The sequence below is a fragment of the Zea mays genome, chromosome 1 (assembly GCF_902167145.1).
Source record: "Zea mays cultivar B73 chromosome 1, Zm-B73-REFERENCE-NAM-5.0, whole genome shotgun sequence".
NCBI lineage: Eukaryota > Viridiplantae > Streptophyta > Magnoliopsida > Poales > Poaceae > Zea > Zea mays.
The window spans coordinates 132,428,389-132,572,567 of NC_050096.1; the positions used below are offsets into that span (position 1 = coordinate 132,428,389).

The following is a 144,179-nucleotide window of genomic DNA, read 5'->3' on the forward strand; positions in this document are numbered from 1 at the left end:
TATGGACGAGATGGTCCCGAAGCAGAACATGGACCCAGGGCGAAGAGCAATCTTGCAATGGGATGTGATGGCCATTGAGCTAGCTTGGATCAATGGCACACCCCCTACCTGGCGCGCCAGCTGTCGGTGTTTAGAGTCCGACTGCGCACCCAGGGTTACACCTTGCTGTGCTTTTGGGTAGGACGGTGCTGTCGATTGTAGCCCAATGGTTCGTGCTAGATGCACGAGAGAAGGACAAGCAATTTTCTATAGGTTCGGGTCGCTTGGAGAGGCGTAATACCCTACTTCCTGGTGTGGATCTTTATGTGGTAGGTTACAAGTGAAGTCTCCTGAATGGAGAAAAGCTAATGAGATAGGTAGATTGTTGATGGAATTGATGGGGTACCCCTAGGCCTTATATACTCGACCGTGGGGCACTCCATGCGTACATGAGGATTATATATATCCTAAATAATAGCGAAACGACTGAACTGATCTTCCTACAATCTTGCCTAATCCACCCCGATATTAAAGGGCGCCATACGTGGGAAATTCGGGCGGTTGCTGTGGATAGCGCACGAGTCTGACGGGTTGCCTGGGCCTAAGTCTGCTTCTTTCTCAGGTCGGCCCACTCCGCTAGTAGTTCTGACCTGGCCCACGAAAGGATGGCCTTGCGAGGTAACTAGCCCAAGGCCCTGCGCGAGGCCTCCTTACCTTCTAGTGGACCGGGGGATATCTGTCTCCCACAGCCACGACCCGGCCCGGCCGGCGGTGCATGCGCGTGTGGCAGTAATTCATCCAATTCTCATATTCTCAATAGATGCACCAATGGTCCACCTATTTAAGTTGAGTGAATTGTCTCTTAAACTTCCGGTATGTTACTAAAGTACTAGTACACTTTAGCATTAACGTGGGTATTTAGCATTGACTATTATTGAATATTAATATGGGTCAGGCCCACATTAATTCAATAGTTTCCCTAATAGTTCAAATGTGTAGTTATATAAAAAAGGAATCAAAATTTACCAAATCACTCAATATATATATTATGTAGTTCTGCATTCTAGTCTATGAATTCCAGCATGTAGCATTCATATCAAATGACCTTAAAATTTGACAATCTTTTCACATATCATAGATAACATAGGCGGCATCCCTATTTTTACATCTACTTTTGCCCCCCATATTTTCTCAATATCGTGGGCTAATTTCATGCTAATTCTATTAACTATAAGCTATAGTTCAAAATCTTTCACATTGTTTTTGAAATATTTGTTACGCAGAAATAAAACTGTCTTGTTCGTAGTTTTCGTAAGCATTGGCGAATACAAGAGCCCCGTTATCGTTAAAGTGAAAATGCTTTAAATCGGGTAGGCTAGGCGAACTAAAAAGAGAATGTGTAGTTTTAGTAAATCGTTTTATTTAGTGAAGCTTCATCTGCCGCGTTTTCAGTGTCAGGTAGGGTTTTTTTTACAAATGCTTCGATTGTTACTTTTTTTTTTTGCATTGGATTGGTTCTAATCTGCTACGGCATCGTTGGTGTACATCAAGGACGAATCACATTTGCCGCTACGAAGCAGGTGCATCAAATTGTTGTTGGATCAACCCGCTTAGCACGTTCTGGTGAGTTGATTTATACGGTATTTTCTCATTTCGCTTCATGTATATAGTGTTCTTTTCAACGGCATTCCATTAGGCGGTCAATTTTGTTAAATAGTCAGTAATTTTATCTCTAAAGGCAGTGATGTAATCTGCATAACTGTTTAGTGGATGGGATCATTCGTCTTTTTAGTGAGTAATTGTGTAACGACATGCAGTAATAACTTCATAGTATCAGTAATAATTACATATAATCAGTAATATTTTTCTAAACGCAATGATGTATTCTGGAGGCGGTCCATTTTGTTGAATAGTTAGTAATATTTTCGCAAAAAGCAATGATGTATTCTGAAAAACAATTTTAGTGACTGGGATGATTCTTCTTTAGCCAGTTATTGTTTATTGACATTTAGTAATAACTTCGTAGTATCAGTACTAACTACATATAATCAGTAATATTTTCTATAAATGCAATGATGTATTCTAAAGGCGTCAAGTTTTGTTGAATAGTCAGTAATATTATCTCTAAAGGCAATCATGTGTTCTGGATAACTGTTTTTTAGTGAGTGGGATAATTCGTTTAATTTTGTATCAATATTCCGTAATAACTTCATAGTATTAGTAATAACAACATATAATCAGTAATACATCAATCAGTAAATTCTTACCTACTTAGTATTTTGCTGATCATCCTCTACTATCAATATTTTATGTATTGGCATCGTTTTTTGTATAGCAAAAATGAGTAGAACATAATATTTTAGTATAAGTAACATTTTTAGCAGTTAGTAATAATTATGGTAACATTGTTTAGAAAAACATCAGGAACTATCAAAATGGTTATAAGTACTTGTGTTTGTGATATAGTTTGTCTGAACTCATTTAAATTTTCCCGGTAGGAGACAATGTCGACATCAAGTAAACACACCAATTCAGACATGCAAGAGAATGCCCACAAAACAAGTACATGCACTACCGGAATCCGGGACTTTGCCGAGTGCCGGCGGCTTTGCCGAGTGCTTTTTATCGGGCACTCGACAAAGTCCTGCGCTCGGTAAAGAGCTTGTTTACTGAGCGTCAAACACTCGGCAAAGATGACGCTCGGCAAAGGGCCGTCAGCGGCCGTCTACATCTGACGGTCGTCAGCCTTTTGCCGAGGGTCGTATTCCGGCACTCGGCAAAGCATACTCTTTGTCGAGTGTTAAATATCGGACACTCGGCAAAGAAAGTCATTACCGAGTGTCTTCAGCGGACACTCGGCAAAGCATATTTTTATTTTTTTATTTTCCCAACCAAACTTTTTGTGGTGTGTTTCTACACTATATAGACCTACATGTACCATTGTGGGACAATTATAATAGTGTTTTCAATAGCTAGTAGATTTAGTTCGTTTATTTGAATTTCTTCGAAAAATTTAGATTTGAACTGCAAGTCACTCGAAACTTGGATAATCGTGCATGCAAAAATGATACAAATGTTATTTAGCACAAGTTACGACCGATTTCAGGAGCAGACCGGAAACTTCGAGCAACATGCTCACTAAACATGGCCGTGAACTTGCCATCCACATGTTTAAAAATTGTATAAAACACAAACAAAGTCAGAAAATCATGAAACTTGTCCATGTGTCATGATATCATATGTAGAGGATGTGATAAAAATTTGAAAAGTTTTGAGAAAACTGTGATGCACTATGTGTAGAAACCTAAGAGATCCACATTGAAACTCTATGATTTCATATGTAGTTCTCTTAGATTTCTACACATAGTGTCTCACAACTTTCTCTAAACATTCTAAATTTTTTATCACAGCCTCTACATATGATATCATGACATGTGGACAAGTTTCATGATTTTCTAAGTTTGTTTGTGTTTTATAAAATTTTTAAACAGATGGATGGCAAGTTCACGACCATGTTGAGTGACCATGGTGCTCGAAGTTTCCGGTCCGCTCCTGAAATCGGTCGTAACTTGTGCTAAATAGCATGGATATGATTTTTGCATGCACGGTTTTCCATGTTTCGAGTGACTTGCAGTTCAAATGTGATTTTTTCGAAGAAATTCAAATAAACGAACTAAATCTACTAGCTATAGAAAACACTTTTCTAATTGTCTCAAAATGGTACATGTAGGTCTATATAGTGTAGGAACACACCACAAAAAATTTGGTTGGGAAAATTAAAAAATAAAAATGTAATTTGCCGAGTGTCCAGAAATGACACTCAGCAAAGTCCCCTTGGCGACACTCGGCAAAGAATAGTAAAATAATCTTTGCCGAGTGTCGCCCAGGGGACACTCGGCAAAGGCTATTTTGCCGAGTGCCCTCGATATGGCACTCGGCAAAGCGTATTTTAAAATTAAAAAAAATCTTTGCCGAGTGCCAGATCACTCGTACATAGCGCCTGGTCAGTTCTTCTTCTTCCTCACTCTCTCACTCTCTCACTCTGTCGTGCCCTCTGATCCACACCGCCGTCGTGCCCTCCCTGCCCGCTACCTCACCCTTGGCCCGCCGCGCCCTCCCTACCCGCGACCTTGCCTGCCGCCGTGCCCTCGCCTGCCCGCCGCGCCGCCCGTCGCGCACTCGCCAGCCCGCCGCCAAAGTGCACGTGGCCTACCTCAACCCCCCGTGCCCCGTCGTCTCGCCCGCGACCAAACCTCCAAGGTGATTGCTTGCTTTCGTTTTATGATATTGTAATTAAAAAGCTTTATGTTTTACGTGTATGATTTATATGAAATGATTAGGTTTAATATTGAGTTAATTATATGCGTGTATGATTAGGTTAACATGTAGTCTTGTTGTGTTAAATTTATATACGTGTATGATTAGGTTAATATGTAGTACTGTTGATTGCCGGCCATCGTGCCGTTGAATTATGTGTGGATATCAGTCATCGTGCTGATAGTTTTATCTGCAGGATTTCAAAACCTCCCTGTGCAGGGGAGGTGCTGCCGAAATTTTCTGCTACTAGGCTTCTGTTAGAGGATGGAGGATCATGAGAAGATGTACACGGGCCGTAGAGGAAGGAACGATGTCACCACTGAATGGATTAGAAAGACCGATAATTTCGTGGAACGGGCATATGGCGAAGCTGCTAAAGGAGCGAGTCTAGTCCCATGCCCGTGCAGCAAATGTGCCAACCGGAAAAGAAAACCAAAGAAGGCCATGGTAGAACATATTTGGAAGAATGGATTTACGTCGGGCTATACTCGGTGGATATTTCATGGTGAAGCGCATCGTACGAGAGAGGAGGTGCTGAGACAACGTGTTGTGGATTATGACGAGGATGCGAGGGTAGCGGATATGTTGAACGACTATCAGGAGGCACAATACACGGGAGGATGTATGGATGACGAGACAGAGCCGACTGCAAAGGCATTCTACGACATGTTCGACGCGGCACAGAAGCCCCTTCACGGCCAGACAAAGGTTTCTCAACTGGATGCCATTGGGCGTGTATTGGCGTTCAAGTTGCAGTGCAACATGAGTAGAGACGCATTCGATGGCTAGTTGACGGTTATTGGGAGCCTTCTTCCGGATGATCACGTTCTGCCAAAGAGCATGTACGAGGAATAGAAACTCCTTCGTGCACTCAAGATGACGTATGAGCAGATTCATGCTTGTTCGAAGGGCTATGTGCTATTTAGGAAAGAATACGTGGAGGCAAAGTACTGTCCCAAGTGTAAATTGTCTAGGTTCATGGAGGTAGACTCTGGTGATGGACAAAAGAGGCAGCTCGACATCCCCTTGACAATCCTACGACACCTTCCGTTCATACCGAGGATCCAGCGTCTGTACATGACAGAGGAATCCGCGAAACAGATGACATGGCACAAAAATGGAAAACGATACAATCCTAACAAGATGGTGCACGCATCTGATGGTGAAGCATGGAAACACTTTGATGCCATTCACCATGAGAAGGCCGAAGAGGCTCGTAATGTACGTGTTGCGTTGGCCACAGATGGGTTCAATCCCTATGGAATGAGCGCTGCCCCGTACACATGTTGGCCTGTGTTTGTTATCCCAATCAATCTCCCCCATGGTGTGTGCTTTCAAAGGCAGGATATATTTGTGTCGTTGATAATTCCCGGACACCTGGGGAATAAAATGGGCATGTACATGGAGCCTTTGATCGATGAATTGGTACGTGCCTGGGAGGAAGGGGTATGGACGTATGACCGAGCTACAAAGACAAACTTCAGAATGCATGTTTGGTACCAGTACTCCATGCATGACTTACCGGTGTATGGGCTATTCTGCGCCTGGTGTGTTCACGGTAAGTTCCCATGCCAGTTTGCAAGGAAGCTCTCAGGTTCATTTGGTTGAAAAAGGGTGACAAATATTCGTCCTTCGATAAACATCGACAATTTCTCCCTCCTAACCATCCATTCCGCCTAGACATCAAGAACTTTACGAAAGGTGTCGTAGCTACCATGGCTCCGTCCTTAGGGAGAGGGTGACCAAGCAGCAAGCCCGAACCATGTTGTTGACCAGGGACCAGTACCTGCAGGTAAAGTCATGCATGTTTGGTACCAGTACTCCATGCATGAATTTTATTTTATCTTCTGATATGCACTTTACGTGTTTACTTTGTAGATGATTCCACATTGGTGCGCCGCACATACTCTATGCTGGGAGCAGATGGTGGATAGGTGGTGTTCGGCTGAGTGGGACGAGGCGCACAAAGCTAGCCGGGAACGACGTATGATGATGCAAGGTCCCTCCCATCACCAAGGCAGTCGGAGCCTAGGCCAATATGCCGAAGCATGGGTACGCCCTCTTTTTTATTTAGATATATAGCACTGGATTAGATATTATTTCTAACTATCTCGTTGGTTTTCTTGCAGTTGGCATCACATGGTGGCCGACCTTGCTCCACCTTCTCGGCCTATGCTATGGCCCATAAGGGCAAGGCGATGTCCGACGTCACCTACAACCCGGATGATGGGCCCGAGGCCTACACCAACCCTGCCATCTACAGCCGCCTTCATGACTACACCGCCATGGCGTAGGAGGTCCATGACCCATAATATGATCTGAGCACCGAGCTGATCGACCTCGATTGCTCATGAGGGTCGGAGGAGGCAAGAGACATGGGCGGTACTGGATTGCCGATGGGGCAATCGACTCTTCCTCCACTCCCAATATGTCTTAGGTGCGAGTAAGGAGCATGGGCTTGAGTCTAGCCATACGACCTAGGCACGACAGCTCACAGCATCGCATACAACAACTCGAGGTTAGTGCTTATGTAACTCGTCCTTCCTTGAGTTATATACCTTCTCTTTGAGTTACTATAACATTGTCTTGTAATATTACTAACCCAACTAGAAGAAGAGAGAAGGGAACGTCAAGAGATGGAGGTGAGGATAATGGCGGAGCGAGCGGCGGCTGATCAAAGGATGGCAGAGATGTTCCAGTACATGCAGAGCCTTGGCGCCGCACAGGGTTTCGCTCCGCCACCTCCATTGTTCCCTGCAGTTGACCCTGCTGTGTTCCATACTCCTGTGAGTATCAAAATTGTAGTTAGATGTTAGTAATGCATCTGGTATAACACATGCAATCTCTTCTCTGTGCAGGGCCAATCTAGGGCGGCATCCAACAACCCTCATGAAGGGTTCAGCCCAACGCAACACCAGACCAACCGTCCACCTCCATGAGTGCCGAGTTATGTTTTTAGTGTTTCGAACACAAAACTTATGTTGAATACTTGTCAGAGTATGTGAACTTGTGTTGATACTTCTGAACTTCTGTTAATACTGTTTGTGTTGAGAACCTCTCAACTTATGTTGAATACTTATGTCAGCATTTGTGTTAATACTGTTTGTGTCGGCTATATATGTCTGTGATGATCTGTGATGTATATATGTGATATCTGTGAAATATCTTTTATTTGTTTGGATGGAATAGGGAAAAGAAATAAAAAAGGTGCCTACTGGTCACATTGCCGAGTGTGACACTCGGCAAAAAGGTGCTTTGCCAAGTGTCAGAGCCGTAGCACTCGGCAAAGAACCAAGACCTGGGCACCGGTATAGGTTCTTTGCCGAGTGTAATGGCTCTGGCACTCGGCAAAGAAGCACGCTTTGCCGAGTGCCATACCAAGTACTCGGCAAAGGACCTAACATGGGGACCCTCTCTGGCGGATTCTTTACCGAGTGTCCCAGGTGGCACTCGGCAAAGGTGGATTCTTTGCCGAGTGCTGTCGGGCAGACACTCGGCAAAGGTAACTCCTTTGCCGAGTGTCACCCGGGGCACTCGGCAAAGACGCCGTCTCTGTCACCCGACGCCGTAACGGCTGCTTTTCTTTGCCGAGTGCCCGAGAAAAAGTACTCGACAAAGAAGGCTTTGCCGATGCACTGTGTGCCGAGCCCTCTTTGCCGAGTGCGACATTTGGCAAAGCCTTTGCCGAGTGTTTTTAAGGCTTTGCCGAGTGCTTCAGGCACTCGGCAAAGCCGTCTATTCTGGTAGTGAGGTGGAGAATCGACATCTGATGACCTAGATTTCCCACAACTCCCCGTTCGACGGTCTCTAATGAAGAAATAAACAAAACGACAGATGACGATTGAAGTTCACATAGACCAGCTGCAGAGCAAGATGCGGGGAAGAAGTAAAAGACTGCAGCTAAAAATCAGGAGGTAATTTAATTCGGTCTCCCTTTTATTGTGTGTTTTTTATTAGGTGACTTCCACACACGTCACTCATTCCGAAAATGGGTATCGGGGTGCATACAAGTCATAAGTTTTTGCCACCGAAATCATTTCTTCGTTTTTCGTAATGAACGTGTCTAATTCGCCACTTTAGTTCCAAAACTCATGTTTGGTTTCGCGCCTTTTCGTTGCCGCTCTTCACCCATTCTGAAAACGGGTATCGATGTGCATAGAAGGCATGAGTTTTTACACTGGAACCATTTCTTCATTTTTCGCAACGAATGTGCCCAATCCACTATTTTAGATTCAAAACTCATGTTTGGGTGGTATAATGCCATTTTGTTGCCGCACGTCACCCATTCCAAAAACGGGTATGTAGGTGCATACAAAAAATGAGTTTTTTCCATCGGAATCATTTCTTCGTTTTTCACAACGAACAGACCCAATCCACTTCTTTAGTTCTAAAACACATGTTCCTGGTGATTTCATGCCATTTCGTTACCGCACGTCACCCATTCTGAAAACGTGTACGGGGGCGCATACATGACATGAATTTTTGCCACCAGAACCATTTCTTCGTTTTTCACAACGAATGTCCCCAATCCACTACTTTTGATCCAAAACTCATGTTTGGGGTGGTATAGCACCATTTTTTGGTGCACATCACTCATTCGAAAAATGGGTTTCGAGGTGCATTTAAAGCCTGAGTTTTTGCCACCGGAACCATTTCTTTGTAATTTGCAACGAACGTGCCCAATCCACTACATTAGGACCAAAATTCATGTTTGGGGTGGTTTCGCTCCATTTCGTTGCCGCACGTCACCCATTCCAAAAACGGATGTCAGTGTGCATACAAGGCATGCGTTTTTGCCACCAGAACCATTTCTCCGTTTTTTGCAACGGACGTGCCCAATCCACTACTTGAGGTCCAAAACTCATGTTTGGGGTGGTGTCGAGCCATTTCGTTTCCGCATGTCACCCATTCCGAAAATGGTTATTGGGTTGCATACAAGGCATGAATTTTTTCCACCGGAACCATTTCTTCGTTTTCGCAACGAACGTGCCTGAAAGTCGCCTAGAGGGGGGGTGAATAGGGCGAAACTGAAATTTACAAAGTTAATCACAACTACAAGTCGGGTTAGCGTTAGAAATAGAAACGAGTCGGAGAGAGAGGGCGTAAAACAAATCGCAAGCAAATAAAGAGTGTGACACACGGATTTGTTTTACCGAGGTTCGGTTCTTGCAAACCTACTCCCCGTTGAGGTGGTCACAAAGACCGGGTCTCTTTCAACCCTTTCCCTCTCTCAAACGGTCCCTCGGACCGAGTGAGATTTTCTTCTCAATCACTTGGAACACAAAGTTCCCACAAGGACCACCACAAGATTGGTGTCTCTTGCCTCAATTACAAGTGATTTTGATCGCAATAAAGAATCAGAGAAAGAAGAAAGCAATCCAAGCGCAAGAGCTCGAAAGAACACAAGCAATCTCTCTCACTAATCACTAGGGCGTTGTGTGGAGTTTGGAGAGGATTTGATCACTTGGGTGTGTCTAGAATTGAATGCTAGAGCTCTTGTAAGTAGTTGAAGTGGGAAAACTTGGATGACTTGAATGTGGGGTGGTTGGGGGTATTTATAGCCCCAACCACCAAACTAGCCGTTTGGTGGGGCTGTCTGTCGCATGGTGCACCGGGCAGTCCGGTGCGCCAGCCACGTCACCAGGCCGTTGGGTTCCGACCGTTGGAGCTGTGACTGCTGGGCCCACCTGGATGTCCGGTGGCGCACCGGACACGTACTATAGAGTGTCCGGTGCGCCACATCGCGCGTGTCTGACTTCTGCGCGCTCTGGCGCGCATTTAATGCTTCTCCAGGTGACCGTTGGCGCGAAGTAGCCGTTGCTCCACTGGTTCATCGGACAGTCCGGTGTTCACCGGACATGTCCGGTGAATTATAGCGGAGCGAATTCCCGAAGCTGGCGAGTTCCAGAGCCGCTCTTCCCTGGGGCACCGGACACTGTCCGGTGTACAACGGATAGTCCGGTGAATTATAGCGGAGCGCCTCTAGATTTTCCCGAAGGTGAAGAGTTCAGCGTGAAGTCCCCTGGTGCACCGGACACTGTCCGGTGGCACACCGGACAGTCCGGTGCGCCAGACCAGGGCACACTTCGGTTATCCCTTGCTCTTTTTGTTGAACCCAATTCTTGGTCTTTTATTGGCTAAGTGTGAACCTTTGGCACCTGTATAACTTATAAAACTAGAGCAAAACTAGTTAGTCCAATTATTTGTGTTGAACAATTCAACCACCAAAATCAATTAGGAAATAAGTGTAAGCCTAATTCCCTTTCAATCTCCCCCTTTTTGGTGATTGATGCCAACACAAACCAAAGCAAATATAGAAGTGCATAATTGAACTAGTTTGCATAATGTAAGTGCAAAGGTTGCTTGAAATTGAGCCAATATGAATACTTATAAGATATGCATGGATTGTTTCTTCATTTTTAACATTTTGGACCACGCTTGCACCACATGTTTTGTTCTTGCAAATTCTTTTGTAAATCTTTTCAAAGTTCTTTTGCAAATAGTCAAAGGCAAATGAATAAGGTTTTGCGAAGCATTGTCAAGATTTGAAATTTTCTCCCTTGCTTCAAATGCTTTTCCTTTGACTACACAAAACTCCCCCTAAATGAAATCCTCCTCTTAGTGTTCAAGGGGGTTTTGATATATCAGTTTTGAAATACTACTTTTCTCCCCCTTTTGAACACAATAAGATATCAATTTGAAATTTATCAATTGAGAGTCATACCAATTGAAAAACTCCCTTTTTAAAAAATTAGGTGGTGGTGCGGTCCTTTTGCTTTGGGCTATTACTCTCTCCCCCTTTGGCATGAATCGCCAAAAACGGAGTCATTAGAGCCCTTAGAATTACTTTCTCCTCCTTTGGTCATAAATAAATGAGTGAAGATTATACCAAAGATGGAGTCCTTTTGCTTGGTGCTCATGCTTTCTCCCCCAAAGATGGAGAGTTACATGGAGCGACGGCGAAGGATGAGTTACGGAGTGGAAGCCTTTGTCTTCGCCGAAGACTACAATTCCCTTTCAATACACCTATGACTTGGTTTGAAATGGACTTGAAAACACATTAGTCATAGCACATGAAAGAGACATGATCAAAGGTATATGAATGAGCTATGTGTGCACACCAACAAAAGAAGTTCCTCGAATCAAGAATATTTAGCTCATGCCTAAGTTTGTTAAAGGTTTGTTCATCAAGAGGCTTGGTAAAGATATCGGCTAATTGATCTTTAGTGTTAATATATGAAACCTCGATATCCCCCTTTTGTTGGTGATCCCTTAAAAAGTGATACCGAATGGCTATGTGTTTAGTGCGGCTATGCTCAACGGGATTATCCGCCATGCGGATTGCACTCTCATTATCACATAGGAGAGGAACTTTGGTTAATTTGTAACCATAGTCCCTAAGGGTTTGCCTCATCCAAAGCAATTGCGCGCAACAATGGCCCGCGGCAATATACTCGGCTTCGGCGGTAGAAAGAGCTACGGAATTTTGCTTCTTTGAAGCCCAAGACACCAAGGATCTTCCCAAGAACTGGCAAGTCCCCGATGTGCTCTTTCTATTAATTTTACACCCTGCCCAATCGGCATCCGAATAACCAATCAAATCAAATGTGGATCCCCTAGGATACCAAAGCCCAAACTTAGGAGTATAGACTAAATATCTCAAGATTCGTTTTACGGCCTTAAGGTGAGCTTCCTTAGGGTTGGCTTGGAATCTTGCACACATGCATACGGAAAGCATAATATCCGGTCGAGATGCACATAAATAGAGTAAAGAGCCTATCATTGACCGGTATACCTTTTGATCCACAGACTTACCTTCCGTGTCGAGGTCGAGATGCCCATTGGTTCCCATGGGTGTCTTGATGGGTTTGGCATCCTTCATCCCAAACTTGTTTAGAATATCTTGAGTATACTTCGTTTGGCTTAAGAAGGTGCCCTCTTGGAGTTGCTTCACTTGAAATCCTAAGAAATACTTCAACTCCCCCATCATAGACATCTTGAACTTTTGTGTCATGATCCTACTAAATTCTTCACATGTAGACTCGTTAGTAGAGCCAAATATAATATCATCAACATAAATTTGGCATACAAACAAGTCATTTTCAAGAGTTTTAGTGAATAAAGTAGGATCGGCCTTGCCGACTTTGAATCCATTAGTGATAAGGAAATACCTAAGGCATTCATACCATGCTCTTGGGGCTTGTTTAAGCCCATAAAGCGCCTTAGAGAGTTTATACACATGGTTAGGGTACTCACTATCTTCAAAGCCGGGAGGTTGCTCAACATAGACCTCTTCCTTGATTGGTCCATTGAGGAAGGCACTTTTCACGTCCATTTGGTAAAGCTTAAAGCCATGGTAAGTAGCATAGGCCAATAATATACGAATTGACTCAAGCCTAGCTACGGGTGCATAGGTTTCACCGAAATCCAAACCTTCGACTTGGGAGTATCCCTTGGCCACAAGTCGGGCTTTGTTCCTTGTCACCACACCATGCTCGTCTTGCTTGTTGCGGAAGACCCATTTGGTTCCTACAACATTTTGATTAGGACGTGGAACCAAATGCCATACCTCATTCCTAGTGAAGTTGTTGAGCTCCTCTTGCATTGCCACCACCCAATCCGAATCTTGAAGTGCTTCTTCTACCCTGTGTGGCTCAATAGAGGAAACAAAAGAGTAATGCTCACAAAAATGTGCAACACGAGATCTAGTGGTTACCCCCTTATGAATGTCGCCGAGGATGGTGTCGACGGGGTGATCTCGTTGGATTGCTTGGTGGACTCTTGGGTGTGGCGGTCTTTGCTCTTCATCCTCCTTGTCTTGCTCATTTGCATCTCCCCCTTGATCATTGCCGTCATCTTGAGGTGGCTCATTTGCTTGATCTTCTCCTTCATCAACTTGAGCCTCATCCTCATTTTGAGTTGGTGGAGATGCTTGCGTGGAGGAGGATGGTTGATCTTGTGCATTTGGAGGCTCTTCGGATTCCTTAGGACACACATCCCCAATGGACATGTTCCTTAGCGCGATGCATGGAGCCTCTTCATCACCTATCTCATCAAGATCAACTTGCTCTACTTGAGAGCCGTTAGTCTCATCAAACACAACGTCAGAAGAAACTTCAACTTGTCCAGTGGACTTGTTAAAGACTCTATATGCCCTTGTGTTTGAATCATATCCTAGTAAAAAGCCTTCTATAGTCTTAGGAGCAAATTTAGATTTTCTACCTCTTTTAATAAGAATGAAGCATTTGCTACCAAAGACTCTAAAATATGAAATGTTGGGCTTTTACCGGTTAGGAGTTCATATGATGTCTTCTTGAGGATTCGGTGTAGATATAACCGGTTGATGGCGTAGCAGGCGGTGTTGACCGCCTCGGCCCAAAACTGATCCGAAGTCTTGTACTCATCAAGCATGGTTCTTGCCATGTCCAATAAAGTTCTATTCTTCCTCTCCACTACACCATTTTGTTGTGGGGTGTAGGGAGAAGAGAACTCATGCTTGATGCCCTCCTCCTCAAGGAAGCCTTCGATTTGAGAGTTCTTGAACTCCGTCCCGTTATCGCTTCTAATTTTCTTGATCCTTAAGCCGAACTCATTTTGAGCCTGTCTCAAGAATCCCTTTAAAGTGTCTTGGGTATGAGAGTTTTCCTGCAAAAAGAATACCCAAGTGAAGCGAGAATAATCATCCACAATAACTAGACAGTACTTACTCCTGCCGATGCTTATGTAAGCAATCGGGCCGAATAGATCCATGTGTAGGAGCTCTAGTGGCCTGTCGGTTGTCATGATGTTTTTGTGTGGATGATGGACACCAACTTGCTTCCCTGCTTGGCATGCGCTACAAACCCTGTCTTTCTCAAAATGAATATTTGTTAATCCCAAAATGTGCTCTCCCTTTAGAAGCTTGTGAAGATTCTTCATCCCAACATGGGCTAGTCGGCGGTGCTAGAGCCAACCCATGTTAGTCTTAGCAATTAAGCAAGTGTCGAGTTCAGCTCTATCAAAATCTACCAAGTATAGCTGACCCTCTAACACTCCCTTAAATGCTATTGAATCATCACTTCTTCTAAAGACGGTGACACCTACATCAGTAAAAAGACAGTTGTAGCCCATTTGCCATAATTGAGAAACGGAAAGCAAATTGTAATCTAAAGAATCTACAAGAAAAACATTGGAAATAGAATGGTCAGGAGATATAGCAATTTTACCCAATCCTTTGACCAAACCTTGATTTCCATCCCCGAATGTGATAGCTCGTTGGGGATCTTGGTTTTTCTCATAGGAGGAGAACATTTTCTTCTCCCCTATCATGTGGTTTGTGCACCCGCTGTCGATGATCCAACTTGAGCCCCCGGATGCATAAACCTACAAAACAAGTTTAGTTCTTTACTTTAGGTACCCAAATGGTTTTGGGTCCTTTGGCATTAGATACAAGAACTTTGGGTATCCAAACACAAGTCTTTGACCCCTTGTGCTTGCCCCCAACATATTTGGCAACTACCTTGCCGGATTTGTTAGTTAAAACATAAGATGCATCAAAAGTTTTAAATGAAATGTCATGATCATTTGATGCAATAGGAGTTTTCTTCTTAGGCAACTTAGCACGGGTTGGTTGCCTAGAACTAGATGTCTCACCCTTATACATAAAAGCATGGTTAGGGCCAGAGTGAGACTTCCTAGAATGAATTCTCCTAATTTTGTCCTCGGGATAACCTGCAGGGTACAAAATGTAACCCTCGTTATCCTGAGACATGGGAGCCTTGCCCTTAACAAAGTTGGACAATTTCTTAGGAGGGGCATTAAGTTTGACATTGCCTCCCTGTTGGAAGCCAATGCCATCCTTAATGCCAGGGCGTCTCCCACTATAAAGTATACTACGAGCAAATTTAAATTTTTTTATTTTCAATTTCATGCTCAGCAATTTTAGCATCTAGTTTTGCTATATGATCATTTTGTTGTTTAATTAAAGCCATGTGATCATGTATAGCATTAACATCAACATCTCTACATCTAGTACAAATAGAAGTGTGCTCAACGGTAGATGTAGAGAGTTTGCAAGATTTTAATTCTACAACCTTAACATGCAATATATCATTTTTAGTTCTAAGGTCGGAAATTGTAACATTGCAAACATCTAATTCTTTAGCCTTAGCAAGCAATTTTTTATTTTCAAACCTAAGGCTAGCAAGAGACATATTCAATTCTTCAATCTTAGCAAGCAAATCATCATTATCATTTCTAAGATTGGGAATTGAAACATCACAAACATTTGAATCAACCTTAGCTAATAAATTAGCATTTTCATTTCTAAGGTTGTCGATTGTCTCATGGCAAGTGCTTAGCTCACTAGATAATTTTTCACATTTTTCAACTTCTAGAGCATAAGTATTTTTAACCTTAACATGCTTTTTGTTTTCCTTGATTAGGAAGTCCTCTTGGGAGTCCAAGAGATCATCCTTCTCATGGATGACACTAATTAATTCATTTAGTTTCTCCTTCTGTTGCATGTTTAAGTTGGCAAAAAGAGTGCGCAAGTTATCTTCCTCATCACTAACATTTTCATCACTAGAGGATTCATATCTAGTGGAGGATTTAGATTTAACCTTCTTCTTTTTGCCGTCCTTTGCCATGAGGCACTTGTGGCCGACGTTGGGGAAGAGAAGTCCCTTGGTGACGGCGATGTTGGCGGCGTCCTCGTCATCAGAGGAGTCGCTAGAGCTTTCGTCGGAGTCCCACTCACGACAAACATGGGCATCGCCGCCCTTCTTCTTGTAGTACCTCTTCTTCTCCTTTCTTCTCCCCTTCTTGTCGTCACCCCTGTCACTGTCACTAGAAATAGGACATTTAGCTATAAAGTGACCGGGCTTACCACATTTGTAGCAAACCTTCTTGGAGCGGGGCTTGTAATCTTTCCCCCTCCTTTGTTTGAGGATTTGGCGGAAGCTCTTGATGACGAGTGCCATTTCCTCATTGTCGAGCTTGGAGGCGTCGATTGGTTATACTTGGTGTAGATTCCTCCTTCTTATCCTCCGTCGCCTTGAATGCAACCAGTTGAGCTTCGGACGTGGAGGGACCGTCAAGCTCGTTGATCTTCCGTGAGCCCTTGATCATAAATTCAAAGCTCACAAAATTCCCGATTACTTCCTCGGGAGTCATTAGTGTATATCTTGGATTACCACAAATTAATTGTACTTGAGTAGGGTTAAGGAAAATAAGAGATCTTAGAATAACCTTAACCACCTCGTGGTCATCCCACTTTTTGCTCCCGAGGTTGCGCACTTGATTCACCAAGGCCTTGAGCCGGTTGTACATATCTTGTGGTTCCTCTCCTTGGCGAAGATGGAAGCGACCGAGCTCCCCCTCGATCGTTTCCCGCTTGGTAATCTTGGTGAGTTCATCACCCTCGTGCGCCGTTTTGAGCACGTCCCAAACTTCCTTGGCGCTTTTTAGTCCTTGCACCTTGTTTTACTCCTCCCTACTTAGAGAGGTGAGGAGTATGGTTGTGGCTTGGGAGTTGAAGTGCTCGATTTGGGCTACCTCGTCCTCATCATAATCCTCATCCCCACGGATGGTACCTGTGCTCCAAACTCAACAACATTCCATATACTTTTGTGGAGTGAGGTTAGATGAAATTTCATTAAATCACTCCACCTAGCATAATCTTCACCGTCAAAGGTTGGCGGTTTGCCTAATGGAACAGAAAATAATGTAGTATGTCTAGAAGTACGAGGATAATGTAAGGGGATCTTACTAAACTTCTTGCGCTCATGGCGCTTAGAAGTTATGATGGGCGCGTCGGAGCCGGAGGTAGAAGGTGATGAAGTGTCGGTCTCGTAGTAGACCACCTTCCTCATCTTTTTTATTTTATCTCAACTCCGATGCGACTTGTGAGAAGAAGTCTTCTTCTCCTTCTTCTTCTCCTTCTTCTCCTTGTTGCGGGACTCTCCCGATGAAGCCTTCCCGTGGCTTGTAGCGGGCTTGTCACCGGTCTCCATCTCCTTCTTGGCGAGTTCTCCCGACATCACTTCGAGCGGTTAGGCTCTAATGAAGCACCGGGCTTTGATACCAATTGAAAGTCGCCTAGAGGGGGGGTGAATAAGGCGAAACTGAAATTTACAAAGTTAATCACAACTACAAGTCGGGTTAGCGTTAGAAATAGAAACGAGTCGGAGAGAGAGGGCGTAAAACAAATCACAAGCAAATAAAGAGTGTGACACACAGATTTGTTTTACCGAGGTTCGGTTCTTGCAAACCTACTCCTCGTTGAGGTGGTCACAAAGACCGGGTCTCTTTCAACCCTTTCCCTCTCTCAAACGGTCCCTCGGACCGAGTGAGCTTTTCTTCTCAATCACTTGGAACACAAAGTTCCCACAAGGACCACCACAAGATTGGTGTCTCTTGCCTCAGTTACAAGTGAGTTTGATCGCAATAAAGAATCAGAGAAAGAAGAAAGCAATCCAAGCGCAAGAGCTCGAAAGAACACAAGCAAATCTCTCTCACTAATCACTAGGGCGTTGTGTGGAGTTTGGAGAGGATTTGATCACTTGGGTGTGTCTAGAATTGAATGCTAGAGCTCTTGTAAGTAGTTGAAGTGGGAAAACTTGGATGACTTGAATGTGGGGTGGTTGGGGGTATTTATAGCCCCAACCACCAAACTAGCCGTTTGGTGGGGCTGTCTGTCGCATGGTGCACCGGACAGTCCGGTGCACACCGGACAGTGTCCGGTGCATCAGCCACGTCACCAGGCCGTTGGGTTCCGACCGTTGGAGCTCTGACTGCTGGGCCCGCCTGGAAGTCCGGTGGCGCACCGGACACGTATTGTAGAGTGTCCGGTGCGCCACATCGCGCGTGTCTGACTTCTGCGCGCTCTGGCGCGCATTTAATGCTTCTGCAGGTGACCGTTGGCGCGAAGTAGTCGTTGCTCCACTGGTTCATCGGACAGTCCAGTGTTCACCGGACATGTCCGGTGAATTATAGCGGAGCGAATTCCCGAAGCTGGCGAGTTCCAGAGCCGCTCTTCCCTGGGGCATCGGACACTGTCCGGTGTACACCGGACAGTCCGGTGAATTATAGCGGAGCGCCTCTGGATTTTGCCGAAGGTGAAGAGTTCAGCGTGAAGTCCCCTGGTGCACCGGACACTGTCTGGTGCGCCAGACCAGGGCACACTTCGGTTATCCCTTGCTCTCTTTGTTGAACCCAATTCTTGGTCTTTTTATTGGCTAAGTGTGAACCTTTGGCACTTGTATAACTTATAAAACTAGAGCAAAACTAGTTAGTCCAATTATTTGTGTTGGACAATTCAACCACCAAAATCAATTAGGAAATAAGTGTAAGCCTAATTCCCTTTCAGTGCCCAATCCACTACTTTAGGTCCAATACTCCTGTTTGGGGTGGTATCGCACCATTTCGTTGTCGCACGTCACCCATTCCGAAAATGGGTACTGGGGTGCATTCAAAGCATGAGTTTTTGCCACTAAAATCATTTCTTCGTAATTCGCAACGAACATTCCCAAACCTCTACATGAGGTCCAAAACTCATGTTTGGGGCTGGTTACGCGCCATTTCGTTACCACACATCACCCATTCCACAAAATGGTATCGTTGTGCATACAAGGCATGTGTTTTTGCCACCGAAACATTTCTCCGTTTTTCGCAACGAATGTTTGGGGTGGTTTCGCGCCATTTCATTGCAGCACATCACCCACTCCGAAAATGGGTATCGGGGTGCACACAAGCCATGAATTTTTGCCACCAAAACCATTTCTTCGTACGAACGTGCCCAATCCACTAAATTGGGTCCAAAACACATGTTTGGGGGTGGTTTCATGCCATTTCCGTTACCGCACGTCACCCATTCCGAAAACGGGTATGGGGTGCATACATGGCATGAGTTTTTACCACCAGAACCATTTCTTCGTTTTTCGCAACGAATGTGCCCCATCCAATACTTTAGGTCTAAAACATATGTTTGGGGTGGTATCGCGCCATTTTGTTGCCTCACGTCACCCATTCCGAAAATGGGGATCGAGGTGCATTCAAAGCATAAGTTTTTGCCACTGGAACCATTTGTTCGTATTTCGCAACAAACGTGCCCAATCCACTACATTAGGTCCAAAATTCATGTTTGGGGTTGTTTCACGCCATTTCGTTGTCGCACGTCACCCATTTCGAATACGGGTATCTGTGTGCATACAAGGCATGAATTTTTGCCACCAGAACCATTTCTTCATTTTTCACAATTGTTGGGGGCCTTCCTCTTCCGAAGGTCCTCAAAAACATGACTAACCATATGTTTTTAGGATGGAAGTCTTTCCCCCATGATGAAGGCGTATGAGACGAAGATATGATCTAAGGATGATAAGAATAAACGCCGAAGCTATTGACGGAGTGACAGCTTCGACTCATAACGGTGATGAAGGCTGGAGATGATGTTGACCGAAAGGGAAAAAGACTACATAGTCCTTAACAATTTGTTACGATCATAAGTAAATGTGAGGGACATAAATGTACTTTTACTCGGGATGCGTCCCTTACCTATAAATAGATGAACAGTATCATCGTACTGTTCACGCTGAATTGTAATCGCTCTCGCATCTACACCTTCGAACAAGTCCAAGGTATCAATGTAATATAAACTTTGTTAATATTCATGTGTGTATTGTGAAATATAAATATATATATATGTAAGAACAAATATATTACATTCATTGTCTTTATGTATTCTAATTCTCATAAATCCTGAAGGCATGTCCTTCATGACCTTAGTCTGAAGTTTATTATATCCGAGAGGAGATAATACTTCGGAGGACGAAGTTCCTTTATCTTTAACAATTGTGTTGCCTTGTTCTTAATTCACAGCATTTGAGAACAAGTGGCCAACATTGGTGCCCACCCCCGATGAACTCACTTCCACAACCATTGACAAGCGTTCGCCTTTGTCATGGCGCCGAAGAAGACAACAAAGCCAGGGGCTGCCCTCCAGCCACTTGACACCAATCAGGAGACACTCTCACTGAGAGAAGCGAGGAGCCAGAAAAGGAAGGCTACTAGCCCAACACCTCAGGAGGAGGAATTGGACCAGGAAATTAGATACTTAGAAGCTATACATCAACAAGTACAGAGGAAAAGGGAGAAGATGCTTCGGCTAGCCGAGCTTCAGAGGAAGATCGATGAAGCCGCTGAAGAAATGCACCACATCGCACAAGATGATCAAGGACGAGGGCCTCAACATAAAGAGCTTCGTCAAGAAACTCCAATCAACGATGATGGATGGTATGATGACTTTTACCATGGTAACTTTGCTTTTGATGACGCTTTTCCCCTAGCAGCAGAGTTGCAGGCTACCCCATGGCCACCTTCGTACAAACCTCCACAACTCCCCATGTATGACAGGCATTCAGACCCGAAGCAATTCCTCATGAGCTATGAAGCAACCATATCATCATATGGTGGCAACACTGTTGTCATGGCAAAGTCCTTAGTCATGGCAGTTAGGAGTGAGGCTCAGACTCGGTATTCTTCTCTTCGGTCGGGAACAATCACATCGTGGCAGAAACTGAAGGATATGCTAGTCACAAGCTTTCAGGGCTTCCAAATGAAGCCAGTGACTGCTCAAGCTCTATTCCAGTGCACACAAGACCATGATGAGTACTTACAGGCATACGTCCAAAGGTTCATGTGACTCAGAGCCCAGGCACCAATGGTGCCTAATGAGATCGTCATCGAAGCCATGATCAAGGGGCTCCGACCAGGATCGACAACACAATATTTTGTAAGGAAGCCACCACAAACCATGGAGAAGCTTCTCTAGAAGATGGATGGGTACATCTGAGCTGACAATGATTTCCGCCAGAGAAGGGAGGAAGCTTATAGGTATTCTGAGATGACTAGGGGCTTCGGAGGAAGACTTCACCCCAGGCATGTCAGCACTATCCACAATCCAACACAAATGATGACATGGCAAATCACACCCAGAGCAGTGAGCAAAGCTCACAATCTTTGGGAATGCAGCAAACTTCCTATAGGCCACTTGCCCCAAGAGGGAGAGGGAGGAGAAGCTTTGGGGGAAGGTTTGGTACTCAACCCAGGAGATTGTTCTACTTATTCTGTAGGGAGGATAAGGGTCACATGACAAGGACGTGCCAAGTCACGATCCAAAAGCAAAAAGAGATCGCTAAAGCCGAAACGCGGTAGAATCAGCCGAAGCAGGTCTTGCATACTGCTTCATGCTATTCGTCATATATCCCTGAATATGTGGGCAATCAGCAACCCACGACGTCTGTTGCTTCGGTGAGTCATTCACAAGCTGCTTGGGCACAGTTGACACCACCACCACTGGCACCTATCTTGGTCCATAACCAGCAGCCAGAACGGTATCGCTAGGAGCAGCAACAGCATTATACTCGGGAGGAGTCCAAAGCTCGCACAGTCAATAGCACTATGCCCGAGTCAAGGCACATCTACTGAAAGCAGCACAACGCTCTGACCAGAAAGTGTACCAATTCAATGTAATTTTACCTTTTGCCTTTATATTTCCTCCTGAAAAGACAATACAAGGAGGTTTAACCTTCAACTTGATGTAATAAATCTATGGTTACACCATCGAGTGTAACAAAAAAGGATCAAGAAGCTCCAAAGTCGTTCATAAGGGAATTCAGAGCTAAGATACCACCTAAGTGAAAGGTGAAGAAGCTCCAAAGTCATTCCTAAGGGGATGCAGAGCTTAAATGCCACCTAAGTCAAAGGTATAGAAGCTCCAAAGTCGTTCCTAAGGGGATGTGGAGCTTAGCTCCAAAGTCGTCCCTAAGGGAATGCAGAGCTGAAACACCACCTAAGAAAAAGGTGAAGAGACTCCAAAGTCGTTCCTAAGGGGATGGAGAGTCTTATCTTTTATGTTTCGTGCGCCAACATCATTTGCATCATGCCATCACATCATATTGCATCATGACATGGCATCATACATCATTGTGCATTAACAAAAGTAGTGAAAAAGCAAGGAGGATTCCTCCTTTAGCTTTGGCAAAGACTCATGAAAGAGTATTGAAGATGCACGGTCCATGCTTGTGACAGTACTGCCATACGAAGTTTGCGTTTTCGACAATACTATTCCTATGCAAAGTCTACAGCAAGAATCGAACATCATAAAGTTGCTTCGGCAAAGAAGGGAGATTTCTTTCTGAAGCGTGAATAGAAGGGAAGGTGTTTTTTCGCCACCGGCTCAAAAACAGTATGTACGAAGGTTGCACGTTTCAAAAAGAAATATATTACATCAATATACATGCAAATTGTTTATAAGTGTTTCTTACAAAACCAGGAATTATACACAAACACATGAAACTATCAAAAATGCAAAAGCTTCAGTCTTCCTTTAGCATTTTGTCGGCAGCCTCGTTCAGTAGCTTGTCGACAGCTTCATCAATAGTGTCATTAGCAATTTTGATTATATCAAGTGCCTCCTTGACAGATGGGTCTGCTTCAGGGTTATATGCCTTTGGAAGCGGAGAAAGCTCAGCTGCATTGAAACACTTTTGGCTTACGAAGCTAAGTTATAAAGAGCATCCCTATAAGTCCGGCCTGCTTGACAGCTTCTTGAACTCTTTTGGCTTCTTCTAAAGCATCATGAGGTTCTTTCTCATTCCTTTTAATAGCTTCATCAGCAATTTCTCGTCCACCCTTCAGCCATACTTCAGAATAAAATTTCCCACCTAAGGTAGTAGCTTCGGCTAAAGGGTTTCTAACGTCATCAGCCGAAAAGGCAAAGTCTGCCTTAGCTACAGCCTTGGCATGATCACAGCCAACTTTCTCCAAAATGGACTTAGCCCCACAAGCGCCGACAAAGGCACAAAAGTCCCCTCTGTCGCTAAGAATTTCCTCAAAAGCTTCGACCTCGCCATTTATCCACTGAATAACTTCGTAAGGATTTCCATGAATGAATTTCTGCTCGGAAGAAAATGCTCCAACTTTAGAAAAGTTGTTCTTCAGATTTGTAGCACATTTCATAGCATTTTTCCTTAGCAGAACGAAGCTCATCAACATTTTTCTGTGCCCTTGATCTTTCAATTTCACATATTTTACCACTTCAACATTAAAGTTCTCAGTTGCTTTGACAACTTTCTTCTTCAGCTCTTGCATCTTGGCTTCATGAGTTTTAGCTTGAGCAGAAAGCCTGGCTTCGCTAGATTTTAATCTTTCCACTAAAGAGTGTAGGATCTTATCTTTCTCTAGAGCTTCGTTTCTCAATGTTATGATCTCCGAACGAAGGTTTCCTAGTGCTATTCGACAGCTCTCATCCTCTGCATCTTTTTGGGCCTTCAGAGCTTTACTTAGAATCAAGCCCTCGCAAACAAAGAGTGAACACATAACGATGATAAGAAATACCACAAAAATAGTTCATCGTAACACAAATTACAAATGACAAGCCAAAGTATACAAACCTTCAGGCTATTCTAGGCGAGGCTATCTGCAAGCTGATCCTTGGTCATCGCAGACAAACCGAGTTCAAGCTTCGGATACCCCATGTTATCCATCATTTCACGGCAAAAATTGATCTCCTTACTATCTGGTAGATAGTAGAGGAAATCATCATCATTATCTCCTCCATATGCTAAGGCCCCCTGGGGGTACTTCAACTCCTTAGTATAATGTTCAGTTTCAGCTACTTGCTATGTCGATAGCTGTTTTCTCGAAGCATGTCGAACAATAAAATTCAAATCACTCTGGGGAGGTGCTTTGGGAGTAGATGTTCTGGGTTCTTCTAGAAGGCTCTCTTCCACATGTCTTTCTGGCGCAGTTTCCGAAGGTCCCTCCTCAGCATGAGCAGAAGAAGTGCTTGCAGTGACCATCTCTCTGACATCTTCAATTTTACCGCAGAGGCTTCGGCTGAAGTAGGAGGCAGCGTTTTCACAGATGCTAAAACAGCGTCCAAAACACTAGCCATCCCCCTCTTCCTCGGAGTTCCTGTTTTAGTAACTGACAACTTCGGCAGCGATGTCACTAGCATCTTTGGCTTCTCTGCTACCTTTTCCGATTCCGGATCTCTGGCCGGGTCTGCAATAGCTTCAATCAGCATAGCAGGAGCCGTCTCTGTGGGTTGGGGGACAGTTTCTGCCCTTTCAATTAAATTCGGCACATCGGCCATCTCGTGCGCCTCGGCCTATGTGTCAAGACCTTGATTTTCTTCGTCTTTGGCGCACCAGTAGATGTCGAAGCAGCGGTTTTCCTTTTTCTCCCTTGTTTTTGGACGAGAAAGCAGTAATCTGGGTAAACGAACCCAATAACATCAAACACTCTATTCAGCCTCCTTTTCCCGTGAGCGCCATAGGCAGCTGTCATAGCTTCGTCTTCTGCCCTCGAGTATGCTCCAAGTAGTTCATCACTTGTTGCCTCTATAATGTCCAGCCAATCATCATTTGGCTCATCAAGCTGGCTTCTGAACCGAAAGGTATACTTAAGATAAACCAGGCCACTCTAGCTAGAGCCAGCAGCGGCTTCCTTCGGCATTTCCCATTCATTTGCAAGAGGTCATACTTTATAAGCAATGTTCTCTTGAACTAAATCTCTCATGCAATGTAGGTGCATATGGTGTTGAAAGCAATTTGGCACGCCTGCACTTCATTGCCACGTGTGATGGATGGCCTTCTAATGCCGAAGCTTGACCATAAAGGATGTTGGATAACACCTCTCACATCTTCCCTTTGATTTAGGTCATTCTTCACGTAAAACCATTCCTTCATCCAAGAACCTAGCCACTTCTTCCGAAATGTAGGCATAGGGTAATTCGCCTCAGAAAATTATTATGATACTGTTCTTTTTTTGTCGCCTTTGTCTGATAAGACAGCTCATGAATATTGCAGAAGCATCTCGCATCCGGCTCCAGCACTTGACTCCTCATGGCACATATAAAAGCCCCCACTCTGGTAAGAGCTTTGGGGTTAAGTTGATGAAGGTATATCTCAAATGTCTTCAAAACTTCTACCAGCATTTTGTGGAGCGGAAAGCAAAGCCCAGCTTTCATGAAGCTCCAAAAGACCACCACTTCATCACCCTCTGGGAGGGGAACAATGTCTTCTCCCCCAGCCCTCACAATGGACACATCATGAAAGTATTTTCCTTTCATCGCTTCAATTTGCCCTTGTCTGATAATTGATCTCCCAAAAACAATGTGGCTTGGCCTCCATGGTCGATCTTCGGCATCTTCATTCTCGCTCTCAACATCGAAGCTTTCGCTATCACTTGAATCACCAGATAGTCCAGCTAACATTTCATTGGTGCTTTTTTCTACGTTGGTCCTTTCCATGGCTTCGTAGAAGCCAGTGAGTGTGGGATACATGCTTTTATTATCCTTAGCCATTTCGATGATGATTACTACATAAAGTAGAAGCTCAAAAACAAGTGCGCTCACAGAATAGAAAAGCTGAAATGACGACTGCAGCACGAAATCTAGATGGCACGAAAAATATCGGCAACACAACCTCCTATATATATACTTAGAGCCCCACAGTACGGTGGATCCCACGGTTCAGAATGATTCGCTATCCTAGCGAAGGGAAGGTGTTTTTTCAGACCTTCAGCAAAAGGCCTTCGTTCACGTCGCAGTCGAAATTTGTTACAAAGGAACAAATTAACACTGTGAGGGGCTACTGTTGGGGGCTGTCCTCTTCCGAAGGTCCTCAAAAATATGACTAACCATATGTTTTCAGAATGACATGGATTGTTATAGTCTTCATGATGGAATTCTTTCCCCCATGATGAAGGCGTACGAGACGAAGATATGATCTAAGGATGATAAGAATAAATGCTGAAGCTATTGCAAGAGTGACAACTTCGACTCATAACGGTGATGAAGGTTGAAGATGATGTTGACCAAAAGGAGAAAAGACTACATAGTCCTTAACAATTTGTGTTACGATCATAAGTAAATGTCAGGGACATAAATGTACTTTTACTCGGGCTGCGTCCCTTGCCTATAAATAGATGAACAGTAGCACCGTACTATTCACATTGAATTGGAATCGCTCTCGCATCTACACCTTCAAACAAGTCGAAGGTATCAATGTAATATAAACTTTGTTAATATTCATGTGTGTATTGTGAAATATTGTTGGGGCGAAGGCGAAGACGCCACCCTTCACTCGAGGCCTTCGCCGTACTCGCTGCGCCAACGGTGACAAGACAACGGGCAGACTTACTCTTCGTCTCATACGCCGTCGGACGAAGACCTGTGACGAGGTCGTCTCATCTTGCGACCTCGTCCAGAATGGAGGCCCGCGAATGATCCGGCCCATTGTAACAGGCCCTGCGTGGCCGTTGCGTGTTACGGGCCTAATTTGTAAAGGTCTCCCTGTAATTACGGTCTGTAACCCCGCTTTATGGGAATATTCCGGGGATAACCTAGGTGTCTGAGGGCACATGCGTCCTTAGCACGGGACGCTGGGCACTCAGATACCTATAAATACCCCCGCACAGTGCCCGTGAGAGGCTAGATTAACAGAGCTATTGCCATCTCGTGCGAAAACCCTGTTTACGTTGCTACACACCCCCGTTGGATCACCTTGCACCGGAGAGCAAGTTCCAACATTTGGCGCCCACCGTTCGTGCTACGAAAAAACCACCCGCGATGGCCCCCCAAGAAAGCTAGCTCGAAGGCTGACGAGGCTGCGAAGGCAGCACTACTGGCCGCAAAAAAGGGCAAGGCCCTCGCCCTTACCAACACCACCCACCAAGAAGCCACGGAAGACGACGCACTCCGCACCTGCGGCCCTGAAGGACAACCGCAACCTCCCCCAGACTTCGCTCCACCGGAGGGCGCGGACCTCACCGAGGACGACGAGGTCCTCGGCGTCTCAGCGGAAGAACAGCTACAGCTGCGCGCCTTGCGCATCAAGAACCGCAATCTCCAGAGGCAAAAAGAGATACTTGAGGCCAAGCGCCAACGTGTGTCTGCACTAGTCAAGGTGCGGAAAATGATACGCGACGAAGAGCAGAAGGCCCAGGACCTCGAGCAGGAGATCGCGCTAATGCAGCACGAAGGCCACCTCGGCCTACAACACGGGCCACCCCTGCAACAGCGCGCACAAATGGAAGACCTACACTTCCCCCAGCGCGACCACGCCTTCCCGCACGCCGCGGCATTCCAAGGTGTCAACTACCTCGATGAGCGAAGTCCCTTGGCGCCCCACCTGCAAGTGACACCCTGGCCTGCCAACTTCCGGGCAGGGACCTATCCCAAGTACAACGACAGCACTGACCCAGCACAGTACTTCATGAGTTACCAGGTCGCCGTGGCATCTTCAGGAGGGAACGACGCCACGATGGCCAAGTCTTTCATCATTGCCCTCGAGGGTCCAGCTCTCACCTGGTTCACCAGGTTGCCCCCGTTGTCCATTGACTCCTGTAGAAGCCTCCGGGACAAATTCCTGTTCAACTTCCAAGGGTACCGCCCCGACACCGACGCCTTGGCCGAACTCTCACTCTGCAAGCAGCTGGAAAAAGAGACTCTGCGGGAGTACTACCGCAAGTTTCTGACACTCAAGTCACAACTGCCCTCGGTCGATGACCAGATTGCCATCCACTATGCCATCAGTAGCCTTCGGGCCAGCGTCCTTTACAACCACTGCATCAGGGATCCGCCCAAGAACCTACAGGAGTTGTATCAGCTGTTTGAAAAATACGCCAAATCCGAAGAGCTCCACCAGCGCAAAGTTGAGTCTCAGAGGAAACCCAAAGATGCTCCACAGTCCAGCCGCACGTGGACAAGGACTCCACAGCCAAACTCCGGTCGGGACGGCCGCAATCAGCAGCAGGTGCACAACATCGCCAACCAGCACCCCGCTGGTGAGGCCCCTCGCCGCCAGGAATATCCCCCCCCAGGGCCGCCCGAAATGGAACTCGCGGTCGGGGCCAGGGACGTGCGCAGCCGCCGCGCCGTTTTTACTGCCTGTTTCACGGCGAAGATTGCACCCACCAAACCAGAGACTGCCCAGAGACGAAGGCCACCAGAGACAGGATGGCACGGGCGCAACCAACCGACAACCCTAGAGTTGTCGCGCACACATATCAGCAACCCCCTCCACCATACATCCACGCCCCCGCTCCGCATCCACCGCACCACGCATACCAACACCACCAGGAGGTACAAATCGTACCTCCCCCACACCCACCTCCACACCAGCAACAGCAAAACATCCACCACCCCAAGCCCCCAAGCAAGAAGACTTCGCCGATCAGCCGTATCGCGGAGTCATTCACATGATCACTAGGGGGTCCAGCACTGACTTCGACACGAAGCGGCAGAAGCGGGACCACTACCGCAGCATCAACCACATCGCCATCACCAGTCCGGTCGTGCAGATGAAGTGGTCCCATGTGCCACTGACCTTCGACGCCCGAGACGTTGATCTGCGCAGCGCCCCCCACATCGACGCCATGGTTATAAACTACAGCGTGGCAGGCTGGGACCTGCACAAAGTCCTAGTCGACAATGGCAGTCAAGCAGACATCATCTTCCTCCATGCCTTCGACCGCATGGGCATAAGCCACAGCCTGCTAAAGCCTTCGGACAACCCGTTGTATGGTTTCGGCGGCAAGGGCACATTTCTCGTCGGCAAAATAGAATTGCCTCTCTCCTTCGGTGTAGCACCCAATGCCCGAAGTGAGCAAGTGACCTTCGATATCGTGGATATGGTATATCCGTACAACGCCATTATGGGCCGAGGCTCCATCAACAAGTTTGAGGCTGACATTCATGGACTTTACCTGTGCATGAAGATACTAGGTCCGTTAGGTGCCATCACGGTCTACGGCAACCAGCAGACTGCGTGCAACATAGAGCGGGACTTTGTCTCCGGGCAAAGAAATGTGCACTACCTCATGGCCCAGCGCGAGGTCCCTGCGTCCGCCAGCCCAACCGACAAAGAGCACGACAAGGCACAACTACAGAGCAACGACGGGACCAAGACTGTTCCCCTCGACCAGGCCACGCCCAAGCAGACAGTCACCATCAGCGAAGACCTCACTTCGCATGACGAGGAGAAACTCCTCTGCTGCTTGTCCAAGAACAAAGACGTCTTCGCCTGGTCCGCCCTCGACCTGGTCGGGGTCAGCCGATCCATAATTGAGCACAGCTTGAGAATCGACCCTTCGGTGAGACCGAAAAAACAGCGGCTCCGCAAAATGTCCGACGAGAAGACAGAAGCCGCCAAGGCCGAGGTACATCGCCTCCTGGAAGCCAAATTTATCGAGCCAGTGGCTTACCCCACGTGGCTCTCCAATGTTGTGATGGTGCAGAAAAAGAGCGGCAAGTGGCGAATGTGCATCGACTTCACCAGTCTCAACAAGGCCTGCCCAAAGGACAACTTCCCGCTGCCTCGGATCGACAAAATAGTCGATAGCGCGGCCGGGTGCGAAGTCATGTCACTCCTCGACTGCTTCTCCGGTTACCATCAAATATATATGAAGGAGGAAGACAAGGCCAGCACCAGCTTCATAACACCCTTCGGCACATATTGCTTCATCAGAATGCCAGAGGGACTCAAGAACGTCGGGTCCACCTTCTCCCGGCTTACCAAAACAGTGCTCGAGGGGCAATTCGGCAGAAATATATTCACGTATGTGGACGACATCGTCGTCGCCAGCAGAAGCAAGGAGGATCATCTTGCTGACCTCGCCGAAACATTTGCAAACATGCGGGACGCACGTCTTCGCCTAAACCCCGAAAAGTGCGTCTTCGGCGTTCGCCAGGGAAAAATATTGGGTTACCTGGTGTCGCACCGCGGAATCGAGGCCAACCCAACCAAAATTCAGGCCATCATCAACATGACGCCCCCGCAATCAGCCAGAGACGTCCAGCGCCTGACAGGCAGATTGGCCGCCCTCAACAGATTCATCTCCAAGTCCGCGGAGCGAAGTCTCCCCTTCCTCAAAACTCTCCGTGGCGCAAAAGACTTCGCTTGGGGACCAGAGCAGGCAGCGGCCTTCGCCTCATTAAAACAGTACCTGTCGGAGTTGGCAGTCCTTACAAGCCCCGACTCTTCGCTACCCCTGTTGCTCTATGTTGCGGCTTCGCCGCATGCGGTCAGCGCGACACTGGTTCAGGAGCAGACAGTTGAGGGCGTGATCAGGCAGTGCCCAGTTTATTACGTCTCTGAAGTGCTAACACCATCAAAATGTAACATGACGGAACTGGAGAAGATTGCCTATGCAGTTGTTATGTTTTCGCGCAAATTGCGCCACTATTTTGAAGCATTCAAGGTCCGGGTCACCTCAGATAGGGGACTAGGTGAATTGTTCAGAAACCCGGAGGCATCGGTCAGGATTGCCAAGTGGGCGGCCGAACTCTCCGGCTACCACATCAATTTCGGGCCCAGGACAGCCATCAAGTCACAAGTTCTAGCAGACTTCGTCGTCGACTGGACTGGTCCAATAACACAGCCGGGCCCGTCCGCAGAGAAGGTATGGACGATCCACTGCGACGGCGCATGGTGCCATGCGGGGGCAGGCGCTGCTGCAGTCATCACCTCACCCGCCGGGGTCAAGCACAGATACGCGGCACGCCTCAGCTTCGCTCTGGAATCTGACAGATGCACAAACAACATAGCAGAATACGAAGCCGTCATCCTCGGCCTCTGCAAGCTAAGGGCCCTTGGTGTCACCACCTGCATTGTCAGAACAGACTCCAAGGTAGTCGCCGGCCAAGTCGAGAAAGACTATGCAGCAAAGGACCCCGCACTTATGCAATACCTCGCGGCCATCCGAAGTCTCGAGAGACAATTCAAGGGATTCACCTTGCAGCATGTGGACCGGGCCAAGAATGAAGAAGCCGACGCATTGGCGAAGGCTGTCGCCAGAGGCGAGTCTCTGCCCTCCGACGTGTTCTACCATGTTATCGGCACGCCAGCCGTCCGGAGCCCCGAAGGGCTCCAAATAACCAATGACAGCGAGGGCCACCGCATAGTCAACCTTATTATGACCGAAGACTGGCGGGCACCAATAACCCTGTTCCTACAGGGGTACTACCACCCAACCGACATCAACGAGGCCAAGTGCCTCAAACATCGAAGCCGGGACTTCGCACTGATTGAGGGCCAACTCTACAAGAAGGGGGTCAGTCAGCCAATGCTTAAATGTGTCACCGAGACCGAAGGCGTCCAAATCCTGCGCGAAGTCCACAGTGGTACTTGCGGCTCTCACGCAGGGCCAAGGGCCATAGCCGCAAAGGTGATCCGCCAAGGTTTCTAATGGCCCGCAATGATCTGCGCCGCAAATCGGGTCACAAGGTCCTGCGAAGCCTGCCAGAAGTTTTCTACTCGATCAGGCAGCCCCTCGCAATTCACAAAACTGATCGCCCACACATGGCCTCTCCAGCGCTGGGGCCTGGACATCGTCGGGCCCCTGCCCACGGCTCAGGGGAACCTCAAGTTCACCTTCGTCGCTGTCGAGTATTTTACCAAATGGATCGAGGCGAGGGCTGTTTCCACAATAACATCAAAGACTGCACAGAAATTCTTCTGGCAAAACATTGTTTGCCGCTTCGGAGTACCGTCCGAACTCACAGTTGACAACGGCAAGCAGTTTGACAGCCAAGACTTCAAGGATTTCTGCTTCTCCATTGGTACCAAGCTTGCCTTCGCCTCAGTATATCACCCACAGTCCAACGGAGTTGTGGAACGCGCCAATGGAAAAATTTTCACAGCTGTCAAGAAGTTGCTCCTCGACGAAAAAAGGGGAGGTGGGCCGATTTGTTACCTGAAGCGGTCTGGGCGCTAAACACGACTGAGTGCAGGGCGACTGGGTTCACCCCTTTCCGCCTTCTATATGGATCGGAGGCCATGACCCCACAAGAAATGAAACATGGGTCCCCGCGAACAGTAGCGTCAGCTGTCCCAACGTGGACGAACCCACTTAGAAGGATCTTATCGATGGAGACTGCGTCTTCGCTCTACGGGCTCTAAATAAATACCAAGCCCAGACAAAAGCATGGCGCGACCATGCAGTCATCCCGAGGGAATTCAGTGAAGGGGACCTCGTACTCGTCCGAACAGCTCGGACAGAGTCCAGGGGCAAGCTGGAGCCCAAGTGGGAGGGCCCTTTCATTGTCAAGCCGAAGGCCTCTCCCAGCGCATACAGGCTCGCAACGCCAAACGGCGAAGACTTGGAGCATTCCTGGAACATCGATAATCTCCGCAAATTTTTTGTTTGACTCATCAGGGCCAGCTCGCCCTTGTAATTCGCAAAAACAATTTTATTCCGGCCCGCACTCTTTTCCTCCCGGGGGTGAGGTTTTTAACAAGGCGGAGTCATGTAATATACAAGTGAAAAATCCCCCGCAAAAATCTACGTCGAAAAAAGACCGCGTCGACGGTCTTCAACATTCGACCAATACAAAGTCACCGCGAGGCCCAGCGCTAGCTACCCTCGCGTGCGACACTCCGCGCAAAAGTCGCCTAAGGGTGCAGCCGGACTAGCACAACAAGTGCGAAAAATCGAAGTCTTCAGCGAAGACTATCCGTGCAAAAGTCGCCTAAGGGTGCAGCCGGACTAGCACAACAAGTGCGAAAAATCGAAGTCTTCAGCGAAGACTATCCGTGCAAAAGTCGCCTAAGGGTGCAGCCGGACTAGCACAACAAGTGCGAAAAATCGAAGTCTTTCGCGAAGACTATCCGTGCAAAAGTCGCCTAAGGGTGCAGCCGGACTAGCACAACAAGTGCGAAAAACCGAAGTCTTCTGCGAAGACTATCCGTGCAAAAGTCGCCTAAGGGTGCAGCCGGACTAGCACAACAAGTGGGAAAAACCGAAGTCTTCTGCGAAGACTATCCGTGCAAAAGTCGCCTAAGGGTGCAGCCGGACTAGCACAACAAGTGCGAAAAATCGAAGTCTTCCGCGAAGACTATCCGTGCAAAAGTCGCCTAAGGGTGCAGCCGGACTAGCACGACAAGCGTGAAGAATCAAAGTCTTCCGCGAAGAGTATCCGTGCAAAAGTCGCCTAAGGGTGCAGCCGGACCAAGCGCAACAAGTGCGAAAAAGACTACACCAAACTGTCCGCGCAAAGACCGACTACATGCGCGCCAGACCGACATAACAAATACACCAGACCAAGTGCGCAACGCCTTCGTGAGCATAGCCGAATGTGCGAAGGCACACAACCTCATCATACAAGCCATTACATATGTACAAGCGAGGGCATCACACTTTACATCGGCTCAACCTTCAAAATAATTCCCATCTCCCTATAGTTAAAAAGCATTATCCTCAGCTCCTCACCTGCACTCGCAATGGCCGGCAAGGACAACAGTTCCTGCCTGCCAGGCCTGCCCACACGAAGTCGACCACCGTCCGCCTCACTCACTCTACGCTTCGCAACCGCCCTTCGCCGCCTGCGCCCAGCACTTGGACCAGGCACAACTTCAGCATCCACAGCACGCGGCGAAGCCTCCGCCACTCCCACATCCAAGGCCGCAAAGTAATCCAAGTCCTCATCCAACAACTCTTCAGTCCACTCAACCGAACTCCCAGAGTCACCAAAATCAGAAAACTTAGATGCAGATTCATCCGATTCATTCCCATCATCCACGGTCGAAGCCGCCAAAAAATTAGCAGTAGCGGTTGCGTGCGCAGGCCCAAAATCTTGAACCTGCGCAGCAACCAAGGTTCAGCAACATATGCAAAATTCCTAACTACCCACACCCACTAAGCCACCTGTGAAGACCCAGCCATCTTCGCAGGATCCTCAGCCCTCGGAGCAGCAGTTGGCGACGAGCCACCGCCGGCCGCAGTGGCTGCGGGGGCATCAGGGGCGCCTTCGACGGTTTCTGGGGGCGGCGCCGGGGCGACCTCGGACACAGCCGCCACCGGGTTCGACTCCGAATCAGGCTGCGCGCTGTTCAAAGCCCCGAAGTCCTCCACCTTCTCGTTACGCGTCGCCTGAGACACAGCACACAGATTCAGCAAACCCAGATATAACCCACATTCAACAACACTAAACAAAAGTCAAACATTACCTGACCCCTCGCCGTCTCAGACCGCTCCCTGACCACCTCCCGACCGTGGGGGCCCCACATCCGGTCGAAGAGGGCTCCCGCGGATTCCTTCACCACAGGGTCCTCAACCTTGTAAATCTCGCGCTCGAAATCCGCATCAGCTTGGTCGAAGACCTCATAGTGCCGGCACCCTTCGCGGGACAGCGTATTCAACGCCCCTTCTCAGGTGACCAGGGAGGCATAGGACATAAACCCCTCCACAATGGCGGGGAGCGCCAGCAACTCCTCCTGCAGCCACTCGAGGCAGCGAAGTCCGGGCTCTCAGTCTGGCACTTCGAAGTCAGCGGTCCGCGCGCCCAGCTCGTGGTATGAGTCTATAAGCTGTTTGCGCGTCCGCTCAGCCTCCGAGCGCGTCGAAGCCTCGGCCCTCTTCACACGGGTCTGCAGAGCATTGAACCGCTCCTCCAATTCCTCGGCGCGCTGTCTGGCAAGACTACCCTCCGCCCGCGCCAAATTGGCCTCCGCATGCGCAGACTGCGCCTTGGCGAGGGCCTCATTAGCCTCCTTTCTCTCCTCCGCCAGTTGGCGCCGGAGGTCAGTCCTCTCGCCCTCCAGCGTGGCCACCTTATCCGCCAACATGCGGCACTTGCTGTCGGCGGCCGATTTTTCCCGGACGGCGTCAGCATGTTGCGCCCGAAGTCTCTCGACTTCGGCAGACACAACTGCCGTAAGGGCCCCCGACGCCGCGCGGTCTGCGAAGTCAGCCGCCTACAAGACACACATAAGACCACAACCCCAACGAAGCTGGTAAAAACCGAAGTCTAGCTCAACTTACCTGACTTGATGCCTCCTTCAGCCGGCGGGACACAGCGCCCGCCTCGTCCCAGACGGCAGTGAGTGCTGGAATCTCACCACCGGCACTAAGAGCACTACCCTTCGCCCTAGGCACCACGGCAGCCGCCGTGGTCGCCACGGCAAGCGGAACAACAACAAGTTGGCCTTCGCCCGACCCTGCAACGTATCAACAGATTAAAAAAAAAATAAAAATAAAAACTCGAGCTAACGACTTACCGACGAGATAATCGTCCACGCTAATATCGGTGGCGAAGTCGGCAACGCGCTTGCCCGGCGGAGGCAATTCTCGGGCCTTCGTGGCTCCGGCCAGGGCAGACTTGGCTCCACCGTCACCGGCCGCCTTCACGGCCTCCGGCACCCTGCTGGACCCAGGGGCGGCCGACTTCACCGCCAGCGTCGGCTGGCCGCCGCCGGGGGCAGCAGCCTTCGCAGCCCCCCGCGACCTCTTCGGCCTAGCCTCAGGCAGCCTGACGACCGCCTGGCGCTTCTGCGCAGCTCCCTGACGATCCTTGTCCATCACTGCCGACACAACAGCAGCAATATTCCGTCCATAAGGAAACTCTCTCCAGTCACGAACCATGCGAGATGTAAAAAAGTCTTCGCCGGCCGAGCGGGGGATAGGAACATTCTTAGGCCACCAACCCCCGGTAACCTTCAGCATCCGCGCCGAAGACTCCCGGAGCTCGGGCGAAGACATCCTTCCCCCGGGGACCGCGCATGTCCTCATCAATTCCCTAGCAAAACCATCGGAAACCCCCAGTCCTCCCGTAGCAGTACCTAGCTTCCTCTTTTTAGAGGATGGGGCGGCCACCGGCGCGGGGTCGTCTCTAGTCTCTACCGCTGGCTTCTTCCCGCGACGATCCACATCGTCTTGCCCGGGATAACCGCCATACGGCAGACGGTTCAACTCGAAGACCCTGTTCAAGCGGTCGTTGGACCCGCGTATATCCGAGCTACGCTGGCCCTCCGTCTTCGGCACGTACCGACCAACAATCCGCACGGCCCCATCCTCCGCCTCACGCACAAATGCGGCAGGATCGCGGCTATGCAAATCCAGTGCGAAGGCGGGACTTCGCACCAGCATCCCACCACGGGAAGGCATCTGGCGAGGGCATACTTCGCCCAGCGCCCAGCCATGCGCCAAAGGCCACACCCCATACGCCACAAACTCCTCAACCAAATCGCGCCCGCTACTCAGGCCGGCCGCACACCGCAGGGCCCCTTCGTCCGCATCCTCCTCCGCCACTTCAAACTGCGGGTATGCTGAGTAATATGCGAGCACATCTCGGCCACGAGGAGCCCCGGATGGTCTTCGACTGTGCCCTCCGCAACGTAGAACCAAAACTCATACCAATTGCCCCATTTATTGCGGGCACAAGGAACCAACTCAACGACCTCCATCGAGGTCTTGCCGGTCTTCGGCGTAAATGTACAGGACCCAAACTGAGCAACCTTATTTCCGATCATCCTTTTCTGCCAGTGCAGACAATAGTACTTCGCGAAGACTTCGACCGATAACTGCCCGCCGTACGAAGTCGTCGCCCAGACATATTTCGATAGGGCCACCACGGCATTCGGCGTCAGCTGGTGTATCTGGACGTTGAATCTGCGCAGGACTTCTCCCATGAATCGATGCGCAGGCAGGCGAAGACCAGCGGCAAAGAACGCCTCGAAGACAACCAACTCGCCTTCTGGCTCGGGGACCTCCTCCACCCCCGGGACACGAGCGACTCCGCCGCCAAAGTAACCAAGCTGCTGCATATCTTGCACGCGGACCGAGGACATCCGCGACACACCGAAATCCACCGTGTCGCCGGCGCGCAACTCCTCCACCGCCACAGTGCTCAGCGTCTCCTCAGATGACGCGTCGGCAGGCGGCGTAGCGGCAGCAGAAGAAGAAGAGGTCGACATCGCTACGTACCGTCGGCGGCGGCGGGCGGTCTACTTCACACGGGCCAGATCTCCGACGAACAAGAGCAAGGAGGGCAGACGAGCAGCGAGAGGATTGAGAAGGCGGTTAGGGTTTTCGCGGAGCGCGGAAAGATAAAGTTCAAAACGCGCCGCCCCCCGTCCCTTTTTATACACAGGGCGCGGCGCTTCGGGAAACCCACAATCCAACAGTACGGCGTCAATCAACGGTCATGTCAAAAACCCCTGCGGAACCACTTCGAGCGAGGGCAGAGTATCCACCATCTAGCGACGTCTTCGGCACCAGATGACTTTGTCGAACTGGTCCCTCGGAGGGAAATGTTGGGGCGAAGGCGAAGACGCCACCCTTCGCTCGAGGCCTTCGCCGTACTCGCTACGCCAACGGTGACAAGACAACGGGCAGACTTACCCTTCGTCTCGTACGACGTCGGACGAAGACCTGTGACGAGGTCGTCTCATCTTGCGACCTCGTCCAGAATGGAGGCCCGCGAACGATCAAGCCCATTGTAACAGGCCCTGCGTGGCCGTTGCGTGTTACGGGCCTAATTTGTAAAGGCCTCCCTGTAATTACGGTCTGTAACCCCGCTTTATGGGAATATTCCGGGGATAACCTAGGTGTCTGAGGGCACATGCGTCCTTAGCACGGGACACTGGGCACTCAGATACCTATAAATACCCCCGCACAGTGCCCGTGAGAGGCTAGATTAACAGAGCTATTGCCATCTCCTGCGAAAACCCTATTTACGTTGCTACACACCCCCGTTGGATCACCTTGCACCGGAGAGCAAGTTCCAACAAAAATATAAATATATATATATATATATATGTATAAAAAGATAACTAAATTAACCAAAATTTCCTAATGTTGAGGCAATCAAGAAAGCTGCATAAGTGAATATATGACCCACGAAAAAGTGGGCTAATCCGACCAATCTTGTTTGCACAATGGAAAGAGCCACGAGCTTATCTCTCTAGAGAATTAAATTAGCCAAAGGTGTGCACTCATGAGCCCATGCTAAAGTCTATATTAATTCCTGCTAATATCCACGCCAGGAAATTAAGAACATAAATCCTATAGCCCAAACAAGATGTGCAAGTAACAACATCGAAACCCATATTGATAAACTATTCATCCCAAAAGGATTATATCCATTAATAAGTTGTGAAGAGTATAATCATAGTTAATCTCTTAACCATCCCATCAAATAAGTGGAGGATTCATTAAATTGTGAAACGTTGCCCTGCCATAATATAATGTGTTTCCAATGCCAATAAAAAGTAACCCATCCAATGGTATTTAACATCCAGAAAACTGCCAAATAAAACGCGTCCCAAGCAGAAATATCACAAGTACCGCCGCACCCTGGCAAGGAAAACTATACTTGAAATCCTTTTTATCCGACATTAATTTGGAACCGCGTGCATCTAAATCAATGTAGTTGTATGCAAACCTAGAGCAATAGCATGATGAACCAAGAAATCCCCAGGTCCTATTGTTAAGAAAAGAAAATTACTATTCTCATTAATAGCATTCAACCATCCGGGCAACCATATGTTTCGACCTGCATTGAAAGCGGGGCCATTCGTTGAAGACAAGAGTATATCGAACCCATATGTCGTCTTACTATGAGCAGATTGTATCCATTGGGCAAATATAGGTTCAATCAAGATTTGCTTTTCTGGAGTACCAAAAGCAAGTAACGTCGTTATGAACATAAAGGCCCAAGGTATGGAATCCTAGGAAGAGGCAAGCCCAACTTAAATGAGATATGATAGCTTCCTTATGGTCTAACATTCTAGCCAATACATTATCTTCATTCTGTTCCGGATTGTAATCCCTAACGAAAAAATAGCTCCATGAGCAAAAGCCCCTGTCATGATGAAACCTGCGATGTATTGGTCATGAGTATATAAAGCAGCTTAAGTAGTAAAGTCTTGTGCTATGAATGCATAAGCAGGTAAAGAGTACATATGTTGAGCTACTAAGGAAGTAATAACCCCTAAGGAAGCTAGAGAAAGGCCTAATTGAAAATGAATCGAATTATTGATTGTATCATAAAGGCCTTTATGCCCACGTCCTAATCGACCCCCGGAGGAGTATGTGCTTCTAAAATATCTTTGATAATGTGCCCAATTCCGAAGTTAGTTCGATACATATGACTGGCAATGAGAAAAATAAATACAATAGCTAAATGATGATGAGCAATATTGGTCATCCACAAACTTTTTGTTTGTGGATGGAATCCCCCAAGAAGGTCAGAATGGCAGTTCCCGCTCCTTGAGTGGTACCAAATAAATGATTACTCGAATCAGGATTTTGGCATAAAGATTCCACTTACTCGTCAGAAGGGGACCCAACCCCTAGGGATAGGGTAATACATCTAAGAAATTATTCCATCGAATGTACTCCCCCTGGATCTGGGAATACCAACATGTAACTAAATGTCATGTCCAAGCCAAAGAACTTACTCCGAAAAGTCCTAACAAATGATGATTCATACGAGATTCGGTGTTTTTGAACCACAAAAGGCTTGGCTTCCATTTGGGTTGTAGATGTAACCAACCCCATATTAAGGATAGTGTAGAAAGAAATAATATAAAAAGAGCTCAGCGGGTTGCCCAAAATGAGGATCCCAAACGGCATGAGCAATAAGTGTTACGTGTAAAGGATCCTGTATCCATGATTCAAAATTTCCTTGCCAAGCTACATGAAATAGATTACCGGACGTCCATAGAAAGATTATTGCTAACTGCCCAAAGTGAGAAGCAAAATTGTTCTGATAAAGACGTTCCTCAGTTATATCATTATGACTTTCGAAATCATGTGCGGTAGCAATACCAAACCAAATACGACGAGTAGTGGGGTCTTGAGCTAAGCCTTGGATAAACTTGGGAAATCTTAATTCATTAATGCCTTTCAAATCCTCCTAGCCACTATCCTACTACAATAATTCTCGCTAAGAAGAATGGCCATGTTGTGGCAATTCCACCCAGAAGGTAATGGGTTACTCCTATAGCACGTCCTTGTATAATGCTCAAGGCTCTAGGCTGAGTAGCAGGAGCAACTTTTAATTTGTTATGAGCCCAAATGATATATTCAATGAGTTATTGCCAATAACCACGACCGCTGAATAAAAACACTAAACTGAAAGTCCAGACAAAATGAGCGCCTAAGAAAAAAAGACCATATGCAAATAATGAAGAGCCATAAGACTAAATTACTTGGGATGCCTGTGCCAACAAGAAATCTCGAAGCCAACCATTAATCGTAATGGAACTCTGCGCAAAGTTTCCCCCTGTGATATGTGTTACTATCCTTGATCACTTATAGTACCCCAAACATCCGACTGCATTTTCCAACTAAAATGGAAAATGACTACCTGTTGGGGACTTGCTCTCAAATGCTAAGAGTTAAGAACAAGCCAACATAAAAAGTGTTAAATGTTAAAGTCCTTCGTCCTTCGAGACATTATTTTCCTTCGGATATAATGAATTCCGGACGAAGGTTGTGGAGGAAAAAACCTTCATAAGCACAATGAATGATGAGGAAGAATTCATATGTGAAATATGAAGAATAACATAAACACTTAAACATTATTATCAACTTATTTATATTTGCATTATCATATCAATAATAACAAATTATAAATGTACCTTCGGTTTGAAGGAAAACAAGGGTACAAGCGTGATGCAAAAAGCGAATGCCAAGTCAGCATGAACAGTACGGGAGTACTGTTCATCTATTTATAGGCAAGGGACGCAGCCCATGTAAAATTACATTTATGCCCTTTACATTTACTAATAACTCTATAGTAATTCTTCGAGGTCTAATTTGCCTTTTCATCTTTAAGTCGGTTCCCCTTTTCTGCTGTCATGTCGAAGCTTTCCTGCGCACAGCTTCGTGATTACCTTGTCCTTCGTCATAATCACCTTTCGTCTCGCTCAGGCTTCGTCCTGACCATGCTCTGTATGCTCATGATCCGAATCCGAAGATACCTGTCCACATATTTTACTTGGAAAACATTGTCAAATCATGTTTTTGAGGACCTTCGGAAGCCGAAGGCCCCCAACACTACCGAAATAGAATTGTACATTCATTATAGACCTAAGAAAACATGATCCCAAGCGGATACTTGACATGTTCCTCCTCGCCCAGGTCTGTCGCAAGGGAAGCGAAAGGCAAGATTTGCTATATCAGGTACCAGACGGGAACTACAAGCAAATAAAACACCTTTCAAAAGTATTAATACAGTCACATGGATGGTAAATGCGTGAATGTGATGGACTAAAAAATCTGCGGTTCCTAATGGAATAGGTAACAAAGCTACTTTGCCGCCTATATGTGGCGGAACTGCCCGAATTATTCCGACTTAAGTGCCTTAGTTCCGCCTTAGAGGCTAGACCACACTTAAATGGGAATAACCCGTCAATCCCTCGGATCTAATCCGACGAGGCCACTAACAGGATCAAGTACCACAATCTCACTCGATGGTGAGTCACAGAGCAAATACAATAAAGCATAAAACCATACATTAAGGAGTATTAAATTTATTACATCATCATCGGAGTTTTGCAAAAGTAGTCATCATTGTTCGAAGTGCAGCGGAATAAAACTAACGATAATTAAACAGAGAGATGGGGAAGCCTGTCCCATCACTCCTCATGCTCCTCCTCAGCCGAGGCAGGGTCCCACTCGACAGTCCAACCCGGTGGCAAGATGGACGACCAAGTCACTCTAGCAACCATGTCCTCCAAAGATCCTGTAAAAAAAATTATGCCACAAGCAAGGCTGAGTATACTAATACTCAGCTAGACTTACCCGGTATGAGGAGTCTACTCCTCTACTTCTAGACATGCAGCTGTTTAGCTGTGGGGTTTGGTTGCCAAAAGCAATAGCTGAGTTTCTAAATCAAGTTTTAGCTTTGTCAAGTTTAAGTGTTACTCTCTTAAGGCTAAATATGTACTATCTACTCATACATAGTAGCAAACATTTTTAGCAATCAACATCTTGTATCAACTCATCATATTTGCACTTGTTACTCAATGCAGTACAATGGATCAAGCAGTCTCATTAGCTGCGAGAAGAAGATGATTCGAATCGAGTTTTTATCCTTGCAAGGTAAACCTAAACACACGACGTGGCGAGGCACTCCGTCCCCACAAACATCAACCGTCCCCATCGATTCCCTGGCAACAGAAAGGGGCTCACCGCCTTGGCGTACAATGCCTCACTGACCCCGACTGCCGTCGTGCAGTGACCGCACTTGTACCCACCATAACCGGAATGGGAGACCACGCCTCAGGTCGCGCGAGGAGGGCAATCTGTGGGCAGGTTCACTCAGGTACTAGGCTTACCGATTTACCATATTTCTCGGTATGTGTTTAGTACGTTCAAACGCTTGACATAGGTATCCGCACGTTAATCCTTATTCTAATTTCCCATCTCACAGACAACCAATCCCCATGGATTGTTGTCCACCGACTAGTATCATTATGATATGAAAGTGGGTACGACCAATTCTTGATCTCGCGCGAGTGCTAGAAAAATCACTCGACTTCTACCGAGACCCTACTTAATAAAGCAGCTACTCGACCTAGCATACTAGTATTCATCTCAATAGGATTCCTGAGATCATGCAACTAGGGTTTCAAACAACTCCTACACCTAAGTGCACATTCAATCCTACAATCATTAAGTATAGTAAAATAGCATAAATAATAGCTTATGCATAAATCGGGGCTTGCCTTCCAAAGCTGTGGCAGGCAGATCCTCTGGTGCAGGCTCTGGTGCTGGATCCGGGACTACCTCCTGAGCAACACCTTGCTCCGGCACGAGGACGTACTCTCCGTCAGCGAGGTTGCAGTCTATCGAATGCAATGAATATGTATGTCATGATTATGCAGGATTTAACAACATTAAGCTAAAGGAAGAAAAAACTAAGTTAGTTAGTAACTTAGGGTTTCTTGGTCATACGTGGCTTTTAGTGGTTTGTGCCTATCACTCTAGGCTTAGGTTTTGTTAAGGATAAGCATCATGGATTTGTATTTTCCCTTACATATTTCAGTGGGAAAATTAAAAAGGGTTTCGCTTGTTGGGTTAGGGTGACACAAGTTTCCATTATCAATTTTCCCTTTTTCATTTTCTAATTAAGAGTTCTAGTGTGGGTTTGAACTACAACAGTGGTTTAACTTATTCCAAAAATTCTGTAAAAATTCCAGTGGGCTGGCATTGGTCACTATATTTTGTTCTAGGAATTTGAGGTCCAGAATAAAAAGAGTATGCCTTGGACAAAAATAACAAAAGTTGGGCAAAGGGGGTCACTTTGCACTACAACTCTTAACTAGGGGTGGGTTCTGTCTTAAGGGTTATTTTTGTTGGCATCTAACAGTAATAACAAGCTTTTGTGCCAAAAATCACAGAGAGTTAAATGATGGTTATTTAGTTGTGATTTTCTAAAGTTAAATGCCCAAAAGGCACTTTCTACTGCCTTTTTATTTGAAAAATGTCAAACAACAGATTTCATATTTTTCCTATGTTCTTAATAACAAGGTATTAATTATCCCAAGGTTTGGGGTGTTTTCACCTTGGGGTTATTTTTCTAGGGTTTTTCTAAGTTTTCCTTGTTTTCTTAAAATAAAAGGTATCCCAATTATTTTGAACTAAACCAGGGTATAATAAATTTTTCTAGTGAACTATACTAAATAAATAGACTAACAAAAATATGGGTGCTTCCTGGTTCCTTATTTAAATCTTCATTAACATTTTCTTTAACTTTAGGCTAAAAAGGGTTTAAATGGTAAACTCTATCTTAACTGGGTGTACAGAGAGGTTTGATATTTTTAAACAGGTTAGGAAGTAATTAGGTACTTCTCCAAATTTTTTTAGCCTCAGTCTAACAGTGTAACCATTTTTCCTACTATTATGTAGCTTTTGGTTAAATCAATATTTAAATCAAAACCTTAAAGTTTTCTGTAACACTTAGGGGTTTTATATTTTTCTTAAGTAGTTTATATTATTTAAGATCTGGCAAAATTGGTTTGACTCAATTTGGGTGAACAAAACAGAAGATATGAATTGTTTAAGCTCTATTTGAATTTAAATCAGATTTTTAAAAGTGTTTCCTGGAAAAACCACTTTGCGCCGAAGTCCTCGGGTTCTTTCCAAACTAACCATCTCAGTTATACCCCTGCGCTACTATTCCTCTGAGTCACTGACAATGCGCAAAACCCCCTAGCCTTTTCTTCTTCTCCCTCGCTGTCCCTCCCTAGGTTTAAACAGTACCCGCGAAAAAGAAAAGGGCGGCGCTGCTTACCGGAGGCGAGAGAGGTCCGGCGAGGGGCGGGGTTGGCTCCGGGAGGTCCTGGCGGTCACAACGGTGTACGGCTTGACGGCGGGGGTGGCCGGAATCGTCCGGTCCACGTGCGCAGGCGGGTGCTCTCGTCGGCGGCGGGTGTTCCGGCCAAACCACGGCGATCTAGTTCAATCCAGTGGCACGATGAGCTTCACGGGGTGACGTAGAGGCTATGTGCACAAGGAATCGAAGAATGGAGCAGAGGATTACCCGGTCTACGGTCACCGGCGGTCGGGCGAAGTCCGGCGACCGTGGACTGGCTTCTCCGGCGAAGCAAACTCCGATTCCTCGCTCGGGGAGCTTCACCGAGGTGTGCACAGTCTTCTCCGAGGGTCGGGCGTGGCTGGGAAGGACTCGGTTGGCCGGTCTACGGTGGCAGGGGGATCGGGTGGCCGCGGGCACGGCGTGCACGGGCAAACGCCGATGATTTTGGGCTCCGGTGAGGTCGAGCGCGTGCGGAGGGGTACGATCGAAGTCCCCGGGGTGCTTTATAGGCGCGGGCGCAGGCCATGGCGCCGGCTTGGCTTTGGCGCGATGCGGGGCACGAGGGGGCGCGCGTCGGGCGTGCTCTGGCGAGCTCAGAGCGCGTCGAACACGTGGCTCTTTGCTTCTGCCCCTGTTCTTCCCTCTGCTGAGCGGCCAAAACGTACGAATCTTGCCCTAGGGCCTGTGAGAGATCTCTTCCCTGCACCTAGAGCTACCTAGTTCATGTGAGTTCCAAGGGTAGATGTGGTCGGGTTAGAGAGATACGGGGGTGGGAAGTCGGCTATGTTAGAGATGTCCAAACCGAGACAAAACATGTGCTAAGTCGTGTCAAACGACTTAGGGTTGGGCTCAAACCTTTCCAAGGTGTTCTAGAGGTAATTTGGCACCACTTTGTCAATTGGGTCGAAATGTTTTGAAGTTTGAATGAGGGTGAACATGTGTGATCTTTGGCCAAGGGTTGGTTTTGGACTTAGACAAATCCTGATTTTTCTTTTGTGCTCAACCCTTTGGTGACCCTTTTAGGGCTTTTCTGAAATCTTTTTGGGGTTACTTTCTTACTATTATTTGTAGGTTATTAAGTGTACTACAACTTTTATATTTGGTCCAAGCCATGATCATATGGTCCTCATGACCTTTTGGTCATACTTACTTCTAGGGTTCCCATTGTCCAAAGGGGTTTGCATTAGAGTTTTGGGCAATTCTCCCCTTTAGAGGTGCATGATAGGTTAGGGTATGATATCTAAGATGGGTTGCACTTACTTAGGATTATGATTTCCATGTTTGGTGCACTTTGCTCAAACTAAACCACATGTGATAGTAGGTTTAAATGGTGTAGCTTGGGTGGACACCCTAAGTAACACCTGAGGTGTTATAGCCCTCCCCCCTTAAAGGAATCTCGTGGAGGTGTGCCGTGAAGGTGTGTTGGTGTGCTACCCTTTCTTTTACCCAAGTTTCTCTTGTTAACTGCTCTTCGAATGTCATTCTCTTTGCGACTTCAGAAGGAAGTCCTTTTTAAGTTAAAACCACAACTTATACTACCCTTGTCATCTAAGTTTTTCTTATAATTGTATTCAAAGGGCAGGTGGGGTGGGGTTTTGGGTTACGTACCGACTCCTTTGGGCAAAAAGTCGGGGAAGCGAGAGCGTAGAAAATTCTCAGTCTCCCATGTAGCTTCTTCTACTGAATGGTGACTCCACTGAACCTTATACATTCTGATTGACTTTGCCCGCGTTGACCTCTCTTTCTGATCCAATACCTTGACGGGGTACTCTTGATAGGAAAAGTCTGGTTCTATCTCAATGTCTGGTTCAGGTAGCACTTTAGTAGGTATGTGGACACATTTCCGCAGCTGAGATACATGAAACACATTGTGAACTGCTGACATGTGAGGTGGCAATTCCAATTGATAGGCTACGGGTCCACAACTTGCTTTGATCTCATAGGGTCCAATGTAGTGAGGAGCTAACTTGCCCTTGATCCCAAATCTCTGGACACCCTTGGTGGGTGACACCTTAAGGTAAACATGATCTCCCACTTCGAATTGTAGAGGCTTCCACCTCTTATCATGATAGCTCTTTTGCCTGGCCTGAGCAGCTTCTAAGTTCTTCGTAATAACTCTGACCCTTTCCTCTGCTTCAAGCACCAAGTCTGGTCCAAATATTTCCCTCTCTCCTGCTTGAGACCAATTCAGCGGGGTCCTACATCTCCTCCCATATAAGGCTTCAAAAGGTGCCATCTTCAAACTGGACTGGTAGTTGTTATTATAAGAAAACTCTGCCAAAGAAAGACACTTGTCCCAATCCTTTCCATAGTGTAGCACACATGCCCTCAACATCACTACAGGAAACTGGTTAAAGAACGTGGGTGAAAAACCGTCGAACTTAATGTAATAAGCCGTCGAACTTACTGTAAGAACGTGGGTTTACCGACGAATATAGCCGACGGCGATTTTTGGACGAACTTAGAGAAGTAAGTTCGACGGCCCCGTCGAACTTAACATTAAGAACGTGGGTACCGTCGAACTTAACATTAAGAACGTGGGTACCGTCGAACTTAACATTAAGAACGTGCGTTTTTAAGTTCGACGGGGGCCGTCGAATTTGTTCCCATAAGTTCGACGGTACCCACGTTCTTATTGTTAAGTTCGACGGGGCCACGTGGCTGTCGAACTTATTTGGCCTCCGTGGGTCTGCGTGGGCTGCGCATTAAGTTCGACGGTACCCACGAACTTAACGTTAAGAACGTGGGTACCCACGTTCTTAACCCTTTTCCAGAAAAAAATAAAAATTACAGAAATGAAAAATTAGACAAACATAATATCACATGCAACATAGAATATCACATACAATACAGATTTCAAACACATGGATATATGTTCATATCACAAATTCACAGTCCAAATACATAAGTTCACAAGAATTGGAGATTGTACCAGTAGTAATACAACACACAGAAATTGAAGATGCATGGGTCCATCAATCCCTCAAGACTCTGTTCCTAGCTAGACAGTATCCACCTATCACTAAGAGAAACATGTCAAGAATGGACACTCTAGCTCTAGGTGATGTCTGACTTCCAAAGACGACGTCCTTCATTCACTCCAGAGCTCGCCTGTTTTGATGCTCCAGATGCGAGCTGTGCAGTCCTCCCCACCTGGCAACAAATGAACATGTTTTCTGAAATGAGGATTTCATGCCCTCCCTTGAAATAATCTTGCTAACTTCACATATATGAACCAACTAGCACACAGACAATTCTGTAAATCAAAACTCAACCTATACAATTTGTAATTCAATGTTAATCTATACTCCTTGGTGCGGCATTTAGGCTATCAAGTAAGAACGCAAACAAACTACTGTATAAGTTTTTACTGGTCAATAACCACTTCAAAGAGCATCCCCTAGCGCTAAATGCTAAAAGAAAAGAACATTCATTTATTTGCATATAGCCAAATACACAGCTAAAATGAACATTTATTTATTTGGTCTTCAACCCTAGCAATTTTTACATATTTTTGTGAAGAAAAAAGCTTACCACCAAACACGAGCAGCACTAAACAGCCCCTTTCCATCATAAACTACTATCACGTCTTTGTTGTAGATGCGAAGAGCAGATACAGCAGCTGAAAATGCCTTTTCAGATGGCAGCATGTGTGGTAACTGAACAAGGAAAAAATATATAACCAATGGATGTCAAATTTAATTGCAGATTCTTACCAAAGAGAGAAAAAGCAACTAGTTATATCAGACAGTATTAGTATCATCAATGTAACACCCGGGTTTTAGGGGACCAAAGCCCGGGCGTAAACATAATCACCAGGTGTGATGGGACCAAGTCTCACACATATGATGAATCATGGCACAGGATCGAATGTCACAACTTTACTGCATAACAGGAGTTCTATACAAAAATAAATAATTACATTATATGGAGACAACGGTCCAACAACCCAAAGTTGACTGGGAGACGACGGCCTAGACCACTCACGAACACATCGCAGCATCCTCCAAGCGCCTCATCCTGTGGTACCTGTTCTTGACCTGTGGGGTGTGTGAGACAGCAAGAGTGAGCTCACATACGTTCATCGCTCAACAAGTTGTGGGGAATAATGTGCATGAACTCGCCAAAGGTGGGAGCTCACGTGAAGTGTAAGGCTTACCAAAGGAGATGGTTAGAGCTGAGCATTGCTTTTAAAGTTGGTCAAAATTTTATTAGCAGTTACTAAGTATAAGTAAATACCAACCCAGTTAAATAGTAGAACAAAAGTAACAACTTCACCTGCGATGCAATGCATATGACAAATTGAGTTTAAGTTCCATAATTTAATCATGTGAGGGTCCGAGCTGCTCATGACCGTGAGCACGGCTAGTATACCAGTTTTACACTCTGCAGAGGTGGCGCATCTTTACCCACAAGTCATGTTACCCATCTGCCAAGGGATCGCGACTTCCCATACACCTCTACCGAGGAGGCGAGGCAGGGTAACACTACGAGGCCTTTACAAAGTTCTACTAGCTTCAGAAAACCCGCTACAGTTTATAGGAAGCTCCAATGCAGGAATTCCCTTGCAGGACCGCCATCGCAGCAAAATCCTCCCGAGGGTCTCCCTACACTGACCACTCCCCTACTGCCCTTGCCCCTTTCGGGTAAGGTAGTCCTCCACTAGCTTTCCTAATTAATCAGCCAAGGGCGTCCCATTATACCCTTGTGGTAGCACTGTTTTCCCGGGTGGTCGCTCCATGTTCCAATTAACATAATGATCTTATCATGAACGATAAATAACAACGGATAACAAAAGTATAATCATGAGTAATGTACCTTCATACCCAAAACCACATAAAGCACTAGCAAGTACTACCCAAAAAGTTCAGTGGTAACAAGGTATAAAGATAATCAAACTAGGGTAACCTATTGGGTCCCATCAAAATTAACCTATGCAGATCATTATGATTGATTAGAACATGGCTGGGTAAAAAGAAGTGATCAAGGGCACAACTTGCCTAGGACTTGAGATTCCAGGTACCAGGATGATTCTTCAGATCCTCGAAACCTCACTGCTAGTCGTAGCAATACAAACAAACATGGTATAGACAAAATTAACATCACACCAAACATAAGTACAAACTGAATAAGAATATTCTACACGCTGCTACGAGATCGCGGAATCGAGAACTACTAACATCGGAGTTACGATTAAGGAGTTATGATATTATAGAAGATTTATGTGATTAAAATGTTAAACTATATTATAAATTGTTTAATATAAATCACATAAGAGGTTATTCTATAAATAATTCTCTCAACTTTAATCTAAGTTATAAATTGACCATAGACCGTATTCTAGTAATCTATAATGGTAAGCAGTTTAACCAGACTAACCACATCAGTTAGATACAACTCTAATTATAAAATAATGAGGCATGATATAATAAATATTGTTATTGCATAGTAGATATTTATACAAGAATAACGCCACTTAAACAGATCAAATCGGAGTTATCGACTTTAAGTTATGAATTTCTTGAGATTCTATGTGTTTTGTACAAGATTAAATAGGATATAAATTTTAATGTGACTTCTATGTCAAAACAGTGGCATTAGATGATAAACAATAATATTATAAAATTATAGAAATTGGAATAGACTCATTTGGACTTAATATGAATTTTCTAAGGATTAAATAAGATTCTGGAATTGTTTTTATATAAGAAATTCATTTTATAAATCATTTTCTCCGATTTTCCATTCCCCCGGACTGCGCCTCAATTATTAGAGAAGACAGGGGCCTCGGCACAAAAATAACTAAGACACAGGCTAACCCGAGATGTACTGCGGGTTGATTTGGTGAATTCGCGAGGGTTCTTTTATAAAATGAGCGCGGTCGAGGGAAACTCCTGATCTGAGCCGTCAGATCAAAACAGACGGTCCAGATTAGATTTACCCCTCCGTGAACCGGTACGCAGCGCGGTCTCTCGGATCCAAATCCTACGTCCCTGCTTTAATGAAGCCCAGAGCGAGTGATTCACATCCGATCCCGATCGGACGGTTCCTGTTACCCCTATCCGAAACGCTACACAGTATCACATCCGGGCCATCAAAAGGAGATCTAACGGCACCAGGTTGTCTTCTACCTCCAGAATCCAGTAACGACAGCGGCGATCCACACGGTGGCGCACACCGGCAAGTAGAGCACCCGGGGTCCTAAACCTAGATACGATTGAATCTATGCAGAGGTGTGGAGAAATATAATCTGATCGAGGCCATACCAACGGTTGGGAGCAGCAAAGGCGGATTGGCCGCGGTGGGAGGTGATTAGCGAGGCGCAGAGAATGCCGACGAGCAATTTGTCACCCGAGGCTTGTCCGACGCACGCAGCGGCGCCGCGACTTCCTCCAGCGCGCCTCCTGCGACAACCCTTTGTACTTTGTGCACTCTACACTCCAACGTCAATGGTAGACGACGTCTACGACGAACTCTCCAATCCTGATCTCAATGCTGGCTCCCACTCAATCACCCACTGCGTGCGACGTCCTTCCAGCACTCGGTTCTCGCACAGCGCCACGCGACCCAGGGGTAGCTATATGGACAGGCGGCTGGTATTCGTATTCTTATACGGCTGCAACTAGGAGGGTCCAGCGGAGAAGATAAGTCCGCTGCATGCCCCGGCTCCGGTAGAATAGGGCATGTGCATGAGAGTTCACGTGGGTGGAAAAAAAAACGAACTACGGCCAGTGCTTTCCCCATGCCGAAACAAGCTCGAGCAGTTGCAACAACTCGGCGAAGAATCCGGAAAGGAAGGGTCTGTTGCTACGTCCATGCAAGGTAGAAGATTCTGAACGTGGGCCCTTGTCAACAACCCAGGTCATGAGCAAGGGATTTTGCGGCTCGGCTAGAAATACAAAAAAACGTGGGCTATGGTGCTATATGGAGATTAGGCTGAGTAGACATCACGGGTAGGTCTTTTCTTTTTTTTTCTGTTTTTCAATTCCATTTTAAATACACAATCAAACTCCATTACGATGTAAATATTTATTTTAGATATGGTGTTCACATGTGATGATAAATAGATACAACACACACATATAAATAAAGGAAATAAATTTTTTTTCTTTTATATTATTTCTCACAAATTGGGTATTACAAATCCTACCCCCCTTAACAAGAATCTCGTCCTCGAGATTTGTAAGAAAAAGGATTATACCAAGATTGGTTTGTAATTGAGATTGTAGTTTCTAATTGATTCAAAAATTAAGAGTCTCTTTCTTTTTTAAAAAAATACTATTTAGCAAGTACTTAGAAATGCATGGGTATCTTCTAGTTTAGACACACAGTTAGGTGAGAAGAAAGATGGTTAGAGTGAGGTTAGATGATGGTAAGAAGAACTTGGTAAGGGAAGACTCCATCCAAGGTGGTAAATCTTGAATCATCTCGAGATCTTATTTGACTCCTATTCTTCCATGTCGAGGTTGATCTCCTCCCTCTTGCTCTTTGGTGTCTCCATCCAGGTTTGGGACAAGAGGCTAAGATAGATCCGTTATGTAGGTCAATTTGTTGGGTATGGCCAAGTTGATCTAGGTCACCAATTTAGGCTTAAGTGAATTTTGGAGTATGGCCTTATCTTTTGTACCAGCATTAAGTAACTTACTCTAGATTATATCATAATAGATTAGATAAAATCTGATTAGGATGGATATGACTAGATTAGACTAGTTAAGATCTAAATAAATTTTGGATTAGCTTATGGTTGTTATTCTAGAGTGGAATAAATATGCTGATTAGGGCAAGATGGATCCATAAGGATAAGGTAGAATCTTTTGAGATTAATTAGATCTATTAGGGTGACATAAGATCTTTTCAAGATAAGATGAGTATCTTTTAAGATAAGATGGATCTATGAGTGTAAGATAGAATCTTTCAAGATGAGATGGATATTGTTAGGCTAGATACTTTAACGAGGGATAATCTAGTTTACCTAGTTATTTTTATAAGCATGTTTTATATGTATATGCAGATGTAATTGTGGACATTACTCCACAACTCATCACACTCAATCGAAGATCCAAATCAGACATTTATCATAAGAACAAACATTCAAGCATACAAATATCTACAAAAAAATACTTTTGATTTTGTTCCTAAGAGTGGGTCTCCTATCCCTAAAGGTCACTTTAGGTACATGATTTCAAAGTGTGAAATCCACATTTGTCTTTAGAAAGAAAAGATAAGAATAATCAGAGTGAAGCGGAAATAGATGAGAAAAGATTAAGAAGAGTTTAGAAAGGACAAGAGTAGCAAGGGTAAGTAAGTATTGGTTGTCCAGTTCTATCTAGGTTTCGTCCTACAGTCAACATTCCTCTGATACCACTTCTGTAACACCCGGGTTTTAGGGGACCAAAGCCCGGGCGTAAACATAATCACCAGGTGTGATGGGACCAAGTCTCACACATATGATGAATCATGGCACAGGATCGAATGTCACAACTTTACTACATAACAGGAGTTCTATACAAAAATAAATAATTACATTATATGGAGACAACGGTCCAACAACCCAAAGTTGACTGGGAGACGACGGCCTAGACCACTCACGAACACATCGCAGCATCCTCCAAGCGCCTCATCCTGTGGTACCTGTTCTTGACTTGTGGGGTGTGTGAGACAGCAAGAGTGAGCTCACATACGTTCATCGCTCAACAAGTTGTGGGGAATAATGTGCATGAACTCGCCAAAGGTGGGAGCTCACGTGAAGTGTAAGGCTTACCAAAGGAGATGGTTAGAGCTGAGCATTGCTTTTAAAGTTGGTCAAAATTTTATTAGCAGTTACTAAGTATAAGTAAATACCAACCCAGTTAAATAGTAGAACAAAAGTAACAACTTCACCTGCGATGCAATGCATATGACAAATTGAGTTTAAGTTCCATAATTTAATCATGTGAGGGTCCGAGCTGCTCATGACCATGAGCACGGCTAGTATACCAGTTTTACACTCTGCAGAGGTGGCGCATCTTTACCCACAAGTCATGTTACCCATCTGCCAAGGGATCGCGACTTCCCATACACCTCTACCGAGGAGGCGAGGCAGGGTAACACTACGAGGCCTTTACAAAGTTCTACTAGCTTCAGAAAACCCGCTACAGTTTATAGGAAGCTCCAATGCAGGAATTCCCTTGCAGGACCGCCATCGCAGCAAAATCCTCCCGAGGGTCTCCCTACACTGACCACTCCCCTACTGCCCTTGCCCCTTTCGGGTAAGGTAGTCCTCCACTAGCTTTCCTAATTAATCAGCCAAGGGCGTCCCATTATACCCTTGTGGTAGCACTGTTTTCCCGGGTGGTCGCTCCATGTTCCAATTAACATAATGATCTTATCATGAACGATAAATAACAACGGATAACAAAAGTATAATCATGAGTAATGTACCTTCATACCCAAAACCACATAAAGCACTAGCAAGTACTACCCAAAAAGTTCAGTGGTAACAAGGTATAAAGATAATCAAACTAGGGTAACCTATTGGGTCCCATCAAAATTAACCTATGCAGATCATTATGATTGATTAGAACATGGCTGGGTAAAAAGAAGTGATCAAGGGCACAACTTGCCTAGGACTTGAGATTCCAGGTACCAGGATGATTCTTCAGATCCTCGAAACCTCACTGCTAGTCGTAGCAATACAAACAAACATGGTATAGACAAAATTAACATCACACCAAACATAAGTACAAACTGAATAAGAATATTCTACACGCTGCTACGAGATCGCGGAATCGAGAACTACTAACATCGGAGTTACGATTAAGGAGTTATGATATTATAGAAGATTTATGTGATTAAAATGTTAAACTATATTATAAATTGTTTAATATAAATCACATAAGAGGTTATTCTATAAATAATTCTCTCAACTTTAATCTAAGTTATAAATTGACCATAGACCGTATTCTAGTAATCTATAATGGTAAGCAGTTTAACCAGACTAACCACATCAGTTAGATACAACTCTAATTATAAAATAATGAGGCATGATATAATAAATATTGTTATTGCATAGTAGATATTTATACAAGACTAACGCCACTTAAACAGATCAAATCGGAGTTATCGACTTTAAGTTATGAATTTCTTGAGATTCTATGTGTTTTGTACAAGATTAAATAGGATATAAATTTTAATGTGACTTCTATGTCAAAACAGTGGCATTAGATGATAAACAATAATATTATAAAATTATAGAAATTGGAATAGACTCATTTGGACTTAATATGAATTTTCTAAGGATTAAATAAGATTCTGGAATTGTTTTTATATAAGAAATTCATTTTATAAATCATTTTCTCCGATTTTCCATTCCCCCGGACTGCGCCTCAATTATTAGAGAAGACAGGGGCCTCGGCACAAAAATAACTAAGACACAGGCTAACCCGAGATGTACTGCGGGTTGATTTGGTGAATTCGCGAGGGTTCTTTTATAAAATGAGCGCGGTCGAGGGAAACTCCTGATCTGAGCCGTCAGATCAAAACAGACGGTCCAGATTAGATTTACCCCTCCGTGAACCGGTACGCAGCGCGGTCTCTCGGATCCAAATCCTACGTCCCTGCTTTAATGAAGCCCAGAGCGAGTGATTCACATCCGATCCCGATCGGACGGTTCCTGTTACCCCTATCCGAAACGCTACACAGTATCACATCCGGGCCATCAAAAGGAGATCTAACGGCACCAGGTTGTCTTCTACCTCCAGAATCCAGTAACGACAGCGGCGATCCACACGGTGGCGCACACCGGCAAGTAGAGCACCCGGGGTCCTAAACCTAGATACGATTGAATCTATGCAGAGGTGTGGAGAAATATAATCTGATCGAGGCCATACCAACGGTTGGGAGCAGCAAAGGCGGATTGGCCGCGGTGGGAGGTGATTAGCGAGGCGCAGAGAATGCCGACGAGCAATTTGTCACCCGAGGCTTGTCCGACGCACGCAGCGGCGCCGCGACTTCCTCCAGCGCGCCTCCCGCGACAACCCTTTGTACTTTGTGCACTCTACACTCCAACGTCAATGGTAGACGACGTCTACGACGAACTCTCCAATCCTGATCTCAATGCTGGCTCCCACTCAATCACCCACTGCGTGCGACGTCCTTCCAGCACTCGGTTCTCGCACAGCGCCACGCGACCCAGGGGTAGCTATATGGACAGGCGGCTGGTATTCGTATTCTTATACGGCTGCAACTAGGAGGGTCCAGCGGAGAAGATAAGTCCGCTGCATGCCCCGGCTCCGGTAGAATAGGGCATGTGCATGAGAGTTCACGTGGGTGGAAAAAAAACGAACTACGGCCAGTGCTTTCCCCATGCCGAAACAAGCTCGAGCAGTTGCAACAACTCGGCGAAGAATCCGGAAAGGAAGGGTCTGTTGCTACGTCCATGCAAGGTAGAAGATTCTGAACGTGGGCCCTTGTCAACAACCCAGGTCATGAGCAAGGGATTTTGCGGCTCGGCTAGAAATACAAAAAAAACGTGGGCTATGGTGCTATATGGAGATTAGGCTGAGTAGACATCACGGGTAGGTCTTTTCTTTTTTTTTCTGTTTTTCAATTCCATTTTAAATACACAATCAAACTCCATTACGATGTAAATATTTATTTTAGATATGGTGTTCACATGTGATGATAAATAGATACAACACACACATATAAATAAAGGAAATAAATTTTTTTTCTTTTATATTATTTCTCACAAATTGGGTATTACAATCAACAAGCATGATTAGTGTATGAGAATAACTGTTTGTACACTATTTCATGAGAATGCTAAATTTGACCTAGGTATGAGAAGATCTAAAGGTATTTTGGTGACCAGATTAGTGTTGTGTCAAAAAATAATATTACAACTGAAAGTGCGTAAAGAAAACACTTCCTGAACTGGAGGAAGCATCCAACAAAACATGATAAAACCTGGCTAATGGATGCTATAATCGAGCACTATCAAGATACTTGTAAGTTATAACCAATATAGATGAAATATTATGATATTACCTTCTTGCTCAAACCGTTTACAGAGCTCATCTGGAGGCAATAGCTTTTGTGAGCTGTCAAGAACCTGAAGAAAGGCAAGTACAAATAAGCAATAATAAATAATACTTCTAGAGATACAAAACCATCTGTGGCAATACTCAGTATGGACAAAAATTCTTGGGGGCCTCCCTGCTGTATTTACGGTAAAAAACATGGACAAAATCAGATGGTGACATATAAACTTCTAGATAGAACATCCAATTCTCCATCCTATCATGGTACATGAAGTACCGCAGTATAAGGAAGAATTGCCCTCATTACAAGTGCATTTACCAACAACAAGATCTCTTAGTACGGCAACATTCTTCTATCATCCCATCAACCAAAACCTAGCATACCATTAACTCGTGTACAACTTGGATTGACAACTGATGTATCCAAAAAAACTTAGATATACAGGGTAAGACAGTATCTACTACACAACATTTAGGTTTTTTACCACATCAAAATGGAAGGATGGATGAAAAAAATATGGCACTAAAAGTGCATAGTATCATATGTTGAAATTTGACATCCAACTATGAACTTTATCAGATAAGTATCCATTACCATCCACCACAAACATGGGAAGAAACATCCAAATGCAAAAAAGAACTGATAGAAGTATGGAAAAGTAGAGAGTTTTCACCTGAGGAAACGGAACACATTTGCTCCCAGGCACATGCCCACTTCTAATCCCCTTTCGTGGCTCGGGAACTGCACCATCAAATCTGAATACAAATTTCAAATCAGTTAATCTGAAAATACAAGACAGTTGCGCAAAATAACAAGTACAAAACTTGGACTGCCAAAACATATCTATATATTATTGTACTATTAGTGTCACAAAGTGTGTGCTGGTAAAATCAAAAGATACTTAAATACAAAAAAAGCTTAGGTGACCAAAATATCTAAAACATAAGTTATATCAGTATTTGTCCTGAATGCAAACCACTTAGGGCTAGTTCGCTTACAGTATGCACTGAGCGGCTGCACGCTGAGGAATTATTTCATTACAACGACTTAAAAAACTGTTGTGCCTCTCAAAAGAAAAGAGAGAAGAACATACTTTCAAGCAGTCATAGAAACTACCAAATGCATGTAGCCTTCAGAAAACCACCATCAATATTAAGCAGAATCTTACAGATACAGGCAGAGGCAGTATATAGTATATACTGCATGCATGTACGATGTACTTATAGACTTCATCATAATTAAAATATGAGTAACATACCTAGGTTTTGATCGAGCATCTATAAGTTGATGTGTCTGGGTCTTGATGTTCTCTTTCACCTGAGAAAATCATCTATTAGTTGCTACAAAATATGCAGAAAGAATCCAGTGAGTCATGAAGAAAACAACAAGCAGGTTTGGGACACTTAAGCACTGACCTGATCAAGACTCCAAAGAAGATGAGGCTGCAACTTTGCTTCAAATGTGGTTGGACCAACCTCGAGAAACATATTAAGATTATGTATAATTGATATTAAACCATGGTTACAACTACTGAACCTGCTACAAATCACAAACTTAAACAATGAGTTTCTAATGGCGAAACAGGAACATCATTGATTACCAGCAGCAGCCATGCCTGAAGCAGCACCTAGCGCTTCCAGTAAACCAATTAGCATGAATTGTGGCTTCGGAAGCGCTAACATTTCTCTAGTGACAATCCTAGCACGAAATCTTATGAAGAGAATTGAGAAATACACTAGGACATACCTGCAAACAATATGAAGTAGTTCAGTACTAGTACGTAGCAGTTTGCGCAAAGGAAATACACAAGGACTCTACTGATACATAATTTGATCTAATCATCACACTTCATAAGCCCCAGGAAAACTTTACTTTGACAAGCGAGAACCAGCAACGTACGTCTAATAAATTTAACTAATACAGAAAACTACAATTGCACACAGTTACTATAGTACTATCTATTAGCACAAAAAATGCTTAACAGCCTATCACCCTCACACACGTTGCAGGCGCACTGGAAAAGCAATCATGTTTCAGGAAACATATTTTAGGCTGGATTAGCAGAATTTCATATGTGATCATGTCTGACAAGGTTATGCAGTATGTTTCAACTAAAACAACTGCAGAAATTTGCACATCTCAACTTCTACACATCAATCAGCATTGGTAATGTGACGTTGAACAATAAATATGGAGAATGGGGAGATAATGACCATTACCTCCATTTTAGAACTACCTCAACAACTCTCTATCTTGACATAAATTCCCTCAACTTCATCAACTTGTCATTAAGTGTTGCCATGGTCACTACGAGAAGACCACGGCCTCAACATTGTCTGAATTGTGCGATACACACTGCATTGATCCCCACTGTCTGAATTGTGTGCCCCATCACCATTCTCTTGGCCCCAGGGATCATCCCAAGCACCCCCTCCAGCCTCTTGCAGTCACAATCGAAGCCGTCGGAGAACCTCCTTAGCCAGACCACGGCGTCCCAGCCTCACATATACTCCGGCGCCCTGGCATTGTCGCCACCCTCGCCACGGATCCACAATCGAAATCCGAAGGTAATTTACAGTTTTTTTGTTTTTCTTTTTGGTTGTAGCAGTATAGTCCTTCCCACAGAACTGAAGACTAGAAACTGGTTATAGAACGTGATCAAGATATGGAACACGCAACTGTAAGAGCACTTATACAGATTTAGAGTCACCTTTTCGAACAGTTGCCCACAAATACTGGTTAAAGAACTTGACAACCTGCAATGTCCTAACAAATGTAAGAGCACTTATACAGAACACACCGTCAGCTTTGCCTGATCAAGATATGGAACAAAATCTAAACCACTACAAAGGAGTTCAATCAAAAAGATTTAGAGTCACCTTTTCGAACAGTTGCCCACAAATCTCAATATGTGCAGCGTCCACAGTTTCTTGAGGGATGCAAAGACGCACTTGGAATGCCATCAGAGCTTCCACTTCCTCCTTGCTCAGCTCTCCATCAGCTACAAACTGCTGAAGCTTCTGTCTGTAAATTTCTGAAGTTTGAAGAGGAATTAGTAAGCATGATGTTCTGAATACAAACAGAATACTGGCAAGGCCAGATTTTTTTGAATTAAAATCTAACACCATAACTCGGAATGGCCCTAGTTTGAATGGTATTAATATACTTATACATACAATTCGTAGTTTTATTATTATGAAAATAGATGCAAGCTTCTTCTGGTCAAAACATTTGTAGAATACTTTTTTGTTGGTAAATTTCATCCGTGATCATAGGCAATACGCTAAATATGAACCAAACACAAGTTACCTTTCCAAAACATATATAATACCTCCTGCAGTCAAGGTATAGTTTTGACAATATAGCAGTCTAAAATAACAATGCAGCAGTATCAGCATGACAGCACAAAGATTAGTGTATAGATGTCTTGTATAACATATTGTCACTGAGCAAAACCCCTTATTTACCACAACAGATAGCAGCGCTGTGGAATTAATGTTGCAGTCAAGCTAAAATTTTCTGATGGGGCCTATTCCAAATTGTGAGATATTCAATTTATTTACGGCTAAGCTCAATTGACTAGCTTGTGTGCACTTCTCCTCTCTTGGTTGCCTGTTGCATGCTGCCTTTTCTACCGGTCACCTATACATGTTTGATTTCATTTTCTGTAACTCCTTTTCTATTCATTCTTTTTTAAATAAAATGAACAGTAGGGGCCTCCCCTACTGTATTTCTCCTAAAAAAGAACTAGAAGTAGGTTATGTTAATTTGTCCCCACACAAAACAAGCACCATCAGTAAACTAGAAATTAAATCACCTTCTTATCATCCACAATTCCATCTGAAAGTACTTCTGTAGCATAGGCCTTATAGAGTATCTTGAGATCATCAGCTCTCCTATCGTGATCATCCTCTCCAGCTATGCATGACAAGCACAAAAAAAATCTTAAGCAAGGCCGAGCTCACTACAAAAGTATGATTGCAAAAGGTTTAACTGTTTTACCTAATGAAATAGGGCCAAGACCACGAGCAATTTTATCAGCTTCAGGGTGTTTGCTTAATGTTGTAAGCAAACTATTAAATTTAATTACAATATTCACTTCTTCCACAGCCTGAGTTAGACTATCCCTGCAATCACATGGTTCAGAGGTAAGATAAGTCCACCAATGCTCTGAAATGGTAAGTCTGTATTTATAGGCATGCCAACATTTAGAGGATTGACCAAACTACATACTTCATACAGTGGACGACTGACTCCACAATGTTACCGGATATATTGGCAAACACAAAAACTGCGAGCTATAGCAGAGCAACCATCCATAGATATGTCATCAAACGAAGGTATTTCCATAGGAGAATTAAGGCTAGGTGACGTCTAGAAGCACTTCCTATGGACAATAGCTGGACCAGACTCCTCATACTCAGCCCTTGAGATCCACATCTACACAGGGAAAACAAGAACTTATGTCAGAACTTCACAAAATAGACTCAGATAGTAGATACAGAATAGCCGTCGGAAAACTTGGTGTTACCTGCTGAAATGTGCTCAGGGATGCAAGGATTGGTCATCTGATCCAGACACTGTACTTCCTCTCTAGTGGAGCGACGACCTTGATCTTCATGCTGCTTGGCGTGAGCGTGGTGATCTCCAATACATGCAAACGATTTGTGCAATAGCACAAGGAATGACACCAGTCCCTGAAGATTTAGTCAAACACATAGTCAGTTATTGAAAACAACACAGTGATTTCCTGACAACTGAAAACAGTTGCGGCGGCTGATGCTGCTTAATTTCTACAGGTTTTACTGAGTAGTGCTGCTGCAGCTAGCACTTCCTATCGCGGCCAGTTATGATTCCTCACAACTGATGATCTGAAATGTCATTTTCTTATCAGAAGGCATTCGATGCATCTGACACTCGACATCTCAAGAAGTCCAGCACATGAGCACAAGCACATCAATGTCCAATGCACAAACCTCATGACCCTTCCCCTTTTTGGTGGAAAGAATTCCATCTCCAGGATTTGTGGACATGAGTCATATAATATTTTCAAACATTTAAGAAATCTTGAATCAGCATTTGGTTATAAGCCTAACCTGCTCTGCAAAAGAACCAAAATTTGCCAAAAAAAATTATAGCCAGATGGAACTACAAAAACAATAAGAACAATAAGGCCATAGTTTCGGAAGTTCCAAATCAGGACCAATACATTTTCGTGGTCATTAAACGACTAGATCCAAAAGTTCCTTTCTAAATTCTAATCACAAGGATCTCTGCAGTGTTCACGTGCACAGATGAACTATACGTCCATTACCAGAAGCTTATTATATCGAAAATTTACAAGGAGAGGAGATCTAGTGCAATACTACTAGCCACCTTGAAATAAACACAGGATCAAAGCATCCACAGGTCACCAAGGAAGTCTCAGCAACTTTGGCGAACCTTACTCCTACTACGGATCCAACACTTAATAGAACCAGCGAACCCCACTGCATGACTGCAACCTATCACCCAGCCTCCAGTATCCAGTCCTCTAAACATCCTCGGCAACAACAAGAAACAGCAACACTAAAGAAGTACGGGAGGAGCCCTCGATTCGCTCACCTGTGACGGGGAGGAGGAGGTTGCGACGGCGGCACGAAGTGTACCAGGCAAAGTACGGGAGGTTGCGGCGGGCGCGGTGGGCGGCGCGGGTGGGCAGCGCGGGTGCTGTTGGCGGCGCGGGTGCTGCTGGCGGTGGGCTGGAGGGGGGCGCGGTGGGCGGCATGGGTGGGCGGCGCCCTGGGCGGCACAGTGCTGCATGTGGGCGGAAAAGAAAGCTGGTGAAAAGAGACTCGCGGCGCGGGATGGGATTTAGGTTTTTTTTTGCTTAAGTTCGACGGTTTCGAGTTGGCCCACGAACTTAATTTAAGAACGTGGGTACCCACGTTCCTAATAGGCTAAGTTCGACAGTTTTGGCTAGGACCCACGATCTTAATTTAAGAACATGGGTACCCATGTTCTTAAAAAAACCCATGAACTTAACTGATATAAGAACGTCGGTACCCACGTTCTTAACAAAACCCACGAACATTTATCAGTTTCTTGTAGTGCATGTCTTCGAGGATTTGATTTACCCTCTCTGTCTGACCATCTGTTTGAGGATGGTATGCTGAGCTTCGTATTACCTGGGTCCCAAGTGATTCTTGTAGCTGCTCCCAAAAGCGTGCCACAAACAGTGCTCCTCTGTCAGATACAATGGTCTTTGGAATACCATGCAAACACACTATTTGATCAACATAGATTTCTGCATATTTCTCTGTCTTGTGGGTGGTATGCACTGGTAAGAAATGAGTGGTCTTGGTCAATCTGTCTACAATAACCCAAATGGAATCATGGTGTCTGGAGGTCTTGGGCAATCCCACGATAAAATCCATGCAGATGTCCTCCCATTTCCAAGATGGTATGGGAAGGAGTTGCAAAGGGCCTGCTGCCTTCAAATGACTGGCTTTGATTCTCTGGCAGGTATCGCACTCGGATATGTACTTGGCAATTTCCCTCTTCATTCTGGTCCACCAGTATAAGGATCTGAGATCATGATACATCTTGTTACTGCCGGGGTGCATGGAGAATTTTGAAAGGCGGGCTTCATCCAATATCTTCTTTCTGAGCTCAGGGTCCTGGGGAACAACCAATCGATCTCCAAACCATAGAATTCCCTTGCTGTCCTGACGGAAGCACTTGTATTTCTCTGCCTTCTGCTTGATCATTTCTTTGATAACCTGAACACACTTGTCTTCAATCTGTGCCCTGACTATTTGCTCTTGTAATGTGGGCTCCACCGAGATATAGTTCAAAGCACCTGAAGAAACAACTTCTAGGTTTAGCTTGCACAACTCATCACACAGGGTAGTAACTCTTGCATCCATGCTCATACAATTGCACTGGGCCTTTCTGCTCAAGGCATCTGCCACAACATTGGCCTTGCTAGGATGGTAATGCACCTCCAAATCATAGTCCTTGATTAACTCTAACCATCTCCTCTGCCTCATATTAAGATCTGCGTGAGTGAAAATGTATTTGAGACTCTTATGATCAGTGTAATTGTTACAGTGAGCTCCCATCAAGTAGTGTCTCCATATCTTGAGAGCATGAACCACGGCTGCTAACTCCAGATCATGTGTAGGGTAGTTCTGCTCATGGGGTCTGAGTGCTCGGGAGGCATAAGCAATTACTCTGTTATCTTGCATTAAGACACATCCCAATCCCGTACCAGAAGCATCGCAATAAACTTCAAAGTGCTTGGTGTTATCAGGTTGAGCCAGCACTGGGGCTGTTGTCAAATGTTGCCTTAGCGTATGAAAGGCGGCTTCACACTTCTGGCTCCAATTATACTTAACTCCCTTCTTCAACAGTTGAGTCATTGGCTTGGCAATTCTGGAGAAATCCGGAATAAATCGTCGATAATACCCTGCCAATCCCAGAAAACTCTGAATCTGCCTTACTGTAGTCGGGGGTTTCCAATCCATCACCTCTTGTACCTTCTCAGGATCAACAGATATCCCATCCTGAGAAATTGTGTGACCCAAGAATTTAATTTCCTTCAGCCAGAATTCACATTTAGACAATTTGGCATACAACTGATGGTCACGCAGCCTCTGAAGTACAGTATGCAAATGTTTAGTGTGCTCGGCTTCATTCTTGGAATAGACCAGAATATCATCAATGAAAACGACCACGAATTTGTCCAACTCTGGCATGAATACTGAGTTCATCAGGTACATAAAATAAGTCGGGGCATTGGTCAGCCCAAAAGACATCACCAAAAACTCATAAAGCCCATATCTGGTTGAGAAGGCCGTCTTGGGAATATCACTGGCACGAATCTTGATCTGATGGTAGCCCGAGCGAAGATCTATCTTGGAGAACACTTTGGCTCCCACCAACTGATCAAACAAAACATCAATGCGGGGCAGTGGGTATTTGTTCTTGATAGTCACCGCATTGAGAGGGCGGTAATCAACACACATTCTCAAACTCTCATCCTTCTTCTTCACAAATAAGGCTGGGCATCCCCAAGGTGAAGTACTTGGGTGAATGAACCCCTTTTCTAACAACTCCTGCAGTTGCTTTTTCAGTTCTGCCAATTCTGCGGGAGGCATCCAATATGGTCTCTTTGAGATAGGGGCAGTCCCGGGTTGCAATTCAATGGCGAACTCAATGTCTCTATCAGGTGGCATCCTTGGCAATTCATCCGGAAATACATCTGGGTAGTCACAGACTACTGGGATCTTTTCCACTGGGGATTCTATCATAACGAAGGCACAAGAACGGGTACAACCCTGAACAGGCAAATATAAAGTAGTCTCGCCGTAAGCAGGGGAGTGAATCTCAATGGCCCTAGCTGCAATATCCAATACTGCCTGATGCCTGGATAACCAATCAGTTCCCAATATAATACCCACGCTATCCAATCCTAAGATGAGAAGGGTGGTTCTAATCACAAGACTACCCAATTTTATAGGCACTTGCCTGTTGATTTGGTAGGTGGCAACCCTGCCTCCTAGTGTTGAAATTGTAATACCCCCATCGGTGTGGTGAAAAGGTAATTGGCACTTGGCGCTAAATTTGGCACTGATAAAACTGTGTGATGCACCAGAATCAAAAAGAACAATAGCAGGATAATTCAAAACTGTAAAGATACCAGTCATGACGGGTGCTCCCTCTGGAATATCAGCCATGGTCATGAAGTTCAGCCTGCCTTGCCTCACTTGCACCTTCTGCCTCTTGCCTTGGTTCTGATTAACATTCTGCCCCTGCCTATGCTAGTTTCTGGGGCAATTCTTGGCATAATGTCCGGTGTTGCCACATGTGAAACACCTGTTGTCATTTGCCTGGCGATATTGCTGCTGCTGTTGATTGTTCCTCTGGGCTGGAAACTGGGTGCGGTTGGGTGCCTGCTGCTGCTGCTTCTGCTGTGGTCGGATCACCCAACGCCCTTGCTGCTACTGCGGTCCCCTGTTCTGAGTGTCAGACACAATCCTGAAACGCTGGGGCTGAGCTGAAGGTCCTGGTACAGGGGTCTTCCTCTTCTTCTCTGCTTGACGAGTTGTGATACATTCCTCCTAGGAAATGGCCATGTTGACTAACTCATTATAGTTGTTGGCCCTGACGGTGTTGAGATGGTCACGGAGCTTAGTGCTGAGCCCCCTCCTGAACCTGTCCCTCTTCTTCTCGTCCATGTCTGCATGGTACCCAACATACTGGCACAGGTCATTGAAGGCCTGAGCATACTGTAACACTGTCCTGTTTCCCTGAGTGAGTGCCAGAAACTCGTTGAGCTTTCGGTCCATAATACCGGCTTGTATATGGTGCCCCCTGAAAGCTGCCTTGAACTCTCTCCATTCCACCTCTCAGTCATCTGGCTGCATAGCAAGAAAATGGTCCCACCAAGTCCTTGCGGGTCCGCGAAGCTGCTGGGTGGTGAACCTGACCTTAGTGACCTCTGAGCAAACTCCATGGAGTAGTGGGAATTTGGATTCCACTACTCTCAACCATACATCCGCATCAAGTGGGTCCTCCGCCTTGGTAAACAATGGTGGCTGGGTACTGAGGAACTCCTAGTAGGTGGCTGCCGTGGGGTGACGCTGATGATCTCCGCCACCATAGTGCTGGGGTGGCGGCTGACGCTGAGCTAGCTGCCTCAAGATCTCATTCTGCTGGGCCATTAGCTCCTGCAGAGTAGGAGGCGGTGGCGGCGGTGGAGGAACGCGCTCATTTTGACCACGACGCGCTCTCCCGGCCATCTGAAAAATCACATATATTCTCAATAACACATCTTTAAGGTTCAAGGTTCAATCGCGATGAAAGAGTCAAAAGGCGAAATTGATAGATTCTTGCATAAACATAAAGGATTTCACAAGGCATAAACTTTTCTTCTCAAATTAAGACAAACATCATCCATCAACCATGCTTCCAAAAGAGTTTATCACGATTACATCAATAGTCCAAAAGACTCAACTCTATCTAGCCTAGTACCCCAAGGGTGCAAAAGCTAAGCTAGCTTCGAGGAGTCCTACCATCACTGACTTCTAGCTCTACCCCTGATACCTAGTGAGCGAACGAGGCAACACTCGACTCGGGGGAAGGTGGTCTCCCTGAGCCCGCAATGTCCAAGCTGGAGGCAGTCTCCTCTCCTCCCTCAATGTCAACATCCTCATTGGCCTCCATGTCCTGGATCTCCTGGTGATGCATATCCAGGTGCTTGTTAGCCTCGGCAAGCTGCTGTTGGGTTTTAATTAACTAATCCTCGAGAACCTCGATGGTGTTCTCCCTTGTTCCCACCAGTTCCTCAAGCTCTTGGATCTCATTTGACAGCTGCTCCACCTGTAAGTCTTTTTCCACCATCTCAGTGGACAAATCAACCACAAGCTCTTCTCTGTTATCCAAGGTGATCTTAGTTGCCTCCAACAATGCCATCAGATGGGACATTGCCTCACCACGCATCACTTGCAGACGGTACAGGGCATTCATGCACCGCACTGTCAAGTGAGCAGTCTGACCTGGGTAGATAGCCCAGATGTCCTTGGCATGCTCCACTCGGTCCTTCCACATTGGGTCATCCTCATTCTCAGTGGGGAACAAGCCAATGGGGTGGGTGGACAGCTCCAAGGGGTGGAATCCACAAAAAGTGGTCAATCCGTGGAGAGCAATCGCCTCGATCGTATCCTCAGCCTGGTATCCAAAGGACTCAGAGTCCAGCGAACGCCAGCCTGGCTATAGGGGATGAGGCTCCAGGGTCATCCTCACCCTACAGCGGGGCACTTGGTGCTTCTCGAACTGCTGCACCGCGTACTGGGGAGGCATCGTGTAACCGGCCCCGTGAAGTACCTCCCACAAAATACGAGGAAAGCCCTCTCGTGCAAGCCCATCAGTGTGGGACAGTGCATTCCCTTCGTCCGAGGATCCGTGGGAAGTCATCTGTGTACGGTTAAGCGTAAGTAAAAGAAAAAGAATTATAAAAAGAAAAGGAAAACACAACTCGGCCTCTCTTCTAACTACAACAATGGTACTGGGGTACTTAGTTGGTCATCATTTTGTATTAAAGTCCTTACTCAATTATCCATTAGTTTAATTAAGAATGCATGCATGCTCGTCCTGAACGATCTCACATCAATATAAAGGGAATAGGGAAGAACTCCCATCCCTTATAGTAGCCTGTATGGCTTAATCACTTAGCCACCTAACTATCCCTCTATCATCCTAAGGCTTCCGTCCTAGGTCTATCCTGATCGTCATACGATCTATCCAACATTTGTTTCTATCAAGTTTTACTTTGGAAAAAGGATGATATTTATAGTTTATTGATTCCTTAGTGGTGGTACAAGCTCCGATACCAGCTGTGGCGGAACTGCCCGAATTATTCCGACTTAAGTGCCTTAGTCCCGCCTTAGAGGCTAGACCACACTTAAATGGGAAAAACCCGTCAATCCCTCGGATCTAGTCCGACGAGGCCACTGACAGGATCAAGTACCACAATCTCACCCGATGGTGAGTCACAGAGCAAATACAATAAAGCATAAAACCATACATTAAGGAGTATTAAATTTATTACATCATCATCGGAGTTTTGCAAAAGTAGTCATCATTGTTCGAAGTGCAGCGGAATAAAACTAACGATAATTAAACAGAGAGATGGGAAAGCCTGTCCCATCACTCCTCATGCTCCTCCTCAGCCGAGGCGAGGTCCCACTCGACAGTCCAACCCGGTGGCAAGATGGACGGCCAAGTCACTCCAGCAACCATGTCCTCCAAAGATCCTGTAAAAAAAATTATGCCACAAGCAAGGCTGAGTATACTAATACTCAGCTAGACTTACCTGGTATGAGGAGTCTACTCCTCTACCTCTAGACATGCAGCTGTTTGGCTGTGGGGTTTGGTTGCCAAAAGCACTAGCTGAGTTTCTAAATCAAGTTTTAGCTTTGTCAAGTTTAAGTGTGACTCTCTTAAGGCTAAATATGTACTATCTACTCATACATAGTAGCAAACATTTTTAGCAATCAACATCTTGTATCAACTCATCATATTTCCACTTGTTACTCAATGCAGTACAATGGATCAAGCAGTCTCCTTAGCTGCGAGAAGCAGACGATTCGAATCGAGTTTTTATCCTTGCAAGGTAAACCTAAACACACGACGTGGCGAGGCACTCCGAACCCACACACATCAACCATCCCCATCGATTCCCTAGCAATAGAAAGGGGCTCACCGCCTTGGCGTACAATGCCTCACTGACCCCGATTGTCGTCGTGCAGTGACCGCACTTGTACCCACCATAACCGGAATGGGAGACCACGTCTCAGGTCACGTGAGGAGGGCAATCTGCGGACAGGTTCACTCAGGTACTAGGCTTACCGATTTACCATATTTCTCGGTATGTGTTTAGTACGTTCAAACTCTTAACACAGGTATCCGCACGTTAATCCTTATTCCAATTTCCCATCTCGCAGACAACCAATCCCCATGGATTGTTGTCCACCGACTAGTATCATTATGATATGAAAGTGGGTACGACCAATTCTTGATCTCGCGTGAGTGCTAGAAAAATCACTCGACTTCTACCGAGACCCTACTTAATAAAGCAGCTACTCGACCTAGCAAACTAGTATTCATCTCAATAGGATTCCTGAGATCATGCAACTAGGGTTTCAAACAACTCCTACACCTAAGTGAACATTCAATCCTACAATCATTAAGTATAGTAAAATAGCATAAATAACAGGTTATGCATAAACCGGGGCTTGCCTTCCAAAGCTGTGGCAGGCAGATCCTCTGGTGCAGGCTCTGGTGCTGGATCCGGGGCTACCTCCTGAGCAACACCTTGCTCCGGCACGAGGACGTACTCTCTATCAGCGAGGTTGCAGTCTATCGAATGCAATGAATATGTATGTCATGATTATGCAGGATTTAACAACATTAAGCTAAAGGGAGAAAAAACTAAGTTAGTTAGTAACTTAGGGTTTCTTGGTCATACATGGCTTTTAGTGGTTTGTGCCTATCACTCTAGGCTTAGGTTTTGTTAAGGATAAGCATCATGGATTTGTATTTTCCCTTACATATTTCAGTGGGCAAATTAAAAAGGGTTTTGCTAGTTGGGTTAGGGTGACACAAGTTTCCATTATCAAATTTTCCCTTTTTCATTTTCTAATTAAGAGTTCTAGTGTGGGTTTGAACTACAACAGTGGTTTAACTTCTTCCAAAAATTCTGTAAAAAATCTAGTGGGCTGGCATTGGTCACTATATGCTGTTCTAGGAATTTGAGGTCCAGAATAAAAAGAGTATGCCTTGGACAAAAATAACAAAAGTTGGGCAAAGGGGGTCACTTTGCACTACAACTCTTAACTAGGGGTGGGTTCTGTCTAAAGGGTTATTTTTGTTGGCATCTAACAGTAATAACAAGCTTCTTTGCCAAAAACCACAGAGAGTTAATTGATGGTTATTTAGTTGTGATTTTCTAAAGTTAAATGCCCAAAAGGCACTTTCTACTGCCTTGTTATTTGAAAAATGTCAAACAGCAGATTTCATATTTTTTCTATGTTGCTAATAACAAAACATTAATTATCCCAAGGTTTGGGGTGTTTTCACTTTGGGGTTATGTTTCTAGGGTTTTTCTAAGTTTTCCTTGTTTTCTTAAAATAAAAGGTATCCCAATTATTTTGTACTAAACCAGGGTATAATAATTTTTTCTAGTGAAATATACTAAATAAGTAGGCTAACAAAAATATGGGTGCTTCCTGGTTCCTTATTTAAACCTTCATTAACATTTTCTTTAACTTTAGGCTAAAAAGGGTTTAAATGGTAAACTCTATCTTAACTGGGTGTACAGAGGGGTTTATTATTTTTAAACAGGTTAGGAAGTAATTAGGTACTTCTCCAAATTTTCTTAGCCTCAGTCTAACAGTGTAACCATTTTCCTTCTATTATTTAGCTTTTGGTTAAATCAATATTTAAATCAAAACCTTAAAGTTTTCTGTAACACTTAGGGGTTTTATATTTTTCTTAAGTAGTTTATATTATTTAAGATCTGGCAAAATTGGTTTTACTCAATTTGGGTGAACAAAACAGAAGATATGAATTGTTTAAGCTCTATTTGAATTTAAATCAGATCTTTAAAAAGGTTTCCTGGAAAAACCACTTTTCACCGAAGTCCTCGGGTTCTTTCCAAACTAACCATCTCAGTTATACCCCTGCGCTACTATTCCTCTGAGTCACTGACAATGCGCAAAACCCCCTAGCCTTTTCTTCTTCTCCCCCGCGGTGCCTCCCTAGGTTTAAATAGTACCCGCGGAAAAGAAAAGGGCGGCGCGGCTTACCGGCGGCGAGAGAGGTCTGGCGAGGGGCGGGGTTGGCTCCGGGAGGTCCTGGCGGTCACAACGGTGTACGGCTTGACGGCGGGGGTGGCCGGAATCGTCCGGTCCACGTGCGCAGGCGGGTGCTCTCGTCGGCGGCGGGTGTTCCGGCCAAACCACGGTGATCTAGTTCAATCTAGTGGCACGATGAGCTTCACGGGGTGACGTAGAGGTTATGTGCACAAGGAATCGAAGAATGGAGCAGAGGATTACCTGGTCTACGGTCACTGGCGGTCGGGCGAAGTCCGGCGACCGTGGACTGGCTTCTGCGGCGAAGCAAACTCCGATTCCTCGCTTGGGGAGCTTCACCGAGGTGTGCACAGTCTTCTCCGAGGGTCGGGCGTGGCTGGGAAGGACTCGGTTGGCCGGTCTACGGTGGCACGGGGATCGGGCGGCTGCGGGCACGCCGTGCACGGGCAAACGCCGGTGGTTTTGGGCTCTGGTGAGGTCGAGCACGTGCGGAGGGGTACAGTCGAAGTCCCCGGGGTGCTTTATAGGTGCGGGCGTGGGCCATGGCGCCGGCTTGGCTTTGGCGCGATGCGGGGCACGCGGGGGTGTGCGTCGGGCGTGCTCTGGCGAGCTTAGAGCACGTCGAACACGTGGCTCTTTGCTTCTGCCCCTGTTCTTCCCTCTGCTGAGCGGCCAAAACGTACGAATCTTGCCCTAGGGCCTGTGAGAGATCTCTTCCCTACACCTAGAGCTACCTAGTTCATGTGAGTTCCAAGGGTAGATGTGGTCGGGTTAGAGAGATACGGGGGTGGGAAGTCGGCTATGTCAGAGATGTCCAAACCGAGACAAAACTTGTGCCAAGTCGTGTCAAACGACTTAGGGTTGGGCTCAACCCTTTCCAGGGTGTTCTAGAGGTAATTTGGCGCCACTTTGTCAATTGGGTCAAAATGTTTTGAAGTTTGAATGAGGGTGAACATGTGTGATCTTTGGCCAAGGGTTGGTTTTGGACTTAGACAAATCCTGATTTTTCTTTTGTGCTCAACCCTTTGGTGACCCTTTTGGGCCTTTCTGAAATCTTTTTGGGGTTACTTTCTTACTATTATTTGTAGGTTATTAAGTGTACTACAACTTTTATATTTGGTCCAAGCCATGATCATATGGTCCTCAAGACCTTTTGGTCATACTTACTTCTAGGGTTCCCATTGTCCAAAGGGGTTTGCATTAGGGTTTTGGGCAATTCTCCCCTTTAGAGGTGCATGATAGGTTAGGGTATGATATCTAAGATGGGTTGCACTTACTTAGGATTTTGATTTCCAAGTTTGGTGCACTTTGCTCAAACTAACCCACATGTGATAGTAGGTTTAAATGGTGTAGCCTTGGGTGGACACCCTAAGTAACACCTGACGTGTTACACTATAGGTACTAACTCGCCGCGTCCCCACCTTAAGCCGATACTTGTTGTTGCACCAGGAGCTGTTGTGCCAGGCACGCTAGCATGGATATTTTGTATCCATTTAGCAAAGATGGGTTGTAATTGTATGGCGGTATCCAAAAACATACCTTCGGGACGACCTAAAGCACTGGTATCATTATGCATGTACAAGCCAAAACTGTGAAAACCCATAAATATACATACCCAGTTAAGGTGGGATATGATTGCATCGCGGTGTCTAAGGACGCGATCTAATAGATCATTGTATCGAGTAGTTGGATCATAGTCTCTTACCATAAAAATGGCTGCATGTGCAGCAGCACCAACTATTAGAAATCCGCCAATCCACATGTGGTGTGTGAATAGGGGAAGTTGTGTACCATAGTCAGTAGCTAGGTATGGATTAGGGGGCATAGAGTACATATGATGAGCTACAAAAATTTGGTGATTCAACATGGATTCTACATCTTGGAACCAGGACAATTTGGGAGTGGCTTTGTCAAAATGGAACCAACCGGCAAAAAGCATTAACGATGCAAAAATCAATGCACCAATTGCGGTACAATAGAGTTGTAATTCACTAGTTATTCCGGATGCCCGCCAAATTTGAAAAAACTAGAGGTTATTTGGATTCCTCGGAAACCCCCGCCTACATCACCATTCAAAATTTCTTGTCCTACTATTGGCCAAACTACCTGAGCACTAGGTCCAATGTGAGTAAGATCGCTTAGCCATGCTTCATAATTAAAAAAAACGGGCACCATGGAAGTACATGCCACTAAACCAAAGAAAGATAATGGAGAGTTGGCCGAAATGAGCACTAGACTTTTCGGGAGATCTCCTCCAAATCACCGGTATGACTATCGAAATCGTGAGCATGAGCATGTAGGTTCCAGATCCAAGTGGTAGTATCGGGGCCCTTAGCTATTGTTCTTGGGAAATGCCCGGGTCTGGCCAATTCCTCAAAAGTTGTTTTTATAGGATCCCTATCCACAACAATTATAACTTCTGGTTCCGACGAACGAATAATTATTAAGTCCTCCTCTTTCCAGACAACACATACAAAGAGACCCGTTAACTGTCTTTTATTGAATCTTTTAAAGATAGATATTATGATTAATCCTTTTCTTTACTATCTACCATCCTTCTATTTTTAGTTATTCACTGGAGCAATTGTATATTGAAGTCAATCTGAGGCAAGTGTTCGGATCTTTTATGACATAAGGATTGGGTGCCTAACGAACATTGGTTATTCTGGAAAATTATTTCCTGACATAACAAAAAAACTTTTCTTACGTTTTAATTTAAGAAGCTGGTGTATTTTTTCTGAGGGTATAAGCCCTTATCTACATCTACTTTCCTTGAGTGAGCATAATATAGATTTTTTTATTCGATTCAAAATTCCAAGATAACTCATTAGAATTATTAATAAGATTGTCCTGATATATTAGGTAGGAATATTTAGAATGCCGATTTTTATGTACTTTATTACTTCTGTTACAGAGCCTATCCCTATTATTTAACCTTATGAAATATGATATAAAATTGAAGGTAGAAGAAAGGGATATAATGAAATTCTTGATTTGATTTTCAACCAAACCACCCTTTTTATGAAAATGGAGAGTGGTCTTATTCAAATTCAAAGCGCTTCGTAATCTTTAACCAGTTCTGTGCTTCAATATAATTTCCTGGAGTAAGCGTTATAGCATGTTTCCAATACTCATCAGCTTGATCAAACCAAGCTTCCGCAATTTCCGAATCGCCCTGTACAATGGTCTGTTCTCCTCGGTTGGTATAGGCAGTTCCTTTCCCTAGAACCGTACTTGAGAGTTTTCTACCTCATACGGCTCAGAAATTGCTATCTTAATTTCCCCTATCTTAACTGAATTCAATTTCTCAAAAATCAATCCAATTTCTTTTTGGGTTAAGCAGAAGAAGTTAATTACCTAAGTATCAAACCCTAATTTTGATCAATAATAAGTTTGATCTTTTCTCCCACCTTTAGAAGAATGAAGCATAGATAGACCTATATCCTTTGTTTGAATTTTCTGAAAGGTAACTATCTCGGTTTCGTTTCTTTCATATATGAAATTTCTATAGAATCCTAGAAAAAGACCTTTTTTCCATAATGAAGAAAAAAGAACTTACTATCTTTGGGATCTGATACTACACCGCTGCTTAATCCCTTAGTGGATCGGCTTTATTACATAAGCGGATTCCTAAATTTTGTCCCATATCGTGGTATAATGAAGCAGTTTTTTTAGTTGTATCGACCCAGTCGCTCACTAATTGATCTTTACGGTGTTTTCTCTATCAATTTCAACTTTATCCATAGAATAGTAGTATAGGCTCTACTTTCTTCCTATTTTGATTCTCGTGAAGTGTCCTTCCTTCCTACAGCTAATAGGGTAAAATCGTTGTTTTGACGATCCCGATGTAGAAAGCCCTCTATTCTAGTATTCACTAGAAAATTCCCTCTTTTCTTTTTTTCTTTTTTCTATAGTGGAGATAGTCGCACGTAATGACAGATCACGACCATATTATTAAAAGCTTGCGGTAAGAAGGGGTTTCGTTCTAGCGTCCGGAAATAATATTCCAAAGCCTTTGTACACTCTCCATTGCTTGTGTGTATAAGGCCTATGTTATATAGTATATAACTTCGATCATAGGGATCAATTTCTAGTCGCGTAGCTTCATAATAATTTTGCAAAGCTTCCACATAATTTCCTTCGGATTGAGCCAACATCTGTTACGATTGTTCATTCTATTCAAAAAATCTCCGTTCCAAAACTGTACATGAGGTTTTCATCTCATACGGCTTCTCCCTTCTATACATAGTACTAAGTAAAAAATCAACAGAATAAAAATCAAATTAGTCCCATCTCATTATGGACCGAAGGGGGCTGGTATTTTTCCAAGAAATCTCTAGCCAACCTTCCCCCGAGAGGTTTTTCTTAACACCAAGGGCTGATTTGGTGACCCGGGATCCCGGGAGGATTGGAGGGGATTGAGGGGGAAATTAGTTTATTTCCCCCTCAATCCCCTCCCATCCTCCCGTGATCCCCTTGTCACCAAATCAATCCCAATGAATTATATTAATGCTAGAGGAAAACGATAGCTCCAAGAATTTCTTTGTTCTCAACGCCTCCTATTTAGAGGAATTGTTTGTTATAAGGGTATCCAAAATACAAACCTGATGGTTGTTTGTTATCCCAACCATTCTTCCCAACCCTGATACCAATCAGGAAAGGGCTAATTTCTAACAAAGTTTTTCTCTTGTTGATTCCTATTTCATGGTGAAGTGCTTTTCTCCCCTATGCTGCCTATTGGTACTAGTAGAGTCGGATTGCCGTGTAATACAAAACCTATCCTGTAGGTGTAACCTTTCTCTCAATACTCAAATCTACGATTGCCCTGTAATACAGAACCTATCAATCGAGGATACACGATAGAAGGAATTGTTAGTTCACCTCACCTTCCCCAAGCGCGGGTTTCCTTTACTAATTTTGTTCTCTCTATGCGAACCCTCTCTCTTTCTCGTAAGAATGAGATATAGGTATGGCTAAAAAAGAGTCAAATCGCACCATCTCTATAATAAGTAAATGACCTTTTCTCCCCGGAGGTTGTCGAAATTATTTGCAGTAAAATATTGGCTACAATCGAGGTCTTATCAATGAAATTTCCATTTATACGAGATCTAGGCATAATTCCCAACCCGTTCTATATAGAATTTTTTCATTCTATCACAAAATAACATAAAACCAAAACATTCTATTCTTACAAATCGATCCATATGCTCTAAATGGATAAGAGAGATATGGATTTTCCGCTCAGCTCAAATTGTCTCCTTTTCCTTCTGTTTGGACAAGAAGAGAAGAGATATGAAATATTTGACTAAGACTGGATTTCATTCCACTTTCCTATTTGTCAACAACAACTTCCCTCATCAGCTATTTCACGTTTTCAAAGTCATTAATTGCCCCATATCCCTTTTTTTACATTGTATGGCGTAATGTACCTTATGCAAATGGAATTCTAGGGTTCCTTTATTTTCTTATGGAATAAGAAGAATTCTTCCATTCTTTTTTATTCCAATCCAATAGAGCCATGGAATTCCCAAGCCGTTGTGGCTGTACCTGTACTGCAGGAATACGAATACTCGCTATTCCTTCAGTTTATTTTCCGTAATAAGATTATGTAGGAGAGATGGCCGAGCGGTTCAAGGCGTAGCATTGGAACTGCTATGTAGACTTTTGTTTACCGAGGGTTCGAATCCCTCTCTTTTCGTTTCTCTTAATTCATCAATGTTAGCGATCACAATGTAACAAATTAAATAATAATTTATTCCAACAATAATACCTTTAATTAATAGAAATTATCTATAGAAAATTACTGTGGTATGTAAAATACACATCGAGCAAAAAACAAAAAACAAAAAAAAGTATCCTAGGGTTAATCTATTTCTGCTACGTGAACGGGAAAATATGAATAAAGAGCCTTAGGTCGATTTAGTTTGGGGAAAGGGGAAGGGGAAAATTCTATGAACCTTCCCTTTTTTCGTTAAGTTCAAGTCTGGCGAAATAATATTCTACAACTAACAACTCATTTATTTTGAGATCGACCCACTTCCTATCTAGATTTTTTTACTAGTCCTTTATATTGCAATGTGTCAACCGTCAAATGCTTTGGTAATTTGTCCGGATCGAATGAAGGAATATAATTTTGAACCAAACGTTTTGATCGTTGGTTATCCTTCGTAGTAATAATATCTCGGGGTTTGCAAGGAAAGCTTGGTATATCAACTATATGACCATTAACTAAAATATGTCTATGGTTAACTAATTGTCGGGCCCTAGGAATGGTTGAACCCATACCCAATCAAAAAAAGATATTATCCAAATGCATTTCAAGTAATTGTAGTAAAACCTGACCTGTGGATCTTTTTGCTTTCCAGCAATATGTACATATCTAAGTAATTATCGTTCTGTCAGACCATAATGAAAACTCAATTTCTGTTTTTCTTGAAGACGAATATGATATTGCTCTTTTTCCCAGAATGGAACTTCTTTGTTTGATTACTTTCGGATTTAGGCTTTTTTCTAGTGAGTCCTGGTAAAGCTCCTAGACGGCGTATTTTTTTTAAACGAGGCCCTCGATAACGGGACATGAAGACTCTTTTTTACTTTATTGAAATTTTATTTTACACAATAAATTTCGTTCTATTTACATTACCGAATACAACAAAATTCAAACAAAATTGAACTAAAGGATAAACAGAGTAAAATCTACTAAAGTAACACAAAAAATGGAGTAACAAAAAAATGGAATTTCATCAACATCTAGATTTTTTCTATATATATTATTTATTTTTATGCTTTGTATCTAGCAAAATTGTAAGGTAAAATGACATAATAGACCCTGGATTCCCCATTTTATTCGAAGAAAAAGAGAAATTCTTGTTCATAGAACATCGATAGAAAAAAAGCTGACCATCAGATTTGAACCGATGACCCTCGCATTACAAATGCGATGCTCTAACCTCTGAGCTAAGTGGGCTTACATAATAGAAATAGTCTAACAAATAAAAATATATATAAGGAATCTATAAAATGTCAGATCTTAATTATTAATATTAGTTATTAGCTAGTTCTAAATTGGAAGTTCCACTTACATAGAAAAAAATACTAGAATTTCACAAAGATAAATTTAGCTTGATATGCTTAACTAAATAATATTCTTAAATAGTATTATAGAATTTATTGAACTTTCTTTTTATTTCTCTAATTCTCAAATGAATTTTTAATAGAATCTATTCCAAATTCTATATTGAATTTGATTTCAGATATTTTCAATTTACATAGAAAAGAAGAAAAAGAAGAATATATATGAATAATATAATAAAGAGAAAATGCCAAGAGATTGCCATTTTCATTTGATCATTATATACATTTTTGAGATATTTTGTTTTTTATTTGTTAATAATTTAAGGATAAATAGTTCACTAAGGAGAAGATAGAATCATAGCAAATGAAAATTCTAATTCAGTTTAGAAAAAAAGAATGAATATCAAGCGTTATAGTATGAGTTGGAATACTCTAAAAAAGGAAGGAGGGAGGCGAGAGAGAGAAAACCTTTTGGATATATTCATTCCGATTGAATTGCAAATATATCAACGATAAAATCAATGCAATTCTGAATTGCAATAAGCGAGCGGGGTGTCTCAAATAGAGATGAGTTGCTAGACTACGTCGAATAATGAATTCAATGATTAAAAAAACTAAGAGATGGATTAAATTATACAAGGAGTCCTGGTTTCAAAGAAAAGGAAAATGGGGATATGGCAAAATCGGTAGATGCTACGGACTTGATTGTATTGAGCCTTGCTTTGGAAACTTGCTAAGTGGTGACTTCCAAATTCAGAGAAACCCTAGAATGAAAAATGGGCAATCCTGAGCGAAATCTCTATTTTGAAAAACAAGTGGTTCTCAAACTAGAACCCAAAGGAAAAGGATAGGTGTAGAGACTCAATGGAAGTTGTTCTAACGAATCAAAGTAATAACGATTAATCACATAACCCATACTATAATATAGGTTTTTTATTTTATTTTTTGAATGAAATTAGGAATGAATATGAAATAGAAAATTCATAATTTTTTAGAATTATTGTGAATCTATTCCAATAAAATATTAAGTAATCAAATCCTTCAATTCATTGTTTTTGAGATCTTTTAATTTTTAAAAGTGGATTAATCGGACGAGGATAAAGAGAGAGTCCCATTCTACATGTTAATACTGACAACAATGAAATTCTAGTAAAAGGAAAATCCGTTGACTTTATAAGTCGTGAGGGTTCAAGTCCCTCTATCTCCAAACCCTCTTTTATTCCCTAACCATAGTTGTTATCCTTTTTTCTTTTATCAATGGGTTTAAGATTCACTAGCTTTCTCATTCTACTCTTTCACAAAGAAGTACGACAAGAACTCAATGAATCTTATGCTATTCATTAAATAGATGATTTCTTTTTTATTTATTAGAGTAGAGTATCGACAAGGAATCTCGATTATTAATTCGTTTTTTAAGTATTATTAAGTAAGCCATCAACAATGCATAGGACTACCCCTCCCCATTTCCTAATTTTCAATGGAATACTTCATTGATTTTTTAGTCCCTTTAATTGACATAGATGCAAATACTTTACTAAGATGATGCACAAGAAAGGGTCAGGATAGCTCAGTTGGTAGAGCAGAGGACTGAAAAAGGGATCTACTGAATAGATATTGATACAAATATTTTGAGATGGATTGGGGTAAATATTTATTAAAAATCTACTTAGTCTAGAGTAAGTAGATAAATGTCTGGAGTAAGTAGATAAATCTCTAAACACTTCTTTTTCTTTTTAAAAAAAATCTCTGATTCATTATGATATAGAAAGAGGTGAGATTAGGTGCCCTTTTCTTCATTTTGCATTTCTTATTAATTTTATATACCGCTATTCCGAAGAATATATTTCTTATTCTTGCGTATCCTACTTTCCTAGTTGTTCTAAGTAATATGCGCGATACAATGTTCGTGGTACGAACTTCTTTGAGTCATTGTATTTTTCTGTTCATACGAAGGAAACAAATATGTGATTTTCCAAATTGGAAAATAGAAATGAAGCCCTTTTTGTTTAGTCTATCTGGACCTTTTTGTATAATAGGAATTTATTAGAATATTATATTCTAAGTATTTCGTGTCGTCTAGGAATAGAACGTCAAAATATTCCTTGACTTGAATAAAATCTGGAATTGTGTTGTATAAGTAAACATAAAGTTATTATCACTCAATGAGCATCTTGTGTTTCATAGAAATTGGGGGTTATATAGTCCTTACGTAAGGGCCAGCCTATCCAACTTTCAGGCATTAAGATACGTTTAAGATGTGGATGATTATCATAAGAAATTCCCACCATATCATAAGATTCGTTTTCTTGAAAATCAGCACTTCTCCAAACCCAGAAGACAAACGAGATTCTAGGATTATCCTTTTGGGCAAAGACTTTTATGCATACCTCTTCTGGGTTATCTATAACATACTGTATTCTCGTAAGATGATACACACTAGCTAAAGATCCATCGGGTGCTATGTCATAAGCACATTGGGAACATAAATAATTGTAACCATATAGATATAAAATGACAACAATGGAATCCCAATCCCCCGCTTTTATTTGTAAAGTCTCTACTGCTCGATGATCGAAGCCCAAAGACCTATGAACCACGTCATGTTTAACTAGCCAATTAGATAACCAACCCCACTGCATTGTCTTGATCTCTCCCCTTTGTATAAATATTTCACATTTCAAATGCAAGTTTGAAAGATTGTACTGCTCTTTCTTTTTTCTGCACAAAAGAACCCCTCCTAATTCACTAATTTGTAGGAAGATACTGAACTTTCAGATTTGAAAAAAGTTTCAGAAGATATATCTAAAGTAGATGGTGATTGATAGAGCAATTCATGTTCGTAAGTTCCAGTGTGAGTACTGCGCCGAACATAAAGTTTGTGACGGGTACTAAAAGATCTATTTTTTTTGACTTTGACACAGGGTTCGATCCTCAATTATTTCTCGCGCTATCTTCTTACGAAGTTTTGTTAGGGCATCTATAACAGCCTCTGGTTTAGGTGGGCAACCCGGTAGGTAGACATCACAGGAATTAACTTATCAACTCCTCAAACAGTACTATAGGAATCTATACTGAACATGCCCCCTATAATAGTACAGGCTCCAATAGCCATGACGTATTTAGGTTCAGGCATTTGCTCATATAATCGCACTAAAGATGGAGCCATTTTCATTGTTACCGTACCAGCTGTTAAAATTAGGTCCTCTTGTCTAGGACTTGATCTTGGTACCAATCCATAACGATCAAAGTCGAATCATGAGCCTATTAATGAAGCAAATTCAATGAAACAACAATTGGTACCATATAGAAGGGGCCATAAACTTGAGAGTCTTGACCAATTTGAAAGATCGTTTGGTGTAGTTGAAATAATGGATTTGGAACTTGTTTGGTCGAGTAACGGAAACTCAATCAAACTCATAATTGTCTCAATGGAATCTTTTCCTTCTTTTTTCTGAATGTTCACTTAAGACCATTCCAAGGCTCCTTTTAGCCATGCATAAAATAAACCAACAACTATTTTAAGCACAAAAATGAAAGCTTCGATAAAAACAGATACACCCAATACGTCGAAACTCATTGCCCAAGGGTAGAGAAAGACTGTTTCCACATCAAAAACAACAAAAACTAGCGCAAACATGTAATAGCATATTCGGAATTGTAACCAAGCCCCCCATGGGTTCTATACCCGATTCATAACTCGAAAGCTTCTCTGGTCCTTCACTAACCGGGGCTAAAAGTCCTGAAATCCAAAATACCAAAATAGGAATAAGGCTTGCTATTATTTGAAATGTCCAAAAATATCATATTCGTGAAGCAGAAACATAAATGTACTCCCATTAATGTGGAATCGGTGGAACTGAATTAGTCAAGTCAAGTTGACATTGTCAATTTATCCAAAACTTCTCTCTTTTCCTCAGTGAAACAAGAATCTGTTTTGCTCAAACCAAAGGCAAGGAGCGCTTACTTTAGCCTTTATTTCTTTTATGATATGTCTTCCTTAAGGATTCGTCCAATGTAATCCCCACTTCCCTTCTTTTTGATTTCCCTTCTATTTAGATATGATATAGACCTAATTCTTGTACAAAGAAAACTCTTTCACTTCTGTCACACCCAGATTTAAAAGGATAAAGCCGGGTGCATCTCATATGTGCGCCAAGGAAGAACTTCACATATAATGACAAAACATATAGAGATAAATGTCATAAATATCATAAATGTACTTATTACATAGCGGAAGTGTAACACCCTGAATTTAGGGGTATAAAATTTCTTTTCTAATATCCACCAAATTCAGGCGTTACTCTTTCCTTTTCCCTTTTCTTCTCGCTAAGCCTTGATCTTTTCCAAAAGTTATAGCGAGAATTAGCTCGACATCTTGTGTAAGCAAAACCTAGAACTATTTTTGGTTGTTGCATCATGCCGGATTATGCACTCTTTTATTTGTGGCTGAGTGAATTGAAGAGTTAGGCATATAAGAAAATAGGGAAATTAGAAAAAGAAAAGCCTTTTCTTTTTCTCTCCCCCCCCTTCTCCCTTTTGGCCCAGCCGCCCCCTCCCCCTTCGCGCCGGCCCAGCTGGCGGCCCAGCCGCCCCCCCTTCCCCCCTTCCTGTGTGGGCCCCGCGGCGGCCCAGCCACCCCCCTCCCCTCCCGCCGTGGGCCGCCTAGCCGGCCCAGCCGCGCCCCCTCCCCCCTTTGGGCCCAGCCGGCCCAGCCGCCCCCTCCCCCCCTTTTTTTTCTTTTTCCAAAATTCCATCCCCGCGGGACCCGCCCATCATTCTCCTTCAGTCTCTCCCTCTCCCTAGCCCTAGCGCCGCCGTCACCCTCCCCTGCCCTACCGCCGCCGCCGCCGCTACCTCCCCCGCACGCCGCCCCCCCCCCGCCCCCGCCGTGGTGAGGCCCCCCTCCTCCCCTCTCCTTTCCCCCCCATCTCTCCCTCCTTCTTCCTCGCCCGCCCGGCTCGGCCGTCCCCGGCGAGCCCCGCCCCCATGTCCTCGGCGAGCCGCCCCCCGCCCCGACCCCGCGTTCGGCCGCCCCTCCCCGCCCCCCGCTCGGCACCCCGGCGAGCCGCCCCGCCGCGCCGACCTCCGCCGCGCCCGGCCCCGGCTCGGCCGCCCCGCGCTGCCCCTTCCCCACCCTGCCCCGTCCGTCCGGCGCCCCGGCGAGCCCGCCCGCGCCCCGGCCGTCCCGGCTCGGCCGCCCCCAGCCCGCGCCGCCCCGCCTCGCCCCCGGCGAGCCCGCGCCCGCCCTCCTCCGGCGAGCCCGCCCCGGCTCGGCCGCCCGCCCCGTGCCCCGGCTCGGCCGCCCCGTCGCGCCCCGGCTCGGCCGCCTGCCTCGTGCCCCGGCTCAACCGCCCCCGTCGCGCCCCGGCTCGGCTGCCCGCCCCCGCGCCCGGCCGTGTCCTCGCCCGGCCGCGTCCTCGCTCGCCCGTGTTCGCTTGCCCCGGCGTGCTTGCCCACTCGCCCCGCCGTGCCTTGCTCGCGTCATGACGGCCCCGGCGTGGCCTCGAGTTCGGCCCAGCGTGCCTATGGTTACGTGTCCTATGCGCGCTAATCACGTGTTTATATTAATAAGATAGGAGTCTCAATTTGGAAATTGGTTACGTTAGTTAATTTGTATAGCTAATCGTCTATCTCATTCAATGTTAATCTACTAAAAGTGGTCACGTTTACATTAGTGCATGTAGCTAATTCTTTTGTTAGAACCAATTGGAACTAGAGCACGTAACGTTTAGTTATTCGTTTACCCATAGTGCGTCTCAGGCATAAGCTTTAACTCTCGCGAGACCTTTCCCCATTTCTTTCTAACCAAGGTAAATTCATTATCGTATGTGATATTCTATGCATATTTACTTTATTTGTTCCCTTGTATGGTGTACTGTTTGTTTCCTAATTTGAATGGATGGATGTATGTATGCTTGCAATCGCATAGAGAACGATCCAGTTGAAGAGCCCGAGGAACCCGCAGGAGAAGCCCCTGAGCAGCAGTCGGTTGGTGGAGGCAAGTGTCCTTTGACCTATCTCTGTCCTATTCATTCTTTAATTCACCTCCCGCATTACACATTTATACCTAAGGATTGACTAGCTTTGTTATCCATGTCCTTGTTTACCTATTCGGGTTGGATTATTATTGTTTAGCTTTATGCTATTGCTCAACTCTAATCAATGAACATGATGAGATTATCCATGATACGTTATTTTCCCTTCTCTTATTATGATGTTGTACTTGTGGCCTTTAAGGGGGCTCGAGCGGTTTCTCGAGTGCCACTCCGTAAGGACCTGTTCTATGGATGACCGTCCGGGAAAACAGTGCAACCATGAGGGTGGAATGGGGTGCCCTTAGCTGAATAATTAGAGGATCCAGGGTGTAGTTCGCTTCGCCGTCGTGCCGTCAATGGGGCTCGGTGTATGCGGCTCGCTCTGCCATGGTTGATTCGTCCCTTGGGGAGGAGTGTGGTACATTTAGGAAACCTAACGGGCGGCTACAACCTCGGGGAATCTTTGTAAAGGCTACGTAGTGAGACCCTGCCTATTCACCTTGGTAGTATTTAAGGGTTTGATCGGCCTGAGGCAAGAGGGAATCACGGCTTGTGGGTAAAGTGCACAACCTCTGCAGAGTGTTTGAAAACTGATATATCAGTCGTGCTCGCGGTTATGAGCGGCCAAGGGAGCTCCAGTGATTAGTGGTACTTGATCAGAGACACTTTGGTTTACCGGTGGCAATGAGACTGATGTTTTTGGTTATGACTATGGTGCTGGTAAGTGGTATTCTTTCCGTTTGGAAAGCGTACATCGGGCTAATAACTTGGGTTAATGCTAAAACCTGGCTTTCTATTAGTAAATAATAATCTGACCAACTAAAAGCAACTGCTTGACTTATCCCCACATAAAGCTAGTCCACTACAGCCAAACAGGATACTTGCTGAGTATGTTGATGTGTACTCACCCTTGCTCTACACACCAAACCCCCCCCATCCCCAGGTTGTCAGCATTGCAACCACTGCTCAGGCGAAGATGAAGCTGTGGAAGGAGACTTCCAGGAGTTCCAAGACTACGACGAGTTCTAGGCGTGGGTTAGCGGCAACCCCCAGTCGGCTGCCTGTGAAGGCCGCGTTTATCTACGTTTCGTTTTCGCACTTTGATTTATTGTAAAGACTATGTGGATGTCTGAGACATATGATGTAATCGGCTACTATTTCCCTTTTTAATACTATTTGAGCACTGTGTGATGATGTCCATGTTATGTAACTCCTGTGTACGTGAATTGCTGATCCTGGCACGTACATGGTTCGCATTCGGTTTGCCTTCTAAAACCGGGTGTGACATAGGTGGTATCAAAGCTGTGCTGACTGTAGGACCGTTGACCTAGAGTAGTATTGGCCTTTAAGGACTTATTGATTATTACTTCATCTCATCCTTGATTCTGCTTCAAAATATTAGTCACCTCGACTAATTCTATGTTGTGCTCCTATATGCTCCCTTGCCAAAAGCATTTTATTCTAGTATGGTCTATACTCCTCTCAATCTATTAGATCTGATCTCACTCTTGTGCTTGCGCCATATTTGTAGATGCCTCCTGACCAATAACTTTTTGTCTTTTGGGATTCTTCCCTCCTCAGTCATTAAATTGCTATCCTTTGACTATCTTTATTCCCTTAGTATTGACATGCTCGTTGATTCTTCCATACACTTGTTTCAAATACTTGCCTCTAAATTTCTACTGCCTACTTAGACATTTCAGTCTATATGTCCATGATCTTCCTGTCATTTGAGACCCTTTCCTTTTCTGTTGTTAAGTCGCTATCTTTTGGCAATTTCTTGTCTCTTGGTATTGGTATGCTCATTTCCTTGAAATTTTTCATACTCTCATCTTTTTTATGCTTACCTTTATATCCCAAGGTATGTTTAAGATATTTCATTCTACATGCCCTTGACCACCCTTGTCTCTTAATGATCCATCGGTCATTTTATTTCACACATTCCTGCTAATCTCGTTGTTCCTTATAACATCCCTCGGTAATGAACCTTACTTATCTTGTCCTTGATTGTTTTCTCCACTTCGTCACTTTGCGAGTCTTGCCTTAACTCTATCATTGGTTATGCTTTTCACGATTATCATCTTTACCCTTGTCACCTCTATATCTTACCTTGATGCTTATATTATACCTGTCCTAAAAAAACCTTTTCTCCTCCGTCTCAATCTTATAGTTGTATTTTACCTATTTGCCCTTGGTCGTATTCTCTTCCTTGCCGCTTGCAAGTTTTCAACTCCATCCTTTGTTGCCTGTTACTACCTTCACCTTCATTGTCTCTCCATCTTACCTTGATGACTATCTTATGTCTGTTATTTAAAATTCCCTCTCTCATCTCAATTCGAGGGAAGTGTTTTACTTATCCCGCCCTTGGTCGGAACCTCGTCTTTGCTAGGTGTGAGTCTTATCTTAACTCCATTCTTCGTTGTACTCATACCACTGGCTCTTCTATGCCTTCATCTTTTCTCTTATACCCTTGTCAGTTATCGCCTTTGACCCTTACGATATTTATGTCTTCTACCTAAATGCTTACCTCGAGCTTATCCTTTAAAAGCCTCCCCTTTCATTCAACCCAGTTTGAGGCTGTGAGTTACCTATCTCTCCCTTGGTTTCTTTTCACTCCTTGTTGCCTTACAGGTTTTGTCTTAATTCCATCCTTTGTTGTGTGTTTTATTTGCTATCACCATCTCCTTGTCATCCATCGATCTTGCCTTGATACTCATCTTGATTTTGGCTCTTTAAAAATCTCCTCTCTTCCACCTCAATTGGAGAGTGGCAGTTTACTTATCTGGCCTTTGGACGTACCCTGTCCTTTTCCATTTATAGGTCCTATCTTAACTCCATCCTTTATGGTACTTATATCATTGGTTCTTATGCTGATTTACCTCCTCTCCTACATCATTGTCTGTTATCACCTTTAAACCCTTGTGATATTTATGCCCTTACCTTCACGCTAACCTTGAACCTATCCTTTGAAGCCTCCTTTTTTCCATCCCTGTTCGAGGATAATGCTTCATCTATTTCATCATTGACTGCTCCCCCTTCTTCGACGCCTTGCAAGCTTTGCCTAAAATACATCCTTTGTTGTGTGTTTGTCCGTTATCATCTTAACCCTTGTCATCCCTCGATCTTTACTTTGATGCTTATCATGTACCTGCATTTTAAAGCCGCCTTCCCCATTTCATTTCAAGAGTGATGTCTTACCCATCCCGCTCTTGTTCGTTCCCTTGCTCCTCTGTCGTGTTGCAAGTCTTGTCCTAACTCTATCTTTTGGTGTGCTTTTGCCTTTCACCTCCCTTACCTTTGTAATCTTTATATCTTTCCATGATGTTATCTTATGCCTACCTTTTGAAATATCATCCTTTCCATCTCGATTTGAGAATGGTGTTTTACCTATCCTGTCCTTGGTTGCATTTTCTCCCATGTCGGTTACAATCATTGCTTTAGCTCCATCCTTTATTATGCTCATGCCCCTATCCTGCATGTCTTATCTTTCCCCTTGGCTTTCAATGGTCTTAGAGCAGTTTCCCCTTAGTAAGGAAAGACCACCATTTAGTTAAAAGTTATGTATAGCAATGAAATGTTTGTTGTTGTATGCTTGTGTTGTTTGTCTTTGTGTGATGACTGATTTGCTTCTTTGTGATGAGTGTTGATGTGTTGTGGCCCTTGGTCCGCAATGACATCAGTTTACTAGATGAGTGCCATATAGATAAGTGATTGGGTTCTCCCCCCTGCTCTCCCTAATCTGTCTATACTTACCTTTTCTCTCTATTCTTTCCTCTTGCACCTATTCAGTTGGTAACCTCCAACCTCTCTCAATCAGTCAAGATCAGAGTCGGCAACATCTTCACCAAGTGCATATCAACGCTTCTATTAAGGAGGTTAGCCGCTAACCCCAATGAAGACAATGCGATCAACATCAACCAACAAGATCAGAGTGGCGCAGCGGTAGCGTGTGTGGGTCCTAACCCACAGGTCCAGGAGATCCTCAAGAATTGCATCAATTAGTCGTGAACCTCCGACGGTCAAGGCAACTGGTCCACAAGTTAAGCTTGCAGAGTCAAAGTCAACTCAAGAAAGTCGTGAACAACCGATGAACCAGCCTTGTTTTTCTCGCTAGCCTCTTCTTGAATCTCGAGGGTGAGATTCTGTTAAGGGGGTTAGATTTGTAACACCCTGAATTTAGGGGTATAAAATTTCTTTTCTAATATCCACCAAATTCAGGCGTTACTCTTTCCTTTTCCCTTTTCTTCTCGCTAAGCCTTGATCTTTTCCAAAAGTTATAGCAAGAATTAGCTCGACATCTTGTGTAAGCAAAACCTAGAACTATTTTTGGTTGTTGCATCATGCCGGATTATGCACTCTTTTGTTTGTGGTTGAGTGAATTGAAGAGTTAGGCATATAAGAAAATAGGGAAATTAGAAAAAGAAAAGCCTTTTCTTTTTCTCTCCCCCCTTCTCCCTTTTGGCCCAGCCGCCCCCTCCCCATTCGCGCCGGCCCAGCTGGTGGCCCAGCCGCCCCCCGCTTCCCCCCTTCCCGTGTGGGCCCCGCGGCGGCCCAGCCGCCCTCCTCCCCTCCCGCCGTGGGCCACCCAGCCGGCCCAGCCGCGCCCCCTCCCCTCTTTGGGCCCAGCCGCCCCCTTCCCCCTTTTTTTTTCTTTTTCCAAAATTCCCTCCCCGCGGGCCCCGCCCGTCATTCTCCCTCTCTCTCTCTCCTTCTCCCTAGCCCTAGCGCCGCCGCTCCCTCCCCCGCACGCCACCACCCCCCCCCCCCCCCGCCGTGGTGAGCCCCCTCCTCCTCCCCTCTCCTTTCCCCCCCTCTCTCTCTCCTTCTTCCTCGCCCGCCCAGCCGCCCGGCTCGGCCGTCCCCGGCGAGCCCCGCCCCCATGTCCGGCGAGCCCGCGCCGACCTCCGCCGCCCCGGCCCCCGGCGAGCCCGCGCCCGCTCCCGCCTCGGCGAGCCGCCCCCCGCCCCGACCCCGCGTTCGGCCGCTCCGCCGCGCCCCCCCCGCTCGGCGCCCCGGCGAGCCGCCCCGCCGCGCCGACCTCCGTCGCGCCCGGCCCTGGCTCGGCCACCCCGCGCTGCCCCTTCCCCACCCCGCCCCGTCCGCCCGGCGCCCCGGCCGTCCCGGCTCGGCCGCCCCCGGCCCGCCCCGCGCCGCCCCGGCGAGCCCGCCCCGCCCCTTCCCCGCGCTCGGCCGCCCCCGTCACGGCTCGGCCGCCCGCCCCCGCGCCCGGCCGCGTCCTCGCTCGCCCGTGCTGGCTTGCCCCGCCGTGCCTTGCTCGCGTCGTGACGGCCCCGGCATGGCCTCGAGTTCGGCCCAGCGTGCCTATGGCGTGCGGCCTTGAGCTCAGCTAGCGCGCGGCCCCGACGTGCGCACTGCTAGTTCGTGGCGTGTGCGTGCGGCCTCGCGCGCGTGCTCGCGTAGTGCGCGTGCCTTGGCGCGACCCGTCGTGCCCCCATCTACCCCCAGACGCCCCGTCTACCCCCCCCCCCCCCCCGTGACCTATGCGCGCTAATCACGTGTTTATATTAATAAGATAGGAGTCTCAATTTGGAAATTGGTTACGTTAGTTAATTTGTATAGCTAATCGTCTATCTCATTCAATGTTAATCTACTAAAAGTGGTCACGTTTACATTAGTGCATGTAGCTAATTCTTTTGTTAGAACCAATTGGAACTAGAGCACGTAACGTTTAGTTATTCGTTTACCCGTAGTGCGTCTCAGGCATAAGCTTTAACTCTCGCGAGAACTTTCCCCATTTCTTTCTAACCAAGGTAAATTCATTATCGTATGTGATATTCTATGCATATTTACTTTATTTGTTCCCTTGCATGGTGTACTGTTTGTTTCCTAATTTGAATGGATGGATGTATGTATGCTTGCAATCGCATAGAGAACGATCTAGTTGAAGAGCCCGAGGAACCCACAGGAGAAGCCCCTGAGCAGCAATCGGTTGGTGGAGGCAAGTGTCCTTTGACCTATCTCTGTCCTATTCATTCTTTAATTCACCTCCCGCATTACACATTTATACCTAAGGATTGACTAGCTTTGTTATCCATGTCCTTGTTTACCTATTCGGGTTGGATTATTATTGCTTAGCTTTATGCTATTGCTCAACTCTAATCAATGAACATGATGAGATTATCCATAATACGATGTTTCCCTTCTCTTATTATGATGTTGTACTTGTGGCCTTTAAGGGGGCTCGAGCGGTTTCTCGAGTGCCTCTCCGTAAGGACCGGTTCTATGGATGACCTCCCGCGAAAACAGTGCAACCATGAGGGTGGAATGGGGTGCCCTTAGCTGAATAATTAGAGGATCCGGGGTGTAGTTCGCTTCGCCGTTGTGCCGTCAAAGGGGCTCGGTGTATGCGGCTCGCTCTACCAAGGTTGATTCGTCCCTTGGGGAGGAGTGCGGTACATTTAGGAAACCTAACGGGCGGCTACAGCCCCGGGGAATCTTTGTAAAGGCTACGTAGTGAGACCCTGCCTATTCACCTTGGTAGTGTTTAAGAGTTTGATCGGCCCGAGGCAAGAGGGAATCACGGCTTGTGGGTAAAGTGCACAACCTCTGCAGAGTGTTTGAAAACTGATATATCAGCCGTGCTCGCGGTTATGAGCGGCCAAGGGAGCTCCAGTGATTAGTGGTACTTGATCAGAGACACTTTGGTTTACCGGTGGCAATGAGACTGATGGTTTTGGTTATGACTATGGTGCTGGTAAGTGGTATTCTTTCCGTTTGGAAAGGGTACATCGGGCTAATAACTTGGGTTAATGCTAAAACCTGGCTTTCTATTAGTAAATAATAATCTGACCAACTAAAAGCAACTGCTTGACTTATCCCCACACCTTGGTGTGCGTGCTTGTTTTAGGCCATACAATGATTTTATCAACCTGCACACCTTGGTCTCTTGACCATCCGCAATGAACCCTTCTGGCTGATCCATGTAGATCTCCTCATCCAACTCTCCATTTAGGAAAGTTGTCTTAACATCCATCTAATGAATGATAAGACCATAACAGACTGCCACAGCTATTGATGTGCGAATTGTAGTCAATCGAGCAACTGGTGAGTAGGTACCAAAGAAATCTTCACCCTCTTTTTGGTTATATCCTTTGGCCACAAGCCTTTCCTTGTACCTTTCGATTGTACCATCAGGCCTAAGCTTTTTATTGAAGATCCATTTGCAACCTATAGGTTGACAACCATAAGGACGGTCAACGACCTCCCAAGTTCCATTAGACATAATAGATTCCATCTCACTCCTTACTGCTTCCTTCCATAAGTCAGCATCAGGAGAGGAATATGCCTCACTAATGGTAGTTGGTGTGCCTTCCACAAGGTACACTATAAAGTCATTACCAAAGGATTTTGCAACCCTCTGCCTCTTGCTCTTTCGAGTGACTATAGTGTCATCCTCCTCAGGGATGTGTACGTGAAGATCCTCAAAATGATCTATAGGAATAGACAGTTCGTGCTCATGGGGAATTATAGTCTCATGACTTGTATCACTAGGTGTATTTTTCATGGGAAACTCATTCTCAAAAATGTTGTGTCTCTTGATTCCATGATAGTATCAACATACATATCAGGCACATCAGATTTTATAATTAAGAACCTATACCTAGTGCTGCGAAAAGAGTACCCAAGGAATATACAATCAACAGTTTTAGGCCCAAGTTCACGCTTTTTGTTGATTGACACGTTCACTTTAGCCAAGCAACCCCAAGTGCGCAAATATGAGAGATTTAATCTTCTCTTTTCTCATTCCTCAAATGGTGTGATTTCTTTGTTCTTTGTTGGAACTCCGTTCAGGACATGACACGCTGTCAAAATCGCCTCACCCCACCATGCCTTGGATAATCCTGCTGTACTCAACATGGCATTCACCAAATCTGTTAGAGTGTGCTTTTTCCTTTCAGCAATCCCATTGGATTGTGGTGAGAATGGCGGTGTCCTCTCATCAATAATACCATGTTCCATGCAGAAGTCATCGAAAACATTATAGAAATATTCTCCACCTCGATCGGACCTTAACCGTTTTATTTTCCTCTGAGATTAGTTCTCAACTTCAGCTTTATAGGTCTTAAAATAATTAAATGCTTCATCTTTTGTTTTTAAGAGATACACACAGCAAAATCTGGTGGAGTCATCTATAAAAGTGAGAAAGTATATTTTACCACCTTTTGTCAAAATTCCATTCATCTCGCACAAATCAGAATGAACAAGTCTAGAGGTGCCAAATTCCTCGCCTCAGCAGCCTTGTGAGGCTTGCGGGGTTGTTTTGATTCAACACACACATGGCACTTAGACTTTTTGACCAAGTTAAATTTAGGAATTAAATTTAGAATTGCTAACTGCACAAGACAGCCAAAGCTTGCATGACAAAAACGTGAATGCCATAAATCTAACTCATCAGAAAAATTAACAGAATTCACTATTTTATTACACACATCATGCAGTGATAAGCGGAACAAGCCTCCGCAGTCATATCCTTTACCAACAAAAGTACCATGTTTCGACACAACACATTTATTTGACTCAAGAACAACTTTGTATCCATCTTGACATAGCATAGAAGCACTAACGAGATTCTTCTTGATAGAGGGCACATGCTGCAGGCTCTTCAATGGCACCGTCTTTCCCAAAGTAAACTTCAGAATGACCGTACCAACACCAAGAACATGAGCACGCGACCCATTTCCCATTAACAAGGTGCCAGACCTCCCAACCTGGTAGGAAGAGAACATAGAGACATCAGCACGCACATGAATATTTGCACCACTATCCATCCACCACTCAGGTGAATTACAAACCGAAAGAACATATGTTAAAGAATTACCATACCCAGATGTTCCATCTCTAGTTTCAGTGGTTACAACATTAGCTGATTTCTTGTCCTGTGTGAACTTGCGATCAGGGCACTCTCTAGCCCAATGTTGATCACTGCCACAAACAAAACATCCTCCCTTTCCCTTGTTATTGTTGTTGTTCTTCTTTTTAAACTGTGTTGTTTGAAAAGGTTTATTTGTATTCTCTTGTTTGTTCTGGTTTTCTTCTTGTTAAACTTACGGAAGTTTCTCTTTTGCACCACATTAGCAGTAGAGGTCTCAACACCTTTTCCATTGTCCTTTGTTGTAGCCCTTTCTTCAACATCAAGAGTACCAATGAGCTCTTCCACATTGAACTCTTGTCTCTTATGTTTGAGAGAGGTAGCAAAGTCCTTCCAAGAAGGTGGCAACTTGGCGATTATACCGCCAGCAACAAACTTATCAAGCAAAGGACAAGGAAAAAGCTCAAGTTCCTTAGCTAGTGCCGGAAACTCATGAGCCTGTTCCACTACAGATCGGTTCTCAAGCATCTTGTAGTCATACAGCTGCTCCATGAGATACAACTCGCTACCAGCGTTAGTTACTCCAAACTTTCCAACAAGTGCATCCCACAGCTCTTTCCCTATAGGAAGGATGATATAGCTTTTCTAGAATTTTATGTCAAGTGTGCTAATTACTGCTCTTCGAAAGAGGTTGTCTTCATCCTTAAACATAGCCTCATCCTCAAGAGGTAAGTTGGCAGGCTTGCTCTCAGCGGCATGATAACAAGACATTGCAGTAAGCCACATTTCCATTTTAGCTTTCCAAATCAAGAAGTTTTTACCTTCAAAAGGATCAGGCTTTAACACAGCAGCAAAACCTCAGACAGAAAAATGCCTAACATTAGGTTTTTGGAATGTTAGAAATATAGGCATTTTCCATATCATTTTAATTCCATAAATTATCATTATGATGATGACATATAAAAGATGATTAATCATAGAACTCATGATATCAAATATATCCATAACAATATGGATCATGAGAACATAAAACATATGAATCATATAAATCATATAAATATAATAAGCATATAAACTGACGGAACAATTGAAAATAAACAGATAGCAACATAAACAGCATGACTGTTAAATTAAAACAAACAGATATAACATATTACTAGCATGAACAGACATCAGACATGTCATGATATAATATTACAGAATAGATGAGATAATTTCATGGTTACATACGAAATAGTAGACATGAACATATGAAACATAAATAATCTGGAGAACGTAAAACAGTAAGGAGATGAAACAATCATACCCTCCCATGCGTTCCGAGGATCCAGATCCTTGTCCAACTTCTCTTGTCATTCCGCCAGGAAGAAGAATATGTTTACCAGTGATGAAGACAATGACGGATGTTCGGGCAGTCGCGTAGACGCTCCCTAAAAACCTAATTGTCGATCCCCTGTGCAAGGTCTCGAACGGCACGGGCTTTGGAGGCACCTTCCCTCTCGGTCCTCTGTGCGCGCAGAGTTACGAGATGGAAATACCCACACTTGCGGCTGGACTGTGATTCTGAAAGTGTTCTGCTCTCGTCCCAAGCGACAGGAGTTCTCCCCTTTTAATCTCATCTCGGAAGGGAAGATGAAGGAGAAGGGTCTCGCATGCGGCAGATCAAGAGACGGGCATTTCAAAGGTTTAACCTGAAGTTGAAACTCCCTCGGTTAATGAGTGCTAAAAATTAACACAACCACACCACGCCTCGCTCGCTCGCTGCCTGCCTGCCTGCCTGCCTCGCCACGCCACGCCCGGCCCGAGCGCGTGCCCAGCTTGGCCCGGCCGACGGCAGCGACGGCGAGCGCGCGCGCGTGTGGCACGCCCTTGTTCGTTTCTTAACTTCTCAAATTAAGTGGAATAATTCACACCATATAAGTGAAGCCAACGACCCTTGGAATTTCAATATGGTACTATTTGTATTATCCACAATTACACACCATAGAGTTTATTGATTAAATGGGCCAAGTCCATAAAAGATCCAACACATTGTTGGGCCGCTCCTCTTCGACCACCTGCTCCTCACCTATGGGGGGGTTATATATCGCAAGAGTGAGCTCACAAAAGATCATAGCTCAACAAGTTGTGGGGAATAATGTGCATGAACTCACCAAAGGTGGGAGTTCATGTGAGGTGTAAGGCTGATCAATAAATAAAGGTTAAAGCTGAGCATTGCTTTTATAAGTTGGTCAAATTTTATTAGCAATTATTAAGTGTAAGTAAATACCAAACCATAGTAATAGTAAATCAAAGTAATAATAAATCCCAATGCAATGCAAATGGAAAATTGAATTTAATTCCATAAATTAATCATGTGATTGTCCGAGCCGCTCATGACCTTGAGCATGGCTAGTATACCAGTTTTACACTCTGTAGAGGTTGCACATCTTTACCCACAAGTCGTGTTACCCATTTGCCACAGGGTTGATCGGACCCCATACACCTCTACCAAGGAAGCGAGGCAGGGTACCACTATAAGGCCTTTACAAAGTTCCACTAGCTTCAGAAAACCCGCTACAGTTTCTAGGAAGCTCTAATGCAGGGACCCCTCGCCTGACCGCCGTCGCAGCAAAATCAACCCAAGGGCCTCCCCACACTGACCACTCCCCTACTGCCCTTGCTCCTACGGGTAAGGTAGTCCTCCACTAGCTTTCCTAGTTAGTCAGCCAAGGGCGTCCCATACCACCCTTGTGGTAGCACTGTTTTCCCGGGTGGTTCTCCATGTTCCAATTAACTTAATGATCTTATCATGAACAGTAAATAATAAACTGATAATAAAAGTGTGAACATGAATAATGTATATCTCCATACCCAAAACCACATAAAGCAATAGCATGTAATACCCAAAAAATTAGTGGTAAAACAAGGTATAAAGATAGCCAAATTAGGGTACCTATTGGGTCCCATCAAAATTAACCTATGCAGATCATTATGATTAATAAGTACATGACTGGGTAAAAAGAAGTGATCAAGCGCACAACTTGCCTTCAACGAGCTCCTGCTCAGCAGTCTCCACTTGTTGAACCCCTGGATCCTCTGTGGTTTGCTCGTCTACTTGCATCAATACAAACAGACATAGGGTGTGTTTGGCATGGCTCTGCTCCACCCTAGAGCAGCTCTACTCTAAAACTCTGGGTGGAGCAGCTCTGCTCCAGAGTTTAGATTGTTTCTCATAACCAGTGGCAATGGCGGGTAAATAACTCAAAACTCCATGACTAGGTTGCTTTTTTGGAGTTTTCAGAGCAGCAAAAGAGGTACTCCAAAAAATTGTACTGCAGCTCCAAAAACTCCATAGAGTTTACAACTCTGGAGTTAGGGTGTTTGGCATGCTCTGGCCAGCTCCTCCTTGGAGTTTTGCTCTGGAGCCATGCCAAACAGGCCCATAGTATAGCAAAAATTAACATCACACCAAACAACATAATAGAATGCATGATAATATTCTACGCTACGTAACGAGATCATAGGAACAAGAATCACTAAATTTGGATCTACGGTTATTGAGTTATGCATTTCTGAAGTTATTTAGTACATGGAATAGAACAATTCAACTGCATAATTTTATTTCAAGTTTAATGATTAAACAGAGCTTCTATTTGATAGACAATGTTATTACAAAATTAATGCCACTGGAATGGATCGATTTGGAGTTAAAATGAATTTAATATGAATTATACAAGTTTCTGGAATTATTTTTGTATTAAAAATCAATTTGCATAATCAATTATCTATTTTCATTGTTCTCTAGACTGCGCGTCAAACACAAAAAAGTGCAGGGGCTAATCTACAAAAAAATTCCTAGGCTCAGATTCCTACCAGAGAGGACTGTGGGTTGATTCTTAAATAATTCAGGGACTCATATGAAAGAGTGCACCCACGAAGGGGTACATGTGTTTCTCGGTCGTCCGATCAATGCAGATGGACCAGATTAAATCACGCGCATCGCATAACGTATCTCCCTCCGCGACCGCCCGATCGAGCATCAATGGCCGGGGGCGATCAGATTCCACCCCTCCGATTCCGAATCAGTGCACCGGATTTAATATCACAAAGGGGTAACCAAAGATCAAATCGTAGTTGTTCGTCTAGATCTTACTCGCTACCGCATGTCTTCTTCCCCTCGGCTAAACTCCGGTGGCCACGCCGAGTTCCAGGGCACCCCACCATGGCCGGAGCGCCCACAGTGCTCAACGGTACACGACCACTACGTATCTCAGGTGCAAAATGAAATTGAGAAGGTGGCAAACTTGGGGAGCGGGTTCTTATAGTAATTTTAGGCAGTGCCCTAGTCACCCCACGACGACCCGCGGATTCACGACGACGGCGGTGAATTGAGCGCACCCTGGTCACGCACCTATCCCGCTATCGCCACCCGAACGATCTAGGGACTCGGGCAGAACCTTCTGGCCGCACGCAATACTCCAATTCGGTGCTGAGCGCGATGGACGGTGGTGGGGACGACGACCACCCGATCGGTCACCATGGATTCCGGCTATCTCTCTCTCAACCCCCCTTGGTGGACGCGCGCCAGGTTAGGGATGGAAGGGACACGGTGCAACTTGTTTTATGCGCAGGGGAGTTGGTCAGCACAGAAGCCCAGAGTTCAAGCGACGACCCGCCATCGTCGGTGTGGTGGTTCAAGGAGGTGCTGACGACCCAGGTCCACGCATCAGAGAGTGAAGTGTGGCGAGAGGTATCTGCCGTGCGGGCCCACAAACCAGCGAAAGGGTAAGCTGGGCCGGGCAAAGAGTGCGGCTGCCCAGTGGGCCCCATGTGTCGACGCTGCTTGGTTAGATGGGTTGTACAGAGAAGCGGTTAGGTGGGCCGGGCAGGGAATTGGGCCCATCGCCAGTTTTCCTTTTTCTTTCTTCTTTTCTTTTCTTTTTATTTTCTATTTTATTTTATTTCTTTCCAAATTCAAACTTAAATTCCAATTTGAATTCAAATCTTGTGGCAAATTTATCCTCAGATTATGTTGCGCAATCAAAGTACTAATTTCAACGATACATTTATATATATATTTTATGTATGTTTTATACTCTTTCTTTTCTATTTTCAAATCATATTTGAATTTAGGTTTTACCTCAAATCCTCATCTCATTATTATTATATTTTTATTCATATTATTGTTCTTTATATTAAGTGCACAACCAAACAAAACTCCAACATGATGATGGCTTATTTGGAGTTTTAATAAGGGATTATTCCCTCTTAACTATGATTAAGCACATGTCTCAAAAAGTAGATGGCAAATCACATAAGGAGATTCAACTCTTTTATAAGTATTATAATTTGGGTATTACAAACCCAACACCCTTACAAAGAATCTCGTCCTCGAGATTAAGATGGACTAGGAAAGAGGTGGGGAAAATCTACGCGTAGCTCTTCTTCTCTTTCCCATGTAGCCTCATCTTCTCCATGGTGACTCCATTGCACTTTGCACATTTTAATCACTTTACTCCTCGTGACATGAGTTAAGGTATCAAGAATCTTGATAGGATATTCCGTATAAGTTAGATCATCTTGAACACTAAGATCCTCCATAGGTAGTTGCTCTTCGGGTACCGTGAGACACTTCTTCAATTGTGATACATGGAAGACATCATGTACATCAGCAAGATGATCGGGTAGTTCTAGTTGATAGGCAACTTCTCCCACTCGCTTTAAGATCAAGAAGGGTCCAATAAAGCGAGGGGACAACTTCCCTTTAACTTTAAATCTTCGCATACCTCGAATTGGTGACACCTTCAGATACACGTGATCACCCTCCTTAAACTCTAGCAGTCTTCTCCGGGTATCCACATAACTTTTCTGCCTTGACGCAGTTCTCAAATTCTCCCTTATCATTCGTACTTGCTCTTTTGTCTCTTGTATAATTTCGGGCCCAAAGAATTGCCTTTCTCCAGTTTGATCCCAATACAGTGGAGTCCTGCACTTCCTGCCATATAGAGCCTTAAACGGTGACATCTTCAAACTGGCCTGGTAGCTATTATTGTAGGAGAACTCCGCATAGGGTAAACTCTTATCCCAACTACCATCATGTTTAAGAGCACAAGCTCTTAACAAATCCTCCAGTACTTGGTTGGTCCTCTCGATCTGCCCATCAGTTTGAGGATGGTAGGCCGAACTGAAATTCAACTGCGTATCCAAGCACTCGTGCAACTTCTGCCAAAACCGAGAAGTAAACTGTGATCCCCGGTCTAACACGATCTTCTTAGGCACTCCATGTAGACAAACTATCCGAGCCATATACAACTCTGCTAGCTTGCCTCCCGTGTAATTAGTCCTCACAGGAATGAAGTGAGCTACTTTTGTTAGTATGTCCACAATCACCCAAATAGAGTCATACTCTGCAGGAGTGCGGGGTAGACCATCAATGAAATCCATGCCAATCTCTTCCCATTTCCACTCAGGTATTTTCAGCGGGTGAAGTAATCCAGTAGGTCTCTGATGCTCGGCTTTTACCCTTTGGCAAACATCACATTCCGCCACATGTGCAGCAACATGCCTTTTCAATCCATACCATCAATACTTCTGCTTCAAGTCCTGGTACATCTTGCTACTACCCGGATGGATGGAATAAGCGGAATCATGTGCTTCCTTCAATATGGTTTCACGAATACTGTCAATCTCAAGAACACAAATCCAGTTCTTGAACCATATCATGCCCTGCTCATCCTCCATAAAATATAGGCCTCTACCTTCAGTTATCAGATATTTGATCTCTTGAATTTTGACATCACCGATCTGACCTTTGCGTATTTCTAGCTCTAAGGTTGGTTCTACCTCTATTGTAATTCCTTCAGTATGAGCAACTATCCCCAGATTAAGCTTCTCAAAATCTTCTGCTAACTCATCGGGTAACTAGGTGATAATAGCTGCATGGACATGCCCCTTCTGACTCAAGGCATCCGCAACCATATTCGCCTTGCCCGGATGATAATGAATTTCCAAGTCATAGTCCTTGATGAGCTCCAACCATCGATGTTGCCTAAGGTTGAGATCCTTCTGAGTGAAGATGTATTTTAAGCTCTTGTGGTCAGTGTAGACTTTGTAACACCCAAGTGTTACCCAAGGCCCTGGCCAAAGGAGCACACTTGTGTCCTAAATACCCTATATGCAAAATTGGAAAGTGAAGGCACTAAAAGCTTTAGAATCATGGTTAAGCTAACTATTGATCATAACAAGAAAGAAACCTAGCCTTCATCCATTCTCACTCATGAAAAAGATTCTAAAACCCTAATTCCCCTCTTAAGCCATTAAACCCTAAACATGGGGTTAAAGGGGAAAGAGTGGGCAAATGGCCAAATCATGAAAGGAAACTATTCGGGACTTGTTCTTAAATACTATAAATTAAGAACAAGGCAACACAAAAGTTAATGGTTAAAGATCTTCGTCCTTCAAAGCATTATTTCCCTTAGTATATAATGATCTACAGACGAAGGTCATGAAGGACGTACCTTCATCATCTTAATAAATAATGGAAAGCAGGATCATATAAAAAACATGAATAATCATATGATATCATTCAGACATTTTATTATATAATCATGAATAAACATGGATAATATTGAATTACATTTATACCTTCGGCTTGACAGAAGGTGAAAGTTCGAGTGTGACGTGCGAATCAATGCAAGTCAGCGTGAATAGTACAAGGTACTGTTCATATATTTATAGGCATAGGACGCAGCCTGTGAGAAATTACATTGATGCCCTTTACAAATGCTTACAATCATAATACAAGCTATCACTGGTCGATTGGTCATTTCATCTTTAAGTCAGTTCACTCCTTCGTCTTGAGACATGCCACCATGCCGAATCTTTATGGATGATAGCTTCGGCACTGCTTTTGAGAGGATATGCCGAAGGTGTTTCTTCTTACAGGATCTTCGGCGACGAAGCATACCCCCAACAGTAGCCCCTTCGCGGTGCTAGATCGTTTTTCGTAACGAGCTTGATCCGTGAAAAAGTCTCCTAGGCTTCGGAATGCCGAAGGTCCGAAAAACACCTTCCCAGAGCTCGTTGCCGAGAAACAATTAAAATATTCCAAGCGCGAGGTGGCCCCACCATGCGGCGGGTACACGCGTCCTAGCGATTCACCTTCTCGGGTTCTATGGCCCACCATTCAGTGGGTGCGGGCGACTATTCGTCCGGTGCGGAAGACTTGATGATTCACCTTCCCACCTGCGGCACTATATAAATAGACGGGTAGGTGTGAAGTTACCACAACATTCATTGCTATTGCACTGTTTTGCTGCCAAAAATTTGACCATAGCCGAAGCTTGTTCATCACATTCAACTGAAGCACCGCTGTTGGTTTTGCTTCGTCACAAGAGGAAGAGCTTCGGAAAAATGAAAAAAGTGAACAACTTCATCAAAAATTGTGAGGAATCCATCATCAAATGGCAAGGGTACGCTCCACTGCCAGGGTTACACGTGACAGAGAAGAAGCCGAAGCTGCTGAAACCGCTCCGATTTCCGAAGTGATGAAACGGTCGGGGCTGGTAGCGCCAGAGGATGTTTCTGACGATGGTGCACCTGCTGCTGAAGCTGAGCAGGTTGGTGCTGAAGAAGGTGAATCTGAAGATGATTATAGTGTCGTGCCATCTAAACCCAGCCACCTGGAGTTTAGGAGATCCACTATTACTGAAGATGATATGACTAAGTTGATGAAGTTAGGCTATTTCAATGAAGCCAAAAAGGAACTAATTCGTTTTGGCGGAGAGGAAATTACTCCGAAGCCAGAAAAGGATGAAGTGGTAGTCTTTAAAAGCTTCTTTAAAGCAGGATTAAGATTTCCTTTGAATGAGATGATTGCGGATGTTTTGGGGAAGTTTGGGATTTATCTCCATCAGCTAACTCCTAACGCCATCGTTAGGCTTAGCGTCTACATCTGGGCTCTCTAAAGCCAAGGGGCAGAACCACTTGCCGAAGGCTTCTGCCGGGCACATGAGCTTCATTATCAGACAAAAGCTAGAGAAGATGGGCTGCACGAGAACTTCGAATGCTATAATTTTTCTTATCGCAAAGATGCGAAGACTCCAGTTACCAGCTATCGTACCAAATGGCCAGCTGGCTGGAAGACTGAATGGTTTTATGTCAAAGTTGATGAGAAAAAGGAGAAGTTGGTTCAAAGCCCATTAGAATTAATCTTCGGAGAGTCTAGGCCCCAATGCAATATGGCACCGGAGAGTCCATGCCAGATTGCACTAGGCGAATTTCGAGTTATTGTGGAGCACATTGGTAATAGGGATCTGGTGCAAGAATTCTTAGCTTTTAGAGTATTCCCGACTTTGAAAGAATGGGACATGCCGAAGCTCAAAGGGTAAAAGAAAGAGAAGGAACTTGTTCGATTGCCCTATTACTATAAATTTAAGAAAGACTTCAAAGAACCTTGCCAAGAGTGGTTAGACACGATTGAAGTTATGTGCAACGAGATCCTTGGCAACTATTCCAAAAAAGAAGATCAACTAATGACTGCAGCCTTCGGCACTCGACCAAAGCGAAGGTTGAACCGAGTGATGGATGCTCTGAACTTTGAGTATCCTGACTATGAGCGTTTGGACAGAGGTGCTGAAGTACAAAAAATAAAAAGAGTTGCTAGCGCCCTAGATAAAGAAGTTGCTAAATTGGTGAAAAAGGATGAAAAAACTTTGAAGAAAAGAAAATTAAGCCCTGAGCCGAAGGTAGGTGCTTCGAAGAAAAAGAAGACTGCGGCTTTGAAGCGAAAAACGATTGATATTGGGGATGAAGCTCCTTCAACACCTCCAGCTACCGATGTGGAAGAAATCTTAAAGGTAATGACTGAATCTTTGCCTGTCAAGCTAAGTCCACTAGGGCCACATCTGACGAAGCTTTTTTAGAAGGAAAAGGAGTCTTCGGCAGCAAAGAAGCCAGATGAACCGAAAAAACGAAGAATTATTCATGTAGTTGAAGTTATCGAGCAGACGCCTCCGCTGGCATCAGTGTCAAAGACTCCAGCTATTGAGAGCACTGCTGCTGCCTAAGCTGCACCTATCGATGCCGAAATTGCCGAAGCTGAAACCGCTGAAGATGTAAATCTAGATGCCATAGTCGCTGAAATTGGTATCATGCTTCTGGATGCGGCCGCGGAAGAAGCTGTTGCAGCCGCTGAAGAGATCTTGGTCACAGTGGCTGGAAAAGGAAAGGAGAAAGCCGAGGATATTTCAGAAGAAGAGGACTTCAATTTTCAAGATATACTTGGGCAAGAATTCTCGAAGGCTGAAAAAGAAGAATTGAAAGAGTATGTTATATCTTGCGGATACAGACCAGGTGCGTTACTCTTCGGGGGAGTCAACAAAGAAAGCTTAGGATGCCTTCGGGACCACACTGGGGCGAAGGTTGTCGGCACTATATCAAAGAGTGTTGGCTACCCGAAGGTTGAAGTGGACCTCAGCAGGTACCGGCGAAAGCATATCGCCGGTAGTCTATTTTATGCTAACTTCAAGGTAAAATTCTTATCTTTTCATTGTTTTGATATGAAGATTGTTTTCTAATGAAGCTTATTTTATCAGAGCTTACTGCTGAGCAAAGTCCTGAGGATGCAACAAGACGTCGAGGACAAAAAGAACAAAGTTATAATTGAGGGCCTGGAGAAGAAGATTAAAGACCATGAGGCTACCCTGGAGAAAAAAGACTTCGTACTTCAAACCATGGAAGGTTCACTGGCGGAGGACCAGGCCAATATTGCTAGATTGAATAGTGAACTCTCCATGGAAATTTTTTTAAACCAAACTCGAAGCTGAAGCTGAGAAAATTTCAAATTTGCGGAAATCACTGAAAGAACTTCAAGAAAAATGCGTAGGCTTCAGCAAACAGTGCCTGCAGCGGCTGAAGTAAGTTTTTAACTCGGTTGGAGCCAGCACTAAGAAATTCAGTCCTTCGGTTGAGAACCTGCCGGAAACCTTCGAACATATTGAGGGCGAAGTTGATGCACTCGACGAAGTAATAGCTGGACACACCGACTTCTGCGCTCTGCTAGCTTCTCGGGGCACAGCTGTTGTCAACAGACCAAATTTTAGCTTATCACCGACAGATTTAATTGATATCCCTAGCCTAGCTCGGAGTATAGGAAATAGATTTATAACTCAGATTTGGGTAAAAGGAGGGCAAAAAATGGCTGGCGACGAAGCTCGAAGCCACCTTAAGCCGGTAAGAAATTTGTGCCTGTTACTTTACCTTCTCCTTGAACTCTGCAGTTCTCTCATACCGTTTTAATATGTACAGGATGACGATGCTGAGGAACAATGAGCCGAAGCTTAACAGGTGATCCGAAGCTCAGATGATCCGAAGCTCAATGATGTCAAAGCTAAAGACCTTGCTGAAAAATTCTAGAGAAAATCTTGTAATATCGTTGTAAAAATATTTGTAATTTAAGAATCAAATACTAATTCTGTAAATTTGTGCATACCTTGTAATATATTTTTACCTTTTCTTCCATGTTGGAACTGCTTTGCTGTGGACAAAACTAGTATTTTTTTAGCTGAAGGCGAAAAACACCTTCCCTTTTTTTCGTACACAACGAAGCATGAAACTGCTTCTTTTTCTTTTTTGCTGAAGCCTTATCTTTATAGCTGAAGCATCTGCCTGTGTCTTATGTTATGATGATGATGATCCTATGTATGTCTAAATGAATATTTATGAATGCAAATGTATGATGTAATGTGTCGTGCAAATAAATATCCAAACACACGCATACGAAGCCACAACCATAGCCTTTATTCCCTTGGGAATGACCGAAGTCTCTTTGCCGGTTATTTTTCGGCTTCACCGCTTATTTTTCGCGATTCGCCTTATATTTCGGCAGAATCAGCGTTGACTTTTCGCTGTAAGCTCTGCATTCCCTTTGGAACGACTTTTGAGCAGAAAACTTACGCTGCGCCCCCTTAGGAACGACTTTTTGTAGCTTCATCATGCTCTACATCCCCTTAGGGACGACTTTCGAGCTTCTCCCTATTTTTTCCTTTTTTCCTGCACTCGATGGTGCATGCTCAGTTTTTACATTTACATATCTAGGAGATTTTGCTCTCGTAGATCTGAATAAGAAAAATAGAAATTACATTCTATGGCCCCATTAAAAACCTTTCTCCCCCTTTGGAAAGGAAAAGGGTGCCATAGGAAAGATAAAAAGATTACATCAAGCTAAACATAATATCGCCGAAGCTCATCCGCATTCCAAGATCTAGGAATGTCATTGCCGTCCATATCCTTCAATCTGTAAGAACCGGGTCTTGACGAAGATACTACCAGAAAAGGTCCTTCCCACTTCAACTGTAGCTTGCCTACTGTATCTGGGTTGGCCACTCTCCGAAGTACCAAATGCTCTGGCTTAATGTTCTTTAGCCGAACTTTTCTATCACGCCATTTATTGTTTCGGCTTGGTATTTATTGATAGTCTCCACAGCCTGAAGCCTGATCCCTTCTATAGCATCTTTTGCCACAGAATAATCAGCTTCGTCCTCTGCCAAAGCCACTTTTCTTATTGATCCTGCCTTAGCTTCTTCTGGGGTTATTGCTTCGTTGACAAACAATAGTTTGAATGGTGTAAAACCTGTTGACCTTGATATTGTTGTGTTGTGGCTCCACACCACTTTGATCAATTCATCTAGCCACTTTCCTCTGGGCTGATTGAAGATTAACTTCATTATTCCCGTCATTATAATGCCATTAGCTCTTTCAACAAGTCCATTTGACTCTAGATGTCTGACTAATGCAAAATGAATCTTCGTGCTAATTTGTTCACAGAATTCCTTGAAAGCTTCAGCATCGAACTGTGTTCCGTTGTCTACAGTAATAGCCTTCGGCACTCCGAAGCGACAAACAATATTTTGCCAGAAGAATTTCTGGACAGTGACCGAAGTTATTATGGCTAAAGGCTTCGCCTCAATCCACTTGGAAAAATACTATACCGCCACCACAACATATTTTAGATTTCCTTGTGCTGGTGGAAGTGGGCCTAGCAAATCGAGGCCCCACCTTTGCAACGACCAAGTGGGCTGTATTAACTGAGTGAGAGATGAAGGTTGCTTCTGGTCTCTTGCACATTTTTGACAGCCTTCACATTTTTGGACTAGTTCTGCTGCATCCGAAGCTGCCTTCGGCCAGTAAAATCCTTATCGAAAAACTTTTCCCAACAAGGGCCTAGATCCAATGTGAGATCCACACAGACCTGCATGTACCTCTTTCATTAATTCCATACCTTCAGTTCTTGATAAACACTTGAGGAGTGGTGAACAAACTCCATATTTATACAATTCCCCTTCTATCATCACATATGGCCTTGTTCTTGCCTCCATTCTCTTGTTATAAGCTTCGTCACTTGAGAGACAATTGCCTTGGAGGAAAGATATTATTTCAGTTCTCCAGTCTTCACTGTGTACTAGAGAAATAGTAAGCACTGCTCTCTCCATGAGCTCAATCGAAGGTGCTTTTATTGTTTCAAAAAATACTTCTGAGGGTAGAGGGAGCCCCTGAGCCGCTGATTTAGCTAGCAAATCTACATGTTCATTTTCACCTCTTGGAATATTCTTGACAGAAAAACCTTCGAAGGAAGCTTCCAACCTTCGAACTACATCCAAATATCTTTCAAGCTTCGGATCTCATGCCTTGTTACTCTTGTCCACGTGGCCAGCAATAACTTGAGAATCAGTCTTTAGGATGGCCCTTCTTATTCCCATTGCCCTTAGTTTCCGAAGCCCCAATAGAAGTGCTTTGTACTCAGCAATATTATTTGTACAACTGAAATCCAGTTTGACTGCATAACATGTTTTGACTTTTGAAGGTGCTACTAGGACCGCAGCTACTCCTGCACCGAAGGCTCCCCAAGAACCATCGCAAAATACTGTCCAAGCTTCGGCATCTTTGCTTGTCCCCTCTTCGTGAGCCCCTGGCGTCTAAACATCGATGAAATCTGCTAGCGCTTGGGATTGAATTGAAGATTTGTGCACGTAGTCAATAGTGAAATCGTTAATCTCCGCGGCCCACTTTCCAATCCTTCCAGTAGCTTCTCTATTCCTCATGATATCCTTCAGGGGCTGTGATGAAGGAACAATTATGTGATATGCTTGAAAATAATGCCGAAGCTTCCTGGACACCATCAACACAGCATACAACACCTTCTCCAATTCTGTATAGTTTTTCTTTGATAAACTCTAAACTTCAGAGACGAAGTATACTGGGACATGCTTTTTGACTTGTCCTTCAAGTTTCTCTTGTACAAGCGTCGCACTTACTACAGAGTGTGAAGCTGCCACATACAATAGCAATGGAGCCCCTAGCACTGGTGGAGTTAATGTTGTTAAATCAATCAAGTATTGCTTCAGCTCTTAGAAAGCTTTCTATTGAGTTGGGCCCCATTAGAAAACTTCAGCTAACTTTAGTACTTCAAAGAATGGTAAAATTCTTTCTGCTGATCTAGATATAAATCGATTCAAAGATGCCAGTTTTCCTGTTAGCCGTTGTGCCCCTTTCTTTGTGCTTGGCGGCTCAATTCGAAGAATAGCTTCGATCTTGCTTGGGTTGGCTTCAATCCCCTTCATTGAAACTAGACAGCCAAGGAACTTGCCCTTCTTCACTCTGAAGACACATTTTTCTAGATTTAATTTCAGGCCAGCTTGTCTAAAATTAGCAAATGTTTCTTGCAAATCAGTAATGTTGTTTTCTTGCTTCGTGCCCTTCACTATGATATCATCAACATATGTTAGTACATTTCTACCTATCTGAGAATGAAGAACCTTGGTTGTCATCCTGCGGAAGCTTCCTCCAGCATTCTTGAGCCCCTCAGGCATCCAAAGATAACAATATGTACCACTGGGGGTTATGAAGCTGGTCTTTGGCTCATCTTCCTTCTTCATCCAGATTTGGTGATAGCCTGAATAACAATCTAGTAGACTCATGAATTCTGATGAAGCTGCTGCATCTACTAGAGAATCTATTCTTGGTAATGGGAACTCATCCTTTGGACAAGCCTTGTTCAGATCAGTAAAATCAATGCACATTCTCCATTTACCATTGGCCTTCTTTACCATAACAGTGTTGGCTAGCCATTCTGGGTATTTTACTTCTCTGATGACACCAGCACTGAGAAGTCTTTTTACTTCGTTCCGAGCACCTTCGGCTTTGTCGTCAGACATTTTCCGAAGCTTTTTCTTCCTGGGTCTGAAGGATGGATCGACATTGAGTGAATGCTCAATGACGTCCCTGTTGACACCACATAGATCGTTGGCTGACCATGCAAAAACATCTTTGTTGTTGAATAAAAACCTTATCAAGGTTCTCTCCTGCTCTTCAGATAATTGGGACCCCAGCAATACCTTCTGCTCTGCTATGTCTTCACATAGAAGCATGGGCTTCAGCTGATCAGCTGAAGCAGCCTTCTCTCTTCTATACTTATACTCTTCACAAGCTTTGGCTCCATCTATATTGTGGATTGCTTTTGAGTCTGTCCAATTTCCTTCAGCCTTTCTGGCAGCTTCCTGACTTCCATGAATGGCAATAGGCCCTTGATCCGAAGGTATCTTCATGCACAGATATGGTGGATGAAGAATTGCTTCGAATGCTTTGAGTGTTCCACGACCAATGATTGCATTGTAGGGGTATTCCATGTCAACAATATCAAACACAACCTGTTCATTCCTTGTGTTGTGGACAAATCCAAAGGTTACTAGCATTGTGATCTTGCCAAGTGCTACGATCTATCTTCCTCCAAAGCCACAAAGAGGGTGTGTAGCATCATGAATTTTGTCCTCTGGCTCCTGCATCTGTCTGAAGGCCTTAGCGAATATGATTTCAGCTACACTACCTGTATCTACCAGAACACTGTGGACCAAAAATCACTTAATGACACAATATATGACCATAGCATCATTATGAGGATAATCCTTGAGCTGAAGGTCCTCCTAGGAGAAGGTAATTGGGATGTGGGACCATTTTGACTTGATGAAGGGTCCCTGCACCCCCAACATGATGTACCCTTCTTTGGGCCTCCTTCTTCTGCTTCTTGTTGGCCGGCTCTGAGCATGAACCGCCTGTTATTGGGAGCACCAGCTTCGTAGCCGAAGCAGCTTCAGCTTGGTGGCCAGACGAAGCCATCAGCTCGAAAGTGGAAGTGAGTTCACCGGAGGTGGGCGCCAATGTTGGGGACTTGTTCTTAAATACTATAAATTAAGAACAAGGCAACACAAAAGTTAATGGTTAAAGACCTTCGTCCTTCGAAGCATTATTTCCATTAGGATATAATGATCTACAGACGAAGGTCATGAAGGACGTACCTTCATCATCTTAATAAATAATGGAAAGCAGGATCATATAAAAAACATGAACAATCATATGATATCATTCAGACATTTTTATTATATAATCATGAATAAACATGGATAATATTGAATTACATTTATACCTTCGGCTTGACAGAAGATGAAAGTTCGAGTGTGACGTGCGAATGAATGCAAGTCAGCGTGAACAGTACATGGGTACTGTTCATATATTTATAGGCATAGGACGCAACCTATGAGAAATTACATTCATGCCCTTTACAAATGCTTACAATCATAATACAAGCTATCACGGGTCGATTGGTCATTTCATCTTTAAGTCGGTTCACTCCTTCGTCTTGAGACATGCCACCATGCTGAAGCTTTATGGATGATAGCTTCGGCACTGCTTTTGAGAGGATCTGCCGAAGGTGTTTCTTCTTACAGGATCTTCGGCGACGAAGCATACCCCCAACAGAAACCTTTACCAAAGATGAAGTATATTAAAAAATCTACAAAAATGTATTAAGAAAAATATTACAAAAGGCCCAACAAAAACCCCAAATCAGTTCACTAAGTGGAGAGCACAATAGAGCCATCAAAATTTCTCTAAGTCCCAAAACCAACCCTAGCCTAAAGATCAAATGTGTTCACCTTTGTGTTGGCGCCAAAACCACTTGGTCCAAATAACAAAAAGTGGCCAAATTACCCAAGGCACACCCCTGAAAAATTTGAAACCAAACCAAGGTCGTTTGACATGGTTTGGCATCATTTTTGTCGCTGGTGAACAATGCAGACAGACAAGACTTGGCGCCCACATATCTTGTAAGCTAGGGTAGATCTTCCATTGGAACTTACACAAACTAGCTAGCCCTAGGTGCCAGGAAGAAATCTTGCACAAGATCTTTGGCGAGATTCGCACGGTTGTGACCTCTACAGGCGCAAGAACTAGGGCAGATGAACACGGCCACGTGTTCGACGCGCCCTGGCAACGCCAGAGCACGCCCTCGGCGCTCAGCTCACGCGTGCAGCCCCGCACCATGCCAACCCCACGCCCACGCCCACGCCCGTACCCGAGGCTATAAAGCCCATCTTGGCCTCGACCGTACACCCCCTCGCGTCCCTGACCTAGCTCGATCATGAGTTCGCCGACGTTTGCCCAGAGAACCCCGTGCCAGTGGCCGTGCAAGCCACGACCACCGTAGACTGGCTAAACTAGCCATCCTCCCCCCGTCTAACCCTTGGGTTAGCATCTACGGACCTCAGTGAAGCTCCCCGAGCCGAGGATTGAGCAATACCTCACCGGAGACGCCGGATCGACGTCGCCGGACTTCAACCGTCCGTCGTCACACGTAGATCGAGCTCCACGGTAAGCCATTCGTCGATTCCTTGTACCTATAGCATCCTTAACATCCTGTGAAGCTCCCTGTGCCATTTGATTGAGCCCTACCACTGTGAGCAGGCCGGAGCACACGCCGCCGACGAGCCCTACCGCCTGCGCACGCGGTCAGCCCTATTCCGGCCATCACTGTCGACGACCCGCACCTCGACGTGACCGCTAGGACCTCCCGGACCTCACCCAGCCTTTCAGCGGACCTCCCTCGCCGCCGGTAAGCCGTGCCACCCTTTTTCCTCTCCGCGGTTACTGTTGCAAGGGGGAAGGAGCCCGGGTTGAAAGAAAGAAAAGCCAGGGGTGTTTTTGTGAGGTCAGTGACTCAGAGGAATAGTTCTGCAGGGGTACGGTTTAAAGGATTAGTTAAGGGAAAACCCAGGGGCCTTGGTGCAAACTAGTTTTCCTTAAACCTTTTAAGTTTTATTCTTTAAAATGAATACAAAACTTGCAAAATTCATAACTCAAATTTTACCCATTCAAATTTGGTCAAACTAATTTTGCTAGGTCCTAAATAATATGAACTACTTAGGAAAAATAACAAACATCCTGAGTACTGCAAGACTTCTTAGAGTTTCAATTTAATTAAGTGTACTGCGCAAAACTAAATAAATAGAGGAAAAATAAAAATACTTTTGGACTGAGGGTAAGAAAAATCAGAGACATGCTTAACTACTAACCACCCTATATTAAAAATATTAAACTCCCCAGTATACTAGGTTAAGGAAGGATTAACCACAAAAACTTGTTTTGGTCCAAACCTTAAGAAAATGAAAAGGGAGATAAAAAATAAGAACCAGAGGGCAACCACATTTTTCCTAGCTTACCTAGGTAACATAGTTCACAAGAAAATTTTGTTGAACCCTCTCTTAGTACAGAAGAAATGCACCACATTTTATTTCTTAAAACAGTGAGAACTTAGAAAAATCTTAGAAAAATAACCCTAAGGAGACACCACCCCAATCCTTGGGATAAGTAATAATATGCTAGTATGAAACTAGGAAAAATATAAGTTTTGTTGTTTGATATTTTTCAAATAACAAGTTAGTTATAAGTACCTTTTTGACATTAAACTTTAGAAAATCACAACTAAATAACCATTATGTCACTTTTTGTGATTTTTGCAACCGAGACCTATTATCACAAATAAATCTTGGTAAAATAAGTTTGAGTCCAGAACCCTCACCTAAATTAGAGCTGTAGTGCAAAGTGACCTTTTACCCTCAGTTTTGTCATTTTTGCCCAAGGGTTATCTGAATTAAGTCTAATCTCAAAATTGTAGAATAGACTACAGAGACCAATGTTTACCCACTGTAATTTTTGTAACATTTTTGGAAAATTCTAATTTGCCATGGTAGTTCAAAAGCACTCAATAATAAGCATAATAGAAAGTAAAAGGGGAATTGTGGAAGAAATTAATATTGTACAACTAAATCCTCCTAAGAGTCCAATAAAACATAAAGGAGATGATTAAAAGTTTTATGTTCACTCAAGACCCTAAGATAAGTGTGTATGGAACACTTAACACACCATCCGATAAAGAAAACCCTAGTGTACCCACTGTTTTTCATAATGGTTTCACCATACATAGTATTTACTAAATTGACATATCATTAATATATATGTACCATATTCATTGCGTTCGATAGATTGTAAGGAGAGTACGTGCTCATTCCAGAGCAAGGAGCTACTCAGGAGGTAGTCTAGGAGCCAGCACCAGAGCCTGCCATCGACGATCTGCGTGCCACAGCTTTGGAAGGCAAGCCCCGATTTTATGCATAACCGTTATATATGCTATTTTACTGCACTTAATGTTTGTAGGCTTGTACTGTGCACTTAATGTAGGAGTTGACTGAAACCCTAGTTGCATGAACTCAGGATTCCCTTTGAGATGGATACTAGTATGCTAGGTCGAGTAGCTGCTTTACAAATTAGGGATCTCGGTAGAAGTCGAGTGATTTTTCTAGCACTCGCGCGAGGTCAGGAATTGGTTGTATCCAATTTTATATCGAAATGATGATGGTCTGTGGACAACGATCCATGGGGATGCGTTGCCTATGAGACGGAAATTGGAGTAAGGACTTAGGTGAGGTACCGTGTGTCAAGTGTTTGAACTTACTAAACACATGCCGAGAAATATGGTAAATCGGTAAGCCTAGTACCTGAGTGAACCTGCCCGCAGACTTTGCCCCTCACGTGACCTGAGACGTGGTCTCCCATTCCGGTTATGGTGGGTACAAGTGCGGTCACTGCACGACGGCAGTCGGGGTCAGTGAGGCATTATACGCCAAGGCGGCGAGCCTTGTTCTGTTGCCAGGGAATCGATGGGGACGGTTGATGTGTGTCGGGACGGAGTGCCTCGCCACGTCGTGTGTTTAGGTTTACCTTGCAAGGTTTAAAAACTCGATTCGAATCGTTTGCTTCTCGCAGCTAATGAGACTGCTTGATCCATGCTGCTACTTTGAATAATAAGTGGAAATGAGTTGATTGGCAAAGGATGTTGATTGTTAAAATGCCTGATACCATGTATGATTAGCTAGGTACACATCTAGTCTTAAGAGAATCACACTAAAACTTGAAAAGCTAAAACTGGATTTTAGACTCAGCTAGTGTTTTTGGCAAACCAAACCCCTCAGCCAAACAGCTGCATGTCTAGAGGTAGAGGAGTAGACTCCTCACACCTGGTAAGTCTAGCTGAGTATTAGTATACTCAGCCTTGCTTGTGGCATAATTTTTTACAGGTTCTATGGAGGATATGGTTGTTGGAGTAACTTGGCCGTCTACCTTGCCACCGGGTTGGACAGTCAAGTGGGACCCTAACTCAGCAGGAGAGGAGCAGGAGGAGTGATGGGCCAGGTTTCCCCATCCTCCCTTATGTATCGTTAGTTAATTTCCGCTGCATCCCAAACAATGAATTCTACTTTTGCAAAACTCCAATGATGTTGTAATAACCTTAAGTACTCCTTTAACTTGTGGTTTTATGCTTTATTGTATTTGCTCTGTGCCTCACTGTCACACCCGGTTTTGGAAGGCAAACCGAATGCGAACCATGTACGTGCCAGGATCAGAAACTCACGTACACAGCGATTACATAATTGGACATCATCACAAACTACTTGAAATAAATAGCGGAAAGGTACTTTATTACATAAAGATGTCCAGGACATCCACATAGTCTATTACATAACCATTGTTCAACATAATTATCAAAGTGCGGAAATAAGAAACGTAGATGCTAAGCCTACACAGGCAGCTGACTGGGGGTTTACCACTAAAGTAAACTAGAACTTGTCGTAGTCCTGGAACTCCTCAAAGTTATCCATGTTGCCAGCTTCACCTCCTGAGCACTGAGAACAGTGGGGACAACCTGGGGTGGGGTGGTTTGTAAAGCAAGGGTGAGTACACATCAACGTACTCAGCAAATGTCCCGTTTGGCTAAAGTGGACTAGTTGTATGTGGAGTTAAGGTTCAGCAGTTGCTTTTAGTTGGTCAAGTTTTATTACTATAAGTATAGCCAAATTTTAGTAATAACCCAGTTATTACCTAGAGGCACTCCCTCCAAGAGGAAATACCAGAGATCAAAATTATAATCACCATTGTTAATCATCATCATAAAAGTAACCATTGTTCTTCTAATCGAAGAGGATCTCAAGGCTGCTCATAACCGCGAGCACGGCTGATATACCACTTTCTAACACTCTGTAGAGGTCGCACACTTTACCCACAAGCTGTGATTCCCATTCTGCCTAGGGTTCTAACCTCCCCATTGATCACTACTAAGGTGACCTAGCAGGGTCTCACTACGTAGCCTTTACAAAGATTTCCCAGAGGTCATAGCCGCCCGTTAGGTTTCTCGAGATTGATAAACACAGTACATCTCCCCAAAGGAAGGGTGACTAACAAAACCAAATCAAAGAACCTCTGCAACCAACCTCGGTAGAACAAGTAATGTGCCCGGACCCCATTGACGGCCCTACAGCGAAGCCAACTACTCCTCTCGTTCCTCTGATTAATCAGCTAAGGGCATCCCATTCCACCCTCATGGTTGCACTATTATCCCGGGTTGTTACTCCCTAAACAGGTCCTTACAGAGAGGTACTCAGGAAAGAGCCTGAGGCCCCTAAAGAATCATAAGAACCTCATCGGGATAACATCATCGTATCATAAAAGATCACATCATGTTCATTGATTAAGTTTAAGCAATAGCATAAGCTAACCATGATTAATCTAAAAAGGTAAACAAGGGTAAGGTAAATACAGACTTGTCAAACCTTAAGTTTTAATAATGTAATGTAGGACAGTGAATTGTAAAGTAAAGTAGGACATGATAGGTCTGAGGACACTTGCCTTCATAGGTTGTTGCTCAGGGAGGTCTCCAACAACACACTCAGGAAACTCGGACTGATCGTTGTCTAAATAAAGCGAGCATGCATTCAATACATTTGGAAAGTACAAATGAACATCACACCAAACATGTACAAACATTGGAACACATCTTAAAAGGACATAATACTACATAAGGGATAATGGATTCAAACATAAACTATGGCATACATCAACTCTATTTGAAAATGGGTTATTATTTCTCTAAGTGTTATTTACAAGTACAAACTCATAGATCAATTTATTTTATGGTGACCTAAGATTTAGAACAGAGATGAACTAATGTAATACATATTATTAATCTCACAAGCTTAAACAAGTTTAAACATCTAAGGTTCTCCTTTTATTTATTTTATTAAATAAATAAAACTACATCTACATTAGTTCATATTTAATCATAGAATTTAGAGTGTGTAGACAGTAAATGAAACCATTTTATTTAGATAGATAATAATTATATGAACATTTTGCAATTTGGATCACTAAATTTGGAGTTCATATGCAAAAGTTATGAAATAAACAAGTTTGGGAATTCAAAATATGAAATTAGGGCTAATTCTGTGATTATTTAGAAGTCCAGGGTTAAATCTGCAAGATTACAGGGGCCTTCGCGCGAAAACCAGGGACGACGGGTTGATTTCCTAAAACCAGGGGGTTTATTAAGCAAAACAGGCACGCGAAGGGGTATCGGGTGAGCCTAACCATTGGATCATAAACCGACGGCTGAGAATAGATCTACGACCGAGGGCGCACGCGCGGGCGGGCGAGCGCGGCCGGCAGGTGGGACAGGGAGTGTCAGCGACAGGGGGGAGAGAGCGTGCTGACCGAGCGGGCCCAGTGCCATAGGGGAAACAGATGGCTACATGGGTCCAAGGGGGTTTGAATCGTTTGATCAAGATCGGACGGAGGGGGTCCGAAGGGAGTTCGAACGGGTCCGAGGGGGGTCCGAGCGGGTCCAAGCGGGGTCCGAGCCATTCGATATGAATTGGATGGAGAGAAATCAGACCGGAAAAGATGAGCGGCTGTGGGTGGCACTGACAGGTGGGTCAGGGCGTCAGGCGCGCTTGCGCGAAGCAGTATTCCGCGGTCCGGGCCATTCGATCTGAATCGGACGGAGGGGATCAGACGGCTGCGGTTGGCGTCTCTCCTCTCCACGGCAGTGAGGTCGCTGGAGTTGAGGCAGGCGCAAGCTAGAGTGGCTCCGGGCTCGCTGGAGTTGGGCAGAGAGGGAGAGGGCGCCACGGCAACTCGATGACGGGGAAGAGGCCACGAATCCACGGGCAGAGAGGGGAGAACGGCAATGGGAAGACCTCGGGCGGGCCGGAGCAACTCCGGTGAGCGATTCCGACCATGGGGAGGGGACTTAAGGCGCGCTAAGGCCTTGGCTAACTTCAGCAGAGGCAGGGGCACCTTAGGGACTAACGCTGGGGAACTAGACCGGGCTAAATCGGCCGGCCACCATGCGAGCGCGGCGGACCACCGCGGTCAAACACTGGCGAAGGCGAAATTGGACGAACACATGACGCAATAAGGGAAATTGGGCACGGGGACGAGTGTCTCACCTCGGGGTGGAGCTCGGGGAGGCTTGGGGCGATATCCGGTGAGCTGGATGGTCGAAAACACAGGCTCGGGTCTCCGGCGGCGTCTGGCGGCGAGGGCAGAGCACGAGAGAGGACGAGGGTGTGCGAAATGAGGCGAGGGGCGAGTGCGGGGTACTGGCAGGGCTCTAAAAAAGGAGTTGGGCACGTGGGCGGGCATCGTGGCCGAGAAACCCGGCGACTTGCGCGAATGCGCACTCGCCAGTCCTCGATGGGCGCGGGGAAGGCAGATCTGACAGGGAGGGTCCACGACGCAGATAGAGAAAAGGGGGCGCGTGGGGACAACGGCTCGGCGCTCGCAAACCGGGCCCGCGAAACATAGAGAGAGAGATAGAGAGCGAGCGGGTGAAGTAACTGGCGCCGACAGGTTAGGTCCACTCGGCAGCGAGCGGGAGAGAGAGGGCGTGCGCGAGAGACTGGCGCCGACAGGTGGGGTCCGCCTGTCAGGGGCGGCATGCACTCGCGGGACTTGGCCTGGTGGGCTGGTTTGGGCCGAAATGGCTTTTCCTATTTTCCTGGAATCTCTAATGCCTTTCTATTTATTTTCCCTAGGGTTTTCAATTCCAAATTCAAATTAGGTTTCAAATTCAAATAAATTGAAACAAGTGCAACAATTCAAAGAATATTTAAGCTCAGCATGATGCAACATGTCATGACTCATAAGGTTTTGGCAAAAATAAATAATTAACCTCCACTAGTTTAAGCTATTTCTAATCAAAAGGGAAAAGAGAGAGAATCTAGAGAGCGAGAAAGGCTAGAGTGAGAAAAGGAAGAGTAACACATGATTTTGGGTGATAATTAGAAAGAAATTTTATACCCCCAAAATCAGGGTGTTACAGACCTATCCCCCTTAAAAGAATCTCGCCCTCGAGATTCAGGGCTGGCTAGAAAAGAGCTCAGGGTACTTGGCTTTCAATTCATCCTCTCTTTCCCAGGTTGCTTCTTCTTCTGAGTGGTGACCCCACTTGACTTTGCACATCCTTATGGTACTTCTCTGGGTGACACGATCTGCTGTCTCCAGAATTTGAGTTGGCTTCTCAATATAAGTCAGATCTTCTTGAACTTCAAGATCTTCTGCTAGCAACTGCTCTTCTGGCACTCCTAAGCATTTCTTCAACTGAGACACATGGAACACATCGTGCACAACTGACAGATTCTCTGGTAAGCTGAGTTGATAAGCCACTTCTCCACATCTTGCTTGAATCTGATACGACCCAATATAACGAGGGGCTAGCTTGCCTTTGACTCCAAACCTCTTGGTTCCTCTGATGGGTGACACCTTCAAATAGACATAATCTCCCCTTCGAAACTGAGTTCTCTTCTTCTAGTGTCAGCATAGCTTCGCTGCCTGGACTGTGCTGCCTTTAAATTCTCTCGGACCATCCTGATGTTCTCTTCGGCTTCAAGCAAAATATCTGGACCGAACACCTGTCTTTCACCAGGTTGGTCCCAATGCAATGGAGTTTTGCAATTCCTCCCATAAAGCGCTTCAAATGGTGACATCTTCAGGCTGGCTTGGAAGCTGTTGTTGTAAGAGAATTCTGCATATGGTAGCCTCTTGTCCCATCCTAACTGGTCTTGCAAAGCACAAGCTCTCAACATATCCTCAAGAATCTGGTTGGTTCTCTCAGTTTGACCATCTATCTACGGGTGATAAGTTGAACTGAATTTCAAGTGCGTACCCAAAGCTTCATGTAGCTGCTGCCAAAAATGAGAGGTAAACTGGGTACCTCTGTCCGATATTATCTTCTTTGGAATACCATGCAAGCACACAATCCGAGACATGTATAGCTCTGCCAACACTGCACTGTTATAGGTGGTCTTGACTGGTATGAAATGGGCCGCCTTTGTCAAACGGTCCACTACTACCTAGATGGAGTCATAACCAGCTCGAGTGCGGGGCAGACCAACTATAAAGTCCATTCCGATCTCGTCCCATTTCCACTATGGAATCTGCAACGGCTGCAGCAAACCTGCGGGTCTCTGATGTTCTGCCTTGATCCTCTGACAACTATCGCATCTAGCCACATACTCTGGTATCTCTCTTTTCATACCATACCACCAGAATCTTTTCTTCAGGTCTTGGTACATCTTCTCACTAACAGGGTGAATAGAGTATGGTGTCTCATGGGCTTCCTTAAGAATCAGTCCCTGGATCGAGGTGATGTCGGGAACATACAGCCTATCCTTGAACCATACCACTCCTTCGACATCTTCACGGAAATCTAGACCTTTCCCATCGATGATCAGCTGCCGGATCTCTTTGATCTTCTTATCATTCTTCTGACCTTTTCTGATGTCTTGCTCCAGACTGGGCTCTAGCTCAATTGCCACTCCTTGAGTGTTGTTCAGAAATCCGAGACTCAACCTATCGAATTCCTTTGCTAGCTCAAACGGCATTGGGTGAGCGGCCAACATATTGACTTGGCTCTTCCTGCTCAGAGCATCTGCAACCACATTTGCTTTGCCTGGGTGATAATGAATCTCCAACTCATAGTCTTTGATCAATTCCAGCCATCTTCGTTGTCTCATGTTTAACTCTGACTGAGTGAATATGTATTTGAGACTCTTGTGGTCCGTGTAGATATCACACTTCTGCCCATAAAGATAATGTCTCCAGGTCTTTAATGCATGAACCATGACTGCTAACTCCAGACCATGAGTGGGGTAGTTCTTCTCATGAATCTTCAACTGTCGGGACGAGTATGCCACTACTCTCCATTCTTGCATCAACACACATCCCAGTCCGGTGTATGAAGCGTCACAATACACTGAGAATGGCTTGTGAACATCTGGCAGAACCAACACTGGCGCGGTTGTTAGCTTTTGCTTCAACATTTCAAATGATTCTTGGCACGCTGGGGTCCACTCGAACTCAACCTTCTTTGCTAGCAAGGCTGTCATTGGTCTGGCAATCTTGGAGAAACCTTCAATAAATCGCCGATAATAACTGGCCATTCCAATGAAACTCTTGATTCCTTGGACATCCTTTGGTGCTTTCTAGCCCAGAATTGCTGCTACCTTCTTTGGACCCACAGCTAGTCCATCTCGGTTTATAATGTGACCCAAGAACAGGACTTCACTGATCCAGAACTCGCACTTGCTAAGCTTGCCATACAACTAGGAATCTCGTAGCCTTTGAAGTACTTTCCTCAAATGTTCCTCATGCTCTTGCTCATTCTGGGAATATATAAGAATATCATCAATGAATACCACTATGAACTTGTCGAGGTAGTCCATGAACACACTGTTCATCAGGTACAATAAGTAAGCTAGCGCATTCGTCAATCCAAATGACATAACCATGAACTCATATAGTCCATACTTGGTGATGAATGCGGTCTTCGGTATATCTGCAGGTCGGATCCTGAGCTGATGGTAACCTGACCTCAGATCTATCTTTGAGAACACACTGGCTCCTCTCAATTGATCAAATAAGTCTTCAATTATGGGCATGGGGTACTTATTCTTGACAGTGACTTCATTCAAAGCTCTGTAATCAATGCACACTGGGGCTGCCCAAGGTGAGGTACTTGGTCTGATGTAGCCTTTCTCTAACAACTCATCAATCTGCTTCTTGAGTTCCACTAACTCTGGTCCGGACACTCGATAAGCTCTCTTGGAAATAGGAGTGGTGCCTGGGATAAGCTCTATGGCAAATTCAACTTTCCTTTCATGTGGCATGCCTAGTAACTCTTCAGGAAATACATCAGGGAATTCTAACACAATCCTAATTGCCTCAATTGGATTGGACTCCTTGTCATCTGATGATAAATGGTGACAAGCTCCTTCTTCTAGTTCAGGTAAGTATAGCTTGGTTACTACTTCCTTTCCGGATGGGGACACCAACTTAACTGTTCTCTTGTCACAACTGACAGTGGCTTGATTTCTGTATAGCCAATTCATCCCTAGGATGACATCTAACCCTTGGGTTCTCATTACTACTAGGCTAGCGGGGAAGGCTATCCCCCTTATTTCAATCCTTAGATTCGGACAAATCCTATCGGACTGAACTTTTCCCCCAACTGAATTAACTCTCAAAGGTGGGATCATTGGTTCTATGGGGATGTTATGTGATTCTACCCAAGATGTAGAAACAAAAGAATGTGTGGCACCAGTATCAAATAGTACTTTCGATGGGTAGGATTCAACTGGAAACATACCTACTACCACGTCCTGAGCATCCTGGATTAATTCGGCCTCCAGGTGGTTCACCTTTCCACGGTTGTAGGCCTGACCACGGACTCCTGGTGCTTGCTATGGTGCTCCTTGTCTTGCTGGGGCATTGACTGCTGGCGGTTGCTGGGCTGCTTTCTTTGGACAATTCTTCGCCCATTGATTTTGTTCTCCACAGTAGAAGCATGCATGACCTCCTACTTGTGTTGGGGCTGCTTGGTCATTCTGGGTGATTGCTCGGGCAGGAAGACGAGCTACCTGGTTGTTCTGACGTTGGTACTGATTTCCTCCCGACTGAGTGTTCTGATGGTACTGCTGCTGTTGTTGCTGAGGAAACTGGCTCTGGTACTACTGGTTCTGACGCTGATGTTGGTGCTAGTGACCTTGCTTGAAATGCTGAGGTGGGTTGCCTGAGTAGCGGGGAAACTGCTACTCCTGGCCTGAGGTCCACCAATCTTGCGCTTCCTATCCTCCATCTCCCGGCGCTTCCTTTCAGTCATGATTGCTCTGTCGATCAAATGCTAGAAGGTGGGGAAAGTGTGGTTCATCAATTGATAATGGTGGGGATCAACCAATCCTCTCAGAAAGTGGTACTGCCGCTTGGCATCTGTGTTGACATCCTCTGGGGCATAACGCGACAGCTGCAGAAACTTGTCCCTGTACTCGCTGACGGACAGGGGACCTTGCTTCAAGGCGAGAATCTCCTCCTTCCTCACTATCATCTGTCCCTCGGGCACATGGTAGCGACGAAAGTTGTCCCTAAACTCCTCCCAAGTGATAGCTTCAGGGTTGGCATGGGTGGCGAGGTAGGACTCCCACCAAGACTGTGCTGCTCCCCTCAGATGTCGGGGACCATACAACACCTTCTCACGATCGTTGCACTGGGCAGTGTGCAACTCACGCTCCACGGTACACAGCCAATCTTCCGTGTCCATGGGATCAGTAGAGTGGGCAAAGACAGGGGGATGGCCTCTCATGAATTCTGCCCGCTTGTCTCTGGGCACTTGTGGCATCTACACTTGCACTGGAGGCTGAGGTGGTGGTGGCTGCTGCTGAGCCTGCTGCATCGCTGCTAATGTCTGACCAATTGCCTGGACTGCTTGGGTCTGCATCAAGAACATCTGCTCAATGGTCATCGGGGGTGGTGGTGGCAACTGCTGCTGGGTTGCTTCCTCTTGGGGTGCCTGCAGCTCTGGCTGTGCACGCCTCGCACCTCTGCGCCTATTCTCAGACATCTGTAGGAATCACACACATATCAGATCTGACTCTGCAGTCTTTCAGCATAAGAAAAGATATACGGAAATCTTCACAGCGCTGAACAATTGATCATCTTCACTGACAACTTCTCAGATAAAGAGTAAAGTGGAAATAAATGTATTACCCAACTAAATAACTGAATTTATTAATAACTACACCAAGTGGCAGGGGATACCCACACCTTGATGACAATCATTACAAATATCCAACTTCATTACTTGCTCATCATGACAAGCATCCAACAAGAGATAACGAAACTAACTCTAACTAAGACTAACTAGACTAAGACACTGAATTAAGCATTATTACAGACTCCGACTCCATCAATCTAAGGATCTAAATCTATGCGGGTCTTGCAGTCTGGTGTACCATAGTCGAAGCAACCACGGGGCGGTGAACGGTAAGGGTGCTGAATCCCAATAGGGGCGGGAGAACCACCATCAAGATAGTGGCGTGCCACGCACTCAGCACACAATTCCGCAACCTCCGCCTGAACCTTGCCCAACTCGTCAAGAGCGTGGTCCAACTCCGTGTTGAGCACGGCGACCAAGTTGACCATGCTGCTCAGCCTGGGATTGCCCTCACCAACTAGCGAGACAATCACACCTCCAGCACTGCCGGTCGAACGGCGAGGGTAGTACTTCAGGTCAAGGCCATCAGCTACCCCGTTGAACAACGAGCAATACTGAGAAAGTGCCCGTCGTGCTGCATCTTGCATGGCTGCCTCGGCAGTATTGCTCTCAGTAATAGAGTAGTGCTCTGAGAAGGCCTCTGCACCCCGGAGATCATCGTCTGGATGGCGCACCAAGCAAGTAGCCTCCCACTGGTCCGGGTATAGCCCGCAACGATGCTGGTAGACTACACAACGGTACTCGATAGACCAAGTGTGTCGGTCGAAGGCCCGATGCAACAGGGTATCGAGAGCGTCGTGGAAGTGACACCCGCGAGTGGCGTCACGAGTGATGGGTCTAGTGATCCATCCATCCGGCTCCGGCTCCTCCGAAAGCTTCGTGCCGTGGCTCGAACTGCCACCGGCGTCGTCGTCGTCTCCGTCTCCATCAGGGTCTTCTCTAGCAGCCGTGATGCCATGAGGTGGTGCAGGGGGCATCTCTAGCTGAGGTCCAGGGGAAGGCGGCCTCTCAGACTCCACCTCCTGCTGAGGCGAGGGGGAAGAGTCCTGCTGCTCCTGGTCCTGCTCCTGCTCCTGGCGTTGGTGCTCCTGCTCCTCGTGTAGGCGACGATGCAGTCTCTCCAGGTGGCTGGACTGACCTGACAACGTGCGACGCAGGGGACGCTCCGCCAGTCAAGAAGGCAAAAAGGGGATCACAGACTTACGTGCAGTGCACCTGATACGAGCCATCTATAGAAGACATCGTAAGCACAGGAGTAAGAGTAGAACTATTAGACCAGAAAGTAAACAGAAAGGAAAGTGAGACGAAACTTTTTGAGATAAGTAGAAAACATAGAGTTGGTCAAGATGACCAACTTTTGAAAAGACTAAGGTCAAGGTAAGAGTAGAGGTCTATAGTCCTTAGGTCGACCATTCTAGTCCAGGTCAGCGGTCCTACGGTTAGCAAGGCTTTGATACCACTTATGTCATACCCGGTTTTGGAAGACAAACCGAATGTGAACCATGTACGTGCCAGGATCAAAAACTCACGTACACAGCGATTACATAATTGGACATCATCACACACTGCTTGAAATAAATAGCGGAAAGGTACTTTATTACATCAAGATGTCCAGGACATCCACATAGTCTATTACATAACCATTGTTCAACATAATTATTAAAGTGCGGAAATAAGAAACGTAGATGCTAAGCCTACATAGGCAGCTGGCTGGGGGTTTGCCACTAAAGTAAACTAGAACTCGTCGTAGTCCTGGAACTCCTCAAAGTCATCCATGTTGCCAGCTTCACCTTCTGAGCACTGTGAACACTGGGGAGAACCTAAGGTGGGGTGGTTTGTAAATCAAGGGTGAGTACACATCAACGTACTCAGCAAATGTCCCGTTTGGCTAAAGTGGACTAGCTGTATGTGGAGTAAAGGTTTAGCAGTTGCTTTTAGTAGGTCAAGTTTTATTACTATAAGTATAGCCAAATTTTAGTAATAACCCAGTTATTACCTAGAGGCACTCCCTCCAAGAGGAAATACCAGAGATCAAAATTATAATCACCATTGTTAATCATCATCATAAAATTAACCATTGTTCTTCTAATCGAAGAGGATCCCAAGGCTGCTCATAATCGCGAGCACGACTGATATACAAGTTTCTAACACTCTGCAGAGGTCACACACTTTACCCACAAGCCGTGATTCCCATTCTGCCCGGGGTTCTAGCCTCCCCATTGATCACTACCAAGGTGACCTAGCAGGGTCTCACTACGTAGCCTTTACAAAAAATTCCCAGAGGTCATAGCCGCCCGTTAGGTTTCTCCAGTTTGATAAACACAGTACATCTACCCAAAGGAAGGGTGACTAACAAAACCAAATCAAAGAACCTCTGCAACCAACCTCGGCAGAGCAAGTACTGTGCCCGGACCCCATTGATGGCCCTACGGCGAAGCCAACTACTCCTCTGGTTCCTCTAATTAATCAGCTAAGGGCGTCCCATTCCACCCTCATGGTTGCACTATTATCCCGGGTTGTCACTCCCTAAACAGGCCCTTACGGAGAGGTACTCAGAAAAGAGCCTGAGCCCCCTAAAGAATCATAAGAACCTCATCGGGGTAACATCATCGTATCATAAAAGATCACATCATGTTCATTGATTAAGTTTAAGCAATAGCATAAGCTAACCATGATTAAACCAAAAAGGTAAACAAGGATAAGGTAAATACAGACTAGTCAAACCTTAAGTTTTAATAATGTAATGCGGGAGAGTGAATTGTAAAGTAAAGTAGGACATGATAGGTCTGAGGACACTTGCCTTCACCAGGTTGTTGCTCAGGGAGGTCTCCAACAACACACTCAGGAAACTCAGACTGCTCGTTGTCTAAATAAAGCGAGCATGCATTCAATACATTTGGAAAGTACAAATGAATATCACACCAAACATGTACAAACATTGGAACGCATCTTAAAAGGACATAATACTACATAAGGGATAATGGATTCAAACATAAACTATGGCATACATCAACTCTATATGAAAATGGGTTATTATTTCTCTAAGTGTTATTTACAAGTACAAACTCATAGATCAATTTATTTTATGGTGACCTAAGATTTAGAACAGAGATGAACTAATGTAATACATATTATTAATCTCACAAGCTTAAACAAGTTTAAACTTCTAAGGTTCTCCTTTTATTTATTTTATTGAATAAATAAAACTACATCTACATTAGTTCATATTTAATCATAGAAATTAGAGTGTGCAAATAGTAAATGAAACCATTTTATTTAGACAGAGAATAATTCTATGAACATTTTGCAATTTGGATCACTAAATTTGGAGTTCATATGCAAAAGTTATGAAATAAATAAGTTTGGGAATTCAAAATTTGAAACTAGGGCTAATTCCGTGATTATTTAAAAGTCCATGGCTAAATCTGCAAGATTATAGGGGCCTGCGCGCGAAAACCAGGGACGACGGGTTGATTTCCTAAAACTAGGGGTTTCTTAAGCAAAACAGCCACGCGAAGGGGTACCAGGTGAATCTAACCGTTGGATCAGAAACCGACAGCTGAGATTAGATCTACGGCCGAGGGCGCGCGCGCGGTGGCCGGCGAGCGCGGCCGACAGGTGGGTTAGGGAGTGTCAGCGATAGGGGGAGAGAGCGAGCTGACCGAGCTAGCCCAGCGCCATAGGGGAAATGGACGGCTACAGGGGTCCGAGGGGGTCCGAATCGTTCGATCAAGATCGGACGGAGGGGGTCCGAAGGGGTCCGAATGGGTCCGAGGGGGGTCCAAGCGGGTCCGAGCGGGGTCCGAGCCGTTCGATCTAAATCAGACGGAGGGAAATCAGACAAGGAAAGATGAGAGGCTGTGGGTGGCGCTGACAGGTGGGTCAGGGCGTCAGGCGCGCGTGTGCGAAGCGGTATTCCGCGGTCCGGGCCGTTCGGTCTGAATCGGACGGAGGGGATCAGACCGGGGAAAGAGACGGCTCTGGGCGGCTTCGCTCCTCTCCACGACGGTGAGGTCGCCGGAGTTGAGGCAGGCGCAAGCTAGAGTGGCTTTGGGGTCGCCGGAGTTGGGTAGAGAGGGAGAGGGCGCCACGGCGAACTCGATGGCGGGAAAGAGGCCACGAAAATCCATGGGTAGAGAGGGGAGAACGGCGGTGGGAAGACCTCGGGCGGGCCGGAGCAACTCCGATGTGCGATTTCGGCAATGGGGAGGGGACTTAAGGCACGCTAAGGCCTTGGCTAACTTCAGCAGAGGCAGGGGCACGTTCGGGACTAACGCTGGGGAACTAGACCGGGCTAAATCGGCCTGCCATCACGCGAGCGCGACGGACCGTCGTGGTCGAACACCGGCGAAGGCGAAATTGGACGAACACATGACGCAATAAGGGAAATTGGGCACGGGGACGAGTGTCTCACCTCGGGGTGGAGCTCGGGGAGGCTTGGGGCGGTCTCCGGCGAGCTGAATGGTCGGGAACGCGGGCTCGGGTCTCCGGCGGCGTCTGGCAGCGAGGGTAGAGCGCGAGAGAGGGCGAGGGTGTGCAAAATGAGGCGAGGGGTTGTGCGGGGTACTGGCAGGGCTCTAAAAAGGGAGCTGGGCGCGTGGGCGGGCGTTGTGGCCAAGAAACCCGGTGACGTGCGCGAGTGCGCACTCGCTAGTCCACGGCGGGCGCGGGGAAGGTGGATCTGACAGGGAGGGTCCACGGCGCAGAGAGAGAAAAGGGGGCACGCGGGGACAACGGCTCAACGCTAGCGAATCGGGCCCGCGAAACAGAGAGAGAGAGAGGGAGAGCGAGCGGGTGAAGTAACTGGCACCGACAGGTTGGGTCCACTGGGCAGCGAGCGAGAGAGAGAGAGGGTGCACACGCGAGACTGGTGCTGACAGGTGGGGTCTGCCTGTCAGGGGCGGCAGGCATGCGTGGGACTGGGCCTGGTGGGCTGGTTTGGGCCAAAATGGCTTTTCCTATTTTCCTAGAATCTCTAATGCCTTTTCTATTTATTTACCCTAGGGTTTTCAATTCCAAATTTAAATTAGGTTTCAAATTCAAATAAATTGAAACAAGTGCAACAATTCAAAGAATATTTAAGCTCAGCATGATGCAACATGTCATGACTCATAAGGTTTTGGCAAAAATAAATAATTAACCTCCACTAGTTTAGCTATTTCTAATCAAAAGGGAAAAGTGAGAAAGAATCTAGAGAGCGAAAAACCCTAGAGTTAGAAAAGGAAGAGTAACACATGATTTTGGGTGATAATTAGAAAGACATTTTATACCCCCAAAATTAGGTTGTTACACTCACATTCGAGTGAGTACGTGGTACTTGATCCTGTTAGTGGCCTTGTCGGACTAGATTCGAGGGACTGACGTTTTATTCCTATTTAAGTGTGGTCTAGCCTCTAAGGCGGGTCTTAGGTACTTAAGTTGGAATAATTTGGGCGGTTCCGCCACAGCTGGTATCGGAGCTTGTACCACCACAGAGGAATCAATAAATCGTAATTACCACCCTTTTCAAAAGTAAAACTTGTTTAGAAACCAAGTTGGATAGTTGTATGACGAGAAGGATAGACCTAGGACGTGAGGCCTTAGGATACTAGATGGGTAGCTAGGTGGCTATTTGAATATGCCCTACAGGCTGCTACGATATAGGTGGGGACTTCCTATACCCCCCATGTATTTCATGTGAGGTCGCTTAGGACGAGCATGCATGCATTATTTTTCTAGCTACTTAGTAAGAGGTCAATATTAATAAAAGGCTACTTAATCAAAGAGACACCCATAATAAGAATTTATGTCTACATCACAGATCGCAACTTAACTATGGGAAAGCCAAGCACTAGTTTCTTTTTATTTTTGGAATTCTTTTTCTTTTTCGCTTACGCTTTCCCTTACACAGATGACTTCTCACGTATCCACGGAAGGAGGGAACGTGCACTCCCACACAGACGGGCTTGCACGAGAGGGTTTTCCCCGTATTTTGTGGGAGGTACTGCAGGGAGCCGGTTATGCTACGCCTCCCCAGTACGCGGTGCAGTTGTTCGAGGAGCACCGGGTACCCCGTTGTAGGGTGAGGATGACCTTGGAGCCTCATCCCTTATAGCCAGGCTGGCGTTCATTGGACTCTGAGTCTATCGGTTTCAGAGCCGAGGATACTATTGAGTCCACTGCTCTGCATGTGCTGACGACCTTCTGTGGCTTTCACCCCTTGGAGCTATCAACCCACCCCATTGGCTTGTTCCTCGCTGAGAAGGAGGACGACCCAATGTGGAAGGATCGAGTTGAGCACGCCAAGGATGTGTGGGCTCTCTACCCTGGACAGACCGCTCACCTGATGGTTCGGTGCATGAATGCCCTGTATCGTCTACAGGCATTGCGAGGTGAGGCAATGTCCTAGCTGATGGGACTAGTGGAGTCTACCAAGATCACCCTAGATAATAGGGAGGACCTTGTGGTCGACTTGTCCACTGAGCTAGTGGAAAAGGATCTCCAGGTGGAGCAGATGGCCACCCAAATCCAAGAGCTTGAGGATCAGGTGGAGGCCAGGGAGAAAACCATCGAGGTTCTGGAAGATCAGCTCCAGACCACAAAGCAACAGCTTGAGGAGGCCAACCAGCACTTGGATCTGCACCATCAAGAAATTCAAGACATGGAGGCAGAAGGGGCCGATGAGGATGTAGTCATCGAGGGAGGAGAGGAGCTGGAGCCTGCATCCAGCTTGGACACTGCTGGCTCAGGAAGACCACCTTCCCCCGAGTCTAGCGTTGCCTCGTTTGCTCATTAGAATTCAGGGTTAGGATAGAAGTGTGCGGCAGTAGAAACTCCTCGAAACTAGCTTAGCTTTTGCACCTTAGAGGTACTAGGTTAGAGAGAGTTGAGTATTTTGGGCACTGCTGTAACTGTGGAAAAACTCTTTTGGCATGTTAAATGATGGATGGTTTCTACTTTTAAGTATGGATGAAATTATATTCTGTTGGTGCAATTGTGGAGGCAAGGAAATATTTGAAATCTTATGAACCTGTTATTTAAGATCCCTTATCATGTGCAATCATGGAATTCAAAGTGTGGCATTAAGAACATCCTAAATTTCAGATGGCAGGAAGGGCGTGCCGTGGACAGAATGAGAGCATTCCTCCACCACCGTCGCAGCCTCCTACCATGCAGGTGCTGATGGCTCAACAGAATGAGATTCTGTGATAGCTAGCTCAGCGCCAGCCACCACCTCAGCACTATGGGGGTGGTGATCATCATCAGCGTGCCCGAGCAGCGGCCACCTATCAGGAGTTGCTCAATACTCAGCCACCGTTGTTCACCAGGGCAGAAGACCCACTCGACGCGGATGTTTGGATCAGGGTGGTGGAATCCTGATGTTTTCACTAGGGCCACCTATCAGGAGTACCCTGATGTTTTCCCAGACGAATTGACAGGGATGCCACCCGACAGAGACAGAGTTTGCAATAGAGCTGCAGCCCGGAACTGCACCTATATCCAAGAGACCCTATAGGATGCCTCCAGCAGAGTTAGCAGAACTAAAGAAGCAATTACAGGAATTGTTGGGCAAGGGGTTCATTCGCCCAAGTACTTCACCATGGGGATGTCCGGCCTTGTTCGTGAAGAAGAAGGATGAGAGTTTGAGACTGTGTGTCGATTACCGCCCTCTCAATGCGGTAACGATTAAAAATAAGTATCCTTTGCCTCACATTGATGTGTTGTTTGATTAGTTGGTGGGAGCCAAGGTGTTTTCTAAGATAGATCTTCGCTCTGGCTATCATCAAATAAAGATCAGGGCCAGCGATATTCTGAAGACGACTTTCTCTACCAGATACGGACTTTATGAGTACTTGGTGATGTCATTCGGGCTGACCAATGCCCTAGCATATTTCATGTATTTGATGAACTCAATATTTATGTTAGAGCTAGACAAGATTGTGTTGGTATTCATTGATGATATCTTGGTCTACTCAAAGAATGAAGACGAACATGCAAAGCACTTGCATACAGTACTTCAGCGACTACGCAATCATCACTTGTATGCCAAACTCTCCAAATGTGAATTCTGGCTGAGGGAGATTAATTTTTGGGTCACACCATTTCTCAGGATGGGATATCAGTTGATCCTGAGAAAGTGCAAGAGGTGATGGATTGAAAGCCTCCTACCACCGTACGACAGATCGAAGTTTTCTGGGATTGGCCAGATATTATTGGCGATTCATGTCGGATTTCTCTAGGATTGCTAAGCCAATGACGGAATTGTTGAAGAAGGGAGTAAAATTTGAATGGAGTCAGAAATGTGAGGATGTCTTTCATGCATTAAGGCAGCATCTGACAACAGTACCTGTGCTAGCACAGCCTAACAACACTAAATCTTTTGATGTATATTGCGATGCTTCAGGCACTGGACTATGTTGTGTTTCAATGCAAGACAACAGAGTTATTGCCTACGCATCCAGAGCACTCCGGCCTCATGAGCAAAATTACCGCACACATGATCTGGAGTTAGCATCAGTCGTTCATGCTCTAAAGATATGGAGACATTACCTAATGGGAGCTCAATGTAATATATATACTGACCACAAGAGTCTCAAGTATATTTTCACCTAGGCTGATCTTAATATGAGGCAGAGAAGGTGGTTGGAATTGATCAAGGACTATGATTTGGATGTGCATTACCATCCAGGCAAGGCCAATGTTGTGCCAGATGCATTAAGTTGAAAAGCTAGTGCAACTGTGTAACGATGGTTTCTAAGATCGCCACTCTGTGTGACGAGTTCCGCAAGCTGAACATGGAAGTTGTTTCCCCCGGTACTTTGGATTATATCTCCGCGGAGCCAACCATACAAGAGCAGAGAGCCCTGGCATAGATTGGTGACAAGAGGGTTCAAGTCATTAAGAAAATGCTCGAACAAAAGGTGGATAAGTACAAATGTTTTTGTTAGGACAACAAGGGAGTTCTATGGTTTGAAGACCGATCGGTTGTTCCTAAAAACCTAGAACTCAGGAAGAAAATATTGGACGAAGCTCATCTCTCAAAATTTTCCATGCACCCCGGCAGTAGCAAGATGTATCATGACCTCAGATCCTTGTATTGGTGGACCAGAATGAAGAGAGAAATTGCTAAGTATGTATCTGAGTGCGACACTTGCCAAAGAATCAAAGCTAGTCATTTGAAGGTAGCAGGTACCTTACAACCTCTCCCCATACCATCTTGGAAATGGGAGGAACTCAGCATGGATTTCATTGTGGGTTTGCCCAACACCTCCCAACGCCACGATTCTAATTGGGTCATGGTGGATATGCTAACCAAGACAACTCATTTCTTGCCAGTGCATACCACCCACAGAGCAGAAAAGTATGCAGAAATATATATTAACCAAATAGTGCATTTGCATGGAATACCAAGGACTATAGTGTCAGACAGAGGAGCACCGTTCGTAGCACGTTTCTGGGAGCAGCTACAAGAGTCACTGGGAACCCATGTGATTAGAAGCTCAACATACCATCCTCAAACGGATGGTCAGAGAGAAAGGGTAAATCAGATTCTAGAAGACATGTTGAGAGCATGTGTGTTACATTATGGCAAGGATTGGGATAAGTGCCTTTCTCTAGCAGAATTCTCTTACAATAATAGCTACCAATCCAGCCTAAAGATGGCACCTTTCGAGGCCTTGTATGGGAGAAGATGTAGGACACGACTAAATTGGTCACAAGCTGGAGAAAGGTAAATATTTGGACCTGACCTGGTGCTTGAAGCCGAGGATAAAGTCAGAGTCATTAAGAAGAACTTGGAAGCTGCTCAGGCCAGGCAGAAGAGCTACCATGACAAAAGAAGGAAGCCTCTACAATTCGAAGTGGGGGATCATGTATATCTCAAAGTGTCACCCACCAAAGGTGTTCAGAGATTTGGGGTCAAGGGCAAATTAGCTCCTCGCTATATTGGGCCCTATGAGATCAAGGAGACTTGTGGACCTGTAGCATACTAGTTGAAGTTGCCACTTCATATGTCAGCCATTCATGATGTGTTCCACGTATCTCAGCTAAGGAAGTGTGTCCGCTTACTCACGGTAGTGCTACCTGAGCCTGAATTGGAGAAAGAACTGGACTTGTCATATCAAGAGCACCCCATCAAGATATTGGACCAAAAGGAAAGGTCAACTCGAGCAAGGTCAATCCGAATGTATAAGATTCAGTGGAGCAACCATTCAGAAGAAGAGGCTACGTGGGAAACTGAGGATTTTCTGCGCTCTCGCTTCCCCGATTTTCTGCCTAAAGGAATCGGTATGTAACCCAAGACACCCACCCCCACCTGCCCTTTGAATCTAAATATAAGAGAAACATAGTTAATAAGAGCAGAGTAAGTTGTGAAACTAAATCAAGAAGGACTTCCTTCTGAAGTTGCAAAGAGAATGACATTCGAAGAGCAGTTTACTAGAGAATCTTGACCAAAAGGAACCATAATACACCAACACGCACCTTCTTGGCACTCCACTAAAGGATCCCTACCCAATCTTGGGACGAAATTCCTTTAAGGGAGAGGGCTGTAACACCCCAGGTCTTACCCAAGGCCCCGGCCAAAGGAGCACACTTGTGTCCTACTTACCCTATATGCAAAATTGGAAAGTGAAGGCACTAAAAGCTTTAGAATCATGGTTAAGCTAAGTATTGATCATAACAAGAAAGAAACCCTAGCCTTCATCCATTCTCACTCATGAAAAAGTTTCTAAAACCCTAATTCCCCTCTTAAGCCAATAAACCCTAAACATGGGGTTAAAGGGGAAAGAGTGGGAAATGGCCAAATCATGAAAGGAAACCTTTACCAAAGATGAACTATATTAAAAAATCTACAAAATGTATTGAGAAAAATATTACAAAAAGGCCCAACAAAAACCCCAAATCAGTTCACTAAGTGGAGAGCACAATAGAGCCATCAAAATTTCTCTAAGTCCCAAAACCAACCCTAGCCTAAAGATCAGATGTGTTCACCTTTGTGTTGGCGCCAAAACCACTTGGTCCAAATAACAAAAATTGGCCAAATTACCCAAGGCACACCCCTGAAAAATTCGAAACCAAACCAAGGTCGTTTGACACGGTTTGGCATCATTTTTGTCGCTGGTGAACAATGCAGACAGACAAGACTTGGCGCCCACATATCTTGTAAGCTAGGGTAGATCTTCCATTGGAACTTACACAAACTAGCTAGCCCTAGGTGCCAGGAAGAAATCTTGCACAGGATCTTTGGCGAGATTCGCACGGTTGTGACCTCTGCAGGCGCAAGAACTAGGGCAGATGAACACGGCCACGTGTTCGACGCGCCCTGGCAACGCCAGAGCACGCCCTCGGCGCTCAGCCCGCGCGCGCAGCCCCGCACCATGCCAACCCCGCTGCCACGCCGGCACCCGAGGCTATAAAGCCCATCTTGGCCTCGACCGTACACCCCCGCGCGTCCCTGACCTAGCCCGAGCACGAGTTCGCCGACGTTTGCCTAGAGAACCCCGTGCCAGCGACCGTGCAAGCCACGACCATCGTAGACCGCCAAACAAGCCATCCTCTGCCCCGTCCGACCCTTGGGTTAGCTTCTACGGACCTCAGTGAAGCTCCCCGAGCCGAGGATTGAGCAATACCTCACTGGAGACGCCGGATCGACGTCGCTGGACTTCAACTGGTTGTCGTCGCACGTAGACCGAGCTCCACGGTAAGCCATTCGTCGATTCCTTGTACCTATATCATCATTATTATCCCGTGAAGCTCCCTGTGCCATTTGATTGAGCCCTATCACCGTGAGCAGGCCGGAGCACACGCCGCCGACGAGCCCGACCGCCTGCGCATGCGGTTAGCCCTATTCCGGCCATCACCGTCGACGACCTACACCTCGACGTGACCGCCAGGACCTCCCAGACCTCACCCAGCCCTTCACTGGACCTCCCTCGCCGCCGGTAAGCCGCGCCACCCTTTTTCTTCTCCGCGGTTACTGTTGCAAGGGGGAAGGAGCCCGGGTCGAAATAAAGAAAAGCCAGGGGGTTTTTGCGAGGTTAGTGACTCAGAGGAATAGTTCCGCAGGGGTACAGTTTAAAGGATTAGTTAAGGGAAAAACCAGGGGCTTCGGTGGAAACTAGTTTTCCTTAAACCTTTTAAGTTTTATTCTTTAAAATGAATACAGAACATGCAAAAATTCATAACTCGAATTTTACCTAGCCAGATTTGGTCAAACTAATTTTGCTTGGTCCTAAATAATATGAACTACTTAGAAAAAAATAACAAACACCCTGAGTACTCTGCAAGACATTTTAGAGTTTCAATTTAATTAAGTGTACTGCACAAAACTAAATAAATAGAGAAAAAATAGAAATACTTTTGGACTGAGGGTAAGAAAAATCAGAGACATGCTTAACTACTAACCACCCTGTTTAAAAATGTTAAACTCCCCAGTATACTAGGTTAAGGAAGGATTAACCACAAAACTTGTTTTGGTCCAAACCTTAAAAAAATGAAAAGGGGGATGAAAAATAAGAACCAGAGGGCAACCACATTTTTCCTATCTTACCTAGATAACATAGTTCACAAGAAAATTTTGTTGAACCCTCTGTTAGTACAGAAGAAATGCACCACATTTTATTTTTAAAAACAGTGAGAAATTAGAAAAATCTTAGAAAAATAACCCTAAGGAGACACCACCCCAATCCTTGGGATAACTAATAATATGCTAGTATGAATCTAGGAAAAATATAAGTTCTGTTGTTTGATATTTTTCAAATAACAAGTTAGTTATAAGTACCTTTTTGACATTAAACTTTAGAAAATCACAACTAAATAACCATTATGTCACTTTCTGTGATTTTTGGCACCAAGACCTATTATCACACATGAATCTTGGTAAAAATAAGTTTTAGTCCAGAACCCTCACCAAAATCAGAGCTGTAATACAAAGTGACCTTTTACCCTCAGTTTTGTCATTTTTGCCCAAGGGTTATCTGAATTAAGTATAACCTCAAAATTGTAGAATAGACTACAGAGATCAATGTTTACCCACTGTAATTTTTGTAACATTTTTGGAAAATTCTAATTTGCCATGGTAGTTCAAAAGCACTCAATAATAAGCATAATAGAAAGTAAAAGGAGAATTGTGGAAGAAATTAATATTGTATAACTAAATACTCCTAAGAGTCCAATAAAACATAAAGGAGATGATTAAAAGTTTTAAGTTCACTCAAGACCCTAAGATAAGTGTGTATGGAACACTTAACACACCATCTGATAAAGAAAACCCTAGTGTACCCACTGTTTTTCATAATGGTTTCACCATACATAGTATTTACTAAATTGACATATCATTAATATATATGTACCTTATTCATTGTGTTCGATAAATTGTAATCTCGCTGACGGAGAGTACATCCTCATTTCGGAGCAAGGATTGCTCAGGAGGTAGTCCAGGAGCCAGCACCAGAGCCTGCCATCGAGGATCTGCCTGCCCTAGCTTTGGAAGGCAAGCCCCGGTTTTATGCATAACCTTTATATATGCTATTTTACTGCACTTAATGTTTGTAGGCTTGTACTATGCACTTAAGTCTAGGAGTTGACTGAAACCCTAGTTGCATGAACTCAGGATTCCCTTTGAGATGGATACTAGTTTGCTAGGTCGAGTAGCTGCTTTACAAATTAGGGATCTCGGTAGAAGTCGAGTGATTTTTCTAGCACTCGCGCGAGGTCAGGAATTGGTTGTATCCATTTTTATATCGGAATGATGATGGTCTGTGGACAACGATCCATGGGGATGTGTTGTCTACAAGACGGAAATTGGAGTAAGGACTAAGGTGTGGTACCGTGTGCCAAGCGTTTGAACGTACTAAACACATACCGAAAAATATGGTAAATTGGTAAGCCTAGTACCTGAGTGAACCTGCCCGCAGACTTTGCCACTCACGCGACCTGAGACGTGGTCTCCCATTCTAGTTATGGTGGGTACAAGTGTGGTCACTGCACAACGACAGTCGGGGTCAGTGAGGCATTGTACGCCAAGGCGGTGAGCCCTGTTCTGTTGCCAGGGAATCGATGGGGATGGTTGATGTGTGTGGGGACGGAGTGCCTCGCCACGTCGTGTGTTTAGGTTTACCTTGCAAGGTTTAAAAACTCGATTCGAATCGTCTGCTTCTCGCAGCTAATGAGACTGCTTGATCCATGTTGCTACATTGAGTAATAAGTGGAAATGAGTTGATTGGCAAAATATGTTGATTGTTAAATTGCATGATACCATGTATGATTAGCTAGGTACACATCTAGTCTTAAGAGAATCACACTAAAACTGGAAAAGCTAAAACTGGATTTTAGACTCAGCTAGTGTTTTTGGCAAACCAAACCCCTCAGCCAAACAGCTGCAAGTCTAGAGGTAGAGGAGTAGACTCCTCCCACCGAGTAAGTCTAGCTGAGTATTAGCATACTCAGCCTTGCTTGTGGCATAATTTTTTACAGGTTCTTTGGAGGATATGGTTGCTGGAGTAACTTGGCCATCTGCCTTGCCACCGGGTTGGACAGTCGAGTGGGACCCTACCTCAGCAGGAGAGGAGCAGGAGGAGTGATGGGCCAGGCTTCCCAATCCTCCCTTATGTATCGTTAGCTAATTTCCGCTGCATCCCGAACAACGAATTCTACTTTTGCAAAACTCCGATGATGTTGTAATAACCTTAAGTACTCCTTTAACTTGTGGTTTTATGCTTTGTTGTATTTGCTCTTTGCCTCACCTTCGAGTGAGTACATGGTACTTGATCCTGTTTGTGGCCATGTCGGACTAGATCCGAGGGACCACTACAGGAAACGCATAAATTTTCGTGGGCCGAAAACCCACGAAAATAAGCGTAAATATATTCGACGAAAATGTGCAACTATTTTCGTTGGTACCGACGTAAATGATTTATTTTCGTCGGCTTCCCCAAGGCCGACGAAAATAGCTATTTTATGTTCGTCAGTCCCGGTGGCCGATGAAAATAGGGAGCTTTATTTTCGTCAGCCCCGGTGGCCCACGAAAATAGCTGGTGGCCTGCATGTATTTTCGTCGGCCTATGTTCAAGCCGACGAAAATTTATGGTACCCCCCCAAAACAGATTTTTCTGTACATTTTAATTTACAGCAAAATACACATAATCCATAATCAGATATACAATAAATAGTTTCAATACAGAATTCACAAACCACATCCACAAGCAATACCATAATTGTTCAATCATAGTCCATACATAGTCCATAACTGTTTTAAACATAGTTTCAATACCACAATCACATCCATAATAAAGTACATACATAGTCCATACATAGTTCATAAACAAACTCACTACTCACGGCAAGTATCACTCCTGCGGGCTGTGGGAGTTTTGGCCACTCCCTCCTCCGCCACCAGGAAGGTGGCCACTCCCTCCGGAACCATGGACGAGGTAGTCTTGGACGTTGACAGCACCCTTCGATCCCTGAGCATGTGACACTGAACCGTGCTATTCATCAATCATTCAAATAAGGCTATGTTTTGCTATCCATATACCTATACATTGCTATGTTTGGTCACTATTTGCATAAAACTAAACATGGAACGTCATCTGTGATCCATTATGATGAGGAGGCTGTGCATGCATCCACGGTGGGTATTATTGTGATGGCCACCCCTGAGGTGGTGGCACCCACCCCGTCGGTGGCGGTGCCATCCACGCTTGAAATGGCTGAGAGCCCGCCGGTGGCTGGGAGACCGTTGGCACCCATCCCGGGGCTGGCTGCGATCCTTGGGGTGGTGGAGCCGTCCAAGTGCCTGGAGGTGCCTGCGTCCACCCAACACCGGTCCATAGTGGCTGCGACGCTGGAGCTTGTCCTGGCCACTGTCCCCATCCTTGTGCCTGCGAGCCATTTTTGATAATAAAAAAAGAGTTGCTATGGAATTGAAGTTTTCAGATAGTGTTACCTGGGGAGGGCGAAAAGCGGGCAAGTTCATATCAGGGCCGAGTCGAGTAGTCATTTCCTGCAAATGGATGAAACGTTAGAATCACAACATTATACTTTGAATTCAATGACACATGATGAGATAGACGAATTACCTGAAAATAAGAAGCCATATACTGCGTCAGCTGTCCGACCTGCTCCTGCGCTACTCGAGCCTGCTGCTCTGCTGCTCGAGCCTACTTCTTTGCTGCCCGAGTCTCCTCCTCCAGCTGAGCCTCTCGAGCAGACCTGGAGGAGCGAGAACTCCCTACCGAAGACGATGCCTTCCCTTGACCTATTGTCCTGTTATACTCCACAACGCTGGTGCCAAAGGCAAACCTACATGATACACATAGTTGAGCCATTAAGTGGACACATTCTTGTTAATGAAATTGTCGAATCAAACACAAACACCTCACATGCCTTGCTTTCTACCCCCACCACTGTCGTACAACGCCGAGGCATCTAAGTCCGAATGCATCCAGTCGAAGTCAGGCCCATGGCGTTGAGTCATTTCCTCCCCATATGCATTCTGCAAAGAAAGTTAGAGTTGGAGTTAGACACAAAACATGCAATTTAATTCGTAAATACAAACTTGTTTACCATTTTCTCCCTTGCCGCCTCGCTGCATAGCACATCAGGGTTCGCCTGATCAGGGCCACGGTGACCATGGACGTAAACCTCCATAAACTTGGAGCAACTCCACTTTCAGCTTCCTGCATGAAAAAGAAGACTTAAACCATAGAATTTTCATAGATGTAACATACAAGTTTGATTTATATACTTACCATGCGGCGTGAGGTACCAAGGTTTCCATCGGCGCCGTACCTGTGCCCTGGTCCTTCAGTGCCACGGTTGGCACGGTGCTTCTGGGACTCTGCAATCCACTCAGGCGATGCCCATTTCTTAGCCAACCACCTCTAGGCTTCCATGTCCTTCGCAAGCCAATCCACAACGCTCTCCAGGTACTGCTCCTCTGTGAGGTAGATCTCGTTGGCCCCTAATGATTTGCTCATGTTCTGCCCCTTTATCTTCTTGTAGTAGTAGTTGACGGCCGCGATGCGAGCATTGTACATGGCATCATTGATGACCTTATCAGCGCACTTCCGAAAGTGCCTCTTCACACGTGCCCACTGAGCCTGATCCTCCTCGATCTCATTCGACAATTGGAACCTCTCCTACATATCAACGGAGAAGTTAAGTTAAAGTAAGATTAGGAGAAGCAATAATTCAGTGAATTGCTTATATAAGAAAGTAAACTCACCCAGAACTCGTCCCACACAACCACCTGACAAGTCCTTCGTCTTTGTTCCGAAGTTCACCCTCTGCTACTGCTTTCCCCCGGCTCCTCTGGCTGGACATAGTCCTTCAGACCCCAGTCGACCCACTGCATAGCCGCGAACCTCTCGCCATTGAGCTCCACCATGCTAGGGTAGTAGAAGCGACAGAGGCTACCCAACACCGCGTTCACCTTGGGACGTCTGCCTGTACTGTCCCAAGTCAAGTCTTCCCATGACCTACAAACATTAATAAAACAAGTAAACTAGTGCAATCACGTTCACATTAAAAAATTAACACAACAGAAATAAGCCCCACCATTCTCCATGCGGCCGGATGAGCCTCCTCTCGGTAGGTCTCGGACCAAACGCATTGCTCTTCTTATACCTAAGTATACAAGTAAATTCAATATGATGAAATGATTAAGAACTAATATGATTAAAAACTAATATCAATTAAAATAATATGCATAATAATACCTGAAGGACGTAGAACCATCTGACGCGTCGCCCGCGCCGCCTGCCCCCATAGGGTCAACCTCCTCATCCTGCACATGAGCCTCCTGCTCACCCTCCTCACCCTGCACATGAGCGTCCTACTGATGAGCCTCCTGCTCACCCTCCTCACCCTGCACTTCGTCTAGACACTCGAGAAGTTGCTACTGCCTCTGTCAGCGTTGCGAGGTGCCCTGAAAAAGCCCACTGCCCGAGCTGTCCTCGCTAGCCACGCTGCCCCCACTCCTCCTCGATCTCCTATGCTTGAACATGTTCAACTGTAGATAAATTAATGTCAAACCACAACATATGAAACAAATAATATGAAAATTAATAATGTGAAAATTGCAATACATAGCTTAATTGATTAACTAAAAGAAACATACTAATCAAAATGGCCTTTAGGTGTAATTACTACCATTGGTGTTTTCATATTTTGTAATGGCAATTCATTGGTGGTGGCAAATCGAGTAGAAATAAACGAATGCATAGCTCCAGCATCAAATAATAATGCTGTTGGAATTGCATTAACGTAAAACATACCGATAGCGATGTCCACACCATCAGCAGTGGCCTCAGCACTGACTTGGTTAACCCTGGCAATGCTGAGTCCCTTGCCAGGAGTCTGTTGCTTGTTCTGAGCTGGTGCACTGGAATTCCCCGCTAGACAAGCATTTGCATAATGCCCAACCTGACTGCACTTGAAGCATGTAGGGCCTATATGTCCTGTAGGCCTCGCCGGGGTGCCGGTGGGGGCAGCCTGACGAGTGTAAGGTGTCTGTGGAGTCCCCTGTGGAGCGTACTGAGCTGGGTGTGGTCCTCCTCCAGGATGAGCCGGTGTACCCTACGACGGCACGTAGCTGTAACACCCCAGGTGTTACTTAGGGTTTTCACTCAAGACTACACAAGTAAGCCCATCATCACATGTGACTTAAATTGGGAAAAGTACACCAAAGTTGGAGCTCAAGATCCTAAGTAAGTGCAACCCATCTTAGAAGTCATACCTTGGCTTGTTATGCACATATAATGGGGAGAATTGCCCAAACCCTAATTCAAACCCCTTTGGACAAGTGGAGCACTAGAGGAAAGTATGAACAAAAGGGTATGGAAACCACATGATCATGGCTTGGGCCAATTATAAAAGATGTAGTACACTTAATACCCTACAAATGATAGTAAGAAAGTGACCCCAAAAAGAATTTAGAAAAACCCCAAAAGGTTCACCAAAGGGTTGAGCACAAAAGAAAAATCAAAATTCTTCTAAGTCCAAAACCACCCCCTTTGGAAAGATCAAACATGTTCACCTTGATCCCAAACTTAAAACCACTTGGCCCAATTGACAAAGTGGCGCCAAAATACCTCTAGAACACCCTGGAGAAGTTTGAACCCAACCCTAAGTCGTTCGACACGACTTGGCACAAGTTTTGTCTCGGTTTGGACAGCTAGGACAAAGACAACATCCCACCCCCATATCTCTCTAACCCAACCACATCTCCCCTTGGAACTCACATGAACTAGAAGGCCCTAGGTACAGGGAAGAGATCTCTCACAGGTCTTAGGGCAAGATTCACACGTTTTGGCCGCTCAGCAGAGGGTAGAACACGAACAGAAGCAAAGAGCCACGTGTTCGACGCGCTCTGAGCTCGCCAGAGCACGCCCGACGCGCGCCCCCGCATCGCGCCAAAGCCGAGCCGGCGCCTTTGCCTGTGCCCGCACCTATAAAGCCCCCATAGATGTCGACCGTACTCCTCCGCGCACGCTCGACCTCACCGGAGCCAGAGATCACCGGCGTTTGCCTTGCAAACGGCGTGCCCGCGGCCACCCGATCCCCCGCCACCGTAAACCGGCCAGTGGAGCCCTTCCCAGCCACGCCCGACCCTCGGAATAGACCGTGCATGCCTCGGTGAAGCTCTCCGAGCAAGGAATCGGACTTTGCCTCACTGGAGAAGCCAGTCCACGGTCGCCGGACATCACCCGATCGCCGGTGAACGTAGACCGGGTAAGTCTCTGCACCATTTCCCGATTCCCTGCGCGCATAGCTTCTACATCATCCCATGGAGCTCATCGTGCTGTTTAATTGGACTAGATCACCGTGGTTAGGACTGAACACTCGCCGCCGACGAGTTCACCCGCCTGCGCACGTGGACCGATCGATTCCGACCACCATCGTCGTCGAGCCGTACCTCATTGTGACCGCCAGGACCTTCCGGAGCCAACCCCGCCCCTCGCCGGACCTCTCTCGCCGCCGGTAAGCCGCGCCGCCCTTTTCCTTTCCGCGGTTACTGTTTACATAAGGGGAGGGACCTCGGGGAAGAAGAAGGAAAGGCCAGGGGGTTTCGTGCGCTGTCAGTGACTCAAGGGAATAGTAGCACAGGGGTAGAAATGAATGGATTGATATAGAAAGAACCCAGGGTCTTCGGTGCAAAGTGGATCTCCAAGAAACCTTTTTAAATATTCTGATTAAATCCAAACATAACTTGAAAAATCCATAACTTCAGTTTGGTTTACCGAAATCGAGTCAAACCAATTTTGCCAGATCCTAAATAATGTAAACTACTTAGGAAAAATATAAAACCCCTAAGTGTTACAGAAAACTTTAAAGTTTTGATTTAAATGATTAACTGGTCAAAAGCTAAAAGAAATAAGGAAAAATAGCTACACTATTTGACTAGGGTTAAGAAAATTTAGAGAAGTACTTGATCACTTCCTAACATGTTCAAAAATAATAAACCCCTTTATACACCCTTTAAGGTAGAGCTTGCCATTTAAATCACTTTTTGCTTAAAGTAGAAGAAAATATAAAAGGTGGTTTAAATAAAGAACCAGGAGGCACCCACATTTTTGTTAGTTTACTTATTTAGTATAGTTCACTAGAAAAATTTATTATACCCTTGTTTAGTACAGAAGAAATGAGATATCTTTTATTTTAGGAAAACAAGGAAAACTTAGAAAAACCCTAGAAAAATAACCCCAAGGAGAAAACACCCCAAACCTTGGGGTAACTAATGTCTTGTTATTAAGAACATAGGAAAAATATGAAATCTGTTGTTTGACAATTTTCAAATAACAAGATAGTAGTAAGTGCCTTTTTAACATTAAACTTTAGAAAATCACAACTAAATAACCACCAAATAACCTTCTGTGATTTTTGGCACAGAAGCATGTTATTACTTTTAGATACCAGCAAAAATGACCCTTAGGACAGAACCCACCCCTAGTTAAGAGTTGTAGTGCAAAGTGACCCCTTTGCCCCAACTTTTGTTATTTTTGTCCAGGGCATCCTCTATTTATTCTGGACCTCAAATTTATAGGACGGACTACAGTGGCCCATAGTAATCCACTGTAATTGTTTCAGAATTTTTGGAAGGAGCTAAATCACTGTTGTAGTTCAAACCCACACTAGAATTCATAAATAGAAATTGAAAAAGGGGAATTAATAGTGGAGACTAATGTTACCCTAACTAAACTAGCAAAACCCCTTGAGTACCCACTAAAACATTTAAGGGGCATCCCAAGTATTAATCCATTATGCTTAGGCAAGAACCTCAAACCTAAATTGATAATCCTAAAACCCTAAGAGCCTCTTATGACAAGGAAACCCTAAATGATTAACTAACTTAGTTTTCTGCACTAAGGCATAATTGTTATTAAATTCTACATATCATAGCATGCATATATCTTATTCATTGCATTCGATAGATTGCAACCTCGCGGACGGAGAGTACGTCCTCATGCCGGAGCAAGGAGTTACTCAGGAGGTAGCCCTGGATCCAGCACGAGAGCCTGCCCCAGCTTTGGAAGGCAAGCCCCGGTTTTATGCATAACCTATTTATTATGCTATTTTACTACACTTAATGTTTGTAGGCTTGTATCGTGCACTTAAGTGTAGGAGTTGACTGAAACCTTAGTTGCATGAACTCAGGATACCTTTTGAGATGAACACTAGTATGCTAGGTCGAGTAGCTGCTTTATTAATTAGGGCTCTCGGTAGAAGTCGAGTGATTTTTCTAGCACTCGCGCGAGGTCAGGAAATTGGTTGTATCCATTTTGATATCATAATGATGGTGGTCTGTGGACAATGGTCCATGGGGATGCGTTGTCTACGAGACGGGAATTGGAATAAGGATTAAAGTGTGGTACCGTGCGTCAAGCGTTTGAACGTACTAAACACATGCCGAGAAATATGGTAAATCGGTAAGCCTAGTACCTGAGTGAACCTGCCCGCAGACATATCCCCTCACGCGACCTGAGACGTGGTCTCCCATTCCGGTTATGGTGGGTACAAGTGCGGTCACTGCACGACGGTAGTCGGGGTCAGTGTGGCATTGTACGCCAAGGCGGTGAGCCCTGATCTGTTGCCAGGGAATCGATGGGGACGATTGATGTGTGTGGGGATGGAGTGCCTCGCCACGTCGTGTGTTTAGGTTTACCTTGCAAGGGTAAAAACTAGATTCGAATCGTCTGCTTCTCGCAGCTAATGAGACTGCTTGATCCATGCTGCTACATTGAGTAAC

General features: G+C 45.0%; 1 protein-coding gene, 1 long non-coding RNA gene, 1 other non-coding gene and 1 pseudogene across 3 annotated transcripts; 1 reads left to right on the plus strand and 3 right to left on the minus strand.

Moving 5' to 3' along the window:
* Nucleotides 1-37,894: 37,894 nt before the first annotated feature.
* LOC118473067 (photosystem I P700 chlorophyll a apoprotein A2-like) lies at nucleotides 37,895-48,036 on the minus strand (annotated as a pseudogene).
* Nucleotides 48,037-56,404: 8,368 nt separating this feature from the next.
* LOC103638783 (uncharacterized) lies at nucleotides 56,405-57,889 on the minus strand. Its single transcript, XR_559030.4, has 4 exons — nucleotides 57,823-57,889; nucleotides 57,666-57,724; nucleotides 57,081-57,162; nucleotides 56,405-56,477 (listed from the first exon to the last, which is right to left on the minus strand). It is a non-coding gene; the product is annotated as an uncharacterized lncRNA (long non-coding RNA).
* A 15,835-nt stretch (nucleotides 57,890-73,724) lies between these two features.
* LOC118476050 (photosystem I assembly protein Ycf3) lies at nucleotides 73,725-75,880 on the minus strand. Its single transcript, XM_035964087.1, has 3 exons — nucleotides 75,758-75,880; nucleotides 74,696-74,921; nucleotides 73,725-73,965 (listed from the first exon to the last, which is right to left on the minus strand). The coding sequence occupies exons 1-3, from the start codon at nucleotides 75,878-75,880 to the stop codon at nucleotides 73,805-73,807; spliced, it is 510 nt and encodes a 169-aa protein (XP_035819980.1). The 3' UTR covers nucleotides 73,725-73,804.
* A 495-nt stretch (nucleotides 75,881-76,375) lies between these two features.
* TRNAS-GGA (transfer RNA serine (anticodon GGA)) lies at nucleotides 76,376-76,462 on the plus strand. Its single transcript has one exon. It is a non-coding gene; the product is annotated as a tRNA-Ser (tRNA).
* Nucleotides 76,463-144,179: the final 67,717 nt, after the last annotated feature.

Bases quoted from the DNA above. Each gene is read 5' to 3' on its own strand.
- LOC118476050 (XM_035964087.1), bottom strand. From the start codon at position 75,880: ATGCCTAGATCTCGTATAAATGGAAATTTCATTGATAAGACCTCGATT. The intron at 74,922-75,757 runs GCGATTTGACTC...CAATCGTAACAG, and splicing joins TTACTTATTATAGAGATGGT to ATGTTGGCTCAATCCGAAGG. The intron at 73,966-74,695 runs ACGTGCGACTAT...CTGCCTATACCA, and splicing joins TATGGTCGTGATCTGTCATT to ACCGAGGAGAACAGACCATT.